The sequence below is a fragment of the Talpa occidentalis genome, unplaced genomic scaffold, assembly GCF_014898055.3.
Source record: "Talpa occidentalis isolate TD23 unplaced genomic scaffold, MPIMG_talOcc4v2.1 talOcc4.16, whole genome shotgun sequence".
Classification (NCBI taxonomy): Eukaryota; Metazoa; Chordata; class Mammalia; order Eulipotyphla; family Talpidae; genus Talpa; species Talpa occidentalis.
Window position 1 is genome coordinate 1,662,529 of NW_023601653.1, and position 136,551 is coordinate 1,799,079.

General features: G+C 64.1%; 3 protein-coding genes across 4 annotated transcripts; 1 reads left to right on the forward strand and 2 right to left on the reverse strand.

Moving 5' to 3' along the window:
- The first annotated feature begins 17,076 nt into the window (after positions 1-17,076).
- Positions 17,077-59,157, forward strand: PHF21B (PHD finger protein 21B). Its single transcript, XM_037515149.1, has 13 exons — positions 17,077-17,130; positions 17,783-17,848; positions 44,819-44,911; positions 46,255-46,608; positions 48,291-48,431; positions 51,232-51,283; positions 52,229-52,305; positions 53,099-53,153; positions 53,704-53,726; positions 54,635-54,793; positions 55,922-55,997; positions 56,240-56,343; positions 57,948-59,157. The coding sequence occupies exons 1-13, from the start codon at positions 17,077-17,079 to the stop codon at positions 58,170-58,172; spliced, it is 1,479 nt and encodes a 492-aa protein (XP_037371046.1). The 3' UTR covers positions 58,173-59,157.
- Positions 59,158-65,735: 6,578 nt separating this feature from the next.
- On the reverse strand, positions 65,736-81,786 carry ARHGAP8 (Rho GTPase activating protein 8). The gene is given in 14 exon segments (XM_037515151.1): positions 65,736-65,891; positions 66,182-66,415; positions 66,666-66,769; positions 67,630-67,758; positions 67,841-67,918; positions 68,423-68,496; positions 74,871-74,981; positions 76,036-76,143; positions 77,496-77,582; positions 78,389-78,520; positions 79,773-79,860; positions 81,124-81,264; positions 81,685-81,741; positions 81,744-81,786. Coding segments are annotated over 14 exon segments (1,542 nt in total).
- A 9,263-nt stretch (positions 81,787-91,049) lies between these two features.
- On the reverse strand, positions 91,050-127,794 carry PRR5 (proline rich 5). Of its 2 annotated transcripts, none has more exons than XM_054695983.1 (8): positions 127,763-127,794; positions 103,279-103,359; positions 100,689-100,737; positions 99,579-99,636; positions 96,394-96,485; positions 95,913-96,053; positions 93,161-93,296; positions 91,050-91,924 (listed from the first exon to the last, which is right to left on the reverse strand). In XM_054695983.1, the coding sequence occupies exons 4-8, from the start codon at positions 99,613-99,615 to the stop codon at positions 91,497-91,499; spliced, it is 834 nt and encodes a 277-aa protein (XP_054551958.1). In that variant the 5' UTR covers positions 99,616-99,636; positions 100,689-100,737; positions 103,279-103,359; positions 127,763-127,794; the 3' UTR covers positions 91,050-91,496. The 2 variants fall into 2 exon arrangements, with proteins under 2 accessions (XP_054551958.1, XP_037369295.1); XM_037513398.1 differs by lacking the exon at positions 127,763-127,794 and adding an exon at positions 108,457-108,587.
- Between the last annotated feature and the right edge of the window lie 8,757 nt (positions 127,795-136,551).

Sequence of the window (136,551 nt, forward strand, 5' to 3'; positions counted from 1 at the left end):
AGGAGCCATCCTCCCCTAGAGCCATGGAGGGAGCATGTCCTCGCTGGAGCGGGCTTGTGACTCAGAACTGAGAGAGCACCGTGCTCATCTTAAACCACCCGGTGTGTGGGCGCGTGGCTCAGCCTTGGGACCAGCACTGCCACTGGATAAAGTCCCCTTGATTAGAGAACCTGGCAGACCTGATGGTAAAAATGAAGTTAAGAAAGTCGCTCATTGGAGGCGTCAGTAACAAAAACCAGATACGCTGGTTTGAAGAAGGAACATTTCCCGCGCGCGTGCAGGTGAGATGAGCTGGGGGCGCCCGCACCCTGGCTCCCTCAGAAACGGCCTGTTCGCAGGGCCTGGGGCACCGCGCCCTTAGACCGCATGCTGGCCCGAATGAAATCTTTCTTTGCTGCTTCAGCCTTTACTGACAAATGCCAGATAGAACATCAGCGCTGAGGAGGGCTCTCAAGAGGCTCTCCCGGGCCTCGGCTCTCACAGGCACGCTCTCCTGTTCAGGGAGTTGAGGCGCTACAATGGGATACGGTTATTCAAGAGTATTTAGCCAAGATTTTCACAAATGTATTTCAACACTATCTTTATACAATAAAGCTCTTCATGCCACACTGGAAACAATAATCACATTTCCCGGTTATCTTATTACTGGGAACAGGAGGGTCTCGGTTAAGATATTTAAGACAAATTAAGAAAAAATTCAAGACAGTTCTAAAATAATGAATTGGGGGCACAAGTCCTGTGGCAAGGGGAAAAAAGGCAAAAATAAATGGAACCACATCAAACTAAAAGGCTTCTGCACAGCAAGAGTAAAACTTGTTTCACAACAAAAAGACACCCTACTGAGTGTGGGGAAGTGCTGGCACATCACACACCTGACAAGGGCTTAATATCCAAAATATACACCGAACTCAAAGCTCAACAAGGGGGAAAAAAACGGGCAGAGGATCGGAGTAGATGCTTATTCAGAGAAGACAAAGATGGTCTAGGCTCGTGAAAAAAAAATGCTGCCTCTTAGTAGGGAAATACAACCACAATGAATTATCACCCACGTTTATGAGAACGTTTGTTACCCAGAAGACAAGAAACTGTTGAACAGCGTGTGGAGAGAAGGGAGCCCTTATGCACGGTCAGGGGGCATGTAAGGTGGTGCACCCAGTGTGGGAAACGGTATGGAGATTTGGTAAAAAGTTAAAAATAGAAATTCCATGCAATACAGTGAGTCCACTTCTGGGAAATTACTAAAAAATGCAAAAACCCTAACACAAAGAAATGGATGTCCCCCCACCCCAAGTTTATTGCAGCACTGTTTACAGTAGCCAAAAATGGCAAACAATGTAAGTGTCCAGAGAAGATGCAGTGCATGTGTATGTGGTGGAGTACTACTCAGCTATGAAAAAGGCAAAATCCTTCCATTTGTGATGTAGACCTAGAGAGGATTATGTTTAGTGAAATAAGCCAGACAGGAAAACCATATGACTTCATTCCTGTGTGACATGCAGGGAAACAAGCATGAAATAAAAATAAGCTTTTAGGTAAGACGAACTGGTGGTTACCAGACAGGGATGGGCCAGGGGGTGGGTAAATAAGGACAAAGGGGACAGTTATGTGGGGATGAACAGAACTGGACTTGCTGAGGTGAGCCTAATGGGGTAGACCCGCCCGGGGCCTCGGGTGCCCAGCGGGTACATACAATGTTAAGTTGATGTTTGTAAAAAATAAAATTGGAAAAGAAAATGCTGCCACAGGCACAGCAGTGGCAGTGAGTGGAAAAATCACGGACACCAGCAGCTGAGCCAGCTGATACCAGAGAACCCGGCGTCTGCCTCCGAGCAAGTCTCAGACTGTCCTAACCACTGCCCCGCTCCCTGCTCCCTGGCGTGGGCTGCTGTGTCACAGGGGCTCTCTTTGATTTTTCAAGAGGGCCTCCCCGCTGGCGCAGTGGGTTGAGCACCACGCTGTGGAGCTGTCCGCAGCCTCTGCAGCGCCAGTTTGATCCCCGCCGGCCACAGAGCTACCCACATGGCACGGCAGACCTCTCCTGTCTCCCCGCTGCTCCCCTCAGCAGTGGATTTCAGTCAGTCTGCCTGTTCTGTTCCCCGCTCTGTCTCTGGTGAATCCTCTCACCCCCCCCCCACCTCTGGCCTGTACCCCATCTCTTATATAAAAAAATCTTTAAAAATAAATAATTTTTGAAGAACCGAACTCCTTTCCTCCCTCAGCAAAGGTCTTGTTTCCATGCACATGGGGACCTGACCTCCAGCCTCGCCTCCTGCCACCCCCCACCCCCCCACTTCTGGCTGGGGCTGCGGGTCTCCCTGCGCGTCACACCCCTGGGCGTCACTAGATGGCGCTGGAGAGTAGCTGAGGGTTCGCGTCCTGGGAGAAGCGCTTTGTTTTCCTGGGGCTGGGGTGCCGGCGCCCTTCACGATCCCGGCCTCTGTCCCACGACCTTGAAACGACAACGTTTTCCGAGTCCCCAGCCCATGGAGCCCCCGCGGCCTCCGTTGTTTACCCATCAAGGACTAGTGGACTAAGAAGGAATTTTCGTACGAAAGCTTGTCTCGCGGGCACCTCTTCAAAGTGACCCCAGGGAGAGCCTCTTGGGTGTCCATGCAGGAGGGTCTTCCCATGGCCCACCCTCTTTCCCCGCAGGATGCTGTGTGGGCGCTCCCTGTGCCTCCCCCAGCCCCGCCCCCACCTTCTCCTTCCCAGTCCCTGGACCTTGTCCAGCCGCCCTTCCCCTGGCTTCCGTGTCCGCGCGGGTGCTGGGGGAGGCTGGCACCGGCCCTCTGACCCCGTCTGGCTCTCCACCCAGCGTCTGCCTCTGGGGGCACAGTGCAGGTGAGGGCCAGACTGGGTACTGCAGACAGGAGGCTGCAGGGCGGGCTGGGCGCTGGGGTTCTCACACTGGGGGGGACCTGCCAGCCACTCGTCCAGTCTGAGCCCCCTCCCCTGAGTTGGGGGGGGTGCCTGGCCTACAGGGGTCCACCAAGGGCACCTTGTTTCTTTAGCACACGCCCTGGAGGCATAGCCAGAACCATCATTCAGGCCAGCACTCCACACCTGGAAGGGGGGAATCTACCCAGGGGTTCCAGGAAGGCCCCAAAGAGCCATGAGGCTTTCAGCTGGTGCCTCGTGGATGCGGCTCCTTCCTGGTTGTGGGGGCTTAGGTGTGACCCCGCAGGCAGCCCGTCTCACCCGATGGGGCCTCCGCTGTGTGTCACCAGTGGCTTCACCCCCTGTGTCTGGTCAGTGATTCCACCAAGGACCCCAGGACCAACCTCGTCTGGACCCTGCCTCTGGGGCTGGGAGTCCTGACCCGACCACTCGCCTCGCGTCCCCAGCGGGGTGGTCAGCTCGCCTGTTTCCGGGCGAGGCGGGCTCCTGCAGGCGGGGAGCGGGCCCACCTCCTGTGGGCCAGAGTCACCCCACTTCCTGCCCAGGGAGGGGATGCCAGGGGTTGCCCTCTCCGTGGAGGAGCAGCACCGTCCCATTGCAGAGGCTGTGGGTGGAGAAGGGGGTGCTTCTGCCCGGCACCCCGTGGAGGGAGCCAGGAAGGGTGGGCCTGCAACTTTCTCCGCGGGGTGCTTTGCAGAGCTGCTGTTGAGAGGGGCCGAGTTGAGTGTGTGGAGGCCGGGAGTCCCCGCCCAGGGCAGAGGCTGCGCGTCCCGGGAACAAGGGTCCGCGGGCGTCGGGCGGGTTCGCGGGCCCTGGAGCGGGAGTAGCTTCTGCCTCGCAGCTGCCGCCCGTCACCGTCACCGCATCCTTTGCCTGGCCCGTGGCTGCGGAGGGGAGGGCTGCCAAGGTGGCTCACAATTTCGAAGTTCTCTGTGTGAGGAAGTACAGAGAAGAGAGCAAGACGTGTTTCAGGTGCCGCGAGCACCGTCCTGGGTGTCTGTGTATTTCTTAGCTCGCTTTATTAATTCTGATTGCGGCAGGCAGGGCTGGACCCCGACGAACATCGTCTCGTTCACTCCCACACCGCCTCGTCCGGGCCTGGCTCGTGCTTCCCGCGGCGGCCGTGAGGGCCGTCCAGAGCCGCGCAGCTGTGGGCTCGGCGCGTCTGGGTGGGTTGGCCTCCGCTCCGCCCCCACCACGCCGGCCCCAGGGGACGGCGGTCCCTGTGTTTCCGCCGGGAGGGGAAGGAATCGACTGCCCAGGAGTCGGGCAGCGCATCGGAGGAGCCCGCGCGGCATCCGGGGGAGCCGGCTCCCAGGCCAGCGCGCGCCCCGGAGCCGCTGCTCCTTGGGGGGACACCGCGCGGCTGCTGGCGAGGCCCTGACGGCAGGGAGGCAGGTCTTGGGCAGGGTGCTCCGGGGCCGGGGGCCCGGGAAGGGCTCTCTGAGGGGGGACATGTGCCTGGCACGGGGGCCGGAGGGCGGCTGGGGGCCGGGTGGAGAGGCCCAGGACGGCAGCGTCCCCCCCAGCCCCCCCCGCGTCCCTCCTGCCCCCGGCCGCGCACGCCGGCCTCCGCGTGCCCCGTCCTGCCTGCCCGCCTCGCCCTCCGGGGCACCAGCCAAACCTGGGCGCGGGCCTGGAAGCCTTTCTCTCCTACTGACACCCATCTGCCGGGTCCTGAGGCGCTACCTGCACCCCACCCCTGACCCACCGCCTCTCCCCGACCCGGCCCCACCTCTGCCCGAGCCCCTGCCAGCCCCGGCCGGCCGCCCTGGCCACCACCTCCCCTTTCCTCCTCGAGTCACGAAGGGGAGCCTGTCCTGCTGCTTGAACCCCCCCAGATCTCCCAGGACCGTGCTCCCGGCGGCGTCCCCGCAGCCGCTACGGGGGACCCGCCCCCCCGGGACTCGGGGTTCACGTCTAGCTCCGCATCCTCTTCGCTCTCGGAGGCCTCTTGGCGGCCACGGCGCCCCCGGGTCCGCCTGCGCGGAGCTGCTGCTGCCCGGTGCGTCCCGGGGTGATATTAACGGAGCTTGTCCGCAGGGCGCTGTGCTCCGGGCACGGGTGGGAATTCGGTCCGCACAGCCCGTCGGGCGGGCTTTACCCCCCCGCTGTCCCGGCAGGGGCTGCTGTCTGTGACCCCCCAGCACCGGCGCTGCACTAGGGGCGCCAGCTCCCGGCCGAGGCCGCCGCGGGGAGCAGGAGGCGCCCCTCCCGGGGACGTCCGCAGCCTGGTCCTGGCGCCCGTGCCTAGGTCGCCTCGCTGGGCCAGAGGGCTTTGAGGGTAGTCAGCAGAAGACCCGGAGGTGGGGAGCCGGTCCCGGCTCGTCCGGGCGAGCCCCACATCATCGCAGCGGACGGCCTGGATGTGACGGGGCGCAGGGTCCCTCCCGGCTCCCCGGGACTGGAAGGCTCCGGGGGCGCTGTGTGGTGGGCAGGGGGAGTCGGCCCCTGCTAGGCGGGGGGCACAGGGAGCTGGTGCCCTTGACACTTCCGGAGACCGGGAAGCAGACCCGCTGCTGGCCCACCGGGCCCCCGGGGCGCAGCCCGCAGGACGCCTGCTCTGCCAGCCGCGCGTGGAGCCTGGCTCGCGACCTGTGGGAGCCCGGCCCTCCCCGCCCACCTGCTCGGCCCCGGCGGAGGCCGGTCCTCGCGTGGCCCCGTGGAGCGCGGCGGCTCCGTGCGTGCGGGCCGGGGTCTGTCTCGGAGGGAGGCCGGCCCGGCCGGCGGCTTCCACGGCGGCGCTTCTGTCAGGCCCGGCTGCCGGTCCCGGGCTCCGTCCTCAGCGCCAGGCGCCCTGCACGGGAATCAGGTGGGGGGCTTGTGAGAGCCTGAAAGCAAAATAATATTTTCGCGGACACTTGGGTTTGCTCGCTGGTGGGGAACGAGTCGTAAGGCAGTGGCCGTTGTGTAAGTTCCGTCCACGATGATCTGGGGGAGACGCGGAGGTTGGGGTGTGGGGGCCGGCAGGGACCCTGGCAGGCACCGGGTGTCAGGGCCCGCTCGGGGCTTTCATGTCCACAGCCGGCGACACACGAGGACTTGTTGCTCTAAATCCACCGCCTGGGAGAAGCTAAGCCTGTTAAATTATGTCCAAAATAAATGCCTTGGGACTGGAGCCCAAGGGGCTCTCTTGGGAGCTAGATGCTCGAGCCACAGGGTTGGGGTCCTGGGCGCCTCTTCTGACCCCTCAGGGACCCGTCTCTGCTAGTCCCAGAGACTCCCAGAGTGCGGGGAGTCTGACAACAGACCCCAAAGCAGCCATGGGTCCCCCGGCGTTGCTTCGTCACGGGCCTGGTTCGCCCTTCCCTCCCTGGGGGGCCCCCTGGGGGCCCGTCCTTGGGGCCCTGCTGAGGGACGCCCTCTTGTTCAGAGGAGGGATGGGGCACCGGTGGCTGGGGACGAGGGCCAGGCGGGGGTGGGGGGGTGGGGGGTGGGGGGGTGGGAGGCTCCCCACAGTGACTAAGAAGATGCATGAAAATAGCAGCTGAAAAATGTCACCGCCCACCTCCCCAACCCTCCGAGGGAAAAAACAAACCAGGGGGGGGGGGGCAGCCTGGGAGCAGTGGTGGGGCTAGGGCAGCGGGGGCTTGTGGCCAGAGACGAGGCCCCTTGCTGGCGCATGTCGCTTGGGACTGGCCGGATCCCCCACGCACGGACAGACAGACCCCCGCACGGGTGACGGCGTCAGCTCCGGGTCATCACGGGCCGCCTCGTCTCGAGGCCCCGTTGACCAGGAGGAAGCTACTTCATTCTGGAGCGTGTGAGATTTTCCAAGAGTGAAGAGATGTCTGTCCCTTCCACCCGCTCACCTGTCTGTACCCCGCGTCACGGACCGTCCGGTCCTTCTCCGGACTTAGCTGGTGAGTGGGGAGCGAGGCCACTGCTGCTCCCAGGGGCCCCTGGCCGGTTGACCTGCCGCCCTTGGGCCTCAAGCCGGTGCTGTCTGCATGGAGCGGGGGGCTGGGCAGCAAAGCCCCCGACCTTCCCCACGACGGTCGGGTGAGTTTGGACGGCTGTCACGGGGTCTCAGCGAACCCCGGGGACCTCCCCGGGGGGAGGAGTTGGGCACGGGCCCCCTAGGCAAGACAGCAGATTCCTGCCCTCGACAGGGAGGAGCAGCCGGCACCCCTGGGGGCCGCCCGGGTCCCTCCGGGTGAACACAAGTCTGTGCGTGTCTCAGCGCCTCCTCCTCTTGGGGACAGGATCACCGAGGCCTGGACGCTGCCTGGACACTGCCTGAGCCTCTGGGCCGGGCCTCAGCGGAGGAGGAGAGAGGGGCTAGTGGGAATGGACCATGCAGATGCGGCAAGTGCCCGGAGGGCGAGGATGCCGACTGGTGGCCGCTCCTGACCCTGTGGGACTCCTGCGCCCGGCCGGGGTGTGCGTGATGTGCACGAGAGGGAGGGCCTCTCATTGTTGGGCTTCTGGAACCTTCTGCTCGGAAACTGCAGTCTCCACAATGTAACTCTTTGAAATGTGAATTTATTTCTTTTGGATTCTCTGGTTAATAAAGGACTCGGCTTCTCTTAGGTTGTTTTGACTAATGTTGCTGAGCCTTACGTCATGGTTACTGAATTTGTGGGGGGAAAAAATCCAGCCCTCCAGACTCAAAATCCTACAGACTCAAGGGTCAGCCTTGTGGTGCCCCTTTGAAGAATGCCTCCCGGGCCCCCTCATTTGAACTTGGGGAGCTGGGAGACCAGGAAGGAGGGACAGCGGTGCCAAGGCCAGTCCAGCTCGGGCCAGACCTGGAGATGCCCTCCCCTGGCCCCTCTGGCCCCCGGAGGCCCCCTCACTGCTGACCTAGCCGCTCCTCCTGTGTAGTAAGTGCTGCTGGGTCTGTTGCTGATGAGGCCTAAACTCCCCCCAAACCTGCCCCCACCTCTTCCTCCAGCACCCCCAGACTGCAGGAAGCCTCTCAGCTGCTCCCCCTCGCAGTTGACCCCCTGCCCCTGCACCCGGAAACAAGTTCTAGGTGAACAGAGAAAAATGGCACCTAATTAAGATCAGACGTGCTTTTGCTGTTCTTGGAAAGTTATTTCCCTTTGCAAGTTAATAGCCTCCTTCCATCACCGCTTTCAGGGCAAATAATTCACTCTGGGAGACAGTGGCAGCGCGAATTGTGCCTGATTTACCTTAAATGGCTTTGAACTTTAAAAATGTTTTTCAAAAATGTTGAAGTAGCTCAGAATTCTCATAAAGATTGTAATTACAGCTGCCGTTCGGTTAGTATCGATGACGTGCGCGTCACATCCTTTCTTTGCTTTCCAGAAAACCCTGCAAACCAGGAATTATCCTGCTAGGAGAGAGACAGAGGGAAACAGAGACAGAGAGGACCCCCCATATCTGAGGCAGAGTGTTCTACTTTGTACCTTCGGTGGGTCACTTGGAGGGTTGGGAGCGCCCCGCGGTCTCTCCGCACAGACAGTGACGGCGCTCCCAGCCCCCGGGCTCGGCCGGGTCACCCCGAGTCCGGCAGTCTGCATTCAGCGGGCAAAGTCTGCACGGGATGGGGGGCTCGGAGAAGGCAGATGACTCACTGAGGCCACACAGCTGGACGTGTGTGACCTGCCCGGGGCCGCGGCCCCGCTCCCCGGTTCCCCTCAGGGACTTTAAGGACACCAAGGCCAGGAAGGGCCTTAAGGGGAGATGAGGCCTTAAGGGGCCTCCCTTCAGGGGAGATGAGGATCATGGGTGCTGGGGGGCCAGTGGCTCGTCCCCTCGCCGGCCCCTCCGCTCTCTGCATTGAAGGACAAGGAGGGACCCGCTGTGATTGGCAGAGGGTGGCGGGGGGAGTGCAGATGGCCAGCGCCCCTCCTGCTCCCGGGGCCCACAGCACCTCCAGCAGCTGAGCCGCGCTGGACTCCCCCACAAGCCTGTGCTCCGGGAGGGCCACCATGGCCTCCAGGGCCCTAATAGCCAAGCTGGGCCCCTTCCTCCCCGTTCCCCACCCCACCCCTCACCCAGCCAGACGCTCTTCTGTCCCCTCCCCTCTGTCCCTGCACCTCGCCTCCAAGCTCTCCTCCCTGCTGAGTCTCCACCTCGGAGCCCGCCAGGGTGCGCTTGCGAACCTGAGAAATAAGGTTTGTCACCACCAGCGGCATCCAGAGTGACCCGGAGCCTCCTGCAGATGGTACGGGGGTGGGGCCCCTTGGGTGCCCAGGGGAGCGGACATCTCTTTGCTGGCTCGGGGGAAAGAAAGTTGACCTGGGCGGACGGGGGTGGGCAGGAGCCCTGGGGGTGGCCTGAGTGGGGTGTCCCTCTGCTCTTCCTTCAAAGATACTCAGGTGTGTCCACGCTCACCCCGCACAGGCTGCCCCTTGTCTGCTGCCATCCCCCTATCACCAGCCGGTGAGGGAATAAGGGTTGGTCTGTGGGTCGAGGGAGCAGGTAGGTTCGGGGGAACCATGAGGTTTGGTCTGGGAAAATGAGGCCCGGGCTGTGGCCGGGGGGGGGGGCGTGCAGCTTCCCTGGCAGTGGTCAGGACCCCTCGCCTTTTCATTTTTTTTAAGGATTTATTTATTTATACAAGAGCTGGGGCACAGGCCAGAGGTGTGGGGGGTGAGAGCATCCACCAGAGACAGAGCGGGGAGCAGAACAGGCAGACGGACCAAGGACACTGCTGAGGGGAGCAGCGGGTGCAACAGGAGAGATCTCGCGCCGTGTGGGGCCCTCGGCGGCCGACCGGGCGAATAACTCCCCAGCGCTGCAGAGGCTGCGGATGCTTCACAGCACCACGCTCAACCGCCTGCGCCAGCAGCAGGGGCCGCGACCCCCTCATCTTACAGAAGCGGCCTTGAGCCAGGGAGAGGGAAGGCGTGTGTGGCCTGCCCAGGAAGCTGGGGGCCAGGCCTGAAGGGAGCAGCCATGGGAGGGGGTGTCCGAGCCTGGGCCAGTGCCCTTGTCCCAGGTTGGGAGGCCACACGGCCTTGAGTCGGTGGAGGCTGACCTTGGGCCCCTGCAGCCTTTCCCCTGGGACCTGTGTTCTCACCTGGGGGGCAAGGATCCCAGGCCCCTCTGGGTGGACTTGAGATCAAAAGAAAGGCCCCCCTGAGATTTCTGGACTACAGCCCAAGTGCCCACTCCCGCTGCCCTGCGCCTGGACCCTGGGTGGAGCGGACTGGCCAGCGTCTCTGCCCAGACGAGTGAGCAGAAGAGAACAGGAAGGACCAGATGCTCCCCTGGTTCCCCAGGGAAACGAGTCTCAGCAATCGGAGCGTCGTATCTGCTTTCCAGCCACGCCAGGTCACGGAGACCCAGGCTGCGCCGCCGAGTGTGTGGCTGGTGTGAGTGTCTGTGGCCGCGGGGAAAGCAGCACCTGCTGTCACCCAAGGCAGAGGCTGTTCCCGGAGGGCCTGCCCGGCCGGTGGGCTCAAGTGTGCCTGAGAACCGCTCTCCCTGCAGCCGCCGACTCCCTGGTGGTCCCAAGCTCACCCGCGGCGATGACAACCTTCTGCATCCATTAGGGAAATTTGTAGGACCTGGACAGAACGGACCTTCCAGAGCGATGCCCCTCCTTCTCCTGGCTGAACTGGGAGCCTGGCGTGGGGCTCCTTCTCCCTGCCCCCAGCCTGGTCTCTCTCGTCAGCATGGACTCTGTGCCCGCCGGTGGGGTGGCGCAGGAACGGTCTGTCCTCATCAGACGGGGGCCCCCGAAGGTACCACTGTCCCCTGGCCCCAGCACAATGCTGGGACCCCGTAATGCTGTGGAGTGAACCCCAGCCCTTGCTCTGCTCCCCAGTGAAGTCCCCTCAGGACGCATGGGGCTTTGCCCATGGAGGGAGGACCCCGGCTCTGGTGGACAATGAAACATAACTTCCCCTGGTCCTCTGCTGAGCTGCGGCTCCACCGGGAGCATGGAGGTAACAGCGTCACCAACCAGGAGAAAAACAGACTCCCCTGCTCTGGAGGATTTTTTCTTTTTTTTAAAGATTTATTTATACAAGCACTGGGTACAGTCGGAAGCGCAGGAGGGTGAGAGAATTCACCAGAGCCAGAGCGGGGAGCAGAGCAGGCAGAAGGACCGAAGGACACTGCTGAGGGGAGCAGCGGGCGGCAGGAGAGGTCTGCGTGCCATGTGGGACCCTCGCCCAGCGTCCAGGTATTGAACCAGTGCTGCAGAGGCTGCGGGCAGCTTCGCAGTCCAGCGCTCAACCACTGCGCCACCGGGGAGGCCCAGGACTTTTTTTTTTTTTAAGATTTATTTATACAAGAGCTGGGGTACCGTCAGAGGCACAGGAGAGTGAGAGGATTCACCAGAGACAGAGCGGGGAGCAGAACAGGCAGATCCACTGAAATCCACTGCTGAGGGTGCAGCGGGCAGACAGGCGAGGTCTGCTGCGCCATGTGGGAATCTCCTTGGCCAGTGGGGAATCAAACCCGCACTGTAGAGGCTGCGAGCAGCTTCACAGCTCTGCGCCACCGGGGAGGGCCCCCAGAGGACTTTCTCTCTCTGGATAAAGGGCCTTGGAGGGGCCACGGCCGGAGTGCTGGCTGAAGGCGGTCAGCATCAGGCCCTGGCCGGCCCCAGCCGCTCCTCCCGAAAGGCTCCCTGCAGCCACTCCTCCGCGGGAACTATAGAGGGCTGGTGTTTGGGGCCCTGGGCTCCCCACACATAGGCAGGATCGCCGCACCTCAACTTTCTCATTGTAGATGGGGCGTAATGTGCATATTTCCAGGGTTGTTAGGACGAGACAAGCAGAGAACAGGGAATTTACCCCATCGACGTTCCCGCCCCCTCCTGCCCCCGCCTCTGCCATGGTCCGGTCCCCCCTGGAGGACCGTCGTGGGGGATAGAGGCCCGCTGGGGCGAGGCACAGGCGCGTACAGGTGACGCCCGCAGTTAGCGAGGCTGTGTGAGCGCGACATGCTGCCGGGAGGCTCCATCGTGCGTCAAGCACTCGCAACAGAAAAGGCAATTGAATTAGAAGAATGAAAACTGAATTTAAGGCCTCCCCGGTGGCGCAGCGGTTGAGCGCTGGGTTGCGAAGCTGCCCGCGGCCTCTGCGGCGCCAGTTCGATCCCCGCTGCTCCCCGGCCACCGGAGGAGGGTCCCACATGGCGCGCAGACCTCCCCTGCCGCCCGCTGCTCCCCTCAGCAGTGTCCTTCGGTCCTTCTGCCTGCTCTGCTCCCCGCTCTGGCTCTGGTGAATTCTCTCACCCTCCCGTGCTTCTGACTGTACCCAGTGCATGTGTAAACAGAACAAACAAACAAATAAATAAATAAACATGCCTCTATTAAAAAAAAAAATTAATTAAAAAAAAAAAAACTTTTAAAAAAAAAAAAAAACTGAATTTAAAAATAAAGGAAGCACTTGGAGGTGATGGGCAAGTTCACCACCCCAGGGTGGCGAGGGGCTCCTGGCGCGCTTGGCCCCACGCCCGTCCCGTGCAGCTTCTGAATCCTGCACTGCAGTTTGCGGGGCAGTAAGAAAACTGGGGGGCAGGAAAACAACCTCCATAAGATTTTTTGACCCGAGATTTGTAGCAATGCCAGGAGAGACACCCCAGTAGCAGAGGTGGTGGGAGGGGTGGGGGTGGAAGCGCCCCAGCTTTGGAATAACCCACGCCCTGATGCTGACCCCCACGGGACAGCCACCAGCTTCTGTGGGCTTCTCAATGTCCCTTGGAAAGAGTGAGCCCCATCTTCCGCCTCTTGGGGCGGGGGCATGGGGTTCCGCCGGGCAGTGACGGCGAGGTGAGACCGCCTGCGGGGGCACGGGTGGGGATGGGTAACCAGTTGCTGTGGCCTCCTGCCGCATCCTCCCTCCTCAAACATGCAGCCTGGACCATCACCTCGGCGGCCTGGACCGTCTCCTGGAAGGGGCCCCTCCCGTGGGCCGCGCTCAGCCGCCCCAGCTATCCGGTCTGTCTGCGGGGACCCGGGGCCCAGGAGCCCTCAGGGCTCCGGCGGACATTCATCCCCGTGAGCTGGAAGCCGTGACTTCCTCCAGCTGCCGTGCCTGGGCGGACAGTTCCGGGGAGCCTGGGGAACAGGAGGTGCTCGGCAGGGGACCCCGAGGCTTCCTGGAGTGCCTCTACTGCTGACACACATGTTCAACCTGAGTCCACTCAAGTCGGAGGAGCCCAGGGCCAGAGCTCGGGTGCCAGCTGTCCCCCCGGCCCTGGGCAAAAAGGAGCTTCCGCTGGGTGTTGGGTCAGGAAGGGCCTTAGAGTCAGGGAGCAATGGCCTCCGGCTGCAGCCAGCCAGGTCAGGCTCACGGCCGCCGCCTCTCCCTCCTGCAGAGCTCCCGCCCGCTGCGTTCATGGAGCAGGTGTGCTGCCCTGGCACTGCAGGGCGGTGGCGGTGGCGGGGGCTGGGGGCAGGTTAGCAACAGAAGGCAAGTTCACAGCCGGAAGCCACCCACGGGAGACCCAGCTCTGGTGGAGAACTAGGAACCAAAGCGGGGTCGGTCAGCACGCCAGGCAGAGGGCCAGCGCCTGTCTTCGCTTAATCAAGCACAGTGAGTGAATGAGTGAGGGAGTGAAAACCGAGTGTCCACTGAACCTCAAAATGCAGCTGGCCATCTCAGAGATAAAAGCTTCTCAGAGGCTGTTAAAGTTGAATTGTGTCCCCCCAATGCATATGTTGTTCCCCCCAAATTCACATGCTGGAGTCTGCCCTCTAGTGTCTCGGAATGGGGCCTTACTTGGGAGTAGGACCAGCACAGAGGTCAGTAACTTAGAACGGGGTCACTAGGGACTAGGTCCTTGACCCAGACAGCATGTGGAGGGGCCCCTATGAAGATGGAAGTGGGGGCAGGGTGATGACCCCACAGGCCGGTGAACCCCAAAGATTGCCTGCAAGATACCAGAAGTTTGGGGAGAGGCCCGGACCCAGGAGGGCCCTTGGTCTTGGACCCCCGGGCCCCAGCATGAGTGTGAGCTCCTGTGGTCTGAGCGCCGAGCACGGGGGGCTGTGTGTGGGGCTTGAGCTGTGACTTTGACTCTGGCTCTGCCGAGCCCCACCGTTGAGCCCCACCGGAACCTGCTCCAGGGCCACAGGGACATGGGCTCCTCATGATTCTTCCCCAGGTGAAGGTTGGGGTGGCGCTGAGCCAGACCCCTGGGGCAGACACTCAGCAGGGGGCCTCCCTTTTCAGAGGTGGCTCTGCTTGGTGGGCAAACAGCACCTTTGGGGGAACAAAGAGCTCTTGTGTGCAGAGCAGCTTCTGTCTGGCTCTGGGAGGAGAGGAGTCAGGGAGCGCCCCTGGGTGGGCAGAGTCCAGGGTCCAGCCGACTGTGGCGCTGCTCCTCTGAATGGGGTATTGGGCCTGCGTCTGGGTTGTCTGGGGCTGCCGTCACCTGGGGCTGGAAACAGTGGAAACCTATTCCCTCACAATCTGAAGGCCCGAAGTCCTAAGTCAGGGACTGGTGTCCCCACAAACTGGCTCCCCACAGGCCTTCCCACCCCATTTCTCACACTGGGGGCTCTCTGGGGCCACGGGATCCACATCTGAGCTTTCCTTGCCAGCCCCCCCTGCACCACGGCCTCCCTGGGCCTGGACCTCCCTGAACATGCTGCTGGTGGCGGGCCTGGTGCACCACGGCTCCCAGAGCCGCCTCGGGGGCCCCTTTTCAAGATCTGCCCGGAACGTTCACGTGGACAGACCCTGAAGACCAAGTCCCCAGCCTGAAAACGTTCACCAGGGTCTCTGGATCCGTCCAGGGTGCACGTCCTCCTCAGTCCTCGCCAGAGGCCAGGGGCCCCTGGGAATCAGGCCACAGGAGCTTGTTGCTGTAACTCGCTCAGGGTCAAAGGAGGGAATCCAAGTCTCCAACCCAGAGACTCATGGGCCCACGCAGGAGACGTGGCTCCGTCACCAGCAGGCCTGGAGAAAAGGCAGACGCTGGGTGACGTGTAGACGCGGCTCATCTCTAACTCGCTGCATTTGCAAAACTGAAGCATACCCTGTCCCCTCACCCTGCACCCTGCACCCAGGCTCCACGAAGCACTCGCCGGCTCTGGGGTCTCTGCCGCCTGCATCATCAAACGGGCAGTGTCGCCCACACCCCCCTGCAGTGTCGCCCACACCCCACCTGTGGGGCAGGTTCGGGCAAGGGTGGGAAGAAAATACTTACCTATGTTAGGGGGCCAGATGCCCCGGGGCTAAGGAAACGGGGTGGGTCTGCGGTGGGAGAGTGAAGACTTGAAGCGTAGAAATTAGGAAAAACGTCTTAGAAAATGTGGCCCTTGAACGTGAATCGGGAGGATGAGGAGGGGCTTTGAAGGTGAGCTCCGAGGGTGCTGGGTGGGGAGGCCCAGAGGGCAAGCGGGGAGGCCTGGAGGGCGGCGCGGGACACCTGGGCTCTGCTGGCGGGATGAGCTTCCATTTTCCACCCCGGGGCGCCCAGCCCTCCCCTCCCCTGTGGCTTTGTGCGGGGGGATGCAGCAACCCTGGGAGGCGGGTGGGGGGGTGGGGGGGTGACTAACAGCAGCTTCAAGCCGCGCGTGGAAGCGTCTGGGGGAGCCACGGCCTGGCCCGCACCTGCCCGAGCCCGCGTGGCCCGACGGCACAGCCTCGCCCCTGACTTAATCACCTGCGCGGCTGATGGAATTGTGAGTTTTTACAAAAAGCCGGTGACCTTTACAGAGATCACCAGGGGAGCTTCTCCCGCCGCTCTCTCCCGGGCTGCGGAGCCCCCAGGCGGCCGAGCCTGAGGGGGGGCCCCCCCCCAGTCTGCCTTTTGTGTCGCCTTGGGGAGCCCCGCCTTCTGGTGCTGGGCAGGGTCAGGACCCGGAGGGCTCCGGCGACGGGCGCGCCTCGATCCCCAATCCGCACGTCCTAAAGACGAGGTGAGGGGGTGGGGTCGAGCGGCCCCCAGTTTCTTGGGGGGTCCTGGCCACAAATATCTCAGTCACTTGCAGCAGACGCCCTCACAGAGGTCAAACCAACACTGAAAAAACGCCAGGAACTGGCGTGGGGGGGGGGCGCGGGCCGCCGCGGGGGCCTCGGGGCGGGGGGGGCGCGGGCCGCCGCGGGGGCGTCGGGGTTGGGGCGCGCGGGCTGCCCCGGCCGTGGGGGGCAGGAGGCTACAGCGGGGCGCGCTGGAGGCTCGCTCCGCACCTCTGGGGGGGCGCCCCAAGGCGGAGCGCGAGGCGGTCGGCGCCTCACCGTGTCGTCTCTGTCGCTCGACCCGGGTGCACGATTCAAGCGCAGCCCTCCCTGGCCCGGGGACGTCTGCCGAGTTTAATCGCGGGAGAGAGAAGGCCGTCGAGGGAACAGCCGGGACCGACTTTCATACAGTTCAGACAACGCGGGCGGCGGGCGGGGACTGGGGGGACGACGCGGGGCGTGTGGGACGAGGGGGGAACCAGGGGGGAGGTGGGGTGCGGGGTGCGGAGGGGCCGGCGGGGGGCCGGCGCCAGGACCGACTCCACCCCCCAAGTCGCCGCGCCGGGCGGGGGCCGGGCCGGGCCGGGCCGGGGCGCGCGAGCGGGCCAGGCCGCGAGCCTGGAACAGCCCCCGCCGTCGGGCAAGTCTTTAACCCCGGCGCGGGGCTCGCTCCGGCGGACAGGGACGCGGCCGCCCCCTCTCCCTTGGGCTTGGAGGGGGAGACGCCGGAGAGCGCGGGCGCCCCGCTTGGGCCGCCGGGCGCAGCGGCTCCGGGGCGCGCGGCCCGGGCCGTCGGCCGGCGAGTTCGCGCCCCGCGCCGCCACTTTTGTTCTCGCTGGGGGCGGCGGGCGGCGGGCGGCGGGCGGCAGTGCGCAGGCGCGGGCGGCGGGGGCGGGGCGGGCTCGGGCCCCGCCCCCGCCGCGGCCGCTGCATCCGGGCACTGCCGGACTAGCGTCGGGCCGAGGCACAACTTTGCGCGGCCCGGCGAGATCCCGGCGCCGCCGCCGGAGGAAATATAGTCCCTGCCGGCCGGCGGCTCGGGGGCGGCGCGCGGGGCGGGCGCGCGGGGCGGCGCGGGGCTCCCGGCGCCGGGGGGGCCATGCGCGGGGCCGCGCCGGCGGCCCGGGGACCCGGCGCAACTTGCCGGGCGGCCTGAGGAGTTGGGGCGTCCGCGGCTCGGCACGCGCGCCGGCCGCCCGCTCCCCGCGCGGACCCGCGTCCCCCGCGGCCGCGGGGAGCCTCGCGCGCGCCCCCCGCAGCCCGGGCCCGCCCCGCCCCCGCCCGCGGCGCCCCGGGAGCCCGGGCCAAAGTGGGCGCAAAGTGCTGCCCAAGTTGCCCCATGGAGCTGCAGCGCCGGCCCGGGGCGCGCGCGGGGGAGCTCGCGCGCCGCCAGGTGAGCCGGGGCCGCCGGGGCGCACGGCGGGGCGCGGGCCGGCGGGAGGGGCGCCGGGAGCGGCCCCTGCGGAGCCCGCCGGGGAGGGGGGCAGGGAGGGGGTGCGCCCCGGGCGCTCCCGGTCCCCCCGCGCGAGCCGGCGCGGCCGGGGCGTCGGGGCGCCGGGCCGACCGTCGGGGCCCGCGCGCCGGCGTCTCCTCTCCCGGCGCGGGGGCGCCGCGGGGCCCCCCGGGGTGCGTGCGGCGAGTGTGGGCGCCGCGCCCGCCCCGCGCGGCCCCGCGCGGCCACGCGCAGTTTGCAGAAGTAGTTTGGGGCTCGGCGCGGGGCGCGGGGCCGGGCCCGAGCGGCGCCGCGGCGCGCGCGTGAGTGTGTTGGGGAGATTAGGACGCGACTTGAATATTTATGAGCTTTGCCCGACACGGGCTCGCCGTGTTTACTTGGCTCTTTGTTCCTCCCCCGCCCGCGCGCCCCTCGCCGCTCGCGCGCTCGGCCGGCGAACTTGCGGGCTCGGGGCGCGCCGCCGGGGGCCCCGGCCCCCGCCGCCGCGAGCCGCCCCGATGCGGCGGCAGCCACAGGTAAGCGGCGCGCGCGGGACGGCCGGGAACTCGGGGCGCGCGGCGGGCCCGGCTCTGAGCGCCTCCTCTGTCCGCAGAACGGCGACCTCAGGACGCAGCTCCCCGACGGGCCGCCACGGGCCGCCGCGCTCGCCGACACGCAAGTAAGCGGGGCGCCGCCCACCCGGGCCGCGAGGGGGGCGCGGGCGCCGGGCGCACCCGGAGAGCCACCTCGGGGCCAGCCCGGCCCGCTGCAGCCCCCGCCGGGCCTCGCGTCGGGGCGGGGGGGGGGCCCGCTGGGGGGCGCGGGGCGCGGCCGCAGGAGAGGCCGCACTTGCGGGGCGGCGCGCCCGGCGTCCATCTTGAGCGGGTGGACATGTTTTTGGAACGTGGGGTTTCTCCCGGCGCGGGGACCCCCCGCGGGCCGGCCGAGGCGGGGGGGCCGAGGGGGCGGCCCTCGGGGCTGGGCCGCAAACTCCTCGGGAGTGTCCCTGGTTCTGTTCGCGCCCGGATGAGCGCCCCGGGGCTCCCCTCCCCCCCTCTCCAGCGTCACTTTTTATTCTTGGAACCTAACGCGCTCCCGGGGAACAAAAGAATGGCGCCCCCAGGGCCCCCCGGGTCTGCCCCAACTTGGGTCGCCGGGCGCCAGCATCACCGGGGCGCACCAGAGGCTCCTCGGGCGGGGGACCCCGCCGCCGCCTCCCTCCGGCCCCCCGGGAGGAAAAGTTGTCCATTGTGACTTAGTTGCGCTGAGCTCAGCGCTCGGGTTCAGCACCACGAACAGATGCCGCCGCGGCGCGCGCCCCCGCCCCGGCCCGCGCCCCGCCCCCGGCCCGCCCCCGGCCCGCGCCCCGCCTCCGGCCCCCCTCCCCCGCCCGCGCCCCGCCTCCGGCCCCCCAGCCCCCCCCCTCCCGGCCCGCGCCCCGCCTCCGGCCCCCGGCCCCCCCCTCCAGGCCCGCGCCCCGTCCCCCGGCCCGCGCCCCGCCTCGGCCCCCCTCCCCGGCCCGCGCCCCGCCCTCCGGCCCGCCCCAGCCCGCGCCCCGCCTTCGGCCCCCCTCCCCCGCCCGCGCCCCGCCTCCGGCCCCCCAGCCCCCCCCCTCCCAGCCCGCGCCCCGCCTCCGGCCCCCCGGCCCCCCCCTCCCGGCCCGCGCCCGTCCCCGGCCCGCGCCCCGCCTCGGCCCCCCTCCCCGGCCCGCGCCCCGCCCTCCGGCCCGCCCCCAGCCGCCGCCCCGCCTTCGGCCCCCCCCCCCGGCCCGCGCCCCGCCTCCGGCCCCGGCCCCCCTCACCCGGCCCGCGCCCCGCCTCCGAGCCCGCCCCCCCCCGCCCCCCCCCTCCTGCGCCCCGCCTCCGACCCGCCCCCCACGGCGCCCCACGGCCCGCCCCCCTCCCCGGCCCTGGCCCGCCCCGGCCCGCGCCCCCTCCTGCGCCCGCGCCCCGCCCCTGGCCCGCCCCGCCGGGCCCCGCCCCGCCATCCATCCCTCCTCTGGAATGCCGCGGCCGCCCCGGCCCGGACAGCGCTGCCCGCCGCCCCTCCCCGGCGGCCCCCGCCCGGCGCCCCGGCTGCCGCCCCCGGGGGTCCTCGGCGGGAGGGGCGCGGGGGCGCGGGGCCGGGCCGCGGGGGCCGGCGGCGGCCGGGCGCTCGTCTCGAGCCTTTCGAGTTGGAGACGGGTCGGGGCCGCGCCGTCGGGGCGCCCGGCTGGACCGGGGCGTTGGGCCGCAGCCGTCACCCTTTCCGGGGCGCCGCGCCCCCCTCCCCGGGCCCCTGAGCGCGCGCTCGCGCCCCGTCCTGGCGCGGAGGCCCCGCGGGGCCCGGGGCGGGGGGCGGGCGCGGGGCGGGGCCCGCATTGCCGTTCCGGTCCCGGTGCGGGGCTGGAGGGGGAGGGCGGGGGCCCGCGCGGAGCACAAAGATCCCGTAGGGCCCCGAGCGGGACTTTCTCGGAACAAAACGCGCCGCGGGGGCGGGCGAGACGGCCGGGTGCAGCGGCGCCTCCGCGGGCGGGCGGGCGGGGCGGGCGGGGGTCTCCGCTGCAGCCGCGAGGCGGGAGTTTGGCGGCGGGACCGGGACCGGGACCGGGACCGGCTTTTCCGCGCGGCGGCCGTCGGCGTCGCGGACACTGGCGGGGGCGCGCACGGGCGGCTCTTTGTGCCGGGGTGTCCGAGCCCCCCCGCCTGTGGCCGCGCTGCCCGGCCTGCCCCCCGCGGGGCTGCCGGGAGGCCGCTGGGCTGCACCTCCATCTTTGAGTGTGCGCGCGCGCGCGCGCGCGTGTGTGTGTGTGTGTGTGTGTGTGTGTGTGCGCGCGCGCGTGTGCGCGGGCCTGAAAAAGAAAACGAGGAAAACTTTTGTTCTCTGCCTTTCCAACGCGCTTCTCTCTTAAATGACCCAAAATAACACTGGGGGCCCGCGGGGCGCGGCCTGGCGGGGGGGGGGGGGGCTGCGCGGTCGCTGCGGGGGTTTTCCTCCCCCGGGAGGGGGCTCGTCACAGCGGGGGGGCCGTGGCGCTGCGGGAAGGGCCGCTCGACCCCCCCACCCGCTCTCCCCGCCGAGCTCCGTGCATCGCTGGGGCCCCTCGGAAGTGAGTCGGGTCGGGTCGACTTCGCCTCCGCGCCCTCCCCGGAGAGCGCGCTGGGGCCGCGAGGGTCGCTGGCTGGGCTCTGGGCCGCGGTGCTGGCTGCTCTGGGGGTCCTGGCCCCCCCAGCACCTGCCCAGGAGAAACTGAAATGTGGGAGTCGGGAGGAAAAAACCAGTTTTTCCAAGTGCGTTTTTAACTGGAGCTAAAACGAAAGGGCGCTCCTCGGTAGCCGCGCTTGGGGAAGGCTCACCCCCACCCGAGGTGTGTCGTGGCCCCTCCGCGGGCGGCGGGAGGGAAGGCTCAGCCTCCGTGGAGGGGGCACGCGTGGTGACGCTGGCAGAGGGGGTGGCCCCGGGACGCATCTCTCAGGAACACGGTCGCGGCCGAGCGAGATCGCTGGGCCCCGGCCATCAGCTTCCCGCCCCGCCCTTGGCCCCGGCCGTCTCCGTCTCCTCTAGAAACGCGGACTGTGTCTAAGGATGTTCACCAGGATGGTGGAAGGAGGTCGGCTGTTTGCAAAGAAGTGGAGGAGTAAGCACGCCGGGTGACCGAGGCCTTTCTCCCACCGCCCGGACCCGGCGCGGCGCGGCGCGGCCGCCAGAACTTGCTGTTGGAAACAGTTCACCTTTTTGCCTTAAGATTGAGAGAGGCGCGGGCGCGAGCTGTGCCCAGCCCCGTGGCCGCCTGTGTCCCGGGTGTGGCCGCCGCCGGGCCGTGATTCGCGCACAGGACAGAGACCTTTGAGGCGAGACCACGTGTGACGACGCCATCAGCTGCTCCGGCGGGTTGCGCCGTGCACTGGCCGCGCCAGCAGAGGCAGCAACGTTTTTATCTAAATTGTCAGGCAACAAGCACTTCCGTGTAAATCACGGGCCCCGTCACCGTGCGAGGGCGCACCCCTGCCCTGGAGCTGCTCCGGCCCTGAGCGCCGCCCGGCTTCCGTGTGAACAGCCGTCCTTGCCGGTGTGAGCGTGGGGGGGGATCCCAGAGGGGAACTTGGGGTCTTCTGGGCTGTCCCATGCCTCCATTGGATGGACTCCACGTCTCCTTGAAAGATGTCATACGTGGGGCGCTCACCAGCGCGGGGTCCTGCCCGGCTGACTCTCGCCACGGGGGCCACCGGTGGGGTTCCGCCTGACGCGTGTCCACTGAGCCAAGCTGTGGCAGAATCGACTCCCACGCTCCCCCCACATCTCACTCAGGAGGCCAGACTGTGACCTCCCTGACCCAGGGTTCAGGCGCTCGTCCTTAACTGTCATTTCACGTCACAACGGATGCATCTCCGCAAGATTCATGGTTCCCCATCAGCGGGAGTGAGGAAAGGAGCTTGGGGAGCATGGAGTGAGGCCGCAGGGGCCCCCCACCTCCGGCCCAAAGCTCAGTCTTCCTGAGCGACTCCCGCCCCCATCCACGACCCCGGTCCCTCCCACCTCCGCTGGGGCTGGAAGGTGGCCCAGCCTCCCGACGCACCCCCAGAAGAAAGCTCTGCTGAGGTGCCGTTCACAGTGCGGGTAACTCACCGCCTGGGCTGCACCGGTAAATGGTTTTTCATAGATTCACAGATTTCTGTAGCCGTGGCCACCATTAGTTTTGGAACGTTGTCGCCTCAAATGGCACTTGGCCCTTCCCAGCCCGAAGCAACCGCTGACCCCCTTCCTGTGTGCGGAGCGGCCTGTTTGGACGGCTCTGCGTGGACGCGCCCTAGGTGGGCGCTAGACCAGCCTCTTCCTTGGGCGCCGTTTCCAGGTCCACCCGGTGGTAGCAGGTGCCTGGCTTCGTCCCTTAGCATGAGCACCTTGTCACCAGAGCCGGGGGCTGGCGGGGTGGGGGGCTCCTGGGGTTGTGGCCCAGGCAGCTTGTCCACTGTGCTCATCGCCCGCCAGTGTCTGAAGACCTGACGGCGCTGCCAAGCTCGACGCCTGCCAGGCTTCCTTTCCTGCTCTGGGAGACCCGCGGGCCACGGAGCTGCAGAGGTGGCCTGCTCCCTGCTCAGTCTCCACTGGGGACCCCCAGCTCCCCGTGGCCAGCTCCTCCAGCACTCTTGCTGGACGGAGCGCTCGCCCAGCCTGTCTTGACCTTTCTGTGTCCCTGTCTTTGCTGAGGTGTGAGCCCCAAAGCCCGAGGCAGCGTCCGTCTGCCACTCCCCTGTGTTCCGGGGCTGACCATGTCTGTGGGGCGAGTGGACGGCTTTATGAAAGGATGGTGCAGCGATTAGCAGGGGTGTGCTCAGCAGTCTTAGGGGAGCACCTGGCCTAGTGTGGGTACGTGGTAAGTGATGGGTGTTTAAAATGGCCTGTTGGGGGCCTCCCTGGTGGCGCAAGGGGTTAAGACACAACCTGTGAAGCTGATTGCAGCCACTGCAGCATGAGTTTGATCCCTGGCTGGGGAGCTACCCACACGGCGCAGCAGACCTCCTGTCTCCCCGCTACTCCCCTCAGCAGTGGATTTCAGTCAGTCCACCTGTTCTGCTCCCCACTCTGTCTCTGGTGAATCCTCTCACCGCCCCCTCCCCCTGCCCACATCTCTGGCCTGTACCCCAGCTCTAGTATGCATAAAAATAAAATCTTTTTTTTTAAAAGATGTATTTATTTAGAGAAGCCCTGCAGGTATGGGCGAGTTTCCTGGCAGAGAAACCACGAGTGAGAGGGGCGCGGGCAGGGTTGTGCTGGGCCAGAGCAGGGAAGCATCAAGCAGGGAGGGGTCCATAACAGGCCCCAAGTGGCCGGGGGCTTTCAGGGGGCTCCGTACCGGTGGGGAGGCTATGGGGGTGGCCCGAGGGCAGCCTGGCCACAGGTGCCCCTTAGGCATCTGTCGCCTGCTTGGGAAGCTGACTTGGGAGGAGAGGCTGGACCGCTCCTGGCCTGTGGTCCTGGGTGACCAGCATGTGCCCGGGAAGGCAGGGCCCTACGAGTGACCCTCCTCTCCCTGCTGTCACCAGGGCTCTGAGAGCGGCAAATATGGGGACACTTTGGAGCTTTCCGGAAGGTGACTCGGGCGACTCTGCTCAGCTGGTTTAAGATACAAAAGTGTGTGCACGTAGCTTATCACTTATAGTCGGTGATTTTATTTTGACTTTACATGAAGTGTCATGATAAGCACATTGCCCTGCAGCGGTGCATACGTGTGAGGCCCGTGTGACATTCGTGAAGTCAGCTGGTATTTGTCCAGGATGGGTCACTGGCTGGGGTGGGGAGGGGGGATTGTTTGTGAAGTTAGAAAATAGTTACTCCTCTGCTGAAAAGTAGTGTCTTGCGGAGGGCGGGGGCCGTGTGCTATTATTCCTGTAACGTTTAGGAGAAAAAGAACAATTCCAAATAGCGGTACAGCCTTGAGAATTGAGCCCCTTCCTCCTGGCCTGTCCTTCCAAACACGAGACGGCGTGTTTGGGGTGTGGGCTGGCCCCTCGCCGGCACCCCAGAGACACACGCCTCCCTTACCCGGGGGTGGGCCCACGCACTGTCCCCAAACGCCTTTACCCGACACTGCTTGCTGGAGCCTCTTGGGAGTAATACCATTTGGTTCCGTAAACACACAAGGCTCTTCTGCCTGGCTGGCGCGGGGCGGCGCGGGGGGCGAGTCGTCGGGCCTCCGTGGGTGGCTTTACCCTCTCCCTGGGTCAGTGCTCGCCTGCGTCACGCCCACCAGAGGCAGCTCTGTGCGCCGTTTCCTTCCCAGCGGAGCACCTGTGGGGCCCCTCGGCCACCAGGGCACCCTGGTGGAGATGGGGTTGTGTGCTGATGGGTGCCCGGCCCTTCAGGGGGGCTGTCCCACTACCTCTAAGGTGTTTGGTCGGATGATCCCCTGACATGGGGGGTGGGGCAGGTGGGCCTTGCTGGCCGGGCGGAGGGGAACAGGCCCACTGGCCATGGCCGACGGCCTAGGACCACTGAGAGGTCACCTGAGGTCACACAGAGCAGCGACCTCACGTCTAGACCCAGGGTCACATCCCAGCTCCAGGAATCTGGCCGGGTGACCCCGGGCCAGTCATCTGGCCCTGAGTACCCTCCCCAGCGGGTGAGCTAGTGGCTGGCCCGGCCTGGTGGCTGCGGAGAAAGGGCGCAGGTGGGACCGTGCCTGCACCTGAGAAGAGAGGGCCGCAGAGCTGGGGCTCCCGCCTTACTGCCTGGCCCCCTCGGGCCGCCTTGGCGTATGAGGGACCCTGTTGCTGTCCCCCCGGTGGCGTTTGGCTGCAACTTCTCCACGGCCCAAGGAGCTCGCTTTGATATTTCAGCCTCTTCAGACACCTGCGGACGGAACCGTACGATTGATTTCAATTAACTTTGAATTTTTTCAATGAGATGACTCTGATAATAACTCTGGTAATCCCACGACGCCTCATTAGAGCTGCCGGCGACGATGATTAGCCCTGGCTGCAGCAGCTTGCTCCTCTAGCGCGTTTGCTTGCTCGGGAGCTGACGCCTGGGTTCCTGCCCTTCGGCTTTGCGGAGGGAACCTGGCTGGGCGGCTGCAGTGGCTGCGTGGCTGCGTGGCTTCAGCGCCTGTGGCGGCTGCAGTGGCTGGGTGGCTGTGTGGCTGCGGTGGCTGTGTGGCTGCGGTGGCTGCGTGGCTATGTGGCTGCGGTGGCTGGGTGCATGGGCAGCTGTGGTGGTTGCATGGCTGTGTTGGCTGCATGGCTGTGGTGGCTGCATGGCTGTGGTGGTTCAGGCTTTGAGGCCGGGCAGACCGGAGGGCGCGCCACCCCACTGGCTGTAAAATGGGGATAATGGTGCCTTGCAAAGCAGATCGCAGCGGGATGTGCACACTGGCTGGGGAGAGCCGCGGAGGGTGGAAGGAGAAGCATCCCGGCCCAGAGCCCAGCAGGGAGCAGGTGTCTCCTGCGGCCCCACCCTGACTTGGGGACTCCCCTCGAGGCCCTTTGGGGAGAGCTGCTCCTCTCCACCTTCTGCAGGCCGAAGCCCTGGAGGCCAAGCGGGTGGTTGATGTCACGCAGCCACCGTCCAGTTCTGGGCCTCATGGCTTCGTGATCTTAGCCCCTCGCTGCCGCCGTCCAGGGTGTGGGACAGGATGGGCGGCCCTTCCCACTGCGGATATGCGGGGCTTGGTGCCTGCGGAAGCGGGGGGTGTGCGGTCAGGTCAGAGTAAAGGCAGTTTGTGTCCGAGAAGACCGGACAGATGAGCTATGACGCGTGGGGGTTTTACGCCGGTGTCCAAGGTCCAGGACTTCGGGGGGCCTGGGTGGGTGCCCAGGGGCTGCTGCCAGCGGGCGCTGCGGTGGGGAGCATGCAGGAGGGGCCGGTGAAGCACCCGTCCAAGGTGGGTTCTCCTGCCCGCTCAGGGCCAGACCTGACCCCATCCCAGCCCTCTGGGCTCGCCTGCTCTTCCTCTCCCCCTCCTCCTCCCTCTCCCCCTCCCCCTCCTCCTCCCTCCTCCTCTGAAGATGGGGCGTCCCCTCCTGAGCGGCCCCTGCTCTCTGAGTACTCGGGCTTCCTTAAGACTTTTCTTGCCGGTTCCTCATTGTTCTGCCTGAGCGGCTCAGAGTTGGAGAAACTGCTGATGCAGCTGCTCCTGCCCCTGCCCTGCCGCGCCCGCCCTCGGGAACGTTACTCCTCCGTCCCCGCGGCGTGGGCCCTTGGCCCCAGTAAGACGGGAGTGCGGGCTGCTGCCCCTGCAGGCCCGAGGTAGACGAGGATGCGTCCCCGGGGGAGGGCGGGGGTGGGACCCCGGCAGGGGATGGGCAGCCCAGTCAAGGGCCCTGTTACCAAGAGTCCTCCCTTAGTGCTAACGCGAGGAGCAGAAAGCTGGGGTGACCCAGCCCCGGCACTGCTGGGGAGCCCCGCAAGGCTGAGGCTTTTCGTTAGGACGGCGGCCTCTGGCTGGCTGGCTGTCCCGATCCGTGTCCAGAGCCAGGTGGGGCCCTAAACTCAAGGTTTTGTGGAAAGTGAGCCAGATGCCCCCACTTGGCTCGCGGTCCAGAGTGTAAGATGTTTGCCCCGGGGCCGCCGGGAGCCTGGACCCGAGTTGGGGTGGGCCGGCACCCAGGACGCAGAACCGCGGCTCCCGCCCGACCCCACACCCTTGGCGCGGTCAGCTCCGTTTCCTGGTCTTCTTCCGGAACCTGCGTACCCGGGGGGCGTCCCCTGTGTGAGGCGCTGGGGCCCTGCTCAGCAGCCCCCCGTGATAGACTCCCGTGCAGTTTCGAGACCTGTCGTCAGGGGCCGGTGACTTCCATCTGCGGGGGGCGGGCGGTGCGTTCTGGAAGCGCCCGTTCCGTGGGTGTCCTGCCCTCACGAGCTGGTGCTCTGGCTGCCAGTACATTCCAGAAGGATGGTCAGGAAGCACCTTGAGGCCTTGGCCTCCTGGTCGCCCTCGAGGGTAGAGACCCCTGGTCCTGTGTGGAAGTCGCCCTCAGAGTCGAAAAGGGGCTGGAAGCCGAAAAGTGGCCCTGGGGGATGATCTCTCCAGGGAGGCGACAGAACTTTCATCCAAAAGCAGGTGGAGGGGGCTTTGGGGCCTCCCGGGGGTCACCCACATGCTGCCCCCTCTCCCTATGATGCTGTCCTTACTTTGGGGAGAGACTTTTGGCCCCAGGAAAGAGGACCAGGCGAGGATGGGGCAGGAGGGAGAGATGTGTTTCTCTCTGATGTCGTTCAGGCGGAGAGCCAATCTGCACATGCAAATGAACTTGAAAATGCAATTAAAAATATATACATATTAGAGGCTTCGATCCAGAATTTAATGCGAGCTGCAGCCGCGCGGTGACAGGCAGCGTCGCCTACAATCAGGGCTGCCGACTCCGCTCCGTGATTAACACTTCTCGGCGGTAATAAATGCACGATCAGCGCGGAGTTACTTCAGCTCCGCTTCGACAGTCCAGCCACAGGAGAGTTTTCTGTGTCCGCGCGGCCGACGTGCCTCCAGCTGCCCCTGCCCAGGGACACGTGCTCAGGAAGGTCCATCCAAGAGCTTGTCCTGGCTTAACAGCCCATGCACAGGGCAGCGGGCCCCGACTTGGTGCCACAGGAAGGTTGCCAGGAGTCACTGGTCACCCACATCTCGGGCATGAGCTGGACACAGGGCCTGGGTGTCCAACGCAGGGCCTCGAGGGAACGGGGTGTCCTGAGTCCTGAGTCTAGGGTGTGCTGCCGGGCTGGTAGCCAGCGTGTGTGCATAGAGGGCGCTTAGATGGGGGGTGTGTGCCTGAGCTGCACCGCTCAGCTCTGGGGTGCCAGCTCCATGCTGGTCTCTTTTAAATGTGGTCAGGAGCGGCCTCTTCGAGCAGGCCCCCTTGGAGCAGAGGCTGCGGAGCGTGAGCCATGTGACTAGGGGGGGTGTCGGGGCAGAGGGAACAGTCTATGCGAAGGCCAGAGGTGGCTGTACCTGGTGTTTCGACAGAGGCCAGTGTGGCTGGGAGGGTGAGTGACAGGGGAGTGCGAGGGAGCTCAGGTGGCCGACGGGCTGGGGCGGGGCTGTCCCCTTTGCTGTGATGGGGCCTGTGCCTTTAAACTGCAGACTGACTGTGAGAGGAGCGTCCCTCTCTGGGGCAGAAGCTGGACACTGCCAGAGGCCGACTTCAAGGGCTCCCTGGGAGCTCTGTGCAGATAGAACCAGTTGCTTGAGCCCTTCATCTGCCCGCTCCCCCATTCATCGGGGGGAGTAGGACCATGGGCCGTGGGCTGGGATGCCAGATGCTCTGCCACCCTGAGACTGGCACTTAGGATCTGTCTGTCAGACCCAGCCTGAGGCGCTCCACACGGGGCCGGAAGCCCCGCCACAAAGGCCGGCCAGGCTTGCCCCTGAGGGTCAGATGTGGACATGCACTGGGGTCTTTCTAGATGCTGCCCCCCAGAAGAAAACACCCTGAGGGCAGGGACAGCCCTCCCCCGGCCTGGCCTCCCTGTGCCCCGACACCAGGATCCCTCCTCGCTGTCTGGGCCAGCCCGGGGAGAGACCCTGGCCTCACCCTCCTGCCCTCACCCTCCTGCTGGGCCCCAGGCCCCTGGGGGCATCACCTAGTCATTTCCTGCCTCTATCCTCTCTGTCCCCCCTCAACACCCCAGTGGAGCACAGAGAGGAGCCCCAAATATGGAGCTGCCTCTGGGCCAAGAGCCCTTCGCCTAAGACCCTACAAAGCTACGGCTCCGCGGTGCTGCGCCCTGGGGAGCCCCGCCCCGGAGCCCCGCTGGGGAGCAGTCCACCACGCCGGGGCCCGCCGAGCTTCTCCCCGGGCGTCCATCTCGTTTAGACGCGTGAGTGGAACTCAAACATATTTCTGCAAATAAATCAGTCCTCAGCCCCCCTCGCCGGCCCCCCTCGCCGGCCTCCTTGAAGTTATTTTATTAACGAGTTGTGCTGAGTGGGCCTGAGTGGGGGCCGCTGCGCTCAGATTGTGGATCTAATTATAAACACGGGGGACGGGACAGAGACGCAGCCTTCAGCGGGAGGAGCCTGGCAGCCTGGTTTAAAGTGTCCTTTAATGAACTTCTTTGGCACTTGTATCTTAGCAACACATTTTATTACATCCTGGTGCAGCTGGACTCGCTGCTCAGTAATTTATCCCCCCAGCTCCCCCAGCTCCCCCAGCTCCCCCTACTCGCCTCTCTCTGGTGACCGCAGAGAGGCGTGGGCTGCCCCGACCTCCCGAGGCTCTCCCTGCGTTCCTCTCCGCTTTGTTTCGTGGATGGACGAGGCTCTCAGGGTGCCGGGAGCTGGTTGGAGCCGCCGGAGAGGACCGTGGCCGGGCCCGAAAGGGGGTGGCCTCCCGGGGCTGGGGCGCCTGGCTGCCCGGCCCTTCCCCTGGCGTGCCCAGCTGCGGGGCGGGGGGTATTTTTATCTGGGCTGCTTTGCTGTAATGACGCTAACTCGCGTCTGGCGGAAGTGGGGGCATTTGGGAACCTTTCACTGTAATCAGCAGCCTGTAAGCGGGGACGGGAAGCTTTCGAGATGAAGCAGAGGGGGTGGCCGGGGAAGGAGGGCCTGGGCCCGGCCCTGACCTCGACCTTGGCCGCCCCACCCGGGCTGACCTGGCAGTCGCTGTCTCGTCCGTTCTGTGAGTCTCCGGGGCTGCTGGCACGGGTCCCTGCGAACCAGGCGGCCAATGACAGTGGAGGCTGACTCCGTCCCGAGGCGGGAAGCCTGAAGTCACGTGCGTGCAGGGCACCCTCCAGTGCTCGGCCCCCGCCCCCCGCCTCCCCCCCAGGTGCAGGCGCTCCTGGGCTTGGGGCCGCTGGACCCGCCCGTCCCCGCGTCTTCCACGCAGCCGCCTCCCTCTGCCTTTCCTCTTCTCGTAGAAGGACCCCGTCACTGGACCTAGGGCCACCTGAGTCCAGTATGGCCTTGTAGGGTAGGGTAAGTGGTTGTCAGGCTCTTCTGCCCTCCTGCCCTTAGGACTCATGATGGACCCTGCGGTCCTGAATGATGCCTGATGGCGGCACCTGGAGCAGGGTGTGGGCATGCGTAGGTGGGTGCACCTGGGCTGAGATGGGGCGTATAAGGGCGGCGTCACGGGGACGCCAGCAGAACAGCAGAGCGAAAGAGAAGGAGAACAAGACCACAAGAGAACGCCGGAGAGCCCGGAAGGAGTGAAGATTCGCCGGGGGCTGGGAGGCCTGCCAGCTCCCACCTGCCAGTTCCCGCCTGCCAGCTCCCGCCTGCCGTGTACCTGGTGAAATCTCAGTAAAGCCTGAAAAGGCCACCGAGGGCTCCAGGACTCTCCTTCACCCGTCTGCCCAGTCATAAGGAACCTGCCCTGTGCCCATCCTGCCGCTGCAGGCCTCAACTCAACCTGAGCAAAGACCCACTTTCCAAATAAGGTGGCATTCTGAGGGTGCGGTGGGCATGTGTTTGGCGGGACGCTGTTCGACCGGCGACATGCATCGGCCCGCGGAAGCCTCACACCTCCGTGCGGGTGGGGCTTGGGGGTCTGAAGAGAGGGAGGCCGTGGGCGCTGCCCCGCGCCAGACCCGGCTTGGCTCTCCTCTGTAAGCGTTTGTGTGGGCCGCAGCCCAGGCTGGGATGGAGAAGTTGCTGGCAGCTTGCTCGCGGGGCCAGAGGCTGGCTGTGTCTGCGGTTGGTGGAACGTTTGAAATCAGGACCAGAGACCTGGGTGCGTCCGCGTCACAGTTGGTGGCTCCGGGATGTGGAACCCGGCGTGGTGCAGTCTGGCCAGCAGCCAGCGATGGCCTCGCCTGATCTCTGTCAGAAGAGAGGACCTGCACCTGCCCACCGAGCCCGCCCCGGGAGCCCGGCCACGCGCAGGGGGCAGGTGCGCCGGCCGCTCCTCCTCATGGGCCTCTGTTTTCTCACTTGCGCAATGGACCCCACATGTGAAGGATGAAACGTTCTGGGGAGCCCATTTGTAAACTGCACGTTGTGGGGTATGTGTCTGTATGTTGCTCCTCGGCTGTGCCTGCCCTGGCTGACCAGGAGGCTGGATCCGAGCTCTCGCTGCGCTTGCGGGAGGGTTGGGTTGAGGGAACCGCACTTGGGCACGGATGGAGGGTGCTGGGCTCCCCTTTACTTCTAGCAACGTTGACGCCTGCTCCTAATCCCCGTTTTTCAGGAAGAAGCTGAGGCTTGGAGGAGTGCAGTTCCTCACCCAGGGATTAGCCCTGGAGCTGAAATGTGAACCCTGGTTGCTCTGGACCCTAATTGCCCCACTGCCTGTGTATCAGGCTGGCTGCTAGCCAAGGGGTGCCCAGCAGCTGGTTCTTGCCAGCCCGGGGTGGGGGGGGGTCACTGCACTTGTCTGTGGTATTTGGGGTCACACAGGGCTCCCTGTGCTGGGCGCTTTGCAGTCCTGGGGGCACCAGGGCCTGGCGGGCTGCTGTGGTCAGGCTGCGTGTGAGGAAGTGGGGCCCTCAGGTCCCCGTGAAAAGGCCACAACCTTCCGGGTCAGCTTCTGCTTCTGCAAAGTGGGGGCAGGTCCGCTGTCCCCCCGAGGGTGACTGAGGAGGAGAGGACAGATGGTGCTTCTGCCCCGGCCCGCAGTGGAGCACACGGGGCCCTCTAGTGTGCGTGGACTGGCCAGTGTGGGTGTGTAGGGTGCCCTGTCCCTCTGGGAGGCTATGGCAGCAGCTCACGACAGGCCTGTGCGGGCCAGAGGAGGAGGCCGGATTGACTATCGTTATCACCCACTGGTGGGCAATAAAAGCCCTCTTCCCCCTGGAGGTGCTGGTGTGACTTTTGACCTTTCCCTCCTCCTGATCCTGTAGGTCTCCCATGTGGCAGATTCGGCAGTTGGGGTGTGGATGTAGCAGGATACAGCCTCGGAGAGGCAGATAGACCTAGGGGAGGGCGGGCGGCATCCCCAGGGCTCTGAGGGAGGCCTCCAGGGCCGGCCTGCAACTCCAGGGGCCCTCAGCTCTTCCTGGGAAGCATTGTGGAGAGCTGCTCCCCATTTAGCACCGAAGCCCAGGTGGAGAGGAAGCTCGTCCAGGTCCACGGTGGCTGCTTCTGAGCTGTGTGGTCACCCCACCCTCTGCCCCCTCTGGGATTCGGGAAAGGTTCCCCAGAGTCCCGAGGCCGAAGGTGCGTGGAGCCTGCGCCCATCCTTGGCATCAGCCAAGCCAGGCCTACGTGCCCCAACTTCAGCAACACATTGCACCCTGATTTGCAGAAAAGCTTGCAGCCTCAGGCCTTCCTCGGCTGCAGGCCCGGTTCTGGCATTAATGTTTTTAAACTTCGGTGTCAGGTTCCAGCAGAGACAGATGATGGGAGTGTCGGGCCCTGAGTCCTTTGGGGGGTGTCTGGGGCCAAGGCCTTCATGCGGGCATGTGCCCTGGGGGCTGCCTCGACTGTGTCTCAGGGTGAAGCAGGTCAGCAGGTCACAGTGTTCTGCAAAGGTGTCACCTCAACATGTGGCTCCCAGTGCCCTGAGGAGCGTGGACTGAATTTTCCAGGGAGTCCCCCTTAAAGTACTTTTAAACTCTCCGTGACTCGCTACTCTCAACTGCAGGGTTTTCAGGCTTTGCAAAGACTCAGGCCCTGACTTTTGCTCGGGGTCCTCCAGATCCTGCCCCTCGACCTTCTGTGTCTGCGTCCCCTGGGAGCTCCTGCCAGCAGATAGAGCCCCCCCCCCCCCAACGCTCGAGGAACCAGAAGTCGCACCGCTGAGCGCAGGAGCATGTGTGACGAGCTCCCTCAAAATTCTGGAGCCCTTAAGCTCCAGTGATCGAACCAGGGCTCTGGAGGAGGATGACCCTTCTCTGAGTCGCCTGGCAAAGTGGAATCGTGCGCATCCCCTGTTTCTTCACCTTCACTGGGTCTGCCCCTCTGGATGATGATGGTGGAGGTCGTGGGGCTGGTGGTGATGGTGGCGGTATTGGTGGTAATGGTTACTATGCCTTGCTAACCTCAGAGAAAGACAGAGGAGATTGGGTGCAGACGAGGGCTTCAGACCCAGGTCTTCAGATTGCTCAGCTCGCGCACTTCAGGAAGGTGTGGAAACTCCTGTGCCTCAGTTTTCCTACCTGCGAAATGGAAACGGTGACGTCTTTCCAGGCTCTAAAGGCCTATGCGGGTGCCGGTGGCTAGGGTGCCAGCACCCAGAGCTGACCATGGGGCATCCTGGCTATGTGCGGGGAAGGAAGGGGCCAGAACAAAGAGCCTGTGGCGGCAGGCCGTCCCCTGGCAGTGTGTGCGATCGAAGTTAGACGTCTCTGTCCCTCTGCCTTGGTTTTTCTTAACGTTGAACTTTTAAGCTTATTTCCTTACAGTTCTTTGACGCACAAACACAGGCTGTGCAACTGCGAATCTCACAGGTCTCATTCCCTGGCCTTTGGTGTGGTGTTTGGGGCAAACCTGGGGTTCCCCGCTGTGTCCTGGCCCCCCCAGGCATGTCTGCTGATGCCCACGGGCGGCCCTTCCACTCAGACTTCGCTCTTCCAATCCCGATGCTGAGTTGGCAGCTCCCCAGAGTGGGTGGCATGGACCTAGGTGCCCCGAGCCCCGCTGGCGGAGCTGGGGAGCCAGAGGACCCACTCTTTTCTCCCATTTTCAGTTACTAGACCCCCCGCCCCATTCTGCCTTTGCTCAGTCCATCAGGTCTTGCTCTGTTGGCGCGTCACCGTGTAATTCTGCGGGCTTTGATCTCTGCACAGCGAGGACGCCTCTTGCTGGCGTCCCCTCTCGCCCCCTGGTGCCTCCTTCCCTACACGGCTCCTGCTGCTCCCGGGGTACTTACTCTCCCCTAATGAGCTACTTAAAAAATAAGCATTGATTTCCAGATAAAAATCACAATTAATTTTAAATGCCCTCTGTAAACCTTGTTACAAATAATTGCCAGAAACACACAAAGTCTGAAATTAATTAAAATCGACAGCCTCGTGCGGTGTGGGATGTGCTGCTGGGTTTTAGTTGCGTGTGAGCGGGTGGTGTGCCGGGGTGCCGGGCCTGGGGGTCTGCCCGCCTCACGCCCCGGCCCGCCCCCAGAGGAGTGTTTCGCTCACTCGCTCGCTCCTGCCGCGAGATGACGGCAGCTGATGAGCAGCGGTGATGGCTGGACGGAGCTGTTGTCTGGGCAGACAGCGGGGCTGCGGCGGGGCAGGCTTGGGCCAGGCCAGGCCTGGCAGAACCAGTGAGTCCGGAGCCGCCCTGCAGCAGTTGCTGGGCAGTCATTGTCACGGACAGCCTCTCGTCGGCTTCCAGACTGGACTCCTTAGACTCGCGCCTTTGTGTCCTGGAGCTGAGCTCCTGCTGTCCTCCTGGACCCCCGTAGCTGCTGCTAGGCTGCCTCCCTACCCCTGGGGTAGGACACAGGCCGGGGCCCGACCTACCAGGACCTGAGTTGAGATCCTGCTCCGTGTTGAGCAAGACTCTTGGCGGCTGCTGAGTGTTGCTTAGCACCTCTGCCCTTGTCTGCAGCAGCAAAGTGCTGCTTGCTTGCTTGTCAGGCGGAGCTTCCTGAGCGCATGGTCCCTGCCCTCCAGCCTCGGAGGCAGGCCCAGGAGCAGACCTGGCTCCTCAGCCTGGTGAGTGCGAGTGGGTGCCCAGAGGTCTCGAGGTCTTGGAGGGAGTCATCCGTCCAGCCATTGGCTACAGGAGTGTCTCCGAGAGGGTGGGGACAACACAGGGAAAGTGCTTGACAAGCTCGGGGGCTCAGTGAGAACGCCCTCTTGCTGGCCCCCCACCCTCTTGCTGGCCCCCACCCCCCCTTTGCTCAGCTTTCTCTTCTGTCTCCCCCTCCTCTTTGGACATTTTAGCCAGTAAAGGCCAGTCCCTCACTGGGTTTCTTCTATGCCTTTGGCCCCCAAAACAAATAAATGACCCCCCTGCCAGTGTCTGCAGATGGTGGTTACAGAGAAGCGAGAACAAAGCGCGAAGTTATTTATTTCTTGCTTTGCAGAAATGTTTATTTGAAAGCAGCACGGCAAGGTGGAATGGTCTGATTTGATTAGCAAGTCTAAATGTATTAGCAGCAAGACAGAAACGATATTACAATTAGTGGTAATTAGCTGTGCTGATGACTGGGTGGCGTGTGGGGTGACAGATGTTGCTTCCCGGTCCCGGCTAGACTGGGAGGTTCCTTCACCCTTGTGAAGGGACACTGGTCCCTGGGGGCGGGGACCCAGCCAGTTGTCAGCAAGTTCGAGTCACAGCTGATTAGCCATTCTCGGGGACACACCTGCCAGGCCCAGGGCCTCACCCGGGCTGTGAGAGGTGACGTGGTATTGGGGGGGGGCGTGGCCTCACCATGGGGAGCGGGGCCTTCCTGATGGCAGCCGCAGTGGCTTCCTGGTGTCCTCGTCTCTGACACCGAAGAGTTTTCTGTCCCGCTTACTTGGGCTTACTTCTGGGCTCGCTCCCTGAGACCAGGGCCCACACCAGGACCAAGCCAGGTGTGCCCTCCTACGTGGGTGCTGGTGTCCCTGCAGGTGCGAGCACCTGGGAGACATGGGAGCTGCTGCCGCACCCTCACACGTGCATGTCCCAGCTGTGGTCAGGGACTTTGGGGGGAGGGGTGGAAATGCCTGAGACCCCGCCGCTGCTCTAGGGGTTCCCAGTTTTCTGTGGGGGCGCCAGACATGGAACCTGCAGAAAGACGCTGCGTGCTTCCCGTGGGGTGATGTGGAGCCATGCAGGCCCGGCTGCCCGATCGGTGCTTGTCCTTGACGCCACTGGCTTGTCGACTTTATTATTTTTTTTCAAGATTTTTTTATTTATGCATACAAGACCTGGGGCACAGTCCAGATGTGTGTGTGTGGGGGGGTGTGTGTGAGAGGATTCACCAGAGACAGAGTGGGGAACAGAACAGGCAGACTGACTGAAATCCACTGCTGAGGGGAGCAGCGGGCGAGCCAGGAGAGGTCTGCTGCGCCATGCGGGTTGCTCCCTGGCCGGCAGGGGGAATCGAACTCATGCTGCAGAGGCTGCAGAAAGCTTCATAGTTTGGGTCTTAACCGCTTGCGCCACCAGAGAGGCTTCTGGCTTGTTGGTTTTAAATGGTTACTTTTATGTGAATTTCATCTCAATTAAAAAAATGAAGCAGAAAGCTAAGAGTATCTTGGAAGCCCCAACACTGTAACCCGGGTGCATCTTGGAGCCTGAATGGGATATTTCTGAGAAACAGCCAGGGATGGATGGTCACAGATGCCCAGTGGGCCTGGCTGGGGCCACAAAAGCCAGAGGGTCCCAAGGAGGTAAGAGGCATGTCTGTGGGGCAGGGCCTGGTCACAGGCGGGCGGCACACACCACCCAGAGGGAGGAAGCGCTGGGGGATGTGGCTGACAGGAGCACATGTTCTTTCTGCCCTGTGCCCCCAGTGCAGTGGGAAGGGGTGGCGCGTGTTTTCTGTGGAGGGCAGGGTGCAGCCCTGTGGCCTGTCCTGGCTGCCAGGCCTGCCCCTCCTCTGCTCCCCCACCCCCTATTAGGAGGGTCTTATGGGCACTAAATGTGGGCCAGGCACTAGGGCAGCAGTGGGACAGGAGGTACTGCCATCCCAGGAGGTACTGCCATCTGCCTGTAGGACAGGAGGTACTGCCATCCCAGGCTGCCCAAGGCCACAAGTGGTGTCTGGGAGCTGGGAAGAGGTTCAGCTCAAGAAAACGCTTTCTAATCTCAAAGTGTGGTTTGAGGGACCATAATCATTGGAGGCTTAGCAGCGCGTAGCTGGAGCTGGGGAGGTGTGCTCCAAGGAGAGGGCTTTGGGCGGGGAACAGGCCTGCTTTTTGCCGATGGTAATCACAGTGCAGAGTCTCCTGACCAGGTTAACGGCCATCAAGAGTGCTGGGGGCCCAGGGCGGTGACCCCAGGGACCTCGGGGCTCTTCCGCCATGCCGGTGGGTTGGACATTGGAGAAGTTGGAAGGTGATGTGGAACCTTCCAGTAAATTTCACATAGACTGTGACCCAGGACTCCCTCTTTCAGCATATTCCTCAGAAATGCATATGCAGGTGGCCAGGAGACCTGCATGTTCCTAGCAGCTGAGTCAAAACAAACTAGTGAGAACTGAGAGGCCCAGGGACAGCAAGTGGCTGAATAGTCACACCCTGCAGGGCCGTGGGGAGGAGGGAGGGGCTGCCTGAAAGGGGCAGTACTCTCGGGATTGCATTCATACAAAGTTCAAAGACAGGCAGAACAAAGCTGTGTGTGCCGGGTCAGGAAGGGGTAGAGATAAAATAGTTACCTGTGTCTGGCAGGGAGTGGGGAGGGCGCGCAGGGGTATATATCAAAGCTAATGTTCATTTTTTGAAGCATGGCATTACGCAGTTGGCATTGTTATTTAAACATATATATTTTATCATTTCTAATATCTCTTAAGTGTTTGATAAGGCATGTACATTTTAAAAGTGACCCTGTGACTACAGGGCGCCCTGCCTCAGACCCACGGTGGGGTTCTGTGCATCAGAGAAGGCGGATGGCGTGCAGGGCTGTGCTGGGCCACCCCCCCCCCACCGGGGCTCAGGTACCTCCAGAGGAAAAAACATTGTGTGACTTTAGAGACCAAGACAGGATGGGTAAAAGTGCGTGAGGCCAGCTGTGTAACCTGTGCAGCGTAAGTCATAAATGTTCTTTTTTTCCCCCTAAAGCAGTGTAGTGGCCACGCTTTAGAAGTTGTGTTTTAACCAAGATAAATGCTGGAAATGAATTAAAAGCGCTCAGCACCCGTTCCTGGGCAAGGAAGGAGGGAGCCCCGGTGTGCTGGCCGGGAGCCCAGCGGGCCCGTGTGGTTCAGCACCGCGGACAGCTCCCGCCTCGCTCCCTGCTTTTGGCTCCTCAAGGTTGGCGGACGCAGCCTTTGAGGACAGAGGGTGGCTCTGGAGCCAGAGACCTGGGTCGGAATCCTGTGTCCATTCGCTGTGTGGCCTTGGCCAGGACTCCTACCACCCTGGGACCTTGGTGCCTGTTGTCTTCATTTGGGGGAGATGGGGAGGTTGCTGCCATGCACCCAGGGGGACTCGGGCTCTGAGTTGGCCGTGCTGGTTAGAAAGCCCACTGTGGGAGGAATCCTGTATCGTGAAAAACCAGACAAGGGGGTAAAGTAGCAGTACGTCATTAATAAACCCACCGTTGCAGAGCTGCTTCCTGTCTCCGGTTTCTGGCTTGATTTGGCACATGGTTCAGCATCAGGCCACAGCAGTGAGGGCCAGTTAGTTGGTGACAAGGGCATGGGGTGACCCGTTGTATTAAAACTCAGCATCAGTTGCGTGGAGGCAGGACCTGGGGCTGCGGCCCCGGAGTGTGGGTAAGTAGGTAGGAGGCTGATCATGTCGGGCCTGTCTGTGTGGAGACCCAAGTGCCCAAGCCCTTGAGCACTTCCAGCATTGAGCTTCAACGCTCCCGGGCCAGGAAGGGAGCTGACATTTCACTCTTCTGCTGTCATTGCTGCTGTGGCCCCAGCCCACAGCTTGGCGTGGTTTTGAGCAAGGAGGTACCAGCCTGGGTCAGGTGTCTGGGACCCTCCCTGGCTCCAGAAGTCCCGAGGTCAGCAGAGGCATACTTGGGTGTTTCTTTAGTGTCTAAGATGCACCTAATACTGGGCTGACTTTCCTGCCCCTTCTCCTGACGAATCTCCGACTAATCCCTGAGTTGGCACCTCCTCCTCTGGGAAGTCTTCCTTGACTTCATGGTATGGGTCAGGCCTCCCTCCACTGGCTGCACACTCGGAGCGGGGGCTGCCGTCTCCTCCCATGGTCCCTGCCAAAGCTGCGAGCACGGGTGCTCCCTGTACGTTAGTTGTGTTTCAAAATAGCTGCTTCCCCTTCCCTCGGCCAAGACTCAGACTTGATGGGGTTCCTGGAGGTAAAACCACGAAAGTTTGGGGGCTGCCTTAGACCGGGCCCCCGGTAGTTTTTAACTCTCAAGCTGGTCCTCACTCGGCCTCCAGTAGTTTGGTGAGCAGTTGCCGTTTCCCTGTTCCTATCAGGTTCTGGCCCAGTGGCTTCTGCTTGGGGTGAGCTGTGAGTCTCCAGGGCCACTCTGTGTCTCCATGGGCAGCCCCCTGCGGGCCACGCAGCAGGCCTGTGCTGGGATTTGGTTTCCGGCGGCAGACACACTCCCCACTGTGCATGTGCTCCGATCTGTGGTACACGCACACCTCCAGGCCTTTGGGCGGGGACAGGGCCAGAAGTAACTGTCTGGGCCCAGGGCCCTGCGTGCTGGCCGCTACCTCCTGTTTGTCGACTGGCTGCATGAGCACTGTGGTGGCCGCTGAGCTGACCTGTGTGCAGGAGTCTGGGCTCCCCATTGTGGGCCACCATGGGCCCCCTGGATGAGCTGGGAGTTGTCTTGCTGAGACTGGGTTCCATACTTCTTAGGCTTTTTGACCTTTTTATTCCTCCTCCCTTGACAAAATGTTGAAAATGAACAATCACCCAAATGCCCAGATCCAAACCTCGTTAAACATTTTCCCAGAGTGGAGAAGAGAAAGGAAAGGAAAAAAAGCAAAGAAAAACTGCTTTTCTCAACCACCTTTCTTATTTTCATTAGCAGCATCCAAGTGATGTGGTCTGAAAAAGCCGATCTAGTCGGTCCTCTGCAGAAGCTGATGGAGAGAGCAGGGCAATCTGAATTTCAAAGCCAAGCCTTTATCTCGCATTGATGTTTTTGTTGTGAGGGCTCCCCAAGACCATCTGTGTCATCCACTAGGGGAGCACAGAAATCTGAACCCATGTGGCGACCGGCTCAGTCCCCCCTTCCTCCCGTGTGGGGAGCCCCATCGAGGCAGCGATCCTTTTCCTCTCCCTGCGCCCCACCTGCCCTAAAGCCGGGATCCAGTGCTCACCTCTGAGCTGCTTCCGGCTTCCTTGCTCCTCTGTCAGCCGGTAACCTGCTTGCACCTGTTATCCCTGACTGCCCTGGCCCAGGTGGGACATGTCTTAGGGAGCCCTGTGCCCCGTGGGGAGACACCCAGTCCCAGTCAAGGCACAGGGCACAGTGACTGAGTCTACTGGCCGTGTGGGGGGAGGCTCATAGCCAGGCCTGCCTTCTCCAGGGCGAGGGGCAGCATGGGTGGGCAGATACCCAAGGGCCAGGCCCCAAAGGTGCTGGACTCTGGAGTCCATTGGAGCTGTGTGTGTGGTCCTCGGGGGCCCGCAGGTACCTGGGGGTGCACCTGGTGAGCACATGTAGCTGACTCACGTCCACTAAAGTTGGGTGTGCAGACATGAGGGGCAGGGGTGTCAGTAAGCCACGCTGCCTGGGACTCAGGCCTGGGACGGTCAGGACTCGCCGAGGTTTTCGCCCTCTCAGGCTGCTTTGAGCCTCTCTCCCCCCGCACATCCGGCGGTCTGCCGAGCCGCCAGTGGTGTGGGGCTGCCTCTCAGCTCTGGCTTCCAGGTATCCAGGGCTGGGGTGGGGAGCTGTGATCTCCGGGGCTTTCCAGGGCTCAGCTCCTGTGCTTGCCTGAGATGATACAGTTGCCAGAGGAGGTGGCTCGCGGAGCACGGAGGCAGGTGCTTAGCTCCACCCTCTAGAGACAGGAGGCCCTTAGGCCAGTCCTTGACCCCCCTGTGCCTCCATTTCCTCACCTGTAAAATGGGGCCTGGGTTTGAGCTTGTGATGGGAGCTTTGGGACGGGGCAAAGGTGGGCGCTTGCTGGAATCGGGAAGCAGGCACCCTCTCAGCGGGGGCCTGGAGGTGAGCCAGCAGCTCAGGTGCCGAGGGGCGGCTGCCTCAGGGTGCAGGCCTAGGGGAAGCTCCTCAGAGGCTGCCACACCAACATGGGGGCAGTACACCCAGAAAACGGGTTTAAATGCAGGAGGGCGCCCCCTGACTGGGGAGAACCCCATCTTGGTGGAGCAGGAGATGGAGCCCCCAGGGCTCGGGGTGAGGGCTGCCCCCCCCCCGTGTGAGCACAGAGGAGGGGTTACGGTGCAGCAGGGGGGCCGAGGAGAAGCAGGTGGGGGCATCTCAGAAAGCAAAGCCCATGAAAACGCGGGGCGGGGCAGCAGCCGGGAGCGCGGCTTCCAGATGGAAGAGACCGCCCAGTTCTATACGTTTTAATACAGAAAGCTTAGAAGACGGCCTGGAGGACCCGACGCGCCAGCCCTTCCACGCAGACACATGTTGTCTCTCGTTAAACTTCGTGCACTTGCTCCTCTGCCTTCACGAGCGTCCCGTGCAAGTAATTGGGGAAAAAACTTTTAAACGAGGGTTGGTCCTTGGAGAGTGCACCGTCCTGCGCTGACCACGAGAGGCCGCGGGGGGCCGGGGCCGGGCGTGGCCTCGGGCCTGGGGAGCGCCGTGGGTGTTGGGTGTGCCGGAAGCTCTTGGAGTGGCAGAGCGATGTGCGGGCAGCTCAGAGGAGGGGGCCTGCTGGCTCCACGTGGGACCACCCTGGCGCGTGGCCACAGGGGCGGCCCTCCGAGCTGCAGGAGGACATGCGGGGTCAGAGTGTCTGGAGTGTCACTTCCCCGGAGACCCACTGAGGGGGGCCAGAGGACCCCTCCAGAGGAGAGCCCAGCCCTGGTGGGACCACTCTGTTTCTCTCTAAGGCCTGTTCCCAAGAATGGGGCCAGGGCCCTGGGCAGACCCAGCAGCAGCCCCCGGGGCCGGCTTCCAAGGGGACTCCCTGAACAGCACGAGGGCCCCAGCCTGCCCCCTGCCCCCCCAACCCCCGCCTGCCTGGGCAGCGACGGCCTCGAGGAGAAGGCCCAGCGATTCTGAGTCCGTGATGTGTGATAAATCCCAATATTTTTGCCATTAAACAATAGCGTCGCGAGGGCTGAATTGCCACCTGCAATGAGTAAATTAAATATCGACGATTCCATTGACTGTTAGATTTAATTTGGAGCCATCTTGCTGGGGCCGTAATGGGGCTGGGGATGACTCACTCTTTGACCCGCCTGTCGTCCCCGTTCAGAGCTGAGTAACGAGGAAGGATGTGCTGTCGGGTGAGGAGCTGCCTGCCAGGCCCCGCGCTCCCTCTGCCTGTGCGGCTGGGGCTCTCGAGCGGCCCTGCTCCTCCCCAGGGGGAGCTTGTCCGCTGGGAGCTCCTGTTGGGAGCTCCGATCACTGACCTTGTGGACGGGCTGTCCTGTGGGGCCTTGCTGGAGCAGACACCTCACTGGGGTAAGAGGCCAAGCGCCCCCTTGAAGGCCGGGCACAGCAGAGGCGCCGGAGAGTGCGGGCAGGAGGGTGCACAGCGCTTCCCAGTCTACGGATGTCCCCGCAGCCCACGCTCCGTTCTTACCGGGAAGTGGGGAGTGGGGGGGGGTGCACTGAGACAGCAGCCACTGGACACGTGGGTGAGCCTGGGAATCCGGAGCAAGCTGGGTGTTTAGGAGCTGATGCGGTACACGGGTTAAAATTAAATGACATGAAATGACAGTATGTTGGCCGCCTTGTTCTGGAATGTTCCGTGGCCAGGACCCTCACGTCCCCTCCAGCTTCCATTCCTGATGGGAAACTAAGGCCCCTCAGGACTCGGCCGTCTTCCTCGTGATTTTGTTTCTCCCCCAGTTCTGGCAGCTTCTTCCTTCTTCACCCCCATGTCTTCCTTCTACCCCTCCATGTGTCTGTGAGACGAGGTTCAGCTGGTGGGCGGGAGGTGGCGGGATGAGGGGCGACGGGTCCTCCCTGTCCCCCCACTGGGTCTGTTCCTTGGCGGGTGTCTCAGGGCCCAGCCCCCCACATCCCACTGGTGTTGGTTCCGTGTGGCTGTTCTTGCTGACCTCGAGGACGCCCCTGCCCCAGATCCTGCGTGACTTCGGGGCTGCCACCTGTGGGGCACGCAGCACCCTCCCTCCCCAACCTGTGGTTGCCAAGGGACTGGCGGACTTTTTTTTTTTGCCCACCCTCCAAATCACAGCCCTGATTCTGGTCCAAATGCCATTTAGAGTGTGTATTTCCTACTAAATAGCATAAAATTACACCCTTTCAAGGTAATTAAGCCACTTTGCAACACTGGAGGTTGCTGAGCGGGTGTTTAAATGTCAGCGCGGAGTAGCCACTTGTGTGTGCTGGGGTCTTCTGATTACGAGCGGTCTCCAGCAAAGCCCTCTGCACTAGTTAAGTGGCGCTGGGCGGCCTGACCAGGCTGGCCCCTGCTTGGTCAGGATCACCGGGACCCAGTGGGCGAGATGCCTGTGCTGGCAGCCGGGCCTTCGTCTTCGGGCCACCCCAGGGGCTGCTTTGAGGGGCCATGTGTGCAGCGCCCCTGGGTCGGAGCTACAGAAAACAACCCTTCAGGGGCTTTGGGGTGCAGGGCAGGGCCGGGGTTTGCTTGCTCCCCCCAGCCTCACAATGATGGCCAGTCCTAGGAGGGTGGTCTCACCTGACCTCTGGGCCAACTTGGACACCTGTGCCTTCAAGGAGGTGGCCAGCAAGCAGTCACTTTGGAAGAGGTGTGGAGCCACCTCCAGCCGGACGCACAGCTCACTCCTGCCCGTGCCGCTGGCCAGGAGCCCACGTCGGTTCCCACCTGCACAGCGACGGCTGGGCTCCTGGGTGTGACCTTCAAGGCCTCAGTGGCAGACCGGCCCACCTCCCCCGATACCCCCTTTGGCATCCACCTCTGGCTGTGTGCTCCAGCTCCTGGATGCCCCGACCGTCCCCCCATAACTCCCTGAACACCCACTTGGAACATTCTGGCTCAACTGTGCAGGCCCAGCTCAGATGTTGCCTCCTCCAGTGGCCCACCTGCTCTCCAGCCCCTTTTCTGCTGCCTTTAATGATTATTCCTGTTACAAAATGTGCAAAAGCTTCTATAATTAGCTCCCGTGCTGTCCCCCAATAAGCAAGCAGCATCGGATGAGCTTGTTCCAGGCCTGTTCTGGAGTTGAGACACGGACAAGTGGGCGCCCCCTGCCCCCTCCCCAGCCCTGCCCAGGGCGCCACCCCTGAGTGTGCCCACACCCCGAGGGACGGCACCTGTCACCCTGCCCAGGCCTCTGTGCCCGTCTTGCCTGGGGCGCTGGGAGCAGAGGTACCGCCAGGGGCGCGGCAGACAGGCGGGCAGGTCCTTGGGCTGTGCTCAACCCCCCAGAGGCCCTGCAGCCCTGTGCAGCTGAGTTTGGGGTCACGGGCGGCAGGGCAATGGGGGAGCAGGAGTGGGGTCTCCTAGAAGGGTGGGCCAGAAGCAGATTTCATCTGGGAACCGGAAGCCGCTTCCGCAGGGCAGCAGAGGGGCCGTGTCCTGCTCGTGATGGCGCCGCTGACTGGGTGACGAAGGGCTCGGTCGACTAAGCGCCATGGGGCAGCAAGTCCGGGAAGATTCCAGGGAAACTGCGACTCCAAACCCAGGGTGGCTGCTGGGCTCCAGGGCTCCGGGACACAGGGCCTGCCCTGGCGTCCTGCGTGGCCTGCGCCTGGACTGCTGACCAGGCTGGGAGGTGGGCGCCTTGCGGGGTGTGGGATGCAGGGACCAGGCTCCCATCCACCCAGCCCACACTCCCGGCTGGTGGAGGGCTGGACACCGCAATGCGCCTTCCCTGCTTGCCCCGAGGGGGGCATCCCAGGCCTTGACCTGGCCCAGGGGCCCTGCTGGACACCAGCTTCCCAGATGAGGCTAATCCAGGTCGAGGGGGACTTGCCAGGGTCAGGGCCCCTCCTCCCGCAGGGGTGTCGGGGTCCAGGGCAAGGCCTGCCTCGGTGTCCACCACGCTGGCCGCAGCCCGGCCACAGAGGGCGGGCGCTGTGGAGAGGCCCTGCGGGGCCCGGCCCTGCCACTTCCTGACCCTGAGGCGGGCAGCCCTCACCCCTGCCAGGCCTGTTTTCTCGCTTGGGTGCATGGGGTCAGCGGGGAGAGGACCAGCGTGCCGCGGGTGTGACCCTGGTTCCTGGGGCCTGCTGCTCGCTCGCGTGAGGAAGCCTGAACCCCTCGGGGGTCGTTGGACACCTGCCTCCTCTCAACCCCTGGGCCCCTCTCCCCGCACAGCCTGACGCTCTGCGCCGGTTGCTGACCGCCCATGGCACCCCCTTCCAGCCGGGCCTGGCCGGCCCTCCCAGCCCCTTCTGAGCGCCTCTGCGCCTCTCAAGGACGCGTCTCAGCCCGGAAGATGGACGCTGGAGGGCCGATGGGGCTCCCTTGGGTTTGCCCAAGACAAGGCCACTGGGTGCTGCTGGGCCCGCCCTGTGCACCCTCCTGGGGTGCGGCCCTCCTGGGCGGGGGGGCAGTAGGCACGCTCGTCCGTCGGGCGCAGTGTGACTCTCCCCTCTGTCTTCCAGGCTTTGGGAACCACCACGGCAGTGCCTGTCACAGGTCCTCAGGTCAGCTCCTTGCAGAGGTTGGCCGGGCAAGGAGCGGCAGTGCTACCTCAGGTGAGCCCCTCGGTGGGTCCCGGTGTCCGTCTGTCCCCCGCCTCTCAGCACTGAGGCTTGGATGGACGCCCAGTGGGCGGACGCTCCGGGAGTCCCTTCCCCTCCCTCCTCCTCTGCTGTCTTGAGGTGAGGAATTTTGAGAGCAAGTTGGTGGCGCATGATCAGAATTTTTTATTGGAATAAACCAGGCCAAACTGAGTAGGGCAGAAAGTACCAAGAGGCATCCTCAGCTGTGCCTCGGACAGTTCATCTCTGGGCTGGGTCATAGCAGGAGCGTCTGAGAAACTGGACAGGAGGCCGCCTGGGCCAGGCAGGTGGGCAGCTGCAGCCCAGGCCCCCGACCAGTGGTCCCCAACCTCCTGGGCCAGTCACCACCTCCCAGCCCCCGGCACTGAGTCTCTTCCTCGGCCGGGTCTGCTGTGGGACCTCCTCGTGGCCTCGAGGGCCAATGCCAATGGCACGAGCTTCTACGATGCCCGCTGGTCCTTAGACACACTGGGCAGGAGCCTGGCTCAAGGTGAAGGCTCCTGCCTATTCCCCCTGCAGGCTAGACAGGTGACCCCCAGCTCGAGGACAGCGAGGGGCAGCTCCTGGGACCCATGTCCTCTCAGCAGCCTTTGCCTGGTGCCCACCTTGCCGTGCCCCAAAGTGGCCCGGATCCAGAGGGGGGACAGACGCTTGAACCCAGGGTGGTTGGGATGAACCTGAAGATTTGCAGGGCCATTGGGGGTGCTGAGGAGGCCCGTGACCTGCCTGGGTCGGTGGGGCTTCCCGGAGGAGGTGTGCATGATGCAGCTCTCAGAGTAGGAGGTCTTGGCAGGCCGTGGTGGAGGCAGGCCTCCAAAAACATGCACCGTGGGAGGGGCTGCTGCAGCACAGGTGCACCGGTGGAAAGTGGAGGCGGGCTTTGGGGGCCAGAGCCTCTGTCTTCACAGCACGGGGGGCCCCGGAGGTTGGGGCAGGCAGAGAGGTCACGGGGGACGCATACACTTGTGCCTTTACACCGTTGCTTGTGGCACCACGCCTCCCTGCTGCAGCCCGCGTGGGCCAGCGGAGGCCCCCCACCCTGTCCACACCCCCCACTGGCTTCTTCACCTTTCACTTGAATTGAGCTGGGAGACCCGGGCCCAGAGCGACTCCTCCTGAATCCCTGGCCAGTCAGTGCAAGCCCAGGATGCGGGCAGCCTCCCTGCCAGCCCCCATGCCCCAGCTCGAAGGTGGGGACTCTCCACCGGGTCCTGCCAGTGCCCGCGCTGTGTCCTTCCCGAGCCCGGGCTCTGCACGGGGCCGTCCGCCCAGGGGCCTGTGTGCCCGTCTGACTGCGCGCCCGTCCCTACCCCCAGGTTAGGCCAAAGACCCTGATTCCAGACAGCCTCCCCATCACCCCGGGCCGCGACCGGCCGCCCAAGCAGCCCCCGACATTCCAGAAGGCCGCCGTGGTCAGTATCAAGAACCCCAGCCCCGCCCTCCCCACCGCCAACAACACCGTGAGCCATGTGCCGGCGCCCGGCAGCCAGCCCCAGCCCCTCGCCGAGCCCGCCGCCATCACCTCTCCTCTGAGCAGCGCTGGCGTGGCCTACGCCCTCATCTCCACCGGCCCCAGCAATGCCGCCGCCGTCACCCCCAGCAGCGCCGCCGCCTCCGTGGCCAGCGACAGCCTCAAAGTGCAGCCCCTCCTCCTCAGCGCCGACAGCAAGGTGAGTGTGCGCGGGCGTCTGGCGGCGGGACAGGGTGGCGGCCGGCGAACGGCGCTCCCCCCCGCGGGGTGGCCGAGTGAGACCCGCAGGGCCTGTGGGCGGCTGCGGAGGAGGGTCCAGCACCGTCCTCCGCCGCTGCGGGGTCTGGGCGGCCAGGACTTCCTCGGGCCCCAGCTTCCCGAACGAGGAGAGGCTCGGTTTCTTGCCCAGAATTAAAGTTCAAGCAAGATGTCTTCCTGTTCCCCTCGCCCCTCGCGGCCCTGTCTGGGGGGGTCGGGGGTGCCGCGTCCCCTCTCTGGCCTCTTCCTTTCTGTTCCCCGCTTGGGCCATCCAGGTCGCCCCTTCTTGCTCGTGTCACGTCTGTGCCGGCCCTAAGCCCGCTCCCCGCTCCCGGCCTTCCCTTGCCACGCGCTGTCGACTTACGAGGGTCTGGGCCGCCTCTCGGTGGGCCCTGGGGGTTCTCGACGCCTAGACGGACCTCGTGCACGGTCCTGGCAAGTCCTGGGCGACAGCTGTGCCGGTCCTGGCAAGTCCTGGGCGACAGCTGTGCCGTCGGCAGCCGGGTGCCTCGGGGCTGTGGCCCGGGCTCCCAGGACGTCTTCATGTTTTTCTTCCCATGACTTTCATAAAAAGGGGCTTTATTTCCCCCCACCCAGAGGATTCTGGGGTTTTAAGACTGCCATGCGGAGAATAACGAGCTTCCCCCAAGCCGGCCGCCTCACGTCTCGGTGCCCAGGCGCCTGAGCAGGTGTCACGACAGTCAGTGGCGTCCTTGGGGGCGAAGGGGGCCACGATCGGGCTGTCCCTGGTCTGGGCTGGACTCAGGCTGGCCCCTGCCGGTGTCTGCCTCCCCGCGTCAGTGAGAGAGAAGAATCTTCTCCCAGATCCTTGTCCACAACGTAAATAAAATGGCCGCGTGGATGCCGGCTCGGGGAGTGCCAGGCTGCAGAGGCCGACCTCAGACTCAGCCTCCCTCAGTGTCTCCGTTCAGCAGACAACAGCCTGAGCCGCAGAGACGGCCGACAGAGCGGGGCTGCTCTGGGGATGCCCGGCAGGGTCTGGAGCCTCCGGGTCTGCAGGGCACCCCAGGGTGGAGGGAGCAAGCCTGGCCTCAGTGCTGCCCCCTGTCCCCACGCACCCGCGGGCCCATCACAGCGGTGAAGCGGCAGGTGGTTCCAGGGGCGGGGGAGGGGGGGAGGCAGAGAAGCCGGACACCCCTGGGAAGGATCCTAGCCCCTTGCCCCCCAACCTGACATCCTCGGGCGAGCAACGTGAGCCCCTCGGCCTGTTCTCCTGCATCCAGGCTGTGCGTGAGCGAACCAGCCCCTGCCCTGGGCCTCTCATCTTCACAGCCGGCCCGGAGCTCGGTGTTGCAAAGCTTTCACTGAGGAGGGCCCTGAGGCTCAGGGACGTGAAGTGACCAGCGTGAGGCCCCACAGCTGGGGAATGGCCGTGCAGGGTTGGCCCAGGCCCTCCCCTTTCTCTTGCAGACTCTCCTCATGGTGCGAAGGGCTTTCGGGGGCCCGTGGTACAGGGGCCTGTAGACTGGGGAGCCCTGCCCACCTCCTCTGACCTCTGATCCCGACATTGGAGACCCTAGCACCTGCCCTGGGCTCCGGGAGCCCTGGCCGCTCCCCTCCCTTGGTGCCCCCCAACCCTCACTCCTCCCCCGTGTCTTCCAGGTCATCATCATCCAGCCTCAAGTGCAGACGCAGCCTGAGAGCCCGGCCGGGTCGCGGCCACCCACGGAGGAGCCATCTCAGGGAGCGCAGGCCACCAAGAAGAAGAAGGAGGACCGGCCCCAGAGCCAGGAGGACCCTGAGGTAAGGTGGCCAGAGCCTGCCAGGCCGGCCGTGGTTGGCGGGGCGGGCAGCGGGAGGCCTGGCTGCGTAGGGGTTCGGGCTGGCGGGCAGGCTCACTTGGGATTGAGACAAACCCCCGGTGCAGGGGTGCAGGAGTGCTCCTAGGCAGGACTCGGCCCGGGTCTCGGTCCCTCCGCCTCTGGGACCTGCACGCTGAGCGGCAGTGGGCCGTGTTAGCGTGGTTCCGGGAGCGGATGCCGGTGTCGCGTCTCAGGGCTGCCAGCTCTCCCTGTGAGAGGCAGTCGCGTGCCCTCATCCGGGAGATCCTCCCTGGCAGTGTGGCGGTGGGGCCGCCCTGCGTCGGTGTCTCCCGGCTCTGGACAGGGCCCTCGTGCCCACCCCCAGGCCTGCGCCTGCCCCTCTGACCCTGCCTTCTACCCTGGGACTCACGTCCAGGGGACAGTGGTGCTCCTGGGCAGCTGCTTGGCCTCCTCTTCTCTCTGCCCTGGCCAATCACGTGCACCCAAGGCGGGGCCAGAGCAGGACTCCAGTGCTTGGAAATCAGCTCTCGCCAGAGGCTGGTGGGGGAGATGCAGATGTCTCCTGAAGGTGGCCGTAGAACTTACCAGAAATTGCACATGGCCCACCACTCCCAACCCCACCTGAAGGAGGAGGGCTGGATGGGCTCTTCCACACCTTCCTGACGCATGGCTAAACGTGCAGCCACCTGCCCTGCAGGGTGTAAGAGGGAGCCCCTAATTCAAAGCCATCCTTCCCTGAACTCTTGGTGACAGCCCTTCAGTTGCTGCTGGCACCCTCAGCCGTCCTGGCCAAAGCCAGCCCTTTTCTCTCCTTCATTCATCCTACAAGAGCCACTTGGCACATTGCCTCCTCCAGGCAGCCTTCCTTGACCACCCCACCCAACAGGCATAAGAGATCCCTCAGGACTCCTACAGCTCCTGTGGCTCTTTAATCAACCTGCTGTCATCACGCCACGCTGGTCATTCCTCCATTCATTTATCGGTCAAGTAAGTCTTAGGATTTGCTGCTTCCCTGGCTCTGTGCTGGGGTGGGGATGCCGATGGGGCAGGTGTGGCCATGGCCTTATGTAAACTCACTCCCACTGACAGACACAGGCGTGGCCTGAATTTGAACTTGGTTTAATTAAAACATGTCAGGTGTCATCAGAATTGCAACGTCAGAGATGCAGGGAGAGGGAGAGGTGTGTCCTCCTGGAAGGCCCAGAGATCAGTAGGGCCTGGAGGGGCAGGTGGAATTCTGACAGAGGAACGGATGGGAGGCAGGAGGATGGCGCGGGTGGCGGCGGGTGCTGTCCGGAGGACTTGGCCCACCCAGGGGGGTCAGCAGGTCTCTTTGGACTGCAGGGGGCATGAGCCTTGGAGAATTTCTGGAGGGCCCGCCGGGTGGGACCTCATTCCTTAGGGAGGGGCGCCGTGGGCTCTCTGAGCAGGAAGGACGCTGGTGTCCTTGGCCGTGTCTGAGAAGCTGGGAGTTCAGAGTCTGCCAGTGGCTGAGGCTGAGCTGGAACCAAGTCTCCCCTGGGGCCCCAGGCTGATTCGACCACAAGGTGCTTGGTTCAGTTCTGCACCGGTGGGTGCGCACCTACTGTGAGCGCACCTACTGTGTGCATGGTGGGACCCGGCTGCTGGCAGCTCAAGGCGCCCAAGTCACCTGTCTGGCCCCCTATGGGGTTTTGCTGCATCCTAACACTCGGGAAGGTTTTCTGGGTGGATTCTCTTTGTTCTCTCAAAGTATATCTTAGTCGATTATTGTGCATTTATACAATTAGTATAATTACAGCTAACCACATAATTAGCATAAATACGCATAATGACTTAAATAGAACTTGCAATTACAGCGCGTCCTGGTGTAAAAATCCTTACGAAAGTTTCTTTGTGGAGCGGGCTGGGAGGGCGTGTGTGCAGACGGGACTTTGGGGCTGGCCTGTGAACTTGTTCGTGAGGAGCCCAAGCTCAGAGCCCCTCACGCCGGAGGGCAGCCGCCTCAGGACCCTCACCAGAGGACCCGGCCAGAGCCCGGGGTGACCGGGTGGCCTGAACGCTGTGTAGATGTGTCCCTAGGTGCAGCTGCGGGGGGGCCCCTGGGCGTGACTGCCTGGGGAGGCCAGGGCACGGCCCAGCACCTCGAGCCCCCTCTGCACGGCCCACCCCCTGCAGTCGGGGCCTCAGCCTGTGGGGGTTGGCCTGCTGTGGCCTGGTGCTGAAACAGCATGGGAGGTATAGCAAAAGGGGCGTGGGTCTTTCTGCACCCCAAAATGGCACGTGGGCATAGTAGGAAGGATTTCAGCAGCTCTGGGGCCCCCAGATCACAGGCAAGGAATATCCAGTCACGATGGCCGCCTGGAAGGGCTTTTGTCGTCTGGTAGTGCCCACTGCGGGTTGGATTCAGCCCTTGCGGGGAGCGACCTGTGCTGGAGTCTGTTGTTAACCCCCTGTACAGAGGGGAAACAGGCCCAGAAGTTGTCCATCGGAGCTGGGGGCCACATCTGGGTACTCTGGCCCCAGCACCTTTCATCTTCAGCCCGGTGCCACATGGCTCCTCCGCCTTGGTCACCCGAGGGGCATGCAGGCCTGGGGACAGGGGACAGGCACCCGACCGCTCGGTCCGCTCCTCCCTGTCCCAAGGCCCTGCCTTTTTAGGGCAGAGCTGTCACCTTCCTTGCACCGTCCATACCCCTGGCCTCAGGCAACACCTCACCAAGCCAGTCATCCTCAGCCGCGTGTGCTCGCCGAGGGCTGGCCAGATGGGGTCCCAGACGCACCTCTGTTTCCTTCCTCAGAAAATCGCCTTCATGGTTGCGCTAGGCCTGGTGACAACAGAACACCTGGAAGGTAAGGGTCTGGGGGTGGCGGGCTTAGGGCACGGGTGGGTGTGGGCAGCACTTGGCCCTCCGCTGCAGGGGGAAGGAAGGGGGTGTTGCATTCCCGTCAGAGGGCAGCACCCACAAGGGAGCCCCGGGCTGCCCAGGGCCGTCCCTCCCGGCTCCATGTCCACAAAATCCCGCCGTCACTTTCTTAATTCGGTGGAGGGTCCTGGGGGGGTCCCCGCCCCCAAATGGAGGCAGGACCATGACGTGGTCAGAGGGGCCGCTGGCCCTGGTGCCGGCCCCTTCCACGCACCACTCAGCTCTGGGCAAGTCACTCGGCTTCGGGCCTCGGTTTCCCCGTCTGTAAACTGGGGTGATGCTGGTCCTCCTCCTGGGTGCCCGGGACAGTGGGGTGGTCAGCACCTGGTTCGATCCCTCTCCCCACGGAGGCCCTGGCCATGGATACCTGATCCACGCGCAGAGCCGTGCGCCTGTGTCTGGGGGTCACCGTGCGTGGTGGCGCCGACGCCCTGGGAAGCGGGGCGCGCTGTCTGGTCGTGCCCTGGGGAAGCTGAGGCCAGAGAAGCTGATTGACTTGCCCGAGGTCCCGAGCCCGTCAGTATTCGCCCGGGGCTGCATGGCCGGCTCAAACCCGGTCTCCCCGGGGCCCTGAGCCTCACCCCGCCACTCAGCCCAGGTGGCGCTGGACCCGTGGGCAGCCCTTGTCCCTCGGGAGATGAACCAGGCTGGGCAGTGGCACGCAGGGGACCCGGTGGTCCCTGCCACCCTCCCATGGTGCCCCTGGAAGCCCTGGCCTGGCCTGCCGCTCTGGGGTGTGGGCGCCAGGCCAACACGAAGGCCGTGGCCAGAGGGACGGGCGCCAGGACCGGCGGAGGGCGGAGCTGCCGGGCTGGAGGGGTCATGCCGCTCCCGGGCTGGGCTCCAGTGACGGCTGTGTCTGCTGTTCTAGAAATCCAGAGCAAGCGCCAGGAGCGCAAGAGAAGAAGCACAGCCAACCCTGCCTACAGTGGCCCCCTGGAGACAGAGGTGAGGGCCCGCAGCCGCCCCCGGGCCAGGCCAGGCACTGGGAGGAGGCGAGGACAGCCCGCGGCTGGACTCAGGCTGTGCCCGCCTTCCGGGTTCTTCTCCCTGAGTCACTGGGCACCTTGCCGGCCACAGGCGGTGGGGAGCAGCACCCCAGTATCGGTCCCTAGAGTGGAGCTATCTCCTTAGGGCCAGGACACCGAAGCTGGGGCAGAGCTGAGCCTGAGGCCAGTGCCCGCGCTTCCTAGAGTGGAGACCGGCCAGGCACTGCTGGCTGGGGTGGGTCATTGTCAGTCTCACCTCCCAGAGGGTGGCCCGGGGCCCCCCCCACCCCGAGAGAGGCTTGGGGCCAGTAGTCACTCAGCCAGGGGGCTCCCGCCCCTCCAGAGCCACCTCCGCACCAGGGCTGAGCTGGTGCCGCCCTTCTGGCATGTGCCGGAAACCTCAGTCTACATCTGCTGTTTTGGGTGCCAAGGGCCACGCTGTTGGTGGCTGCAATCCTTGGGCACATGCCAAGAATGGGGTGTGAGGAGCCTGCTGGAGCCCCCCACTTCCTGCTGGAACCAGGGGTGCTGAGAAGGTGCTTTAGGGGAGCCCCGACTGGGATTGCGAGTGGCCTACCTTAGGGAGCCTGCCCGCCGTGGGGCCCAGCCCCAGGCCCTCCCCAGCCCTGCCCTCTCTGCCCTGTTTCTGCCCCTGCTGGGGAGTGTCTTGGGGGGAGCCCATTTGTGGGGGCCCTGCCCGGGGCAGTATGGCCTGGAGGGCTCACCTGGTGCCCTTGTCTTGTGCCCTGCAGAGGAAGCGGCTGGCCTCCAACTATCTCAACACCCCACTGTTCCTCACAGCAAGAGGTGAGCCCCGCGGGTCTGGCCCTCTGCGGGCCACGGGGGCTTCGGGGGCCGGCCTGGCCATGGGAGCTCTCCTCCAGGGGCCGAGGGTCTGAGGGCCTGGCCTGCCCGCTGTGACCTGGGATGGGGCTGGGGAGACAAGCGGGTGGGGTCACACACAGCCCTGAGCCCAGGCCGCCAGGCGCCCCTCTCTCCTACCTGGGGTATGATCCTGAGCACAGATCCAGGTCACCTGGTACCAAAGGCCATTGTGGGGGACATCCTAGGGCTGACCCCTGTGAGGGTGAGGATGGTGTGTGGGAGTGGGGGCATCTCCCACCACCCCTCTCCTCCCCCTACCATCTGCAGCCAGAGCTGCCCAGATGGGTCCTGGCCATGACCAGGGCAGAGCCCTTACTCCCAGCATGCCCCGGGGGAGAACATGGTCTTGGCCTTGGGCCTCCTCTGATGCTCTGGGTGAGAACCTGTCTCTGCTGGGCCTCGTGGACCCCAGCCCTGACTGGTGCTCCTCCAGTGCCCACTAATGCTTCTCCGCCCTTCTTCCCTGTGCTAGCCAATGAGGACGCCTGCTGGAAGGTATGTGCCCCTTGTCTTCACCCCGGGGGCCTGGGGCATGCTTTCCTTGGGCCAGATAGGATCATTCCTGGAAGGAGGAGGGCCCAGTCCTGCTGCTGGGAGCGGAGCCGAGGGCTTCCAGTGCCCATGCTCAGTCCACTTCCCAGCCTGCCTGGCGAGTCAGGCATGGTCACTGGGCTCCACTCACAGGCTCAAGCAGGAGCCCGCTTCCTAGTCCTGAGGCTGCAGGGGCTGGAGGCCACGGAGGCTTGAGGGGGAGCAGTGCTGCTGGGCCTCGGGCTCTGCCCGGCTCTGCCCGCCTGGCTGTGTGGCCCTGGGTGCAGCTGGTTTTGTCTGGTTCTCAGTACCCATCTCAGGAGGAGCTGGACTTGATAATCCCCAGGGGCTCCCACACACTCACCCATATTTCCGAGATCCCCTCGCATACCCCCACTTCCCAGGACGTGAACTAGTGGTTTCCTCATTTGCCAGCACAGCCTCAGAATTGACCCAGGGTTTCCTGTCACTGTGTGAGGTCAAATTCTAAAAGAACTTCCAGCCCTAAGAACTTCCAGCCCCAGGTGATGGGGTGTACCTGTGGGCGTGGCCTGCCAGGTGTGGGTTGCAGCATAGCCCAGCAGTGCTGCCTTTGGCCTGTCAGTGTCTGTCCATGGCCAGCTGTACCTGGTCAGCACGGGCCTGGGGGTGCCCGGAGCCCTGTCCCTCTCCTGCGGAGCCCACCTTCCTCGAGCCTCCAGGCAGGGGCCCTGCTCCCGGCTCTTGGCCTGTCCCCTCAGCCCCCTCTGCAGCTCATCCCTCACTCCCACGATGGCTGGAAACTGGGACGCAAGAGCTGGGCACAAGAAGTCAGGGTGGCAGCTGCCTGGGCCCCCAACTCCTGGCTGGCTAACCTTGTCCCCCTCTTTCAGGACGAGATCACCCACGATGAGCAGTGCACTGCCTGCAAGCGGGGGGCCGACCTGCAGCCCTGTGGCACCTGCCCCGGGGCCTATCACCTCAGCTGCCTGGACCCGCCCCTCAAGACAGCACCCAAGGGCGTGTGGGTGTGCCCCAAGTGCCAGCAGAAGGTATGGGAGGCTGTGGGACCGACCCCACCTCTCCCTCCAGCCCCCTGCCTCTCCAGTCTCTGCACCACAGGACCCTCACCTTGAGCAACATCTGAGGCTGCTCAAGCTACCCATGATTTCTGGGGGTTCCCCACCGCTGGCTGAGAAGAGCTGCGGGACTGGGTGTAGAACAGACTCCCTGGATCCTGGTGCAATTGACAGAGGGGCCAGCAGCGACCATTGGCAGTGTCCAGCCCCAAGCCCTGCAGGGTTTTAGCAGCCAGCACGCCTGGCCTCCACCCCCTGCCTGGAGCGCCCCTTGTGGCCACCTTAACACTGCCCACACGGCAGAGGGGAGGGCCCCCCAGCGGTCTCGCTCAGTGACTCCCCTTGGCTCCGGATCCTCCCAGGCAAAACCAGGGGAGCCACACAAACCGCAAGAACGTGCTCCTTACGGTTCTGACCCTTGGGTCGTGAGAACCTTGCCAATGAGCAAATGCTCATGCTCCCTGCTGGTGGGGCCCAGAGGGCCTGCGGTGGGGCTGCTGGCATTCACATGCTATCGGGCGTGGGTGACGAAACCTGGGCAGAAGCCAGGCCCCAGCGGCCGGCTGTAGAGGCCAGTGACGGGAAGACGGGAAAAAGCCTGAGCCACTCTATTTTCCCTACATGCGAGTTCCCGTCACCCCAGGTTTTGGGGGGGCTGGGGAGAGTGGGTGTTGCTGTGGGGCTGTCACCCCCATGGAGCCCACTGGCCCCTGCATGGCGACTCTCAGGGCACTCAGCTCTTTGAGGGGTGCAGAGAAGGCTCAGGATTTTGTTCCCCACTTCAGCATGCTGGTGGGGTCTCTTTAGGTCCCCTGGTTGGCCTGGGGCTGCTCTCGGGACCCGAGGACTTGGGAAGGAGGGACATGAGCCTCCCCGATCATTCATTCAGAGCTATGTGTGCCGCTCCCAGCCGGCCCTGCCCGCGCCCTGCAGAGGGAAGGTTCTAGCCCTCGTGGGTGTTGCTGGCAGCAGCCTTTGTGAGCCAGACCACAGGCAGCCGCCCCACCCTGGGGTTACAGCCAGGAACTTGCAGCTCCAAGGGGCCACGCTTCTCGGGTCGCATGGCTGGGCCTGCTTGCTCACCTTCCCCCCTGCCCTCAGGCCTTAAAGAAAGACGAAGGCGTGCCCTGGACGGGGATGCTGGCCATCGTCCACTCCTACGTCACCCACAAAACAGGTAAGACGCCTCCGGGGAGTGGGGTGTCCTGCTCCTTCTCGCCAGCTCTTCCCTAGAGTGCTGAAAGGGGGGCCCTGGGGCTGGTCCTGGTGCGGGGGTTCCTCTGGGGGCGCATTCCCAGCCCCCGTTCTTCAGCCAGGCCACAGGGCGCGCCGGCAGCCTGCAGGCAGAGCCCGTCGCTGCCTCCACTCTCCCGGGCTCCGGCCGCTCACCCGCCTCGCCGGGCCCCGCTCTCTCTCCAGTCAAGGAAGAGGAGAAGCAGAAGCTGCTGCAGCGGGGCGGCGAGCTGCAGAGCGAGCACCAGCAGCTGGAGGAGCGGGACCGGCGCCTGGCCTCGGCCGTGAAGGTGCGCACGGGGGCGGGGGCGCTCCCACACCCCAGCTGGAGCCCCAGAGCTCAGCGTGGTCACTGAGGCGCCAGGAAGACGGATTGACCGGCATCACTCAGCAAGGCAGTGGGGGGCGGCAGCGCTGGGGCTCGGGCGGTGACCATGCGTTGAGCACCTGGCATCTGCTTCTCCCCAGTTGTGCGATCCGGCAAGGCCCCTGCTGTCTCTGAGCCTGTCTGCTGTCATGACACGTCGCCCTGTCCCCCCATAGGCCGGTGACAAGATGGTGGCGATTGGGGTGGTGATGATGATGATGATGATGATGATGATGACGATGGTGATGGTGGTGATGATGATGATGATGGTGATGAGATTGTGATGGTGATGGTGGTAATGATGATGATGGTGGTGGTGATGATGGTGGTGATGATGATGGTGGTAGTGATGAGATTGTGATGATGATGATGGTGGTGGTGATGAGATGGTGATGGTGGTGGTGATCATGATGATGGTGGTGGTGATGATGATGGTGGTGGTGGTGGTGGTGATGATGATGATGGTGGTGATGAGATGGTGATGGTGGTGGTGATGGTGGTGGTGATGGTGATGATGATGGTGGTGGTGATGGTGATGATGATGGTGGTGGTGGTGATGATGATGATGATGGTGGTGATGAGATGGTGATGGTGGTGGTGATGATGATGGTGGTGGTGATGATGGTGATGATGATGATGGTGGTGGTGATGATGGTGGTGATGATGATGGTGGTGGTGATGGTGATGATGATGATGATGGTGGTGATGAGATGGTGATGGTGGTGGTGGTGATGATGATGATGGTGGTGATGATGATGGTGGTGGTGATGGTGATGATGATGGTGGTGGTGATGGGGGCGCTGTGTGTGATGACGGAGGTGGTGTGGGTGCAGATGGCGGTGGTGATACTGTGACGCTGCCGGCGGTGGTGCTGGTGGAGGAGGTGCGGGCGTGGGTGGCAGGCGTGGTGGTGACATGGTGATGGCGATGATGGTAATGGCAGTGCCAGGCCCAGGCGAAACTCATTCAGTGCAGTACCTCCTTTGATCCTCTGACTAGCCCCACGGAAAGACTAATTATTCTTGTATGAGAGCTTTGGACCAGTGTCAGGGGGTTGGGTTATTTATCTGCGCCCCAGACCAGCTCTGACTTGGGGTGTCAGTCCCCCCGCCTCTACCGCAGCGCCGCGACACAGACAGAAAGGGCTCGAAGAGGCTGAGAGTACAGCAGGCAGGAAGAAAGCGGCAAACAGGCTGCAGGTCTCCCGGCCCCTGGCCTGGAGCTCGCGCTGGCTCTGCACGTCCTCCAGCGGGAGGGTCACTGTGGCCTGCTGGGGGCCCCACGAGCGGGAGTGGGGAGGTTCATGCTCTTGCACAAGCTGCTGTTGCTGGCGCTGCATTCGAAAGCGGAATTCTGTAGGTCTGGCTGCCATTTCGTTCCATTTTTCACTGCTGCCTGGTTTTTGTGAGGCCCTCTGCCCGATTTCTTCCAGGCTCTGCCGCAGAGGGGAGGCGCTCCGGGAGGGAGGACCCAGGGTGGCTGCACCGGGATCTGAGACGCTTCTCTCTGGCCCTTTTCCCCTGACAGAAATGCCTGGAGCTTAAGACAAGCCTGCTGGCCCGGCAGCGGGGTGCCCAGTCCTCCTTGGACCGCCTGCGGGCCCTCCTGAGACTGATACGGGGTGAGCAGAGGCTGCAGGTCACCATGGCGACCGCCAGCCCTGGCCCCCTGCTGGCCGGGCCCTGGACCAAGTCCCCCATGGCAGCCATGCACGCTCACGCCGCCCTCCAGCACCCCCAGGGCCACAACTGACCCCGGACCCATCTCGCATCCTCAGAGAGCCCCTGGGAACCTGCTCGAGACCTGGGGGTCTGTCAGCCTTAATTCATAAGCACTATGAATTCAGACAAGAATGAAACCAGAGAGACAGATGAAGAAGTGTTGGGGGGAGCGGGAAGCCCAGTGGGGGCCGCTGGGGATGGAGGCCTGTCTCTCAACTGCAGACGGGTGCCCATAGCCAGGCGGGTCAGGCCCTGGTGGTGGTGAGCGCCCATGCCCTTGGCTCCCGGGCACAGCTGTCTCCATGCCCGGGTGCTCCCTGCATCCCCAGGAGACGGGGACAGAGGCCCTGGAGGAGCAGAAAGATGCCCCAGCCATGGCCAGTCAGAGCCAAGGCCTCCCCGCTGCCCCCAGAAGGGGCTGCCGGCCAGCAGAAACATAGCTGAGTAGTAGAGGTAGTTGGGGCGCCGTGTGGGAAGCGGATCTAGCTCCGGGCCCTTCCTCCTGGTGCTCCTGCCTGGAGCCCGGGCCTCGGGGCCCACGCCCGTTTGTCAGTATTATTAGCATTCAGAGCTGCAGCGTTGAACCGGAAAGCACTGCTGAGCGCACTCCTGGGGTGCTGCGGCATCTGCCCGCCAGCCACTCACCTGCTGGGCTGCTCCCGGCCCCTCTGCCTCCCCCCCACCTCAGGCTCCTTTGCTGTCCACATCTGGCTCTCACGGAGTTTCGGGCAGGGTGGAGCTGCCGCTGGCGGGAGGCATCGAGGGTCCCATTGGGCTGAATCCTCAACCAAACCGCCGAAGCCTTCCCTCTTCTGCTTTCGGAGAGCCAAGAGTATTCCGTCCCTCTTCTCTTGCCAGTACAACACTATGCCAAAAAATAACTTTACATTTTGTATGGTGTTTTTATTGTAAGATATTTAATGTGAAGGGGACACCTGCCGACTTCTTTTTCTGCTTAGGGTGGTCTCTGCCGCAAGGGACGGTGGGAAACCTCCCCGGGGAGGGGGGCTGCCAAACTAGAGGGATGGGGGGGGGTTAGAACTGGGGCTCGGGTGGGCGGGGCCAGGCGGAGCCTCTGGAGGCTGGGGGGGGCCTCTCCCCGCCGCCTTCTGAGCTGGTGAGGGCGGAGGCCATGCCCACCTTCCCGAAGCGCCGCTGCCCGCCGGTGGCTGCTCGTCACACCGCCAGCGTCTCCAGTCCCAGGGGACTTAGCACAACAGGACGAGCATCCGGGAGCCACCGGGCTCCCATCCCCAGCATATCACACGGTGCCGAACTGCATCGAACACGTGTGCGTGTGTGCACGCACCCCAGCCACTTGCACGCACGCACGCACACCCGCACACAGACAGGTGCAAAGCCAGGAGGCCAGCCGGGGCCAGACCCGCGGCCCCTCCTGTCCCTTTCACGACCCCGGGAGAAACTGTGCTGTACGATACAGATCTATTTTAATACACTCAACACTGGGTTGAACAAGATTTTTATATTCTTTTATTGAACAAAGTGAACTGTAAGACACGTCTTGTATGTTGGTTACCGCAGATGCCACTCGCGCGCCACGCGTGACTTGCCATGTAAATGTCTTCAGGTCCCTTTTTCGTTGGTTTGTTTTTCTCCTTGGATGGATTGAAGTAAAGTTTTGAGAAACGTGACGGGAGGAGTGGACGCGTGGGCCCAGGAGGGGTAGCTGCCGATGTGTCTTGAGACTTAGTTTTTCGGACCAGGACCATCCAGTGGGTAGTGAGGCTAGAAAAGTGTTTGTCTTAACTATGCCCATGTAGTTTTCCTTCTGTACGACGCATTAAACTTGATTGATGATTTCAGAGCCCCGTGGTTTTGGTTTTCTTGCCTTCGGCAGAGAGGCCCCGGGGGCGTGTGCGGTGGGGGTGGGAATCAGAGGGGCTGAAGATCTCCCCCAACGCAAGGGCCGGCAGGCCCCACCAAGCCGCACCTCCCCGGAGGTGCAGGTGCGCCTGTGAGCGCCAGGGTGGATGGTCCTAAGTAACAGGACCTGCCTGGCGCTGTGCACAACCTGTGGGCAGTCTCTGCACGCCCTCCTCCCGCTCCTTCCCCGCCTCTTCCAAGCACCCCCGCTTCCCGTGCAGCCTGGCAGCCAAGGCCCAGAAACGCCAGGGGCCGAGTCCACGGCCTTTCCAGGGAGCAGCCAAACCGAAGCCAGACACCCCCAGTCCTCAGTCCGGGTGTGGCATGCAGGCTGCTGGTCGGCTCAGTCTGGGAGGACCCCACCCTTGGTGGCCAGCTGTGACCTGTGGCTGGAGTCACATGCCAAGCCACCACCTGCTGGATCCCTGGGGTGGGAATGTGGGGCTGCCCCCGCCGTGCTCTCCCCCCTCCCACCGGTGTGGTCACAGGGTTTGGGGAGGGAGCCTGGCCCCTCCCCAGGCTGCATGGTCATCCACTGCCCCCCGGGTGCTGGCCCCGGCCTCCACCCCAGGGTGCCCTGAAGGGCTCTGGGGCTCACCAGGAGGGCCCCTGCCCACCTCCATCTGTGCCCAGTGTGTCTGGTGTGGCTCCCCACCTCTGGGTCCTTGCCAGGTAGGGCCCCCTCTGCCGCCTCGCTCCCTCAGAGGTACCCACCTCAAGGTCAGCGTGGCTTCCCCATGGTCAGCCCTAGTGGGTGCTGCCTGGTGACCACGGGGCACACTGGCCAAGCCCTCCGTGGAGGAGGCTCCGGGGCCCCAGTGGCTGGTGTTTCTCCTGCTCTCCCGAACTCAGCTTCTCTCGTGGACCGAGTCACCGGATGCCAGACTGGTGGGGGGCCGGGGCAGGTCGGGGAGCTGGGGCAGGTCGGGGGGCTGGAGCAGGTGGGGGGCCGGGGCAGGAGATCCAGTCTGCGCTGACCACCATCTCTCTGCTGGTGGCCCCCTGCCTTCTCCAGCCTGGACCTCTGCCAGCTGTGCCTCCAGCCCTGCAGGTGCCAGGGGACACAGGGGATGTGGCCGGTGCTGCCCAGCCCTGACTGCCCTGAGCAGCGCCCGGACACGAAGGCGTCTGAATCTCAGCCTTGGGGGGGACCCCCTCCTAATTGTTCCTCCAGAGCCGTTGCATTTCGTTGTAGCAGCAGTCACTTCAAATTATTTTCTCACTCCAGTGTGATTTCTTCTTTGACACATAGACACAAAAATAGGCTTCTTTCTACTTTCTAAATTTCCGTATATTCACATATTTTTATTCACATTTTATTTATTTAGCCTATGTGTATTTTACATATTGAGGCTTCATATATTTCAAAGGTTCATATTAAAATATATTTTTAAATATATGTATTTGATATGTTAAAAAATTTTTCATATAATTGTTAATTTTCATATAAACAATTTTTAGTATTTTTTCCTAGATATCATTGATTTTCATTATTCATTTGACTCCATGGTCGTCTTCAGATCATTTCAGTTCTTTCAGATTTATTGGAACTTGTTTTTAGATCCAGGGTTTCTTTTTTTCTGTTACGGATAATGTATTTTGCGCTCCTAAAATTTCCTTTTTCACAGGTTTTAAAATTTTTTACTGAGATTTTCATTTACTGTAAGCTTATTTTCCTCTTCTACCCGAGGACACATGTAATAGCTGCTTTAACATCTCTGACTGCCATTTCCAGCGTCGGTGTCATAAGGTGGGTTTCTGTTGTGTTAGAGTGGGCTGAAGGACCCTGGTTCTTTAGATAACAAAGACTTTGAATTGTGGCTGTTCTGTGGTGGCCACCTTGGGTTCTCTCACACTCCTCTGAAGAGGGCTGGGTTTCGTTTGCTTGCGTTAGCAGGCATTTAACTGGGGTGGATGCAAGTTTCAAATTCTGTGGCCTGGCAGCTCCACCCTCAGTTCAGGGCTTTCGTCGTTAGCTGACATCCGTCCCGCACGCTGGCTCAGGAGCAGGCAGGCTGGAAGCACATTCCCTGACGGGACTTCCCCACTCGCTTTCAAATGGCTGTGGTTGTCCCCGAGTCTGTCCTCTGCCCTTTAAGTCCAAAGACGAATTTTCTCTTGACGGTGCAGTCACCCTCACAGCCTCGGCCCGGCGCAGCCTGGAAACCACCCGGGGAGTGTCGTCCATGCCCCCCACGGATCCGGTGGAACATGAATCCGGGCACGTGTGGACCCTCCCGAGTCTGTCCTTGTCCGTTTCCACATCTTTGTTGAATTTTTTGTTAATTTTTGTTTGGTGTTTTTCTCGAGTTCTTGGAAGTGTCCATGGAAAAGTAACGTCCTGTGGTGGGGCGGAGGTTTATTTTTTACGTTGAAGTCCTTGGAGGAGTAGGCAGGATCCGTTTATTCCTCTCCTCCATACGGATCTGGCACGTCCCTCTCCTCTCGACTTAAATTTTTTTCTCTGTATATTGTTCAAAAAGCATCTTATTATTCAAGGAATGAACTATATACAGACTTTCAAACCTTACACAAACGATAGCAGGTTGCGTTTCTCATTCTGCACCTGTTTTCCTCTCAATGTTTGGAGACCTGTCCATGCAGAAGGGAACAGACCCGGCGAGGTCATTGGAACGGCAGGCGCTGGTCAGTCACAGACGTAACTACAGTTTATCTGTCGTTTCTTCTGTTGATGGACAGTTGAGTCGAAGCTAATTATTTGCTCTGACAATGCTCCAGGATGCTCTTGGACCTACCTTTTTGGTTTTTTACCTAGACACACAATTGCTGGATCAGCTTTAACTTTACCAGCTTGCTAAATTGCTCTCTAAAAGGATGGCACCAATTTACATCTCTGCCGGCAGCCTGCGAGCGTGCCCGTGCCTCAAAATATTAACAATGGTTACCTACGGGGGGTGAAATTTCAAGTGATTTTCTTTCCTTTTTTTAACGCTTCCTGCCATTGAATTTTGTTTCCCTGAGCAGTTATTGTTCTTAGCACAAAACAAACCAATAGCAGACGCTGCTCTTCCGCTTACGGGCCCATCAGCTCAGGGAGGAAGCCACCCTCGCATGTCTCAGAAAATGGGGGTGGGGGTGCCCACACCTGTCTCCTGTCTCCCATCCCCTTCCCTGCACCCGCCTGTGTCCCCTGCTCACTGTTCCCACCTACTTTGTGCATTTATTTCCTTATTTTCTCCCCAGCCTTCCTGTAAGCCACTCTGAGAGCGGAGCGCAAAGCTGCTTGTCTCACTGTGAGGCCAGCACGGTGTGGCGGGGCCGCTTCCCGGGGTGATGCTGCTTTCTCTGGCCACAAAGGACAGAGCTCCAAGGATTCAGCCAGGTCCCACCAAAGCTCTGGGAAAAACCCCCACGCTGAGCCTCTACTCTGAGCCCTGCTGGCTAAACGACTTCCCCAGCCCGCACAGCGGGACCCCAGCCGGGGCCAGAGTTGGGTGCCCAGGGCCTGCTCCCCAGAGAGCCCGGCCTGCTGTCTGTGGCACACTGACCCCTGGCTCTGCTCCGGGTCTGCACGTACTGGACAGGACTGCACACGCGCTGCGGGCGTCAGCCACACGTGCCGGCGGCCTGCCTCGTCTCCGAAGCCCCCCCAGACTGCTGTCGTTCCTACAGAAGCGAATGTTGGACAGTTTGCTCCCCCGTGCTGTCAACAGACACACCCGGAGTCCTCACTTCTGCATAATTTTCATTGTTTCAGGTTGAAATATGCCCCGAGCGCCCCCACACCCTGGGCCTGGGCGCTTCCCTCTGCTGCGCAGTGGCGGAGCAGCACTTGGATCAAGGGGGGTGTGGCGGGGCCGGCCCTGCTGCGTGGGCCCCACCGTTGGCCCCGAGAGAGAAGCTGCTGTCACAGGAGCCCGGGAGCGCGCGGGGGCCCCACTTAGTCAGGGAACCGGGAGGTGCAGCGCCAGCCGCGAGCCTGGTGAGCAGCTCCGCGTAACTCACGCGACTTGATTCGCTGTCACGCGGGTTCTGGGGCGCACAGCGGTGCGCCCTTAAGGGAGCTGTCATTTTTATTGCAGGCTTTTCCCCCAGGCACTAGAACTCCGAAGCCGCTTTAGGCTTGGGCTAAATTGTGTGTGCGCCAGGAGCTCCCGAGGCGGGGCCACCCACGCAGCCTGCCCAGAGGCTGCACACTGAGCCCCTCGGGGGTCCGCTCGGGCCTGGTTGGCTCTGGTGGGTCAGAGCCCGAGGGCTGTGGTTTTGAAAAGGAATGGAAGAAAGGAAAAGGGTTCGTAGCAGAAAAGAAACGAAATGAAAGGACGCGGCTGGCCCGGTGCCTGGGCAGGGGCTCCTCCCGGCCAGTGGACAGCGGGAAGGAAGGAGGACACGGGGGCGCGGGGGCGCAGGACAGCACGAGCTCAGCGGCACGGCGGCCAGAGACGGGGCCGGAGAACAGCGAGGGAGAAGGGAGGATGTGAAGAGAACAACCCAGAAGGCCCCGCTCAGAAGGGCCGGGGCGGGCCCGGCGTCCTGAAAGTATTGGGGCTCGCAGAGCTGGGTGGGGGCTGGAGCCTCTTAGGGTCCCAGGGCCGGCAGCTGCCGGCTCACCAGCTCTGCTGGAGCGGCTTCCAGTGCGGAGGTGTGCCCTTGGGCCCCGGGTGGGGGCGAGTGGTTGCCGCTGGGGAGCGACGTGTGTGAGTGTGTGTGTGTGTGTGTGTGTGTGTGTGTGTGTGGCAGATGGAAGATGGAGGGAAGGGGGAGGAGTGTGGGTGCACAGGATGGGGCCCAGAGGGAAATAATCAAGTAAATGGGGTCACAAGGGTGGGGCCCTGACCCCGCAGGACCCATGTCTTTGTAAGAGAAGCTCCCCACCCACCTGCCACGTGAGCACCCAGCAAGAAGGGGGCCATCTGCAAAAGTTGTCACCCCAATGCAACCATGCGGGTACCCCAAATTCAGACTGCAACCTCCAGAGCTGTGAGAGCATCAGTGTCTGTGCTCTCCACCCCACCCCACCCCCCGTGGTATTGCTGTGGCTGCCGAACTCAGTGGACACACCTGGGCCCACCCCCATTGCTGCCGGGTCTGGACCGGCTTCGCCCAGCCCCAGGTGGGCCACGGCCTCAGGTCTGAGCCCCCACAGCGCACATTCCGCCCACAGGGACGGCCTGGGGAGGCACATCACTGAGCCCAGCCCCAAGGCTGAACCTGGGTGCTTTTTGCTGGAAACCTGGAGCCCTTCACTGTATTTGCTTTTGTTTGTTTTTGTTTTTTTTAAAGATTTATTTATTTATGCACACAAGAGCTGGGGTACAGTCCAGAGATGCGGCGGGGGGTGGTGTTGAGAGGATTCACCAGAGACAGAGTGGGGAACAGAACAGGCAGACTGACTGAAACACACTGCTGAGGGGAGCAGCGGGCGAGTCAGGAGAGGTCTGCTGCGCCATGTGGGGAGCTCCCTGGCTGGCGGGGATCGAACTCGTGCTGCAGAGGCTGCGGATGGCTTCATAATGTGGTGCTTAACCCCTTGTGCCACCAGAGAGGCCCAGCCTTTCACTGTATTTGAAGCTGGACCCTGAGGCCTACTTTGCAACGCTGAGGGGCATCTGCCTGTGACTGTGGGCCATTCGCCTCGAGCCCTGGGGCTCTGGCCACTTTACACCGCAACTCCCTGATCTCCCCAGAAAGCCCTTGGCCACGGAGCCCTCCCCTGGGACTGGTCTTGGCCATGAAGCTGCCCTGGCCATCAGGGTGAGAGCACGTCCTGCATGTGCCGAAGGGCCGGGAAGCCAGCGGCGCGGCGTCCCCAGATGACCACCAGAGCCAGCCAAGGCAGCAGCCCGATGGTGCCCCAGTCACAGGCAACAACAGACGCTGCTGTGTGACGTCCCTGGGCCCCTGCCTGTCACCCAGCCGCAGGGCAGCCCTGGCAGGAAGGGCTCACTTTCCATGAGGCCGCCTTGGCTTAGGATTCTATCAGACGGGCGGTTTATCTCAGCCCGCTGCTCGGGCAGGGCGGGCGACCCCAGGGCAGGGCAGGGCCTTCCGCCAGGCAGGCTCGTGCGGGTTGTTTAGCAGCGAGTGCGCAGGCAGGACAGCAGAGGGGCGGCTCCACGGCCTGCTGCACTAGGGCAGGCTCCTAGCTGCTGCCGGGGGGCGCGCGGGGGGGCCTGGCGCCTGTCTGTCCCTCACGTGTCTGTCTCCAGCACATCTACCAGCTGAGGGGCTGTCCTCGGCGGGCCCCCCACCTGGCTCCTGCGCGCGGAAGACCTTCCCATAGTACTCGATCAGCAGCTCGGTGAACAGGCTGACGGGCACGAGGGCACTCAGGGAGCACGCCCCCTGGGACGGCCAGATCAAATTCAGCCCGAAGACGCGGGCCAGGTTGGAGCTGTTCATCTTGTTAAAGATGCTCTCCCGGGACACCTGGAGGGGACACGTGCGATGCGGCCCGTGGGTTTTGTGGGGAGAGCGCCGGGCCGGGAGCCAGCCCCAGTGCTGGGACCTTGGGCAGGGGAGTGCGAGCAGGGAGGGTCGCTGGCAGAGCAGTGGCCTGGCCAGGCCTGGAATGAAGCCCTTCGGGACCGGGGAGGCCTTGAGATCAGACCCAGTCTATAGGGGTTCAGGCAGGGGGCTTGGAGCTCAGCCCCCCCAGGGCCCTGCCTCACCCACTCACCGTGTTCAGGAAGCCCATGAGGTAGCTGAGGACAGCATAGTTGTGCTCTGGAAGGCTCTGCAGAATCTGGCGGCAATGGGTCACGCGCAGGCTGCTCTCCACACCTGCAGGGGCGCAAGACTCCCCCTGAGCTGGCCCCTCCCGGGGAGAGCAGCTCCCAGGACACTGCCCTGGGGCCTGGCCTGGCCCCTCCCCACCAGCTCTTCTTTGCAAAACCCCCTCTTCCTTGTGTCCCATCCCCACGTTACCTCCCAGCAAGGAATGCTCTGGACTAGAAGCGGGCAAGCTTCAGCCCTCAGGCCAAAGAGCCACTAGTTGTCAGTAAAGTTCTGTGGGTGCACAGCCGCTCACCTCCATGCTGCTGGCACTAAGGCCGGGTGGAGGGGCGGCAGCAGCAGGGACCATGGGTCCTGAACTACTGCGCGTTGACCCTTCACAGGAAGGTGCCCGCCCCACCCCCACTGGCAGCCTGGTGCCGCCCCCGGGGCTGGAAGCCGCTGTCTCAGACGCCCCCCATCCCTGCGGGCCACATCCCTGAGCCCCGACACTATGGCCACACGGGCCACGTGTCCGCCAAGCTCCCGAAGCTGGAGTGTGTGCACACTCACACACATACCCCCTCTTAGACTCACAGTCACAAACACCACACACACGTGCAGACTCATGCACAAATACTCAAATGCATACTCACACTCACATAAACTGCATACCCACAAGCCCCAAGGGGCAGACCCCGGCCTTCGCCATCACCTGGGGGGGGGGCTGCACCTGACAGATGGCCCCTGGCCCCACGTCCCCTCACGTGGGCAGCCTGGCCCAGCTGCACCGCAGGCCCAGAGCCTCGGCGGGATCTGGCAGGGGCGGCCCCCAAACCTCCATCCCGGCCTGCAAGCCAGATGGAAACCAGGGGTCCAGCAGCCCCCAGCCTGGCCCCACGTGCCCCAGGGCAGGCACTGGCACCTACTGGTGATCCCCAGAATCTGCTCATAGGCCTCGAAGGTCAGCAGTGGCTGGGGCAGCTCCCGCAGGAAGGTCTTCAGGATCGCGGCAGGCACGTGGATGTCCCCGTAGTCGTCGAAGTTCACGGGCTTCCCTGGACACAGGACACGGTGCGTCTGGTTCCGACTGGCCTGGTACGAAGTTCGGGGCAGGGGACTCCGGGGCACCCCACTCACCTTGATTGTAGAGCCGCTGGATCTCACGGACGGTTGGGACACTGGCCGATCTCCGGAACAGGCCCTCGGTGTGGAGCCCTGCAGAGAGAGGCTCCAGGCATCAGGTCCCAGGGCATCAGGTTTCTGGAATGTTCCATGACTCCTCTGCTGGGCATCACCCTCCCGTGGCTGGCCGGGAGTGCTGTCCAGCCCTGCTGGTCCAGGTGGAAGAGCCCCGGCATCTCCCCTGGGCGCTCAGCTTGGCCTCAGGACCGGGGAGCTGCCCTGCGGGCAGCACCATCTGTACGTGCCAATTCGGCCGCTGCAGGGAGGGACCCCTTCTGGGGCGCTGTGCGCCAGCCCTAGCAGCAGAGCATGGACGGGGAGGAGGCAGAGGCCCAGAGAGGGTAAGCAGCGGGCCCAAGGCCGCACGGCCAGTACACAGCAGAGCGGACTCTCAGACCACGCGTGCAGCCGAGCCCGCAGCTGGAGCCGCTGTGCGCCCCGGGATCCCGCCCTGCCCGCTCCTCCCACCCCTGGCCCCGGGGGCTTGGACCCGAGCAGGCCTCCCGGGAGGCCTGCCCAGCAGCCTCTCGCACTCACCTTTCTCTCTCAGGTACGTCACCGTGAACCGCAGCACCGGGGGGATGAGCTCGCCTTGGTTCTTGTCTTTGAGGCTGAGGGGAGACAAGAGAGTGCGACCTCTTTGATCAGGCTGACGGGCGCTCATGACCCCCTCAGGGCCCTGGACCTCTCCGCCCTGGGAGAGTGAAGGGTGCAGCCTCCGCCCCAGGGTCTCCTGGCCAAGAGGGGCGGGAGCGACAGAGCAGCGGGCTCCAGCAGGGGGCGCACACCTTCCGGGAGGCCCAGGCCTGGAGAGGGTGCTGCCCAGACGGCTTCTGAGTGGGGTTTTGAGGGATGAGTAGGAGCCAGCAGACGCCAAGAGGGAAGGGCTTCCCACACAGAGGGAGGGACACAGGGAGGCCGGCGGTCTGAGTGGATTGAGCCAGGAGGGCCGAGCAGGAGCCCTCAAAGAGCACCGTCTCCCACGGCCGAACAGACACAGGGTTCACAGGTGGAGATGGAAGCGTTAAGACTTAAGTGCAAAGATAAGAGAAGGGTCTTCCTGCACCCCCACCGCGGCTGACAGACTGGCCACGGGGCGGGGTGGGGAGGGGCCTGCTGCTCTCCCCGCGAGCCCTGGACAGACCGACCCACACTAACATCATCGACAGCCTGTGTGGGGAGACACAGAGGACTGCGCTGCCCCCCGCGGTCCTGCAGCCGCAGCGATGTGGGCTCCCTCGCACCACTTCCCCCCCGGCCCCTCCGAGGGGCGGGCTGGGCCCACGTGCACGCAGACGGTGGAATGCGGCGCAGGGTCCTCTGCTCCAGGGCCCTCCAAAGCCCAGGCCCTTTTCCTCCTCCTACTTCCTCTGGACTGGACACCTGCCGGCGTCCTGACTGCCCAGGAGCGAGGTGGCCCCGGGCCCACCTCAGCTTCCACAGCCTGTCCCGGCTGCCAAGCAGACGCTGGCGCCGTCCCCGCAGAACTGCACAGATTAAACGTGGGGGACAGGAGGCTGTTGTTTGTTCCAAGTCAAAGGTACCGACAGGGCTTCCTGGGGACACCCCTTGGAGACGAGAGGCAGGCCGGGGAGCCGCGGCCACGGCCCAGGGTCATGCAGCCAGAGAGCCAGGGTTGTCCATTCTGGACCCGCTGGTCACCTTCCCGGGAAGGCCACCTGAGGCCTGCTGGCAGGGTGGACGCCGTGAGCAACAGCTGCGTGAGGCTAGCCCCCGCCTTTCCTCAGAGCAGACCCCCAGAAGGAGGGGGCCTAAGAGCACCCCAGAAGGGCTGGCTGTGACCCAGTCGCTGCCGCCACTTTGTTATCTCTGCCAGTGTTGACTCCCTGCCTGTGCCAGTCTCAGCGCGGGGCGGCCTGGCATGAAATCAGTGCTCTCCCAGAGCAGAACCCCACTGTTTGGGTTTCTCCGCCCCTTCCCACCCCCCAACTTGCTGGTGGGGGTGGGGCTCGTTCAAGAGACTGCCTGAGCTGGTGCAGAGAATGACAATGATCCCAGGGGGCTCTGGATAGACACGGGGGCTTCCGAGCTGGCTGGGGGGCCCAGGGTAGTGTCAGAGCCTATCACCCCACATCCCTCCCCGCCTGGTGCATCTCTGGGTCCAGGGCGGGTCTCTGCAAGGCTGCGTGTGTTGTGTGCCCCGAGCTGAAGTAGGGAGGCGGGCAGGGAGCTGGAGGGCTGGGGGGCAGGTCCACACCCACCGGAGGGCAGTGTGCTCCTGGCCAGCGGCCCCTGCACCCTCACTGATGGATGGCCACCGGCCCCCGAAAGCCCTGAGATGCTCGCTGCCCCTCCCTGTGGGAGACAGGCTCAGAGTAATTCAGAGCAGGTTCGTTTCCTGGCTCTGCAAGCACGGAGCGCTCGGATCCAGAGGGCTGTGGCCTCTCCCCAACAGCAAAGGGGTGCAGGAATGGCGCCTGCAGCGGCAGAGATAACAGGAGGGGTGGCGCGGCCAGCCAGGCGTTTCCCAGCCTCCCCTCCCAAATTCCGAAAGCGGGTGGAGGGCTGCAGCCCAGGCCCTGACCCTTTCATCTGCAGCCTGAGCCGAAGCCTGGAGCCCCAGGCGCTGTAGACGGGCAGCGTGTGTGATCACCGCAGGAAGCTCTGGGGGGCCCAAGGGGGTTATCACTGCACCGTCTTTATGGGGGACGAAACTGAGATTCACAGAAGCATATAATTTTATGTTAAGTCACACAGTTTAAGATTTAAGTCAAAATCTGATTCCCAAGCCCTGGTTCCTGGTTCCTCCCAGCCTTGCGCTCCGAGCTGGGAGGTGGTGACGAGCCCCAGGAAGGCTGTGCTCGGCGCTGCGCAGCTGGCCGTCTTGGAAAGGAGGCTGAGGGATAACAATCCACGTTGCAGCACCAGCTGCATCAGTTCTCCAAACCCTCATGCAGGTCAGGCCGGCACTTGACGGAACCCTGGAACAGGGGCCAAAGGCTGTGACAGGTGCCGCCCAGGGCGTGCCGGTGAGGGTGGAACTAACTACCTAATGCGAACTATTGTGGGGGGGGGGGGGGCGGGGTGGAGACTCTGGTAGCCCCAGGATTGAGCGTTTGGGATGTCAGTGTTTTTGGATCCTCAGTGATTCCCATTCCGGGGCAGCCATTTCTGTCTCCACCTCGCCGATCTTCCGGAAGGCCGCTGCGGGCCTCTGAAGGACGTGGAGAGGCTTCCAGCAGCCAGCCTCAGAGGAGAGAAGTTGGGGGCTTTGAGGTAGCAGAGAGAGTAAAACTGTTCCCAGCTTTGCTGCAGTTACAGCCTGAAGGGAAGGTGAAGCCTCGCGCATGTGGGGCTGGTCGGGCTGGTCGGGCTGCTCGGCCGCTGCAGCTGCTGTTTTCAGAGTCGATTGTCTGGTGCCAGGCTGGGGCATCGTGGCAGCTCCAGGAGCATCTCCTGTTGTGTCTTCTGCTATCTTTGTGAGCTGCGACCTGGCCTGTTGTCCAGCCACAGTCCGCAGTGGCGGGAAGACGCCATCTTGGGAGCGTCTTTGTTCGGGCTTTGGGCTCTGCGCCCTCCGTGGCGCCATCTTGGGAGCCTTTGTGTTTGTAAACCCCAGACAGCTTCGGGTGAGGTAAACGGCCACTGTGGCCTCAGTGACTCTCTGTGTTTTTCCTTGTTCGTTAAATAAATCCCAGTATTGTTGTTCTCTGAACCTGAGTGGTCTTGCAATTGTGCATGTGGGTGAAGAACTCAACAGTGACCAGTACTGTCCTTGGCCAGTTCCAGTGCCCCTTGCTGCCCTAAACCATAAGCAGAGCCTACGGAGGTCCTGGGGCTGTTCCCAGGATCTTATACTCCCTACATGGGCGCATGGTGCAGCAATCCAAAGAGTGGTGAACCCCAAGCAGACGGGACAGAGAATAGAAAGCCAGACGCTCCTCATCTCTTTCCTTACATGGTGGGCCCCAGCTTAGCTGAAAACCTCAGCTCCAGGAGGTAAGCAAAAGCTGAAAGAGCCCCATGGTCCTGTTCACTAATAGATAACCAACCGAAAGAATGTCCCTGAATCGTCACCATCAGATCCTATTTCTTCCAAATGTTCCCCATTTGAAAGGAGGAGAGGCCTGGAAGGGGAACGCATAACCACTTCTCCAAAGAGTTTGAAAATTCCACCATCCTTCTATTTCTTTCTTCTCGCACCTACCCACCCTCTCTCCTCTACACGAAGAAATACAGAACACAGGGAAAGGAAACTCCACAGGTAATATAAAAGAGAATACACGTGTGCTTTTGTCTGTAACTCTTTTACTCCCTCTTATTTGATTTAATAGGCGATTGCTGGGGCCTGCTTGGTGGCGCAAGGGGTTAAGCCGCAGCACCATGAAGCTATCTGCAGCCACGGCAGCACTAGTTCGATCCCCAGCCAGGGAGATACCCACATGGTGCAGAAGACTTCTCCTGTCTCCCCGCTGCTCCCCTCAGCAGTTATCCGCCTGTTCTGCTTCCCAGTCTGTCTCTGGTGAATCCTCTCACTCCCCACACCTCTGGCCTGTACCCCAGTTCTTGTATGCATAAATAAATAAACCTTTTTTTAAAAAGGCCATTGCACAGAGTACAAATTATAAATTAGTATAAGTGGGCATACTTCATGGTGAAAGACTGGATGTTTCCCCCCGAGACTAGGAATAAGGCAAGGATGTCTGTTATCACCACTCCTAGTCAATGTTGAACTGGAGGTTCTAGACGGAACAAATCAGGCAAGAAAAGGAAGTAAAAGACATCCAGGTGGGAGAAGAAGAAGTTAGTCCTCTCCTATTTGCAGATGAAATGATCTTCGACAAATAAAATGCTAAAAAAAATTTACAAAATACCTGTTAGAAGTGATAAATGAGTTCAGCTAGATTGCATGGTATAAGATCAGTATCGAAAAATCAATTGTAGTTCTATAACTAGCAACAGACGATAGAAAAATAAAATTAAGAAAACAGTTTCACTTACACAGTATCACAAAGATACGAAAGGTAGTAAAAAAATAAACTTCATGAAAAAGAACAAGACTGGCATATTGAAAACTGTAAAATATTTTTGAAAGAAATTTAAAAGATCCAAATAGATGGAAAGACATCCCGTGTTCATGGGTTGGAGACTTACTGTTGTTAAGACAGTAATACTTCCCCAACTGGTCTACAGAGACCAGCTAATCCCTATTGAAATCCCAGTCTTTTTGCAGAAACTGACAAGCTGCTTTTAAAAATAACATGGAGATTCAAGGATCCAGAATAGCCAAAACAATCTTGAAAAAGAGGAACAAGGTCGGAGGAGCACATGTCTCAATTTCAAAACTTACTACGAAGCTACAGTAGTAAAGATAGTATGGTATTGGCATACAGGTCAATGAAATAGAATTGAGAGTCCAAAAATAAATCTTCAAAGGATACCAAGGAAATTCATGTGGAGGAAATAAACTGTTTCAACACTGGTCCATCTGTGTAGAGTTATCAGGGAAGACTTCCTGGAGGAGGGGACTATAGAGATAGAATAAGAGCAACACAGTGCTGGGAGCTGGGCCTGGCTCAAGTTGTCTGCACACCTGTTCCTCTCCCCCTCACCCCCTTAACCCTTCCTTGTGGCCCTGGAGGGTGAGCAGGGCAGGGTTTCCCCTCCAGTTACAGGGTAGCAAATCTGGAGCAAGCAGTAAAGTCAGTAGCTTGATTTCCCAAGGACCAGTGGCAGGGAATGCACAGGTGTGCTTCCCTTGGCGCTGCAGGGAAGGGAGCATGCGCAGATGCATCTCCGACTGCCTCTTAATGCAGTAATTAGCTTGCTCGGAGGTGACAGCTTTCTGTCATACGCTTTTGAACTTAAAGCTGGAATTCACACTAGTGAATAGGACTTGCTTATGAATTTTAATGACTTCCATTCAGTCGTAGTCCAAACATATTACATATTGGGCCCTTTATTTAATATGTTTATTGCCATTTTATTATAGTCATTTGCAATGAAATAGCATAAAATATTAATTTAAAGAGGCAATCACACGGATTACCTCTCAGAGTGGCAGGCACGGGATGGTTTTCCAAGGCTGCCCAGTGCTCCCTGAGGATGCCATGAGCCAATTTTCACCATTACAACTGGCCCCGGTTCTCAAAGCCTTTCAAGGTCCCCCTTGGGTCTTAAAGAGCATCACATTTTTATGTAAGAAAACAAATCATAGGTAAGTTTCCAACAAGAAAAGACTAACTTAAGTGGCACTGAGCCCTCAGCTCTCCAGGGCTCCCCTCCCCCTCCAGGACGTAACTGCTTCCTCCCGAGGCTGCAGAATACACCATGTCGACATTCCAGGTCCCTCGGGAGCCCGAGCCATTGCCAGAAGCAGAGGACAAGAGGACAGACAAAAGCTCATGGCTGAGCGGGAGGACCCTCCAGACACTCCCCACGGCAGCCTGCTCAGAGCCACCGAGGAGGGTTCTGTGTGCAGTCTAGAGCATCAAGGAAGACCTCCTGGAGGAGGTGTCACCGAGAAGAGTCTTAAAAGATGAAGATGTTGGCCAGACAGGTGGCCCAGAATCCTTTACAAGGAGTCGTTAAAGGTTAAATATCACATCAGAAATAAGGCAACAAGCTGAGAGGTCAGTGAGTTCAAGGTCGTGTGACTAAGGGCAGGATGGGTCAGGGTTGGGGCCATGACAACAGTCTCCATGTCCCGGCAGCTGGGCCTGACAGACGTTTGCTTCTCACACCTCCTGCTCTCCTGGCTGTCGTGGATGCCAGCAGGGGCTGGCCGCGGTCACTCAGGGACCCCCTTCCACATCACCGCCAGAGACGCACAGCTTGCTGGCCCCTGAAGTCCCTCCCTAGGACGCACCCGGTTCGCTCCTCTCTCACAGGCCAGAGCAAGGCCCCCGGAGTGCGAGAACCCAGGTCCCTCCCTCTGCCTCCTGCCGCTCCTGACGCACACGGGCTCCTGGACGCACACACAGGCTGTCCCTGGCTCCCCGGAGGGATGCGGTGGGTCACTTACTATCGCAGGCTGACGCCAAACTGCTGGGTGGGCAGAGGAGGCCGTGGTGGTGGCGTCTTGGCGGGAGGGGGCGGCCTGCCCGTGGCCAGGTTATGGAGCCTCTCGTCATACCTGTGGACACAGCAGAAGCCCGGCTCTCACCCTGCGGGGCCAGCCTCGGCCAAGAGGGCCCTGCCCACGGTGGACACGCCAGTCCACCTCGCTTGCAGCTGTGCCATGCACACACGAGCACGCACATGCACATACACGCACACGCTCGCAATCCTCCATGGCCGTGGTGTCCGCCTAAGAGGGCAGAGGGTGGCCTAACCCCTACTGCCCAGCCTCTCCCGCCAACCTCTGACCAAGATCTCACACTCAGGTGCTGGACAAGGGTGTCCCTCTGCTGGAAGGCCCTTTCCTGACCTCCCCATGCAGCCAACTGTCTCTTTGCAGTTCACGTCGAGTCACCTCCTCCTGGAAGCCTTCCCTGATAGATTCCCTCCACCAGAACCCTCCCCAGCTGGATTCAGCACCTGTGCTGGCCCCGTCATCACTGGCTGTGACCCCCGCTCCCTGACGGCCTGCTGGGGGTGCTGTCCCACCGTAACAGCCCTGCACTGCTGTCCTCCAGTGCATGACCTGGGGGGAGCCCGACATTTCCACAGCCCCGGCAAGGCTGGTGACCTCACCAGTTTGCAGTAGAGAAGCACCCCCAGAGAAGGAGATGCAAAGGGTTGGGGGTGTCCAGGTGGACCAGGCTGGCTGAGGGGTGGCCTCTACCTGCCTGCCCCTAAGTGGGAGGCTGTCAGGGGAGGGTCACAGTGTGAAAGCAACACCACGATCACACCCATCAGGCCCCACACTGACCCCTGCGGGCCGGGGCCTCAGGACACTCCACTCTGTGCCTGCTCTGTGCACGGAGACATCCCGCATCTTCAGCTCAAAAGCAAAACCACAAACACCCGGCAGCTGAAGGCAGCCCCTGTCGTGGCTGATTTTCTCCCGTCGGTTTTACACGGTGGGAGAGAAAAGCATCTCCTGATTCTTCGACTCAGCACTTGTGTCTGTGCTGTGGCCTGCGCCAGGGCTGGCTGGGGGCTGGAGACAGCCCTAGAGGCAGGTGGGGGTGGGGTGCGGGGGGGGGTGCTTTCGCCCCGTGGGCCCCGGGGGGCTTGGAACTTACTGCAGTACTTCTTGGGGGACCGTGAGCTCGTGGGGCTCCCGCAGCTGGAGGTGCTCCCGCAGCTCGCTCAGAGAGTTGACATAGGTGACTTTCTTCCCAAACTTGTGACTAGGAAAGCAGAAGCGGGAGAACGAGTGGACTGGGCGGCAGCGCAGGGATTTTCACTTTAAGGACGTGAACGCGGGACATAGCCCGAAGCCAGGGCCTGGCAGAAGCCTGGGCCTGCAGAAGTTTCGCTTCCTTAAGATGCCGAGTCTCAGCTGCATACAGATGAGTACCCCCTCGATGCCCTGACTGCCCAGATCTACGCAGCACGGAGGGGAGGCGCCCGGAGATGGTGGGGGCCGGCGGTGGCCGCCCCTTTGGTGCCCCGCTCCTCGAAGGGTCCCAAGCAGGCACCGCCCAGGCGGTCACACTCTCCACCTTGTCCCCCAAGCCCCGGGGAACTTGTCTGTCCCAGGGCCTCAGGCCCCCCCAACAAGGGGGCGACTCTCCCTCCCAGTGACCAGCGAGCGCAGGCACAGCCCCACACCCGCTCCTCCTGGGAGGGCTCTGCGGCTAAGGAGCCCCAGTTCCCTCGCCTGGCAAGGGGGGCAGTGCCAGGAGGACGGGTGGGTAGTGGCTGGGCCGCTGGGGGGCTAGGGCGCCACGGCCTCGTGGGGGTTCAGTGGCAGGCGTGTGAGCACACCTGTGACACACCAGCACCTCACGGGGCAAGTCCTGGCCCCCAAGCTGCCGCAGGCCCCTTCGCTCGTCTGTGTGCGGCCAGAACACCTCACAGGGCCTGCACCCTCGTGTCCCCAGGCAGGTGCCCGCTGAAACCGCACTGGGGGGCCCCAAAATCTGCTCTCCCGTAACTACAAGGGGCTGCCCCACCAGAGCGCGGGCACCGGCGCCCCCTAGTGGACAAGAGGGGCACCACCTGAGCTCGGAGGCCCAGGCATCTACCCTGGGGCCTCCTGTTCTGCTTGCACCCTGCGCGGGGCAGGTGGGCACTTCAGGGCTGCAGGAAGGCCCTCATGCCACCCCCCGCCCACGCAGGAGCCCCTGTGACCATCGCTCTGTGCTTCTATCTGACCCCGCCAGCCGGCGAGGCTTTTGCTGGACACCACGCTCCGGGGGGCCAGAGTCCCGCTTCCTGCTTCTCACACCCAGGAAAGGGGCCTGGGTCGGCTCATCCAGGGGAGCCCCAAGTGGCGAGCATGGGAATCCTGGTGAGCACAGCGGGTCCACACCCGTTCTTTTCAGAGAGGCCCCGGGGCTCAGAGCTGGCTGCCAAGCCTGACGCAGGTACACAGAGCCGGCCCTCGGCGGGCGGGGGTGGTTCCAGCCGCAGGTGCAGACCTCGCCCGTGTCTGCTCGTGACCTTCCGCCCTGCCGCACCTGAGCACCCCCCGTGCAAGGCCACAGCGCCCGGACAGGGCTGGGGCCCGCCCCGGGGACACCCAAGGAGCCCGCACCTGATAAGGGGCTTGAAAACGTTCCACAGGGCTTTGATGAAGCTGGTGGGGTGCACCACGTAGAGGGCCTTCAGGTTCTTTCTGTACCTAAGGGGCACGTGAGACAGTCTCAGACCCTGGGACACGGAGACTCCCCCGCGGAGAGGCCGCGCCACCACCAGGTTTGGGGTTGACCCCGCTAAGCAGGGCGCTCCCCAGGCTGGCTGGTGCTGGGTCATGGTTGCCTCCCAGAGGCGAGCTAGGAGCCCCCTTAAAAGCTGGCTGCTCCCTGGTTTGCTCCCCGCCCCCCACCACCCTGTCCCACCCTGTGGGGCTGAGTAGTTCAGCCAAAGCCATCAGGCTGAACCTGCTAGCTGGGCCACGAGTCGGGGTGAGCAGGTCCTGGTGGTGTCCCAGCCCCACAGGAGAGGGGTGGGTTACACTGCCCAGCCTGAGGCCTGCCAGGGGCCTGCCAGAGCCTCCGCCAGCCCACTGGGAAGAGCCCACTGCCGTGGTGGAAGAATCCACGCCATGGAGATCTAGGCCATGACAAACAGGCCCAGGCCCAGGAGCCAGCTGCTAAGACATGTGCCAGCGTGTCCCCCACCAGGCCTGGGGTGGGGTGAGGACAGGGTGTCGAGGGTCCAGTGGGGTGCCGGAGGCCATGCAAGGCCAGGACAGCAGTGGCCGGGTGCGGAGCTGGGGTGGGGAGGGGGCCTCACAGGGCAGCAACCATGGCACAGAGGTGACCGCTTCCTCAGCCCCCCCCAGGCCCCCCAGTCCTCCAGTTACCCCAGGAGCCCTCAGGCACCCCCAGACATCCCAGGCATGAGGTACCCCCCAAGCCTCCAGCTCCCACAGGCTCCCCAGGTCCCCCCAGAGCCTCCCCGGCCCCCCAGGCCCCCAGCACCCACTTCCTGTCAAACTCCTTGTAGGCGCCCTGCAGCCAGCGCAGGGAAGGCTTGTTGCGGCTGCTCAGCCCGTGGTGGAAGTACACGACCACGTAGTCCCTCTCCGCGGCCCGCTCCAGCGCGTGCTTCAGGTACCTGCGCACAAGGGGTGTCAGGGCGCCGAGTCAGGTCCCCGAAACCTGCGGCCTCCCGGCACCACCCGCACCCCCACCCCCACCGGCTCTGCAGGGCTCCGCAGGGCTCAGCCACGGGACCCCCTCGTGGGCCGGGGCCTCGCGGGTTAAGGGATACCCAGGCTCCGCGGCGCCCCCCAACCTGCCCAGGTCACACAGCCAGGCTGGTGGGGGAGACAGGCCCCAAGGGCCCGCCTCAACCTCCCGGGCTGTGGACGCGGCCTCGTTGAGAGGCGACTGCGTTTCGGACCCCGGGGTGGGGACGCTGTCCTGGGCCATCGGGTGGCGCGGAAGCAGCCTCGCAGGAGGAGCTGCCCCTGGGGCGGGCGAGGCGCAGAGCCGGGGCGGGTGGGGGTCCTTGCTCAGCTCGCGGATGCAGCGGCCCTTCCTCCTGGTGACCCGCGGCCCCTCCTCCCGGCAGCGCCCTCCGGCGCCCGAGCACGGGGAGCTGGCTGGGGGAGTCGGCAGCTGCGCTCGGGCTCACGCCTTCCCCGTTTCAAAAACAGGAGGAGACCGGGAAGCCACCGTGGGCAAGGCTGAGCCTCGGGATCTTCCCGTGGCGGCCGAGAAACCCACAGGCACCTTTGGGGTGTCTGAGAAAGGCGCCCCTTCCCCGGGGCAGGGCCCGGAGCGCGCCGAAGGCCCGGCGCAGGCAGGACCTACTCAGCCGCTCAGGCCGCGCTCGGCTCCACCTGGCGAAGGCTCGTGGGCAGGTGCACAGGGGAGCGCGGCCCGGCAGCTGCCAGAGGCGTGGGTTTTGGGGATTGAGATGAAATCACAGCGTAACAGGAGCCGCTTCACACGGAACAGCTCTCGGGCGTCCAGCGCACAAAGTGGGCGAGCGCCCTCCAGCCAGCTCTGAACATCCCCCTCTGCTGCGAGAAAACTCACACCCACTGGGCCGAGGTTCCCCCTCGGCCCCCGACCCCCGGGGCTTCGAGAAGGGGGTGGGTGCGAGGAGGCCTACAGGGAAGCTGGGCCGCACTCAGGACTGCAGGTGGGCTGGGCCCGGCGGGACCCCGCCTGGGACGCGCCCCTCCCTGCGCGCCCTCCGACCGCAACACCCTCCGTGGCAACACCCTCCGTGGCAACACCCTCCGTGGCAACACGCTCCAAGCCGAGCGGGCTTGGTGGAGAGGCAGGCGCGCAGGCCTGGCTTGCTGGTGGGGTGGGGAGGTGCGCGGGGCGGGGCCAGGGAGGGCACCTGGACTTACTCCAGCAGACGCTGGTGGTTGAGCTCGTGGGAGGGCGGCATCCGGCAGCAGCTGAAGGTGACCACGCGTCTCCCGAAGCGGTCCTCCCCTGCGGGCGCAGACAGCATGAGCCTGCCAGCGCCACGGCCTCCCAGCCAGGCCCCCTGGGCTGCGGGCACAGGGACTGCGGCAGCTGGGCACCCCCCCAGAAATGTCCCCCCAGCCGACACACTGGAAGCCACCCCCCATTTGGCCTCCACCTGTTGACCCGGGTGCTGGTGAGGAGGGCAGGGGACAGGTGTGGCGGGTCGTCTGAGAGACCCTCCTGGCCACTGGTGGAGGGCGGCCTGGAGCAGGGCTGCCCGGTGGAGGCACTTTGCAGCGCCTGGTGGAGCGAGGACTGGGAGTGGCCAGTGACGTGGGAGGCGTGGGGAGGCCCCACTGGCCCAGGGCTCGGGACACTGAGCTGTTGAGCTGTCCGATGGCTGGTGAAGGTGCAGATCAGTGTGTGTGTAGTGGGGGGGGCGCATGTGGGGAGGGCCACCAGGTGGAGCTGGGACACGGGCACGCAGGAGCCCCGGACAGAGGCCTTCGGGCGTGAAGAGAGGCTCCCAGACCAGTGGATGCCGGCAGGGGTGAGGTTCGCCCACCAGAGCCACCCACACAGCACCGTTCAGTGGCCTGGAGGCTGGGGTCAGGCAGGAGCCTTCTGGCACCGGTCCAGAGGCCAACGGCAGCGAGATGCCAGGAGCAGAGGCACCGCGTGCCCAGCGGACATGGGGGCTCAGGAGAGCTGGGGGAGGGCATCATGGACTCCAGCACCCACATGAGTCCAAGGTGACCACGTCTGGCTACATTTAAGTCAGCTTTATCCGCAGACGCCCAAGAGTCCAGTGTCTGCGGTTTCTGCAGCCGCGTCTCAGGTAACCAGAGCACGTTGACCTTCCGTTTGGGGAGAGTCGGGGCCAGCCGGGGTGCTGGGTGTGCAGCGCCCGTGAAGGACCCGGCTGATTGCTGCCCCACGAGACGGGCTCACCTGGTGGCCCAGCCCCGCACTCAGCCGGCCCCTCCGGACAGCCGTGGGCATGGCCCGCCCCCGTGCCTGCAGCGTGTGCTGCGTGTGCAGCGAAACACACTCTTGGTCAGTGAAACCATCACTCAGCTCGGGCGTCTTTCCGGAAGGGGGCGATGCTGCCCCGGCTTCTCAGGCGCAGGTGGCGCGGGGATGTCCCCTTTGTCAGACCACTGGCTAGTGCTTGTTCCTCTCGAGGCACAGCCCGGCGGAGGGCGGGAGCCTGACAAACCCCCCGCCACAGGGCTCACGGGCAGACTGGCGCTGTCAGTGGTTGGGGCCACCCAGCTGGGGACTCACCTGCCACCTGCAGGATGCCGTGCCTGGCCACGTCGTAGAACGAGTGCTGCGTGCTCAGCGCCGGGGCCTGTGCGGCTGCGGGAGGTACCGGAGGCCTCTCCGTGCCCAACTCTGTGGCCTCCTCCTCATCTGTCTGCAGCTCTGGGGCAGAAAAGGAGGAACCACGCAGGAGTCAGCTGTGTTCTCCTGGAAGGAGAGGGCTGGGGGTCTTTCTATAGGACAGTTACTGTGGCTCCGCTGTGTACCCACTATGTGCCACTGCAGCTGTGCACCCACTAGGTGTCTGTTGTGTCCATGCACTGCATGTCTACCTCTACTGTGCACCCACTATGCACCGGCCTCTCCTTTGTACCCACATGTCCCTGACTGTAGGTCACAGAGCTGGTCCGTCCCAGGGCCGGGCCGGCTGGAGGCAGGGGACAGCCGTGGGGGCTGAGGGTGCACGGGGACAGCTCCTCCAAGGATAACTTTGCTGGATACTTTTTTTACAGGATCGATTCTTCAAGCCACATGAGCCCACGATCCACAAACGCAGGCGAGGCTGCAGCAGCCGCACTTTACCTATCTCAGCCAGCTCCTCCAGGTCCAGCCGGGACATGCTCGCCTGCTGGGCAGAGGGCCCGGGCGCCTGGTCCCGATGCCCCCGCCGGTGGATCTGGGCATGGGGCTGCCAGCACCCTGGAGAGAAGCACAGAGACCCACCTGGGTGTTAGCTCGCGTCCCGGGGCACGGCAGGGGTCACAGGCCGCGAATGCACTTCTAGGAAGAGTCCGGCGCAGGGAAACGCAAAGCCGCAACCAGCAGCTCAGAGGTGGCCGCTGGGCCCAGGGCCCAGGTGCTGGGCAGGCACGGGGGTGGGCGGACGTGACCAGGGCCACGGTGGAGGGGCCCAGGGTCCCTGCGCGGGATGCTTGCGGGGAGACAGGGCCGGAGCCCGTGGCACTGGACACTCCCCTGGGCCCCGACGCCTGGGCTGTGAAGAGGGAACAGGGGCGCCGATGCGAGGGGCCAAGACCTTGTGACCATGCCTGGCAGGAGCCCTGGCAGCGAGGCCCCAGGCCAGGAGCAGCGAGGCCGGCACCAGCCGTTGCGGCCAGGCCTTAGCCGGGCTGGGGGAGGCGCGTTTCTGCTGATGACCTGAAGAAAGAGCCCATTGTAGATGGCAGAGGGCGCGGGGAGCAGGGCGCCTTGAAGAGGAGCAGAGGACGAGCGAGCGTCACCTGGTCCCGTGTCCTCGGGGGAAGGAGTGACCGCGTTGCTCTAAAGGCGTCGCCTGCGCGCAGGGCCTGGGTCTACAGCGCCGAGATTTTTCACGCTCGTTTCTTTCATTTTTGCAAAAGCCGGCACGGCCTACCCGCGCGACCCTCCCACCAACGTCACGCTCTCCCTCGCCAGACTGGGACGTCAGGAGGCCGGAGCTGCGGCGCGGGCGGCCCTCACAGGGGAGCCGATGGGGGCGCGGTGGGGAGCACGAGGCCCAGCGCCGCCGCCCGCCCAGCGGGAAGGGCACCGCTCGGCTCCTGCGCTCAGGCGGTTTCCAGTCGCCCGGCTGCTCTATTTATAATTTACAGCAAAACGGTTTGTCGCTAGAAAGATCCATCTGCACATCACACACACAGACCCTCCGGGCAGTTCTCTCCATGCTGTCGCTACAAGTGAACACCTACTTACCTCGGGGAAATTAGCACCACATTTAATCTGAGCAGTGTGTCCACACGGGGTGCTTGGGGACGGGCTGGCTGCGGGGTGACCGGCTCTTCTGGCAAAGGGCTGGGGCGGCAGGGGCGGGGGTGTGACGCCACCCCGCTTTCCTCCTGTGGGCTTGCCCAGGGGGTGCAAGTCCAGGTGTGAGGGGCAGGAGCCCTGGCTCCCGCTGAGAGGGGTGTCACTGAGCCAATGTGGTTCCGGGTCTCCTTGGGGCATCCCATGAAAAAGTAATTTTACCCCTTTGTCTCAGCTGTTCATCACCACAAATCCGTTCATTCTCACATGTATTGGTCATCCGGCTCCCATGAGCCACCCCATCACCAATGCCACTGGGTCCCCAAGGCTGGTGAGTGTGTGGGCCCCTTTGTCCTGCTGGTGGGGCCAGAAGCCAGCAGAGGTTGGGCCGGACCCCTGGGTGAGACGCCCAAAGGCAAGAGAACTAAGGTCCGAATCGGGACCTGCTACGTGACCTTGCGGCGGCTTGTCCACCGAGGGCTCCGGGCACAGGACGGCAGGGGGTGCTGGAGCTGCCTCTTCCCCGCACCCTCATGGTCCTTGTAGACACCAATGCCAAGGCTCCGGGCCACGCCTGCCCGGCATCCCTGTTTGCCTGTTGCCCTGCTGTGGTGCCCGTTCGGGTGTGCACCGCCACCTGTACAGCCCTCCAGCTGCAAGCAGCTGACCCCCAGACCTCCCAGAACCCTCCTCTCCCATCAGCCTAATAGTAATTCTAGCTCCTTCTTCAAAGATTTGCTGGGGAAGCCAAGTCTACGCCAACCAGCACATCACAACTTCTCTAGACAAAGGGCATCGCCAAGCCCTGATCAAGGCACACCTGATCTCCATCCCACCGCAGACTGTTGTAGCTACTTTGACTTTGGGGCCAGCTCAGAGTGGGATTTCCTGTTCATTACAGCTAGAAGTATCCCGGGGTCCCCAGATTCATCCCAGGCGGGGAGAGGAGCTTCCTCCAGGCTCCAGTGAGCCCACAGCACCACCCCAGCCCTGATCGTCTCACCACGTGTCTGCGTGTCCTTCTGCCACTCTCACTGAGTATTTCTGAGAGCCAGGGCCGCATGTGATTCATGCCTGAGTCCTGGGGAGGGCTGGCCACTGTCCCTCTCGGAACCGAGGACCTGGCGCCCCTGTCACCGCGGACGCCACGGGAAAGCCAAGCACAAAGCACCCTAAAGCACAAGGCTGCCGACCCGGGGGTAATGGACTGCAATGGGAGAACTGTATTTATACTGACTTTTTATAAAACCAAAGAAATTTGGACATTTGAGGGCACTGAGATTCTGAATATTGGGTATTAAGGAATTATTGCTAATTGCTTTAAGCGCAATAATAGCGCTGTGATCATGTTTCTACAGAGGGCTTCACACTGCAGTATTTATGGCTTGTGAGGTCTGGGGGCCGCTTCACGATAATGTGGCAGTAGGTAGGGAAGAGAGGGGGTGAGGGCCTTGGGGGGCAGCTGGGGGTGAGCGGGTGGGGGTGAGGGGTCTTCAGGAAGCAGGTGGCACTTGGCACTTTCCGGAAGCCCCTCTGGGCCCGGGGCTTGGGGTCTGCTCCACCGTAGCTTTCCTGCCATAGCAGCGCCCGCCCCTGCTCTGCCAGTTCCCTCGGCTTCTTTTATTTTTATGGCTGGGGGAAGGGAGAGGGCAGCTCCCCAGGAGTTTCTGGACTCCTGACCCACCAAACCAGTTCTTGCTGCTGGACAGTCACCAGTTCCAACTGCAAATGACCTGCTCTGGGCCCTGCTGTGTCCAGGGTCACGGAAGAGAGACTGCCTGGCCCTCGGCCTGGGTAGGAGCGGGCGCCACAGGAGCCCACATTTCAGCCTCCGGAACTGGGGCCGCACAGCCTCCAGGGCACGGGGAGGCTGAAGGCACTGCACCCCTTCCTGGCACTCGGCACGAAGGACAGTGTTTGGTTCTCCCAGTGACCCGTGAGTAGGAAAAACACTGTCCATGCTTTACAGACGGGGAGACCAAGCCGCAGACTGTTCTCAGCAGCATGACCCCCAGCCTCCCAGCGGGCCAGCCGGCCGCCTGGACGGGCATTGCTGCCGCTCTTCTGCTTCACCGAAGCCACATCCTCGTGTGCCCGCACGGGCGCGGCCTGGAGCCGCTTGTTAGCCAGATGCCCTGGGATGTTTAGTATCCAGACCCTAAAACACCTCGCGGAGGTCACATGTCAATGACTCAGTGGCAGTGTCCACGTCAATTCCCACATCCTTCACCCCAGCCCCGCCTGTCAATTATCCCCGCCACGCACGGACTCCCAGAATGGCCCATTTTTTCCCTCTCTGTGACCTCAGCTCGAGCATCCTTCCCTGCCTACCTCCGGCCCATCTTCCAGCTCACAGGTCACCTCCTCCAGGAGGCCCTCCCTGCTCTCCCACAAGCCTCTGGCTTCCCCCTCTGTCCACAAAGACCAGATTCCATGTCCCCTGTGGGTGGAGACTGGGGGGTCACTGTCCAGGCTCAGGCGGGGTGCCCCACATCCCTCGCCACCCCCACACCGGGTGCTGGTTTGAGGACAGGTTGCCCCGGCATCCGAGGGGCTCACAAACAGGTTGCTCAGTCTGCCAGCGCGGACACCTGCTGGCGGGCCCCACGTCCAGGCTTAGGTTAAACTGTGGGTTCTCACCTGAGCAAACACCCACGCGCACAGCCAAGTGGAAGCCAACACAGAGCTCCCCAGAACCAACACGGAGCCCCAAAGTCCGGGAGCCTGACCTTCAGGGCCACCTCCGGGGACATGCAGGGCCGGGACAGGGCTTCTCCCCGCCCCACCAGGCCGGCCCCCTCCTTCTCCCGGGCTTAGCAGCGCCCAGAACTGCGCCTCCCCGGGGCCAGGGGGTGCCAGGGAACCCCGCGGCGGGAGGGGGGGAGGCAAAAGTGAAAGCGGCCAGGGCCCCTCCCCCAAGCCCCAGGCCGGGTGCCGAGGCTGCGCCCCGGCTTTGCTTTGGGGCTGTCAGCTCTCGGGGTCCTTTGGCTGAGCCAGACGGCGCCCCGCGTGCGCCCACCGGGAGGTCCCGGGTCGGCAGGAAGAGGGGCCGCCGGGGGGAGTCTGGGCTGCGGACTCCCCGACACCCCCGTGGGGCCAGAGCGGGGGCGGGGGGGGGGGGGTCGCCGCGAGAGGGCGGGGGGCGGGGCAGGTTGGGAGGACGGGGGAGGGGCGCGGGGCGGGAGAAGTGGGGGGAAAGTGGAGCTTGCGGCGCCCGGGACGGCGCCCCGCCGGGGAGGGGGCCGCGCGGGGACCTGGGGGGCGTCTCCGCTGCAGCCTGCGGCCTCCGCGCCCCATCCTGCGCCCCACGGCCCCGCGCGGGCCCCTTCGGGGGAGACACAGGCCCTTACCTGGCCGCAGCGCCTCACCTGAGCTCCGGGCGGCACACCTGGCCCCGCCCCGGACGTGGCTCCCGGGCAGGCCCCGCCCTCGCCCCACCCCCACCCGCCTCTGTCCCGGCACTGGACGCCCCCGGCCCTCGGGGCTCCCTGGTGGACGGGACGGGGCCGAAGCCCCTGTACTTTGTACCGAGGACCCCCAGAATCCGGCCTGGCCACCCCCCGAGGCCCTTGTCCCTCACAGCACCCTCTGCCCGCCCAGGAGAATCATCCGGGCGTCGACCACCCCCGCTGCCCACAGGGCTGGGCACAGCAGCCTCTGGACATCTGGCTGGGCCTCGTCCCTGCCGCAGTGCCAGGGAGGGAGCCAGGGCATCCTCTCAGCTCCTGCCCTGCCCTGAGTAGGTTCCCCCCTTTCCTCTGGGTGGGGGTGCTGCTTGCTGGCAGTTGGGGGTCGGCTCCCGGGTGCCCATGAGCCGGTGTCCCGCAGAGACACTTGACCCCGTGTACCCTCCCTCGCGTCTCTGGGGGCTCTGACCGCTGGGCCTCACCCCCTGCCTGTGGCCGGTGCAGGTTCCAGGAGTCCCTGGACCTAAGCCAGTTGGCACAGACCCTGATCATTGTGAGCAGCGCGGTGCCTCAGCGGGAGGCTGGACTTTGCCTGCAAGGTTGGGGAAGAGAAAATCCCGCTCTCCTGCTTTCTCCCTGCCCAGTGTGTGAGGAAGCTTAGGGCACCGTGGACACGAGCATCTTGTGACCCCTGAGCGCTGGGCTGAGGGTGGAGCAGAGAGGGCAGGGAACTGAGTCCTTGCCGATACGGCAGGCCCTGGATCAAGCCCTCCCTGAAGCCCACCTCTGGACTTGCTACTTAAATATGCCAATACAGTCTTGTAATGCTTCAACCAGTTTTGAGTTTTCTACTTCTTCAGGCCACCGGTGCGCTCTACGGAATACCCTCACACCTGTGACCCCAACTGCAGCTCCCCGCCCGGCAATGTGGGCGGAAAGAACCCAGGGAAGGCGGCCAAGTGCTGGGACGACCACTCTAGGCGTAGCTGGAGGGAGAGAGCAGAAGTCCATCCTCCCCGAGGTGAAGACACTCAGCTTCGTGCCTTGGAGTCAATAATAACCAGGAACGCGGTGTGTGTGGGTGGGCGTGGGGGGTCGGCCAGTCCCCCAAAGGGCCACTTAGGCTTGTTTGCCTTGGCTTGGGAACTGGAGGCGCAGCAGGTCTGTCTCCACGATTTAAGGAATGCAGATGGTTGCACGCTGAGGTGGGCGGAGGCCCCTGAGGCCTGGAGAAGTGTCCTGAGTCCCTCCTCTGTCCCCAGCGAGGAAGAGGACGTCAGGCCTAGGCTTCATCTAAAGAGCAATCACTGCGACCCGTTTATGGCCCAGAAGAATGCAGCTTGGGGGTCTCATCCAGTTCTAGAATTATCAGTCACCGTGTTCTCTCTCCCTCAGGATCTCATGTTTATGCTCAGCGTGAGGATGAGGTCACCCCTACCTGACCTGTCACGTGAAGGGTCCCGTCTGTCCTCAAAGTCCCGGTCTCTAAAACACAAGATCAACATTCCCGGTCGAGCCCACGTCCTCCAGGATTTACAACCATATACATACCCAGGGCCTCCCTGGTGGTGCAGGGTTAGGACGAGTTCAATCCCTGGCCAGGGAGGTGACCCACAGGGCGCAGCAGACCTCTCCTGACTCCCGCTGCTCCCCTCAGCAGTGGATTTCGTCAGTCTGCCTGTTCTGTTCCCCGCTCTGTCTCTGGTGAATCCTCTCACCCCCCACACCTCTGGCCTATACCCCAGCTCTTGTATGCATAAATAAATAAATAAATCTTAGGGGGAAAAGTCGTTTATATTAAAAAAAAAAAAGAAATCTGTCTGTCTGCTCTGAGTGAACTTTCCAGCCCAGGACACATTTGCAGGGGTTCGGGGAGTCCGTGCTGTCTGCAGGCTCAGCACCCTGGGACGCGAGGCCAGGCGTCCAGGAGCCCCGGGGTGGGCATCCAGGCCTGGCCGCAGCGAAGGCCTGCTCACTGCTGAACTGTCTTCGCTCAGCTCGCTCCAAGAAGGCAACCGGAAACGAAATGCGAAGGGGCGTCTCCAGGGTGCAACGGCCGCGCCCCGCCGCCCCGAGTTCCAGGTCGCCGGCGGTCTGACGGAAGCACACCTTGAAGACTCAGCTCCTGGCTCTGCTTTATGGGTATTTGGCGGGGACAGGCGACCGGACTCCCCGGGACAGCAGGGCCATCCCAGCCCGGCCCCGGGGCGCGGAGGAAGGGTCGGCCGCAGTCCCACCTGCTCCTCAGCCAAGCGGCAGCCTCCGTGCCAAGGACCCGCAACCGCCCCAGCTGGCCCGTCTGTGGCGCAGGGCGGCCCGCGCAGGGCGGCGGCTGCGGCTGTGGTCCCCAAGGCTGAGGCCGGAGAGGCGGGGTGAGCGTGCGGGCCTCGCTTCTCCCACAGGCAGTCCCGGGGCCGATGTCAGAATTTTCAGCGTCGCCAAGGCCTGAGAGCAGCACTCGGCAGGAAATGGACTTCGGGTTCTGAACGAGGCTCTGATGTCCACCTCAGGACAGGCCTCGGGAGGCGGCGCGCGCTGGCCAGCACCGCCTCACGTCAGCCCGACCCTCACCTTCCGGGCAGCCGAGGGGAGCGAGGCGAGCAGGGCTAAGGGAGGCGAGGGACGCGGGCTTGGAAAGGGGCCCCCACTGACTTGGAGCCCCCTGGGCCCTCTCCTGAGAGCTGGGGGTGGAGCTGGGCGGCCAGGGCTGCCTGGCGACGCGGGGGGCGGGGGCTCAGGAGACACGGGGAGCGGCGAGGGCGGAAGGTGCTGGCTTCTCGGCTTTGGACTCGCACCAGGGACTTGGGGGCTGTGGAGGAGGCGCGTGGGGGAGACAGGCAGAGGCCGCGGGGTGGCTGACGGCGGTGACGTTATCTTGACTTGTACCTTGATTTTGCAACTTTGTCCTTGGCCTGCCCGGCCCCTCCCGCGCCCAGCGGCCCGGCTGCGGGTCGGCCCTGTTTGTCCGGGCGGTGACCCTCGAGGGGACGGGCAAGTTGGCATGTTTACTGGGAAACTGTTGTCCTTCTTCTCTCGCTGACACTATCCTAGTAAAGGTCTCTCGGACACTGTTTTTGTGCACATAGATGGCTGGGCCCCAGTAGAGTGTGCACGTTTGGGGGTTCCGGGGTACCCCTCAGTCTGCATCTAGCAGCCTCAATGCAGTTTGGACTTGTGATCTGGTTTTGGGGGACGTGCCCCGTGTGAGCTGAGCAGGAGCTGCTGGGGGGGCAGGGAGGGGCCCGTTTCTGGGTCTGACACATCCCCAAACGTGATGAGGAAACCCAGGGGCGCCCCCTCCTGCGCGCCGACACGCGGCCCGTGGGGTGCCCACCCCTTTGCAGGTCCCTTCTGTTTCCTCAAGCACGTTGTCTGATCAGTCACCCCCTTGCCTCTGTGACAATGCCCCCCTGCCTTTCAAGTGCGTGGCCCTGGAGAAGGACTCACCGTGCAAAATGGGGGCATTACCCCCGCGTTAGTGAGTTTGCTCTTAGTAACGTGTGTGGGGCGGAGCAGCTTCTCCCCCATGCGGCACCTCACTTCACACGGCGGGGGCGGGCCGGGGGTTCATGGTCCCGGGAGAGGTCGGCTTCCCGCGTCTCTTCCCCAAATCAGCTCCCCTGCCCCTGCGGGGCCGCCGCTGGCCTCTGGGCCTTATTAACCCCCGGGACGTGTTTCCCACCGGATGCGAGGGGGTGGCTGGGGCTGCAGGGGTCCTGGAGCCCGTCCTCACCTCCCCCACTTTCCTGCCACTTTGCCAGGCTCCAGGCACAGGCAGTTGACTCTGGGACACCTGCTGTGAGAGTTGACTCTGGGACACCTGCTGTGTGCATGGACATGACCCCCAGGGGGTTGTGGATGCTGGAACTTCAAGGAGCCCCCCCCCCCCATATAGGATGGGGGGCAGAGCTCTTGGGCCTTGAAGGGACCCTACTGACAGTGGCCACTCACCCCCATTCTGGGCCTTAACCCAGGGGTCAGGACGGAGCTGGAGCAGGAGAGGTTCAGGGGTCTCAGCTCCATCAGCCAAGCTGAGCGGCCACGTTCCCTTTGGTTCTCAGCCCAGGGACAGACATTCGCGGGTCCCGGTCCCCAAATTCCATCGCGAGGGGCTGGGGTTGCTCTTGCCCTGCTGGCCACCAGAGTCGTAGGCCTGGGCCAGTAGCTGCACCCCTCCCACCTCACAGCCAACTAAGCTGAGCTCCTCCCATGGCCCCCGAGGCACCCTCGTTGCACCCCCTGGAAGGGAGGCTCCCCGGCAGATCCCCGGCCCCTCCCTCTGGCCACCTGACTCCACGCCCCGCCCTTCCATCTGCCCGCGGGGCTCTCCCCCACCTTCCCAAGACCGGCCACTCTGCAGAGGTGCACGCTCTGATGGAGCAAAACGAGGCCAGGAGTCCCCAAGCGCCCGCCCTTCCCACCCACACCCCCTTGCAGACCACGCTGTCTCCCGAACCTTTCAAAGCAGGGCCAGAGCACCCCTGATGCCATGCTGGCCCGTGGTGACTGCTGGCGCTCAGGAACACTGATGACCACCCCCCCCCCACTCACACACACACACCAGCTACTGGTGGCACAAGGCTCTGGTCATTCCACTGCCCAGCTGCTGCCCACAGGGAGGCGCCGACCACTGAGAGCTGGGGAAAGCCTGCCTGGGGCTGCCACACCGCTCCCCTCCCGGCCTCAAGTGCATCCACTCCTGCTGGTGCACCGGGTCCCCCAGTCCTCCTTCGGGGTCTTGGAGAACCATCGCCGGCCCTGGGAGCTGCCCCCTCCACCAGAGGGGGGTTGTGAGCCTGGGCAGGAGAGCGGACTCAGGAGTGGGGTAGACACGCTTTATTCCTCCCTCTTCCTGTGCCTGCCCCCCCACCCCCCGCAGAAGGTTCTAGAACAGTCAGAGAACAGTCAGGTCCACACAGGAGATGGCGCCATGGCCTGATAATGTGGGGGGGCAGGCTAGTAGGACCCCTCTTGCTGTGGGGGTCGTCCTGGGCCTGGCTGAGCCACTGGGCTCACAGTGTCCGCAGCGTGGACGCCAGGGGCGGGGTGGAGTGAGGACATCCAGTGCGCGCGGGGCGGCCCGTGCGAGGCAGGGGCACTGCCCGCGCCCCAGGTGGAGGGCCGGTGCTTGACCGCTGGGGAGCAGTCGGCTGGTCCAGCAGAGGCCGCAGCATGGCTGAGGGCAGCAGGGAGCGAGAGGCGGAGTGAGGCGTGCCCCCAGCACCCCCTGGCACACGCGGGGCCTCAGACCATGCTCTGCCGGCCCGCGCGGCCCCGGCCAAAGTCAATGAAGATGCCCTCGGAGTCCGAGTCCGCAGACTCCAGCGCCTGGTCCACCAGGTTCTCGGGGCTGCAGGAGAGCAGGGGGCCGTGGGCGGCGCCCGGGCTGGGCGCGGGGGGCTGGGCGGGGGGACACAGTCTGCTGGGGCAGGGCCCCGATGGGCAGGCCCCAGGGGTGCCCTGGCCCGGGGCATCAGCGAGGCCCGGGGCCTCGGGGCAGGACGTCATCTCGGACACCGAGTGCCTGCGGATGCCCGTGCCGCTGGCCGCCGCGCCCTCCGCCTCGTGCTCCGCCACGGGGTTCAGCAGCGGGGTGTTGTAGCTCTTGGAGCGCACCACGGGGTTCTTGGCCAGGATGTCCCCCGAGTGGGAGCGGCGCAGGAAGTGCTTCTCTGCGGGGAGACGGGCGTCACGGGGTGCAGGTCCCGCCCCACGCTCCCGCTGGGCCCGCCCGCTCGCCTTAGGCCAGCCTCCTAGCCGGGGCCGGCGGGGAGCCTCATGCCAACTGCGGGTTCAGGCGTGCACCCTGCAGCCTCCCCACCCCGCGGCACACAGGGGCCACTCCAGTGAGGTCAGGGCTGGGGTTTTATTCTGAGTGCGGTGGGACCCTGGGCTGTGAACAAGGCGCATAACCGGGCAGGTGTCAACCGGCAGCCCACTACGTGGGGAGCGACAGCCGCGGGGAGAGCCGGGAGGACTACTGGGCAGAGGCCCAGGCTGGGTGGGGAACAGGTTTTAGGCTGCCCGGCTCAGGAGCCTGCAGCTCTGGACACTGACCACAAGCTGAGCGTGGCGAGCTGTTCAGGCCTTTCCTGGGACCCGGAGTGCTGGGGCCCCCTTATTCTAGGGGCACGTGAGACCTGGGTGGCCCCAAGTTCTCCAGCTGTCGAGTCCTGCCTGGGCAGTCAGTGCAGACTGTCCTTCCATCTGGCTACTCTTCCAGAGCCTGGCTCCCTTACCCTTCAGTTCTGGCACCTCTGGGAGGCCTTTGCTGATTTGCCTGCCCTCCACCCACGTCACCCCGCCACACAGGACATCTCTGGGGTTCTTTGCCCATTGGTCTGCCTCTGCTGGTGGTTTGGAGTCCCTGAGGATGGGGCTCAGTCTCTGCTGAACCCCCAGCACCAAGAACAGGGGCTGGCACAATAGGTGCTTGACTGGCACAGCAAATGAGCCCAGGGGCACGGTGGGTGGCTCCTGCAATGCACCAGCTGTCCCGAGATGCCCAATCTGCCTGCTCCCCAAGTGCATCCTCCGTGCACCCCGAGCTCCTGAGTTAGTCAGGGTGTCTGGACTCTGGGTCTCACACATGCTGTGCTTGCTGGTTAACCTGACTTTCAGGCCTGAGCAGAGATGTGGCCTCCTGGGAAGGCAGAGGTCCCTGTGGGGCTCTCAGGGGTCACCACGTCACTTAGTGTCAGCCTGTCATCAGGTCCCCTCAGGCCGTGGAAAGACCCCAATGACCTGGTGTCCAGCACATTCAGGGGGGTGGGGGATGCAGGGTCTGCAACACGCAGGGCCCTGGTTCTGCCTGATTGTCCACTAAGGAGGCTGGGGTCCACGAGCAGAGGGGGACCTGGCCAAGGGTCAGCCCGCTCCCCGCCCAGGGCCCAGGCGCTGACCCCTACCCAGGATGCAGGAGTGTGTGAAGGGGCCCTCGCTGGAGTAGAGGCCGTAGGTGCCCAGATAGGGCGACACCACCTTCTGCACCAGAGTCTCCAGACGCAGGTAGTCCTTGGTCACACCCCTGGATTCGTGTACTCCCTGCAAGAAGAGGGGGGTCACGTGCCGGCACCCACTCTGCCTGCCTGCTAGCCAGCCCCCCTCCATCCCCACCGTGACTCCCTTCCTGCCTTCTGCAGCTAGGGCCCCCCGCTTCGGCACCATCACAGCTGCCACTGCACGTGGCACCGCTGTGCTCTGGGAGACAGTGGCGCCCGTGGAAAGGGCTCCGGGGCTGCATTAGGCGAGACGTCCTGGTCCTCGCAGGAGAACCCCACATGAGGTTCGCCAGTCCTGGGGGCCACACTCATTTGCCCATGGCCCCCACACTCACTCCCTTGTCCTGGGGGGCACCGTAGCAGAAAAGACTACCCGGGCCTAGGTCCACGTGCATGCGGAGCCGCAAAGGTCCATGCAACGGCCAGACGCCCTCCCTGCACCTGCTGCGCGCGTCCCTTGCCAGGCCTCGTTCACCCCCAACCCACCCCCCTCGCCTCCCCTGCCCAGTGCGCCGAAGGGATCCCGGCCTCCTCCAGGTTCTTCCGGATGAAGTTTGAGGAATGCAGCTGTCCACGGGCCAGCGCGGCCGTGCTCGCTTGGCTGCCAGCTGACCGAGGGCCAGCGCTGTCCCGTACCGCCCTGGCGTGGGGCTAGCCCGCCACCGGCCCGAGCGAGTGCGGGTGGAGGCGTGATGACACCCGAGAGGCTGTCACCTGGGTAAGGACAAGACACAGGTGGGTCGAATAACAGTTCAAGACAGCAAGAGAAGCCGACTCCACGCTGCCCACGAGGAAGTGACTTCAAATACGAAGAAGCCACACTCAAAGGGAAGCGGCGGGGACACGCCAAGAGAACGCCGATCAGAAAGAGCAGGGCAGCTGCGTGATTTCAAACCGACCTCGGACCCAGGGCAGTTATCAGGGGTCAAGAGAAGGATGAGGGGGGACTTCTTAGGTCCGGCAAGACGGGACAGTCCTCGGCACACGTCTAACCACAGCGCACTGAACCCTCAGAGGCAAAACCAGAGCTGCGAGGAGAGAGCTTGGCCCTGGTCACAGCGGGAGGCCTCCACACCCCCGGGGATTCAGCAGAAGATCCAGAGTGCCCGCGCTCTCTCCTCGCCCCTGCATGGACAGCCCCCTCCAAGGACAGCTGACCCGCCTCGCGCTCCAGGCAGCCCGCTGTGGGGTGTAAAACAGACCTCAGCAAATGAAAGGCCTAGAAAGCAAGCGCAGTCTGCTCCGGCCAGGATGGAATCGCAGCAGAAACCAAGAACAGAAAGGGAACTAGGAAACGCCCCGCAACAGAGATTAAACAAGGGACTCCCCGGTGCCCCTGGGTCGCAGAAGGAACTCTCGAGAAAGACGGATGGATACTGAACGGCGTGCGAGCAGGAAGACAACCTGTCAAAATGTGTGGGCGGCGTCGAAAGCAGAGCTTAGCCAGACAGGGAACGCCGATGCACACGGCGCGCACGGCGATCACGCGAGACTGGAAGGAAAGCACATTAAGTCCAAAGTAGGTAGAAGAAATAATAAGAATCAGAGCCGCCACTGTTGACACTGACAACAAGAAATCCAAAGAAAAATCAATCCAAACCAAAATTTGTGGGGTGCAGGGAAGGCAGAGCTTTGAGGGGCAAAAACAAAAGCCAGGTCTTCGAAAACATCGGAGAGAGCGACGCGCCTCTAGCAGGACGACGATGAGAGAAGGCAGACGCGGCGTCCCCCCAGACGCGGGCCTGTGGCCCCAGCGTCCCCCCAGCCGCACAGAAAACACGCAGGACCCCACGAGCCGTCTCCGTCCCCAGCAGCAGTGGCAGGCACGGGCGCCCGTCTGTCTCACCACTGGCTGGTGAAGGGGTGTCTGCTGCCCACGCACGGGGAGGGGCAGGGCCCCGGGCACACACTCACATGCAGGACTTTACCCCACTTCTGGGACCCCCTTTACCCCACTTCTGTGTTCCCACTTCGGGGAACACAGTCAGCCGCAACAGACACTAGCCAGCTGCTGCCACCTCAGATGTAGCTGGGTCAGAAACAGTGGGGCCAAGTTCATAGGGGCTGGGACAGGTCATGGAGGCCACACGGCCGGGCGGGGGTGGTACCTGCAGGTGGGGGGTGGTACCTGCGGGCTGGGGTGGTACCTGCGGGCGGGGGTGGTACCTGCAGGTGGGGGGTGGTACCTGCGGGCGGGGGTGGTACCTGCGGGCAGGGGTGGTTTGGTACCTGCGGGCGGGGGTGGTACCTGCAGGTGGGGGGTGGTACCTGCGGGCGGGGGTGGTATCTGAGCAGCAGGACGACAGGAAGCTGCAGGAGGCACAGCGACCACCAGGGGGCAGCACCACCCCAGCTGACAGCCACGCTCCCAGCCCGGCGCTCTCGGGGAGACAGTCTGGGCTCTCAGCCCCGCAGGCCAGACAGAGCAGGTGTGAGGCCAGTGAGGCCCCGAGGACAACTCTGGCCCACGCCACTCCTGTGGGCCCTGGCCGAGGGCAGCCCTGCCCCTCCTCTGCACCCGCCCTTACAGCTATCCCAGGGTGCGCCCCTCAATCACAGCTCATCCCGGGCTGCTCTGGGGGTCTGGTCTGCGACCAGCCTCTGCCCGAGCCCAGCCTTGCTCCCTCGGGTGCTGACGCAGGTACGTGGGGACACCCACCTGCAGCACCAGCAGCATCTGCACGATGGCGGGGGGCACGCGGGCGTGGGCGCGGGCCAGCGCGTCCTCCAGCTTCACGCTGAGCGCGATGGTGTTCCGGAAGTGCAGCAGCGCCAGCTGGCGCACGGAAGGCTCCTTGCCCTGCGGACACCCGAGGCTGGGCCCACCCTGCCACCATTACGGAGGCTCGGCTCCCCCAGCCCCACTTCCCTGGGCCACTCAGGGAAGTGACCCTCGGGCCCACGGGGCCCCACCCATCCTCTGCCTCTCGGTGACCTTTGTCCCAAGGAGAGGGCCCCATGCATTTCTCACACGAGGAAAGGAGTCCTGCCACCCAGTGAGACCTACTAGGCGTGGGGCAGACCTACTGCGTGCCACTCAGGTTTACAGAGCCCTCGGGAGGGGCTCATTCCACCTTGTGGGGCTGAGGCATGTGCCCGGGCGGGACCACAGGGAGGCTGTGCGGGCAGCGGCGGCTCACCTGCACGGGGTAGAAGATGGCCTGCAGCGTGGGCAGCACATCGCTGAAGAAGAAATCCCAAGTCTCCGCCAGAGAGTCTAGCAGCTTCTGTCCTGTGGGCGCAGGGAGCGGTCACTACCCTTCCCCAGGGGCCCCCAGGGCAGACAGGATGGAATACAGAGCTCTTCCCTGTCCGGCTGTCCTGACCTCCTGACCGAAGGCGGAGGCATCCAATCTCTGGCCATCTGTCCATCCACCGCCCTCCCCGCCCCTCCCCCCATCCGCCTGTTTGTCCAGCTGACATTTTCAGGGCAGTGGTGCCGGGATGCAACCAATGAAGCTGTCCGCCTGTCTGCAGAGACAGGCCTGCTCTGCAGCATGAGTTCAAACCCCTGGCCAGGGAGCAACCCACATGGCGCAGCAGACCTCTCCTGCCTCTCCCGCTGCTCCCCTCAGCAGTGGGTTTCAGTCAGTCTGCCTGTTCTGCTCCCCACTCTGTCTCTGGGGAACCCTCTCACCCCCTGCACCTCTGGCCTGTACCCCAGCTCCTGTATGCATAAATAAATCTTTAGAAAAAGGAATGGTGCCGGCCTGACACTGGGGACCCAGCTGAGTGCTCAGCCCCACGGCACGAGCTCAACAACATAGGACCAGGGTGGGGGTGACCTCCAATGGGTGGATGAAGGGGCTGAGCCTCCCACAGATTCAGTTTCCCCAGAATCCTGGACACCCAGGCTGCCCGAGGTGGGTTCTCGGGAGCCCAGAGCCCACGTCTACCAGCAGCAACATGTCCCAGATAGAGGGGAGGCAAGGTCAAGCGGCAGGAGGGCTTCCTGGAGGAGGTGCTATCCAAGCTGACGTGGGAGGAAGGTTTGCCAGGTTGATCAACATTCTGGTGTGTGAACACGCAAGTGGGTCTGTGGAAAACTGGCACTAGGAGAAGCTGAGACCTGGGGACGGGCCGGTGCCCCCGAGTGTGGCTAACCCCCAGGGAGGCGGGACACCGGAGGTGCCCCAAGCTGCCTCTGGTTTCCCTAGGAAACGCAGAGCTGAACGTGCGGGAAGCTGGCCTGGGAGGCTGCCGGGGCCGGGAGAGGCAGGCCCTGGGACGTGGCGCCCAGGCCCCTGCAGCCTGAGGGGCCCCGGCCGGGAGACAGGCCAGTCTGGAGAAAAACGGGTGTGGTGGGTGCCTCCAGCGAGGCCGGCCTCTCAGGCCACGAGCCAGGCAGGTCTGACCACCTCGAGGTTTCCATGGGAACGAGGCCGCCCAAGGGCCTCCGACTCTTTCCCCTGCTTTCCTTGGCTCTGGGCCCCACCCCCCAGGTCCCCAGGTCGTGCAGGCGGGTGGGCCCGGGAGGGAGCCAAGTGGGGGCAGCCCGGCCAGCGGGGAGAGGGCCCGGTCTCCCGGCTATCTGTCTGCTGGCGGGGGGCTCCCTGGCTGGTCAGCTCCGGAGGCCCCCGGAGCCCGTGTGCCCTCCTGGGCCGGCCGGTGCTCACCGCCCCGGGGCTCGGCCCGCACACAGAGGTCCCTTCGGGCCCAGCTGTCGCGGCAGAAGAAAGGCGGCTCAGTTCCTGGGCCGGCGGGGCCTCGGGGCTCTGGGTGGAGGCCAGGCGGTGACCACGGAGCGCGGGCTGCCCTCCAGCCACGGGGCGGAGACACGGCGGGAGCAGACGGACAGTCCAGGCCCCGCCAGGGCGGCCGCTGCCCGGAGGTCTCGCCCTGCGGGGCTCTCTCCTGGGGACTGTGGTCTGCGGGTGCCAGCGGGGGCGAGGTGGGGCTGGATTGAAGACCCGCTTGGCATGGGCCTGGTACCCCAGGGGGCCCCCTCACACCGGCCTTGGTGCGGTCCTCTGCGGAGGGCGCGTGGTGGACGCCACACTCCAGCCATGCTGGAGGCCATGCTGCAAGCACCGGGCCAGGCCTAGCTGCTGGGGGGCCGACTCATCATGCTCCCCAAAGCTCAGCGAGGCCCAGGCAGCCCCAGGCTGTCTCCCCCGTCAGGACGGAGTCCATCCGTCTTAGTCTGTCCGAGGACGCTGAGGGCGGCTGTGGCCCGGAGCTGCCGGAACCAGCCCTCACGGGGGCGGCCGGGCCAGCAACAGCTGCAGGGCAGCAGGGAAGGGAGCGGGTCTCTGGGGAGGTGAGGGGGCGAGGACGCCGGGTGGCGCCTGCCAGGGGCCGGAGGCGAGCAGGGCACCGGGTTCTGGAAGGACGCGTGTGCGGCCGGAGCCCACAGGAGGGCCTGGCCCTACCTCAGTCTCCAGTGTCGGCCGCGGGGTGTCCGGCCTGGCTGCGGCGGAGCCCCTCCCGCCTGCCGCTGCTGAGACACCAAACCACCACCCGGACCGCGTCCCGGGGAGGGGGTCCCCAGACAGTCCATCCCGGGCCTGGAGCCAACCCCAGGGGCAGCCTCAAGGAGGCGCGGCCCCTGGGAACCAAGCAAGACAGGGGCATCGGCTGCTGTCCCCACTCCGGGGGTCGGCAGGGCTGGGCCAGGTCTCCTTCATCTCCAGGTCCTAGAGGTGCCTGGGGTCTGAGGGGCACAAGGCACATGGATGGAGCCAACTCACCCCAAAGCCAAGAGGGGGGCACTGAGGCCAGAGGAAAGGGCGTGTGTGGCTGAGCGGGCTGGGGGCTGGGCCTTCTGGCTCCCAGCCTGGGACTCCGTGTCTGTCCTGAGCCCGGGCAGCTGGACGTGGCTGGCGCTCCCCGCGGGGGGCCTGCAGACATGGCTGCTGTGGGCAGGGCCCCTCGAGCCGCACAAAGCTGCTGTTCTCTGCGCCCAGCTCCCCTAGGCAGGAGCTGGTGGGAGGCACAGGCACTGCCGGAATGTGCAAGTCAGAGCCGTGTGTGGGAGGCGTCTCCACCGGTGCCAAGCCCTGCCTGCCGTCCTGCCAGCTGGGGTGCTGCCTCCTCCAGGAAGCCAGCCCAGATCTCCTTGGCCAGCAAGTTGGGGGCAGACAGTCTCCCCAGCAAGGTGCCCTCCAGTCTGTTCTCAGCCCACTGCTCTCAAGGATGGTTCCTGCCCCTTCCACGCTCTGCTCACCAGGAGGGCCCCACCCTGGGGTGCAGGCAAGGCTGGTGGCGCCCGGTTTCCAGCAGGCACACCAGTGGAGCCGCTGTCCACGGACCTGCCGTGGAGTCCGGCTACCAGGCCAGCAGGCACCGTGGGCCAGCCAGGGTCAGTCACGGCGGCCACACTCACCCTCGTAGAAGCGGATCTTGTCCCGAAGGATCACCATGCCTTTGGTCAGCAGCTGGTTCTGCAAGGGAACCAAGACCCTGTCCCTGCTCTGGGGGCGCCCTGGGGTCCCAGCGGGCCTGGGCCCCAGGAGTCCTCCAGCAGGGAGCTAGGGCCCTGAGGGGAGGGACTTCTGGCATTTCACAGCCCCCCAGGGGACCTGGGCCGCAGCCTGGCCTGGATCCCACCAAGATGGGCGGTGGCTGTGGGGACGGCCTTCACACCCCATGATGAGAGGGGCGCCAGAGCGGGGGGGCCAGAATCCTGATAGCCTGGCACGTGAGCTGCCAGCAGTGGAGCCAAAGTGCAGGGACCCTGGAGCAGGGGCGTCCGGGCAAGCAGAGGCTCATGGGGCCCCAGCACATTTGCAACAGCCAGAGGGTGGGACACCCCATCTGTCGGACATCCCCGACAGATGCCCAGCAAGCAAAACAGCGTGTCTCCATGCAATGCAGCACCGCCCGCGGTCAAAGGGAGCGGGAGACCCCCGAAGACACAGGTCCGAGCGAGGAGCCGACACCCACGGCTCCAGTGGGAGACCCCGAGGCCGCGCGGAGGAGAGTCCGGGCCGTGGGGAGGGGCGCGGGCTTTCTGGGGCGATGAGAAGTCCTGGGGTTGGACTCGGTGATGCGTGAGCTTGGGATGGGCCCCGCGTGCGTGCCGTGAGCTGGAGGTACCGCTCCGCCAGCTGCTGCGTCAACAGCGACCCTCGGCCCCCGACACAGGAGGCTGCGGCCCGGGGTCCCAGCCCCCAGCCCCAGGCCCCGTGCGAGAGTGCACGCGGGCTCAGAGACACCAACACCAGCGCCACGTGCAGGGCTGTGTCCGGGGCCCGCCCCGAGGCCCCGGGAGGAAGGGACACCTAATCTCAACACTGACCCCCGAGACCCGCCATGTGCAGACCCACCCGCGGCCGGCCATTTCAGCACCATGATGATCGCAGCCGGGCAGAGGGGGAAACCGAGGCATGGTGAGGCGGAGCCTAGCTCCATCCACCCAGGAGGGTGGGCGGCCAGCGATGCTACCTGGCCGGTCCGGGAGGCAGTCCTGGCCCCGAGAGAGGAGACCACCCACCTGCAGGTACTCGGTGAAGAAGGACCCCAGCTCCGTCTTCAGCAGCTGCCTGTGGGCAGGAGGGGCAGAGTCAGGATCGGCTCACGGGGGCCCGGGGCTGGGCGGGGCTGCCTGGGCAGGGCGGGTGAGGCTTGGCCCTGGGGTGGTGCTCAGTTCAGCTCACCAGGGCCCCAGCATTTTACCCCATTTTACCCCAGCAGCCGAGGGACCCGGGGGCAAAGCCAGGGCAGTCGCACACCTGCTCGAGGCAGCCCCCGCAGGACTGGGCGTCCACACCTGGCTCCTCCTTCGTCCACCTGTGAAGCCCCAGCCCTGGCCCACGTGTCCCCTCCCCTGCCAGCCCCTCCCCCCTTCACCCCAGGGTTTATTCCGCCTCCACCAACCCGAGGCTGGCATTCGCTGGGCCCCGTACTGCTGGCAACAGAGGCTCAGAGAAGCCCAGCGATTTGTCCAAGGCCACAGAGGACGCGCAGGCCAGCAGCTGAGCCCTCCGTGCACACCCCCGGGGCTGAGAGAGCGGGTGTCACCGTCCGCCGGCCACATCCCGAAGGCGCTCTAGCACTGCCGCCCTCGCCGCTCAGCCGCCCCCGACGGCTCCCGGCTGCTGTCCCCGTCGGGAGAGCTGCATGGCCCATCCTGACCTGCAGGCAGCGGCACTGCTCCCGGGCCTGCTGTCCTGCATCTCGGTGACCGGGTTTAACCGAGTAACACCCCCGTCCCAGCACAGCGCCAGCTTCAGCCACCGGGGGTGAGTCGGCAGGAACCCCCGCCGGTGCTGCGAGGATTGAGCCGGCAATGCTGAGGGCTCGGGGAAGCTGGGCCCCACAGCAGTCGTGGGCAGCAGCTGGTTGGCACCACACCCAGCAAGCCCCAGCTCGGCCGCATGAGCTGCCCCCGCAGCCAGGTCCACACCCAAGGGAGAGAAGACTCATCCACACGAGCCCATGCCCACGGACACCCCTGCGGCACCCCTCAGAGCCCGGGGGCAGAACAGCCACAAGCCCATCCATCCGCGCATGCCACCCAGGAATACTACTTGGCCCAGAAGAGGAATGACGTGCGGCTGCCTGCTCAGCAGGACAAGCCTGCAGAGGCAGACCAGGACAGGAGGGCCGGGGGGGTGAGGGGGTGCCTGTAAACGGCACAGGACTCTCTTGGGGGATGACACTGTTCTGGAATGGCAGTGCTGGCTGTCGATGCTGAAAACCGTGGCGCCCCAGGTCCTAAAAGGCTGAGGGGAAGCATGAAGGCCACCGAGTCCCGTTGCTGTTCACGGCCCGGGGTCCCCTCCCAAGCCACAGTAAGCACCTCAAGAACCGAGGGGAGATTTGGGTTAAGGTGTGATGAATCGAAGGTTCCAGGCTCAAGGCTCCCCTGGGGGACCAAAGCTGGTGGGCGATCCTGGATTGAACACATAAGTTTACTTATTTAATCGGCCCCGTGAAGGAGAGAGCCGGGTCGGGGTGGGTGGGGCAGTCGTGGGGGGCCTGCGGGCCCCAGAGGCAGGGCTCCAGGCCCAGCTCCCTGACCAGCCCTGGGGCCCCGGGCAGCCCAGGCCGCCGAGCCTCAGTTTCCTCCTCTCGAAGCAGAGACGAGGTGTGTACCCCCTGGGGCTGCGGGGCAGAGGGGATGGCGCGGGGGGCTCGGGCGTGAGGCTGCCCAGGACACGGCCTCCATCGAAGGCCCTTAACAATTCCCGGCACTGGGTTTTAATGGGCGAGAAAGAAGTTGCCCCGGTGGCCTCCCTGTCCGGGGGCTCGGGGGCCGTCCCCGACTCTGCCGTTTCCTGGGGTGAGAACCGCGGAGGTGACGGCACGGGGCAGCTTCTCCGCCCCCCTCCCCGCCCCCAGCCCACTCCCGAGGGGGCGAGCCCCCCAGGACAGGCGTGGGCTGCAGCCCTGGCGGTCGCCACCGAGGGGGCTGGGCTGGCTGTTCCGCTCAACTATTTAGAAACATTTCCCTCTGGTGTTTACACACGCGGCGGACGCTGTGGGCTCAACCAGCTCACGCCTCCCTGAGCAGAGGCCACTGTGGACGGTCACCTGGGTCGCAGCCGGCCTCAGCGCCTCCCTGGGCGTCCTGGGCCCTCTGAAGCAGAGCAGGCCACAGGGGGCCGCAGGGCGGGCAGCCTCCTGGCAGCAGCTGTGTGACCCTGGCGAGTCTCGACCTGAGGTCCGGCCTCCACAGTAACCCAGGTCGGGGCGCTGGCCCTGCAGATCCCCAGGAGGCCCCAGACGGGGTGCGGGTGGGCCTGGCCCCTCCAGGCTTTCACAGGAAATGGGGGTGTTCGGCCGCACTCTAATTGCTTTTCTGGGAACAAAACTCCCCTAAGCAGGCAGGTGGGTCGTTCCCCTTGAGCGGAATAAACGTCCTTCTCTGGACGGCGGGGAATGTGGGCATCATGGCCAGCCGCTGTCTGAGCCCCACCCAAGTTCCCCCGGAGGTGTCTTCAGGAGGGGTGGGGTGCAGGCCGCCAGGCCCGAGAGCCAGGGAGCTGTGGCTGGCTCTAAGGACACAATCCCAAGGGAGGCCAGCGGACCCCCAAAGCCCCCTTCCTGCCCCATGGAAGCCCAGGGCAGAGGCCACTCACCGGACACCTTCGTTGAGGCTGAAAAGCTCCTGGTCCGGCAGCCCCTTGCGCTGGAAGACGGCGATCACCCCGTTGTGGATGCTGTGGGGGAAAGAGCCGCGTTGCCCCGAGGCCGAGGCCCCTCCCCGCCTCCCTGTGCCCGGGCACGGGCAGCAGCAGCAGTGGGCTGGGCCGGGCCGGGCAAACCCCGTGCCCTCGGAGTTACTGTTCCCGCCCTGACCCCCCATCCTGCCCCCGAAGCCCCGGGCCTGAGCCAGGGAACGAGGGAGCACCTCCTGGCCACTTGTGCGGTGACCCTGACCCGTCATTCTCCTCCCTCCCCATGTTCTTGACCCCTCCATGCCCGGGACAGGAATCAGGGGGACCCTCTGATGGCCCCTCCCAGTCCCAGCATATCCAAGTCTGGCTGGCTCTCTTCCTCTGGGCTCGAGGTGCCCCTAAGCTGGCCAGTGGGCCCCGGCTCCGTGTCCCCTGCAGCCAGCCGGCCAGGGAGCCCCTCCTGCCACAGGGCCTTAGCACGGCCCTCGCCCAGCCCCCGCCTCCCTCCCCGCAGGGCACAGGTGTGGCCGCCTCCACAGCCCTTGACAGCGCGTAGGCTCCAGGGCTAAGCCCCCTCCTGCTCAGAGGGCAGGCTGCACCCATGGGGCAAGAAGTCACCCAGGAGCCTCGCACCCTCCTAACGCACTGCTGCCCAGGCCGTCTGTCCCGGCTGTCTGTCCCGACTGCAGCCGAGCCTCCCAGCCTGAGTCACCTTCCTGCCCCCACAGGCCCTGGCCTCAGGCTCCTAGACAGGGTCCGCCCTCTCCTCCCCCACCCCTTCCAACTCTGACCTCATGGGTGCGGGAGGCAGGGCGGGGACCACCCTCTGGGTCTCACCACTGCCCCTTGACCTGGAAGCCTCCGTCCCGGCTACTAGAAAGCAACTATTTGCCTGGGCGCCTCTGCCACCGCCTCCCAGGGGCCCTCCCGGCCCCTCCCTTCCCGCAGAGGCCCCAGTCCCCGGCCTTGGCTGATTCACTTTCCCGAAAGTCCCCCACCAGCCGCTGGGTCCCAAGGGTGAGCTCCAGGTCTGGACCTGCCCAGGTGAGTGAGAACCAGCCCCGCCCAGAAGTCAGCACTGGCTTCTCGGCGGCTCTGGCCGTGACCAGGCTGGACACCTGTCCCGAGCCGGCGCCCGGTGACGCGGGTCCTGGCCTTGGGGGGCTGTGTGTTCTGTGTGCTGCCTCCTGCCTGTGGAACGGGTTTCTGGGGCGCTCCCGCCAGGGGGCTGTCAGGACCACGCCTGGCTGGGTCGAGGTGGTCATGCCCCCCCCCCCCCCCCCCCCCCCCCCCCCGTGCAGGGGCCTGGCCAGCCCCGGCCCTCGCTGTGTCACAGGCTGTTTTTCATCGAGGCTAAAAAAAGATCCCACTCGACGGGAGGGCAGCGCGCCAGGAGGGCAGCTGTTCACAGCAGCCTGGGATCCCAGCAGCTGGGAGCTCACCAGCCCAGTGTGGGGGCGCGGCCCCACCCCTGCTCCGTGCCGGGCCTGACCTGCCTCGGTGCTGGACCTTCTCGGTGGGGGCACCGAGGCCCGAGGGGACGGGAGTGGGGCGGGGAGCGTCCGCTCAGTGCCGGGCACCAGCCCTGGGCCCGTCCTTCTCCCTCCGGATCCCTTCAGCTTACGGAACGGGAAACTGAGCCAGAGCAGGGACTGGAGCAGGACCCCCTCTGATGTCAGGGTGCGGGGACGGAAGCCGGGTCTAACCTGAGGCCACTGCCCCGGGCTCCCGTGTTCATGGCCGTGGGGCGGGTGGAAGGCGGGTATAGCTGCCCACCTCGTGGCCGGTCCCTGGGCCCCACCCGCACGCACCTGATCTTCTGCAGTGCTGGGCAGCCCGTCCTGCAGACAGCGGTGCCCCCCAGAAGCACTTCCAGCCTCAGAGCGGAAGAAAACTCGGGCTGGCTTGAGGCCGTGAAGCTGGTGCTGGTGTGTTCCAGCCGCCACAGGAGCCGAGGCCCTGGACACCCTCCCTCCCTCCCTCCCGCCTGAGCCTGGGCAACCTCTTCTCCCTGTCTCGGGGCTGCGTGGCAGCCCCCATCCCCGTGCACCGTCCAGGCGGGCTCTGAAGCCCCGGCAGCTGCGGAGACGGGGGCACCCTCCCGGCCGGCGCTGCCCCATGGTCAGGTGAGCCTTTGGAGGAGAACCCGAGCGCCCGCCAGGTGCCTCGCTGAGCAGGAGCCTCCCGAGGGGCGCCAGCTGGGCTGGAACCAGGCTGAGCGATACCTGTTCCGTGAGGAGCAGGTGAACCTGCTTTCCAGAGGATCAGATAAGGCCCGGAGGGGAGCAAGGTGGGGTGCTGAGGCGTCCCTGCCCCCTCCCCTGGGCAGGATAGCTGCGTGGACACTGAGAGACTGGCGCAGAGTCAGGGGTGCTCCCGCTTCATCTCAGAGGGCTCAGCGTGACCCCAGGAGTACAGATGCGGACCTTGGGGCCCTGGTCACCCTGGATGTGCGCAGGATCAAGCTCCCCGCTGAGTCAGGAGGGGCGCAGGGGCTCAGGGAGCTCCTTCTGAAGGTTCTAGCTCACGCTCTGCACAGCCGGCCCGGCAGCCCCCAGACGTTCCCTGCACACCTTGATCAACACGGGGCGGCCGGGGAGGGGGTCAGCCCTGCCACAGGCTCATCTTCCAATACTGAACCCTGGGAGGACCCCATCCTCTGCCTGTGCCTTCCCTCCTGCCTCCCTCCTCCAGCTCCGGGCTCCGGTGGCCGGGAGGGGGGCCGGCCCAGCGCCGGGAAGCGAGTGAAGGAAAGAGTGGCTGAGGGAGCCAGCGGATTCCACTCTCAGGAGAGCAGGCCAGGGGTTCCTGCCCCGCCCATAGCAGAGGTGGAATTTAGGAGGGTGCTAGGGCCAGTCAGTGTCCCCCAGAAAGTCACATCTCCCCAAACTTCGGACCTTATTTGGAAACAGGGTCTTTGCAGATGCAATTAGTTCAGGCTCTGGAGGCGAAATATCCTGGATTTGGGGTGGCCCCTGGGATCTTTATAAAAGGAGCGTGACAGGGGCTTCCCTGGTGGCGCAGCGGGTTGAGCGCCGGGCTGTGAAGCAGTTTGCGGCCTCTGCAGCACGAGCTCAATCCTGGCCGGCCGCGGAGCTACCCACATGGCGCGGCAGACTGCTCCTGCTCCCCGCTGCTCCCCTCAGCAGTGTGTTTCAGCCTGTCTGCCTGTTCTGTTCCCCACTTTGTTTCTGGTGAATCCTCTCACCCTCCCACGCATCTGGCCCGTACCCCGGTTCTTGTATAAATCTATAAAAAAAATAAAAAAAATAAAAGGAGCGGGACATCTGGACACAGGCACAGTGAAGCCACATGAAAGTGGAGGCAGAGACTGGGCCACCGGCCACAGCCCAGGAGCCCCCAGAGAGGCAGGAGCACCCCCTGAGAGCCCCAGAGGGAGTGTGGCCCAGGCGGGGGCGGGACTGTCATCTTTTGGCCTGAAGGACCACGAGAGGCCACCAAGCTTGTGGCATTTTAATACAGCAGCGTGGGAAACTAAGGAGGTCACGCACAAAACGGGGTGCATTCTGAACTCAAAGGGAAGAGTCCAGAGCTCAGCAAGCCTGCACACCAGCACGCGGTGCCCCCTACAGGCTGTCTCGGGGGGGGGGGTAGCCCTGGCTGGGGCGCTGCAAGGAGTGATGGGCAGCTGAGACTCCCCCCCCACTGCCCCTGCCACCCCCTGCCACCCCCTGCGCACGCGCACATTCCTCCTCGGGCAGGAGGTGGCCAAGGAGCCGGGCGTGAAGGCGGGGCCGGCACACAGTAGGAGCACAGGAAGCAGCAGTGCCCCTGCTGTCCAGGCGGGAGCTGACCCAGTCCCAGACAGGAGCCTCTCGCCTCGTACCCGTGGGGAGGGGTGAAGAGCCACCGAAGCTCGAAAGTGCCTTTTAGTGAACTTTGAGCAGTTTGCAGGGTGTCTCCTTACAGGCTCCTCCCTGAGCGCCCCAAGACTCTGTCTGCCCCAGGCTACCCCCACCTATGTCTGGAAACCCCAAGCAGCAGCAGACCCCAGCTGGGGGACAAGGGTCCCGCAAAGCTCAGGAGCCAGCAGACTCCTGAGGGGCGCCCCAAGTCCCGTCCCCAGCGGCATGTGGACGTGAACTTGTCCTCCCCGTGGGAGGACCTGCCCGCCTGGGCCCATGGCCGCCGCAGGCTCACGGCTCATCTGCGACCTGGGAAAAACACGCCTGCTGCCCGGAGCCCCAGGCGGCCGCGAGCACCCTGACAAATTCAATACCCGAGCAGCCCGGGGCGGGGAGGGGTGCACCCTTGTCCACCCTTATCCGTTTCACTGAGAGGAAACCGAGGGCCACGAGGGAAGCCACTTGCTCGAGGCCACGCAGCAGCAGAGCCAGGGGCTAAGGGAAGTCTGGGGGCTCCTTCCACTCCGGGGAAGGGGGGGTCTCCTACCTGCTCCACCCTGGGGAGAGGAACACTGAAGACGGCGTGTGGCCAGAGGGTCCACGACACTCCCCAAGGGAAGCCCTTTTTGCCCTTAAGGGGGAGAGCGCGCCCACCGGCAGGCGGGGAAACTGAGGCGCGCAGCCGGCCCCCAGGCGGTGCAGCCTAAGGGGGGCGCAGCCAAGCAGGCGAAAGGCAGGTCCTGTCCAGCATCAGGGAGGCCCGGCCGGCTGCCCCAGCGCCCCACGAGGCCCAGGCGCCCCGCTGGGGCCCCCTGGACAGCGGGTCCCTGGCGGCTGCCCCGAGTGGCGCCCCGGCCAGGTTTCACAGCCAGGTGTGCGCGCGGGGGGCGGGCGCCCCGGCCCCCTCGACAGGCAGCTCCACTCGTCCGCACCCCTACTTTGCTCTTGGGGAGACAGTCTGCTTTCCAAAGGGCCCGGAGCAGCCCCGCTGGGGCCGCCCCCTGAACCCCTCGCTCTTCCCCACCCGGCCCGCTCTGCGGACAGAGCCGGGGGCGGGCGCTCAGGAATGCGGGCAGCAGCCGCGCCCGCGCGCACACGGAGCCGCCGCCCCCGCCGGGCGCGGGAAGGGCCGGGGGCGCGGGGCCGCGCGCTCCGCGAAGTGGGGCGCCCCGCCCGCCGCACGGGCCCGCGAGCGCCCGCGCGGGGCGAGGGGCCCCGGGCACGCCGGCCCCCCGCCACCTCGGGGCGCCGCGCGCGGGAGCCGGAGCCTTACCTGTTCCAGGCGGCGCTGGCGCGGGCCCGGCGCTGCTGCGCGCCCCGCTCGTCCGCGGCCGGCGGCTCCCTCGTGCCCGGGTCGCCGAGGCTGGGCGAACTCATGAACTTGAGCCTGCGGAGGGAGCGCATGGTGGCCGCCCCGGCGCCGCGCCGCCCGGGAGGCCCGCGCGCGGGCAGCGAGCGCAGCGGCCCCGGGCCCCGGCCCGCCCCGCGCCCCGCCCCGCGCCCCGCGCCCGCCGCCCGGCCGGGAGCTCAGCCCCGCGCGGCCGCCGCGTGCAGCCCGACCCGGGCCGGGGGCGGGGCCCAGGCGAGGGGCGTGTGCAGAGGGCGGGGCCTCGGGGCGGGGCCCAGGCGAGGGGCGTGTGCAGAGGGCGGGGCCCAGGCGAGGGGCGTGTGCAGAGGGCGGGGCCCAGGCGTGGGGGTGTGTGCAGAGAGGGCTGGGGGCGGGGCCCAGGCCAGGGGCGCGTGCAGGGGGCGGGGCCTCGGGGGCGTGTGCAGAGGGCGGGGCCTTGGGGGCGCGGCCTCGAGGGCGGGGCCCAAGCGTGGGGGCGAGTGCAGAGGGCGGGGCTCGGGGGCGGGGCCTAGGCGAGGGGCAAGCGCAGAGGACGGGACCTTGGGGGCGGGGCCCAAGCGAGGGCGCGTGCAGAGGGCGGGGCCTCAGGGGCGGGGCCCGTGTACAGAGGGCGGGGCTCAAGCGAGGGCGCGCGCAGAGGGCGGGGTCTCGGGGTGGGGCCCAGGCGAGGGGGCGTGTACAGGGGCGGGGCCTGGAGGGCGGGGCAGGCGCCCCCGGCCCCCCCCCCCCCCTGCTTCCCGGCCGGCCTCAGCGTCCCCGGTCCACCCTCCCGGCTCGCCCTCCGCCCTCCCCGCTCCTCCGGAGGCCACGCGTGCCCAGGACACGTATGCGCACGGGACGCACCGCCACCCCCGCCGTGGCCCACCCGCGCGATGCCAAGCGAACCCTGACACCCCCCGAATCCCATCCACTACGCTTCACCCGGCCGTGGCCTCCTCCTCACCCCTCCCCAAGGCCGCACCCACACAGATCCCCCCGGTGCCGCCGCTGGGACACGGGCACCCCTGTGGGGCTCGTGCACGCCGGGTGGCAGCCTTCAGCCTCCTGGGGTGCCTCTGGCCAGGACCCGACCCCACCCCGGCCCAGCCTGGACCCGGCCACCCTGATGACCCACCTCAGGCCTGGAGGAGTTGCCAGATTAGGAGCCAGGGGAACCCCAAGTGGACTCCCCAGGGCAGAGCCCAGCGAAGTCGTGGTGACCCCCACCCCTCCTCCCCAGCTTCTGGGGTTCAAGAGGCTTCACCCGCCCCTCCAGCACCCAGGACAAGAGGGTGCTGGCCGGCCTTACCCCTGGGCCTCTCCTGAGGTGCTAAGTGTGCTGAGAAGTTCTGGGGTCACCCGCGCCCCGGCCCGCCTGGTCTTACAGATACTCCCAGAGTGAGTCAGTGGGGGAGGGGGAGGGGCTGGTGCTAGAACCCTAAGCTGGGAAGGGCGCCCCAGCCCCTTCCCCCAGGTCATCCACAGGAGGCCACAGAGCCCTGGTCAGGTCTCCAGGGCGTGTACATCTTATCTGACAGCAGAACCAAAGCAGCCCCTGGGAAGGGGTGGGTGGGGCACAGCCAGGGGAGCCGAACTTGCCTGGAGAGGCGTAGGTGGTGTCGACGCGCCCCCCTCAGCCCTGGGGATCTGCACCTCAGCCGGAGGGGCTTTTCTGGAATGAGCCCGGCTGGATGGTTTGCATCCGGAGCCAGGAGAGCACCATCTAAAGCTGGGAGAGCCTCGGGAGGGGGCTCCCCATGGTTCAACCCAGCTGGCATTTCCTGAGCTCCTACTGTGCGCCAGACGTCACCCTCGCCCTAGGGGGGCAGAGTCATTGGGTCAAACTCTCAGGCTCTGAGCTCGCAAGGAAGGCGCCCCCGGCAGTTCCTGGGCTGGCCTGTGACCTGGCAGCGCCCTCCCTGCTGGCGCCCACTCAAGAGGCTGGTGGCCTCCCACCTGGTCAGAAACACCTGTCTGTTCCTCAGCTCCACTGTCACCTCCCAGGCTCGCCCGATGGCTTCCCTGGACAGGACAACAGACACCTCCCGGCCCCTCTCCCAGGGCACACAAGCCACTGGTCAGGCCACTTCTCCATGTGGCGGCCGGAGCGAACCCGGGCCTGCTGTGGGCTCCTCTGGGGACAAAGTCCACAGCCTGGCGTCCTTGAAGGGGCCACTCCCTTCCTCCCCCAGCCCCCAGAATGCCTGCCAGCGAAGGCCGTCCCCGTGCCGCCCTCCCATGTGTAAGCCTGGAGGGCTGGGCTAAAGTGACCGTGCTCAGCACGCAGCAGGTTTGCCTGAGTGACGGAGGACACCGTCTCACAGAAAGAAGGGGGAGCGTGGCTCCCAGCACAGCGAGGGGTGAGGGCCGCGCAGGGTGGGGCTGGGCCCTTGTACTGTTGGCGCCACAGCGGCAGGTGGGACTATGGGTTGGCTCTGCCCGGGGGCGGAGGGGACACTGTGTCGGAGCTGGAGGCAGGAGAGGGCTGGCCTTGCCGGGCCTACCTGTAGGGTAGTGGGGAGGGGTGGGGCTGGGGGGGGGCGCTTGATGCAGGGGGAGGCTGGACTGCTCTGGAGGAGAAACTCCAGGGAGAATAGGGGGTGGCGCAAGGGAGAGGCGAGAGGAGGGGCTAGTCGTGGTGGGAGGGGCTAGGGCCGCAGCAAAGGTCAGGGCGAAGTGGCCAGCAAGGAATTCCCGACGTAGGGCCGGCCGAGGGATTTAAGAGTCATCCGTAGTCAGGTTACGGATGAGCCATAACCTCCTCCTGTGTCCAGCGTAGATCTTTGTAAACACGGCCCATACTCAGTGGCAGGCGCAGGGGAGGCTCAGACAAAGGTTCCTATGCCCTGTGCTTGGGCTGGTGACCCGCCATGAGCGGCCATGGGGCAGGGGCTGGACAGCCCAGGGGAGCAGCGGGTCCCAGGGACAGGGTGGCCGAGGTCAGGGGACATCACAGACCCCAGAGCGGGGAGCAGCTGGGTGGCTGACGGCCAGCCCCAGCCCTGATCTGCACAGCCCGCCTTGCCGGGGGGAGAACAGAAACCCAGCCTGCATGCAGCCACGGCTTCACAATGGAGAGACTGACAGAGAAATCCTGATTTCTGGCTTCCGGCGAAGCATCAGATGACCGGGCTCCTGGGCCCGAGTCCCCATGTGACAAGGCTGCCAAGCTGCTGCCCCTGCAGGCAGGCGCGGGGACTCCAGGTGCCCACCTGGTCCTCCACTCACTCACGGGGCCTTCCTGGCCCAGTTAGGGGTCGGGGATGAGCAGCAGTCCTGGGGGAGGGGTAGCCCATCTGTGCCTGGAACTAAGTGGGGGGAAGTGCCCAGTTAGAGGGAATGGGGTCCATTCACATGTCCCCCCGACTGCCAGAGCGACCCCGCTGCTCCACGAACACCACCCCGATGACATAGCCGCGTGCTCTCCTCCCCCGGGACCCGTCTCTCCAGCCAGTGGACCGTCAGCACATGACGCTGGCCACCAAGGGGACCCCACTGTCCCCAGGGCTTGCTCTGGGATGGGAGAGGGAGCCCTCTGCTGGGCAGTCAGAACCAGGGTCCACCTGGCCTGGCCAGCGAGTCAGGAGTCCTCCAGGGCCTCAGTCTGCCCACCCGGAAGATGGGTGGTGGTTGAGGGCTGGGGCCCTGCCTTCCTCCCCGCAAGCCGCCACGCTGAGTCTGAGCGGCAGGCTCCCGTGGAGGGGAGGACACGCGCCCCCCGCGTCCCTGGGGTGCGATCATGCTGAGGGGTTGGCCCAGAGTCTTGGCTTCACGGGCAGGCGCAGAGCCGGGCCTGGCCTTGAGGAGAGCCGGGCACGGGGACTTTGCTCAGAAGCTCCCCTGGGGCTGGTTCAATGTGTCCTTCCCCCTCCTGCTGGGAAGGAACCGGGAATCAGGGGCTTGGGGGCAGGACCTGGGAATGGCCAGTGAGCCACCCTGGGGCCCTCGTGGTAGCCCTGAGCCCTCTGAGCCCGTCAGACACAGCCAGATGTCTGGGATGGAAGAGCTTGGGGCCCGGGGGGCTTGGGGCCCGGGGCTGGGGACTCGAGGGCCCCTGGGTGAGCTCCTGCGCGGGGGTGGGCGGCAGAGACACTGCTCCATTCAGTGCTGGACGGGCTGCCGGGCGGCATCACCAACAGGGAAACTGAGGCTCAGGCCGAGGCCCAAGCCCAGAGTTGTGTCAGCAGGGCCAGGGGGAAGCTGGAGCCCCGGGGCCCAGCCTGTCCCCAGTCCTCGCCCGTGCTGGCCTCCGTCCGCCTGCCCACCCCAGGCACTGCTGCTTCCTAGCGGGACGCCTGGTGCACCCCCAAAGCTGAGAGGCAGCTGGATAAGTTCCTCTTGCTTGCTGGGGCTCTGCACTCCGGGTCGGGGCCACCCAGGGAGGGGCTTGCCATGCAGCAGGCGGGGGAGGGGATGGAGGAGTGGCCTGCTTGTCCCGTTCGTTCTCTGGGTTCAGCCAGGGTGCGCCCCACAAGGGGTCGAGGCGGGAAGAGACATTTCATGGAGCCGCGGGGTGCAGGCAGGGTGCCTGCAAGCAGGCCGAAAGCCAGAAAGACACCTGAGTGGGGGCCACTGAGGCCGGAGAGCCGTGTCCCCCCAGGGGACTCCAGCACTGCTGGGACTAGACTCCCCAGACCACCCCCTCCAGGGCCTGCCTCCCGGCTGGCTCGGAGCCCGCGGCCACGGCATAGTCCACATTCCCAAGACCCTCTGCAGCCTGGCACGGCCCTCCGCTCCTTCCGCTCCGCTCCCGCGCAGCCCCTGCCGCCACCCCAGCCGGGAAACAAAGCAGGCGCTGTTCTCCCCGCTCCGGCCGCGTCCCCCTCCAGCCTTTACCCGGCCCCCTCCTCCAGCGGGTCCTTCCCGGGGGTTACGGGGACGGCAGTGGCAGTGGCTCGGGGTGTGGGCTCTGGGGTCACCCTGCCTGGGCGGTTTCCTCGTCTGTCAAATGAGAGTCTTCATGGCGCCTTCCTCCGGGGGGACCGGGCTGCGGGCGCCCTCACAGTTGAGAGTCCCGAGCAGGGGCGGACGCGCGGCCCCACCCGGCCCGCCCCCCACGCCAGCCTCCCCCTCCCCTGCGCCCGCTGAGTCCTTACTCCTCGGACCCCACCCAGCAAAATCCCCAGGCGCCCCCCTCGGCCTGGTGTCAGGATCTCGGGGCTCGACCTGCCTCCGCCATCTGACTGGGCGCTCCTGGGCCGCGGCGCTCCATCAGGCACAGGCCCAGCGGACACTGGCGACTTTTGTGCTGACCTTTCATCAGGCTCCTCGGAGCCCTCGCTGCTGGAGGCCCCCAGGGGGGACCTTGGACTTCCCTCTGGCCTGCTGGAGTCCGGTCTGAGCGAGAATCCTGCTGGCTCCTGCAGGCTCAGTGAGCCCCCGCCTGGCTCGTCGCCCTGGTCTCTGGCAAGAATTCCATGGGCCCAGGGCCTCCCTGGTGGCGCAAGGGGTTCAGACGCAACCTATGGAGCTGTCCGCAGCCTCTGCAGCACGAGTTCCATGCCCGGCCAGGGAGCTGCCCACACGGCGCAGCAGACCTCTCCTGCCTCCCCGCCGCTCCCTCAGCAGTGTGTTTCCGTAGATCTGCCTGTTCTGCTCCCCGCTCTGTCTCTGGGGAGTCCTCTCATCCCCCCCCACACCGTCCCTCTGGCCTGTACCCCAGCTCTTGTGTGCATAAGTAAATAAATCTTTAAAAAAAAAAAAAGATCCCCATTGGAGATTTGGGATTCTCCAGGACTCCTCACTATGCAGAGCCTGATCTTCCCGGAAGCCTCTCCCTGCATCTGGGAACAGTTTCTCCAGGCCTGGGCCTCTGCCCCCGCCCTGAATCATCACCCAAACCCCGACAGGAACCCCAAGATCACACGCGGCCGCAAGGGTGTCAGACAAGGGGCTGAGGGCTCCTCAGAGGGGTGGATGGGTCGGGCTGGTAGGAGGCTGGGCTGGATTCACCTGACGCCAGAGACCCCGCTTTTCAGCAGGAACAAGGGATACGCGGCCACCCCGCTTGGTGCGAAGTCCCGCGGGGAGTGTCCCTGCTCGTTGCCACCAGCCAAGCCCTGGGGGACTTTGGTGCCACAGGACCTGCAGGCCCCGCCCATGCGTTCCTGGAATACCGGCCAGCAAACAACCGCAAACATCTAAATGCACCACTGAGCTCGTAAGAAAATGGGGGAGACCAACGGGGGCCGGGGGGGCACTGGGGACGATCACTAGAGATGATGGTCAGGCTGCGGCTGAGGTCAGCACAGGGATGGAGCCTCGCACCAGCCCTCTAGCGCCCCCGCCTGGCGACGCTGTCGTCACCCCCTTTTCCCAGATGAAACACCAGGTCTGGCCGTGGAGGGGGGCTCAAGCCTGCATTTAGCAAAAGCCTCCTCCCTCCTTTCGTGCAAGAAGAGCCGTGTCCGCGCCATAAAGGAAGCAGGAAAGAGCGTCAAGAATCGGGGCTTCCCAAGGCAGGTCTCTGGGTGACCTGGTTCTGACATGGCCTCTCCAGGCCCTGCCCACCCCACTCTCCCCCACAGGAAGCCAGGCTCGAAGGCTGCTGGAGCGCATGCAGCCCAGATGTGCATTTTAGAGATGGGGAGGGCTGCAGGGCGGGCAGAGCACATCTGGGGGGCGGGCTGAGGTCCTCCCTCCTCTGCCCGGGGCAGTGCTGCCAGTCAGAACAGCACCCACATTTCCCCAGCAGGGAAAAGGCTCAGGCTGCCCTCCTGCTAGGATGGTGAGCTCCCGCTGCACGCCAGGGCTGTCCCCAGGGGTCCCCCCTGCCCTGGGGAGACCTGGGGGCGGGTCAGGAAAGGGGATGCGACGGGTTGAGGGTTCTAGGAGCCGTAAGACATGCCCCACTGCCGTGGGGAGTTCTGGAGACCTTCCAGAGGGACATTCCCTGGCAGGATGGCCATGGCCACCGGGCCCGGGGGGCACAGACCAGACAGACAAGAAGGCAACTGATCCCAGCATCAACGAGGGTGCCCCCCCCCCCCCCCGCCGCCCCCCAACCCGGCCTTCCTCAGCACAGACGCCCCGGTGCTGTGCAATCCCGCAACTGTCCACTGGGGGGCTCTGGAGGAGACAGCGAGGTCGCACAGCCAGTAGGGGCCAAGTAGGGGGCTACCCTCGGCCCTGGACCCCACGCTTCCTCTTGTCCCTCACAGTCACTGTCCCCAGGTCTGCCCGGGGTGGGGGCCACGCTGGTCCCTCCAGGACCTCACACCCCAGAGCCCAGGAGAGGGCATTCCGGGGCCGGGACAGCAGGGCCCAGAGCTGGAGACCGGGGGTGGGGAGGCAGGGCCAGAAGGGGGTCTGAAGGCTGGGAGGAGTGTGGGTACCAGGCTGCAGGCCTGGGGGTGCGGGAGGGGGACTAGAGGGGGACCTCCAGATTCCAGGGGGGACTCTGCCCCCACTCCCTTCTTCCTACCCCAGGCCTCACCAGTCCCCAGCTCTGCCCAGCTAGCACCTCCCACCCGTTCCACCGTCAGAGAACATGGGGGTGATGACAGTGCTGTGGGGTGCAGCCATGCGGAAAGGACCAGGGATGTGACATGAGAGGTGGGGCTCTGGGGACTCTTCCCTCCACCCGACGTGCCGACTGGACCTGGGCAAGCGCTGTCTGGCCTGGGTCCTCATGTTCCCTCACCAACTTGGCAGCCCCTCGTCTGTGGACCCGCTGGTCCCCAAGAGCAGGATGCAGGCCCAGTCCTCACCACGTCCTCCTCCTCTGCTCAGCGGTATCCTGGGAGCCTCAGCTTCTCCGTCTGGCTGGGAGGCCTCACCCGCCGGGAGCCCCAGGATGCACGAGCTTCCGTGTGCCATCCATGACCACCTCACTGAAGAGGGTCCCCCCCATTTCATTTGTCCTACCTAAGGTGTCTGGTGGATGCCTGCTGACTCGGTGGGGGTTTTGGGGTGTGGACTCAGATAGGAAGCTCAGAGAGAGGAATCAGGGTCCCACGAGCCCAGAGGCTGGGGCACTGGGGGGGTGGCACAGCACCTGTTCTCCCTCGAGCCCCCTCTGGCCCTCTCTGGCCGCTGGCCTGCCCCAGGGCTGGATGTCCTTTGGTGGAGTCTGTCTCTGAGTAACAGAGGCCCTGAGGCCCGGCTCTTGCTCTGTGGTTCCTGGTGTGGGTGGCTGATGGGTGGGGGCGGAGGTGAGAAGTCTCTGCCTGGTTGTTGGGGCTGCCAGGTGGCCTCAAGGGACTCTTTCAAGCCTGGGCTAGACTCACAGGGACTTCCCCAGATCTGACAGCAGGTGACAGGAGGGATTTCTCTAGAGGCAAGGGGTAAGAGTGCCGATGCAGGCTGCAGGCCCCTGCAGGACCCCCGGCGCACAGGTGTGAAAGGGAAGGGAGGGGAGCCGGGAGCCTCCCAGCAGGACACGCAGGTGGAGCCTGACTTCCAGTGAAGGTGCCGTTTTGGAGGCCAGTTCATTTCACCGCTTGCGCTTCACTCTGTCTTTCCCCTAAGCCTGTGCTGACTGGCCAACTCCTATTCATCCTACAATACCCTGCTCAGATTGCCCCCGCCCAGCAATGTTTTTTCCCATGAGGCCCACTCCACCACACGCACACATCCGGGTTTGGGGGGCAGTGCTCCCCAGAAGGCTCACTCCTGAGCATGAGCACCTGCTCTTTCCTTAGCCTCTGCCTGGCTCGCAGCTCCTGGCGTCAGCACACACAGGTAGGCAGGCCTGTCTCGGGGGTATCTGCAGCTCCCTTCACTGAGGACACAGGGACTTGCTGGCCAAAGGCCACGTGCACTTGTGCTTCTTCTCACTCATAAGTATTTCTCGAGAACCTAATATTTGCCAGGCCCTGAGCTCAGCCCCTGAATTGAACTAACCTTGGCCAAATCTTTCACCCTGTGCCAGCTTCCGTGTCTTTATTCAGCCCGTGGCTGCTCTGTGAGGAACAGGGCACACGGGGCGGGGAAGGGGGCATGTCCTCATTTTACCAGCGGGGACAAGTTCCCCCTGGGCGCACCGTGGAAGCTAAGCCCAGCATGGCAGCTGGGGGCCATTCCGCATAGGCTGAGGTGAGAGTGTGGGGCTGGGGTGCTGCTCCTGTGCCCCAAGCTTTAACCCACTGGTGGCAGAGTGGGGTTGAGATCACCGGCCCTGACCCAAAGGGTACCCCGCCCGTCCCGCCCTCTGAAGACCGTGAGGGGCAGGGGACCGCACCCTCTTCTGGTGGAGTCAGGGAACGGGGTGTTTGGCCTTCTCTTCCTTCCTCCCTCTCGGGGAGCGCCCACAGAGCCCCCCTCGCTCCCACCCACACCAGGAGGAAACTAGTGCCAGCTCAGCGATGCCCACCCTGCTGGGTGTGTGGCTGTCGGCTCCTGGGGCGGCTCCCTCTGGAGGCCCACAACCTGGGTGATGCCATCTGCAGGGAGAGCACCTTCCCAGGACCCCGCACCCTGGGAGGGTGGGCACAGCGCCCCAACAAACTGCCCCGGTAATGGCCCAACCGCAGCCACAGCAAACGTGAGCCAGAGAGATGCGGCTGGAGCCTTGCACTCGGTCTGGAGCCGCCCAGGCCGTCTCCGAGTCCACTGCGCCCCGCGGGCCGGAAGCTGACCGCAGGGCGCCAAGGCGGGTGCCGAGCCGGCTTGTGATGGCCTCCGCGGGCCCTGGGAAGCGGGCGCAGGGCCTGCCCACGGGGAGGGGTGAGCCTTGCTGCGTGGAGCCTCTCCGGGGGGTGCGGTGGGCACCCCAGCACACCCCGTGGGAGCCCGGCCTCGGCGCACACGGGCCTCTGGGAGGAGCAGTGGGTGGAGCAGCCGGCAGAGCGCTGAGGCGGGGGCTCTCCTCCGGGCCTGCGGCCATGCTGGGGGGGAGCGGCTGCCAGCAAGTGGCCGTTTCAGGGGCAGCAAAGTGGGGGCAGCCCCTGTCGGTGGGGTGCCACTGCCAGGGCTCACGTGGCCTGCTTTGGTCCAGATTTCCCCAGCGGACCTGGTTCTGGGAAGCGCAGTCCAGGTGCCCGGCAAGGGGCGCCCTCACCCCTGGGCCCTCCCGGCTGCTCTGTCACCTTCTTTCTGCTCACACCACTCCTGCCCCTGCTTTCCTGGCCTTGAGGGTGCCAGGCAGGCCTCCCCAGGGCCCCGGGCCACCTTCCCTCCAGGAGCCTGCAGCCTCCTGCCCCCACCCCAGGGGCCCCAGCGACGCCTCCTATTTACAACCGAGCCTCGCCGGGCTTTGCTTTCTAGTGTCTGCTGCGCGTCACCTGCTGCTCCTCCCCTCACGCTGCAGGCGCAGGACTGGCTACGTGGATGGATGGGTGGGTGGACAGACGGAAGGGAGGAAGGACTGACAGACGGGTGGGGGTGGAAGGATGGATGGACAGACGGGTGGATGGACAGACGGGTGGGTGGACAGACAGGTGGGTGGACAGACGGGTGGATGGACAGACGGGTGGATGGACAGACGGGTGGATGGACAGACGGGTGGACGGACAGACGGGTGGGTGGACAGACGGGTGGGTGGACAGACGGGTGGGTGGACAGACGGGTGGGGACAGATGCATGGATCGGTAGACGGGGGGTGGGTGGATGGATGGACGGATGGCTAGAGAGAGATGGAAGGAAGGCAGGACGGGTGGATGGACAGATGGGTGGGGAGGGATGGATGGACAGGCGGGTGGACGGGTGGATACGCTGATGTCTAGTTCAGTCCCGCCACGAGCAAGCAAGCTCCCAGCCGGGGAAGGTGGCCAAGCTTGCCTTTCCTGCATGGACGCTGGGGGTGAGGCGGGTCAAACTCAAGGTCAAGCTCGGCGGTGGCCGCCTTGAGCAGGCCCCCTCTGTGTGGCCTCCCAGCCGCTGGGCCTCCGCCTCCTGCTGGCCTTCCGGACACGGCTCTGAGGGGCACATGACCACACCTTCTCCCACCACAGCCGCAGGGACACACCCCTCTGCACGGCAGGGGGCCCCCCCGGAGCCCAGCGCCTGCTCCTCTGCCACCAGGCTCCTGACCCCACGCCTGGGAGCACAGTTAGAGTTAAACGGGGTTTCCCCTGCCCGGGGTGCTGCCTGCGCCAGCAGGCACCGGGTTTGCCAGGAGGGGTGCCATTTCTCAAAGCTGAGTTGGGGAAGGGTGGGTCCTCTGGGTGAGTGTCCAGGCATGCGCTGCCCTCCTAGGCCTGTCTCCTTGGGCCTCGCCTGCCTCGATGCTGGGGAGAGGCAGTCATACCCATTCTGCACAGGCTGAGGTAAGAGTGTGGCGCTGGGGTGCTGCTCCTGCGCCCCAAGCTGTAACCCACTGGTGGCAGAGTGGCGTCGAGATCACCGGCCCTGACCCAAGGGGAACCACCTGGCGCGAGTGTGGAAGCTGATTCTAGCCTGACCCTGCCCAGGGCCAGCAGCCAGTGCCCAGCCCTGCCCACCAGGTGCTCAGTGCCCACCCGCTCCTTCTCCTGGCTCATCGTGCCGGTTACCCTGTGCCGAGCGGGCATCTGAGACTCCAGGTGGGCCCTGGCAGGGGCCGAGAGCCAGGCTGGCACAGGAGCTAGGCTGGTCCAGGCCCACTTTGTGGGGGTCCCCCAGGACTCCCTGCGCATTTGAGCTCTCAGAGGGGGCAGCCTGGGGGCTGCCTGGGGAGTCATGAGGCTTGGCACAGGCAGGACGCACACTGGACCAGCCCCCTGTTGGATTCGGATTCTCTCCTTTCTGTCGGCCGCACCCATTTCCCGTGGCTCCCCGGGCTCCGCTTGGGCGAGGCCCCGCTCAGGTGGACCAGTGCGGGTGTATCCAGGGCCTGACACTTGCACCGCAAGCCACGGGGCAGATGCTTCTGCCCGCTTCCAAGACGGGCCCTCTGAGACCCAGAGGGGCCCCGCAACCTGCCCAAGGCCCCTCAGCAGGACAGCAGCCGAAGTGGACTAGACCTGACCCTGCGACCCACGGGCCTGCATCAGCCTTTGCCCCCAGAGTGCCAGGCACTGTCCCCTGGGGCAGTGTTTGTTGAATGAGTGCATGAGTGTAGCTGTAGCAGCCCCTGGCGGCGCGTGAACACCAGTGCCCGCCTTCATCGAGCCTCTGCCTAGTGCCCCGAGCTCTCGTGCCGCCCTGGCCTCGCCCTGGCCTCGCCCTGGCCCAGGCCTCCAGCCTCTCTGTGCTCACAGGCCTCGGCACGCCTGCTCCCTCAAAGCCCACCCTCCAGCAGATACCCTCTCACCAGCCCTGGGGCCACCTCTGGCCTCTCCGGGAAGGTGGCCAGCTCCAGCACCTGGTCTGTGTCCTGGCGGCCTCCGCCACGCGGCTGTGCCGGCTCGGTCTGGTGGAAAGGCCTGCCTCTCCCTGGCTGAGCGTCCGGTGGGCAGAGGCCGCCTCTGCAGCAGCGAGGGCCCGGGTTACTATGTACATTCGGAGAGGGAGGGACTCTAGAAACTCTGGGAAATCCTAGCGAGTCAGAAGAGCAGAGAGCACTGGGGAAGGGGCTGCCCGTTCCGGGACCCCGCCAGCTTTGTCGTGCGCCATGGAGACCCCGGCGAGCCTGCAAGCCTCCTCGACAGAGAAATGCTGGACGGGAGGTCAGGCACAGGGTGTGTCGGCATCCACCCAGGGCCCGGCACCCCCCATGGCCTCCCCCCCGGCTCTGGAAGCCCTGATTTCCCACTGGCCAGCTGAAGACAGCCGCCTGCTGTCTCTGAAGGTCGAGGTGAAGAGGCCCCTCTGCCGAGACCCTTCCAGAAGCACGAATCATATGTGGGACACGTGTGCAGTTTCTCTCCTGTCCCCTCCTACGCCTGAGTCCTCGCTCACCTGCTCTCCTGCTCATTCCCAGGGCTCTCCGGGCCCTCTTTGCGCCAGCCCCCTGCTGAGCGTGGCCCAGAGGTGAATCAGGCAGCGCCTGCCCTTGAGCTGACTGCAGGAAACACCATCCAGCCGGAGGTGCTCACATTCCAGGGGCTGCCCTCCCTGGTGTGAGTGCAGGGCAGCCAGGAGGGCTTCCTGGAGGAGGAAGGTGCCTTCCAGCAGGGCTTGAAGAACCAGCGGGAGCCCAGGTGAAGGACAGGGAAGGCTTCCAGGCAGAGGGACATCATGGGAGGCCGGGAGAGGGGAGGGCAGAGCAGGAGCACGTGGTGGGGGGCAGGCTTGGGGCTCAGAGTGGACCCGCCGCCTAAGGGTTCCCATGGCAGCTTGCGAGAGACCGGCGCCCTCTCGTACTGCCGTGCTCCTGCCCAGCTGCCCCTCAGGACTGAGCACTTTGGCAAACCTTGGCCGAGCGGACCGGCAGGCCCCGGCACTTCCCAGGCCGACCACAAGGCCGGGAAAGCCGGACGCCCCCAGCCAATCCCTGCCTATGGGGTGAGGTGGGGTGCGAGGGAGAGCAGGGATCCACGGGTGAACCTCCTCCGAGAGGACGTTTCCCCAACTTACACATCAGACACCGAGGTCCAGAGAGGCGGGGCGGCGGCGGGAGGTCACTCGCACGTGGGCGGGCAGGCGCTGGCCAGGCCTTCGGGGCCCGAGGGCCCCACCGTGTGGACGTTTGCCCCGGGGGCCTGGAGCTGGCCGCGCGTGTGCCCAGGACGCGTTTTATGAATGAGTGAACAAAGGCGTCGGCGCTGTCCCCGCTCCCTCCCACGCCACGCGCCGGCAGCCAGGAGCCATCTGCTGCTGTGTTTGTTGTTGCTGTTACTCTGAAAGTCAAAAGCACAAATCTGAAGTCGCAGCTCCGCGTCCCAGCAGCACGTCGGGGACAGGAGTCAGGCGGACTAGGGACAGCCCTCTGCTCCCGCCTGGGCCACCCCGAGCCCGGCCCGCCACGCCCCTGCTCCGAGCCTCCGCGTCTCCGGAGTCGCCAGAGCACCTACCTGGTCAGGCGCCTGCGCCCGCCCGAGGAGGTGGGACCCTGCAGGGATGGGTGCGGGGATCCCGGCCCACTGGCCTCCGCTGCCAGTGACCTTGGCCGTGGCCACTTCCGCTGGGTGAGCTCTGAACCCCTCAGCATAGACCGCGCCGGCTGCCCCAGCCTTGCAGGCAGCCGAATGGCTCCCACATTAGGAGGCACCCACGTGGCCCAGGGGCAAGAGGGGCGAGGGCGCTGGCTCCTCCGTGACTCAGCGGGACTCGAGGCTGCAGGCCCAGGTGGGAGCTGCCCCGGCTGTGCGCGCAGGGAAGCCCAGCTGCCCGCGTCTCTGATAAATATTTTATCACTGCTCACACAGCAGTCCCCAGGAAGGTGTCTGCAATGTCGAGCCTGCAGAGCACCCCTTCCTGCCCGGACAGGAGGAAGTGGCTGGGTGGGGTGCGGGTGGGGTCAGGAGCCCAGGCAGTTCATTCCTGCCCCGTTGTGACTGCGGCCAGCTCAGCTCAGAAGGACCCAGAGCCTCACCCACACTCCCCCGTGCTGAGCGCTGGGCGTGGCTGGACAGTGCCCACCTTCCTCCTCGCACACCCAGAACACCAGCCCTCTCCCCCCGGGCCAGCAGGGGGACAGATGTCCCCTCCCGCCGGCTCAGTGACTTTGCTGCCTCCTCCAGGAAGTGTTCCTGGCTTTCCCCTTCGCCCTTGTGACCTTGGGCAGGCCCATCGCATTCTCAGAGCCTGTTTTTAAAATGAAACTAGTAACCCTCTTGATGGGGGACAAGAACCCTCATGTAAATGCAGGGTCTGCCAGTGCCCCTTCTGCACAGAAACTCTCTTTTGAGGGACTTGAATGCCACCATCAAATCAGTAGCTATTATTGACACCTCCTGTCTACCCTCCTGTGCTAAGAGGCCCCTCTTCTCTCAGCCTCAGATTCGGTCTCTGGGAGGGGTGAGCTGGACACGGCTGTGAGTGATGATGAACCGGGGGCCCCTCACCTGCCCGCCCCACAAGCCCATGGACAGGCCTCCCTGCACCTCAAACCCAGCACAGTCAAAGCCAAGCCCAAGATCTTCTGCCCCCTACCTGTCCACGCGGAGTCTGCTGAACCAGGACCATCACCGCCGCCCCCCACCTCTGAGACTAACGGTCCCAGGCAGCGAGCCCCCCGTCATTGGCGTAATCAGGAGGGGTGCACGCCTGCCCAGCCACAGCCTCAGTGGCTGGCTTTCAGTCCCTCTTGCCAGCTGTGCGACCTTGGAGCCAGCAGGGGGGCATTTGTCTGGGCCCAGGGGAGAGGGCTGGTGTCTGGGCATGCGAGAAGGAAGGTGGTTGCTGTCCAGCCAAGCCCAGGGCTGCACAGAGGTCGGCTTCTTATTTCATAGCTTTCCCTGACCGGCCCCTGGGTAGCTCGGGAGGGTAGAAATCAAAATGTCCATTTTGCAGATTTGAAAACTGAGGTGCAGAAAGGCCCTCAGGTCAAAAGAGGCGTGAGCGGCGGAACCGGGATCCCAACGCGGGACTCCTGCTGCTGGGCTGGGCCCGCCCTTCCAGCCTGGGGCCTCTGCCCCCGTCCCCAGCCTCTGGCCTGGGTTCCAGGTACGTCGGTTTTGCTAAAGGAACCGCTTTTGGAAGACAGAAATAAATAGCCTTTAGCTGACCCAGTGGATGGCACAGAAAGTAAAACCTTAAGAACATTCTGGAAAACGAGCAGGACTTTGCGGGGTGAGGAGGCCCACCAAGATATTGGGGACACTGGTGACAGTGTGGCTTGGTGACCTTTCTGGCTCGTCTGTGGTGGGTGGAGTCGGGCTTGAGTGCCCCTTTCCCGAGACCGCGGCCCCAGCCTGCCTTGGCTGCTGGTGTCTCTGGGCACCCAGGGGGGCCTCTCGCAGCCTCAGTGTGCCCATCTGTTAACTGGGCATAGTAGGATCCCCTCCAGGCCGGCTGGGAGGAGTAAGTTGGGATATCTGGACCCAGGGCCAGGACCCGGTAAGACGGCAGCCCCCGCGGTGTGTGGACAGTGAGTGATGATGTGACAGCACACCCACCTCGGTCTCCTGTGCCCTCCCCAGAGGCAAGCAGGTACCCGGTTCCCTCTGCCAGGCGCTGAGTGGCCCCCCACCATCTCATCACTGTAGCTCTCTTGCCACCCCCAACACGAACATCACTGCCCACACTGATGGTGACCCCAGGGCCAACGCCAGGCCCGCTTGGCACAAGCTCAGCACACAGGCTGTCACCGCAGCACGTGTTACCGACCAGGTCTCTGACAGAGGGAGACACGAGACTCGCAACAAAACACTAGCAAACCGAAGTCACCAACCAAAACACGGGCAGGGCCACACGTCATGACAAGCGGGATTTATTCCAGGGATGCAAGGATGGTTCGATGCACATAAACCAATGAGCGTAACACACCACACCTCCAAAGAAAGACAACAAGCGCACAACCCGTTAGCCGGTGCAGAGAGCCCGGACATGACCCAGCACCTGGGTTAACACCTCTTAATAAAACGGGGAGAGAAGGAAGCGACCTCATAATAAAGACCATAATAAAAACACCATAAAGACCCCACACTGCAAACCCACAGCCAACGCCACACCCGACGGTGAAAACCTGACAGCGTCTCCTTTAAGACCCAGCGTGAGGCAAGGACGTCCACTCTTGCACCACGGCTTGGCCCAGCCAGAGCCCGTTCCCGGCGCGATGCGACAGAGGCACAGTCCCGGCCTCCTTATAAGGGGCCTCAGCGTCCTCACAACAAACAGCCCCTATTTCACCACTTTCCAGATGAGGAAACTGAGGCTGGCAGGTTCAGCACTGGCCAGGTCATACGGCGGTGAGAGGCGAGGCCAGGAGCCCGGGGTGGGGTGGGGGGGCCGGGGGCTTTCCCGCAGCCACCAGTCACCAAGGAGTGCTGCTGGGATTTGCCGCAGGTGGACCCCACTCCGGGACACCCTGATTTCTCAGCCCTCCCCGGGCCCCGCTGGGCCCTCCTCCCGGCCACCCAGAGCGGAGGGCACCAAGCCCTGTGGGCTGCACCAACACCGAGCCTGCTCCCCCGAGAGCGAGGGGTTCGGGAGTCACCAGCCCTGTGCTCACACTCAGAGTTCAAAGCCCCCATCCCGCTAGGTGCTCCCCCGCCAGGATTCAGCCTTGAGACATAAAAGAGGGATGTGGTTAAAAGAAAAAAAGAAAGGCTGTATTGTCGCCAGGAAGTCACCTCTTTGTTCCACAACCTGCACCTTCGAAACAGCCCAAGACTCGAGTCACACCTCCCAGCTCTTGTGGGGGACGGCTGGAACCTCTCGGCTTCAGGATGACCCTGCCCGAGGACCAGGGGTGCCACCGTCTGACCAGACAAGGCCGCCCCGTTTCTTCACGGGCATCGCGGCCTCCCTGGGTCCCCGTGCCTGCCAGGAGCAGAGAGCATGTGTGCGAGGGGCGGAAGAGCGAGTGGCCTTCCCTGTCCCTCTCTGGCCAGCCCGGGTGGCGGGGCCTGCCTCCCGCCGGACCCAGCGATGGTCACGTCCACCAAGCACCGAGCTTGGCTCCTGGAGAGGTGCGGGCCCCTCTCCTCCCTGTCTGGCCCCCGGACTCGGCCCTCCCGCGTGCAGGATGGCCCTGGGAGGCACCCCGGGTGTTAGCTCCCGAGAGCTGCCCCAGCTGCCCCAGAATGCCCCCCGACCTCCCTGGCCATGCTGCCTGGCTGTCCCTGGGCCTCTTGAGCTGTCCACTAGAAACACAAACCCACTGGTGAGCGGACTGCTTTCCTGCCTGTGAGGAATCCAGTCCACGCAACTGTCCTTGTGGCCGGACGGCAGCCCAGAGCCAAGCCCTGCCATGGCGGGTGCCCCTCGGGTGCCCCCGAGCGCCCGTAACGAGTGGGTAATATTGCGATTCCCAGTCTTCAGATGCGGAAACAGAGACCCTGAGAAGCCGAGTGACTTCCTGGGGCCACACGGCCGCCAGGGATGGCGCTGGGGTGCCGACCCTGTCTGCCTGCCTCGACCCCAACCTCCCCTGACCCTGAAACACAGACACAATCTAAAAAAGGGCTCAGGACCCCAGACCATGTGGTGAGAAAGCCCTTGGGAGGCCCTAATAACCTCCCACTGACCGATGGGAGCTTGGGCTTGGAGAGGGGGTAGCCCGCCAGGGACACGGCAATACCGGGGTCCCTCAGATGGGCCCCTCTTGGGTTCACCCTATTGCCTGCCAGCCAAAGGGACCTATAGGAGCTTGTCCGCTGTCCCAGACCACCATGGGGTGGGGGGTTCAAATGCAGATTCTGCACCCCCGCCAGAGGTCAGGGCAGGGTCCTGGGAATGGGCCTGTAGCTAGGACAGCCCGCGGCCCAGAGCCCCGAGCTCACCCTCCAGGGGAGGCCCCGGCAGCCCTGATGCAGGGGTCTGAGGGTCAGGGGAGCAAATTTGTGGCCCCAGATGCCACGCAGGGAGTGGCCTCTGGGCACCGCCACGTTTTTTCCAGGAGTGTTACCAAACACTTGTGTGGTGTCGGCACCACCCGGTCCTCGCTGCAGCCACCCGCTGGAGCGGGCAGTGGCCTGGTGGGACGGGCGCCACCGGACCCTGTGTCCACAGGCCAGGGGCCCTCCCCCCGCCCTGGCTCCTCTGGGGAGAATGCAGAAAGCCTGGGGCCCTGCTGGAGAGGCCAGGGCTGACGGGACCTGATTCTGCCGGGGGGGCCCAGACCCCCCAGGAGGTCTGCCAGGTGCGCCAGCTATGGGGGGAGCCCGCAGGCTCCCCGGCTCAGCCCTGCAAGCTTCCAGCCCCCATCTCGGCCCTCGGAGGGAGCTGCCCCAAGCCAGCCCCACCGCCCTCAGAACCAGCTGCCCACAGGGAGGTGGCAGGAGGCCCAGGCTAGAGGCCAGAGGGGTGGGGCCCAGGCTGGGCCAGGGCTGGACTCTGAAAGGAGGGGTCTCCCTCCCTCAACCATCTTTGTTTGCTCTATTAAGGGGGGCAGTGGCAAGGGGGTGGGCCCCAAGCTGCAGGGCAGTGGGGGAGGCAGGCCTGGGAGGGGGCTGGACGCAGCTGGACCAGCACGCGAGACCCACCCGCGGAGACCGGGAAACTCGGGACGGAGCGCGGGGGTGGGGGGGCGGCTGGGGGCCGGCCGGGAGGCGCTGGGGGTCCCGGGGGACCCGGCATGGAGGGGGCCGGATCCCCGGCCAGGCGGCCGCCCGGCCCCGACCCCGCCCCACGGACCCGCGCGCTCGACTCGACACGCGCGCACGGACACGCGCGCACAGGGCACGCGCGCACACGGCCACGCGCGCACACGGCCACGCGCGCACACGGTACGGGCGCGCGCGCACGCCACCCCCTGCGCCGCCCGGCCCCGCCCGCGCAGGCCCGCGCGTGCCACCCGGCGCCCCCGTCCCCCGCGGCCAGGCGCCCCGACCCGCGCCGCGCTCACCTTGGTCCCGATCCCCGAGCCGCCGCCGCCGCGCAGAGCCCGAGCCGGCCGGGGAGGGGGAGGGGACCCCGAGGCTCCGCCCGCCGCCCCGCCCGCCCCGCCCGCCGCCCCCGCCCCCGGCCGCGCCGGGCGCCCCGCGGGCCGCGGCCACCCGGGACCCCGCGCCGGGGACGCCGCGAGCCGCGGGGACGCCCCGCCCCGGGCCCTGGGGGCGCGCGCCCGAGCCCGAGCGCGCCCCGGGGCGCCCTCCCGATCCCCGCCCGGGCGCGCTGCGCAGGCTGTGGGCGGCGCCCGGGGGACGGGGCGGGGGTGGGGGGGCCCGGGGTCACCCCGCTGGGCTGGCAGACCCGCCGCAGAGCGCGGCCCTCGCCCCGCGGCCCGGCGCCCACCGGCCGCCTCCGGCACCGACTCCCGCGCGCCCCGGGACTTGCGCCCAGACCCGCCCGCCCGCCCCGCCGGCCAAGCACCGAGGGGGGACGGGGCTCTGGGGGGCTCTGGGGAGGCCAGCAGCTGCGGAGCCAGGACTGTGGTTCCCAGAGCCAGGCCCCGCCACCTCCTGGGTCCCGCCCCAAAACTTATTAGAAAAGCCAGTTCTCAGCCTCCACCCCAGAAACATAGGGTCTGGGGAGGGGCCGGGGAATTCGGGCCTTAAACCCTCCCAGTGACCCCTGAACCCCGAGCCCTGGAAAGGCCTGTCCTGGAGGAATACCCGCGCCCCAGCCCCACCCAGCGCCCACCCCCAGAGTGTCCAGGCCCTTCTCTCCCCCTGCATTTAAAAAGGCTTCCCCTGCTCAGACGCTCCTGGGGGGCGCGGGGGATGGAGGGGTGGGGGGTGCGGGGGTGGTCCTGGACCAGGAATCCTCCGGCAGGATCAGAAGCTGGACCGGAGCCCGCCTGCGGGGCGCTGGCCGGCTTGGGGGTGGGGGGCGGGGACGGTGGCCATGATTGAAGTTCTGTGTTTAGGGAATAGGGTTGTGAAATGCAATTGTGCAAATATTTATGTCTGTCCCAGGATGAGGCGTCTTGCCACATCCTCGTGCCTGTCTGAGCGAAGCCACCGGCCAGCCCCAGAAACTGTGGCGAGGGTCGGGGAGGGGGTCGCTGTCGGGCCCCACGGGGTCCTGGGCCGAGCAGGTCCGCCTGGGCCACGCCGGGAGCGCCCGGAGGGCCGGTGGAGAGGGCTCCGGGCAGGGCCTGGGCCACCCAGGCGTGTGCCTGGGGCTCCCCCCCCACCCCCCCGCCCCCGGCCTTCTTGGGACTGTCTGGATCATCCCCGTCCCTCTCTCCCCACTCCCCGGCTTCCTTTCCCTCGCGCTGGACCCGGCCGTGGACCCAGCACAGCTGAGTGTTTCTTTACTGCCGAGTTCCGTCCGCCCGGCGGGGGTCTGACGAGGCCTTGGAGAGGGAGGACTTGTGTCTTTTCTTCTCCGGCAACTAGAGCAGCCCTTGGCACCCAGCAGGGCCCGGCGGATGTTCGTTGGAAGAACGAGTGACCGACCGCACGGCCCCCTCAGGATGGGGCAGGCGCCACCCACTGGGGGTGGGTTCTGCGCGTCCCTCTGGCGCCTGGTGGGGTCCGGCCAGTGGGCAGCAGCAGCTGGGGGTCAGGAGGAGGAAAGAGGGGCATTTCCTCCCACTGCCCGTTTGCTGCAGCCTGGGCGCCCGCCGGGCCCTGCGCCCCTGCCTGAGGCCGCCACGGCGGCAGCTCCCAGCTCTCCCCAGAAACACCGTCTCTCCCTGCCTCCCGCCCAGGGATGGCAGCGGCTTCTTTACCCGCCACTGCCCGGCCTCTGAGCATCCCTTTGGCCCTCAAGGGGGCTACCTGGGGTGACTTCTGCCTGCGGCCGGGACTCTGTGACAAATAATATTACGTATTTGTGCCGCTTTACGGAACTGGAAACAGGTTTGGCCAGGTGGGAGAACACGTCAGCCGCAGATCCTAAGAGACGTCTCACCACACGCGTGCGGACGCACCGGGGCGTGAAGACACCCCCACCGTCGTCGGGGAGATGCGTCTGGGGGTCACGAGCAGACACAGGCCGCGCGGGGACCGTGGCCGCCCCGGGAGCCCTGACCGCACCACGCGCCGCGCGGCGGGAGGGCCGGGGCTGCGCTGGGGATGCCAGCCAAGCCACGTGGCAGTTTCTTATAAAACACCACAGGCTCTTCACGCACCTCCCGCCGTCGAGCTCCTGGGCTTACCTGGAAGGGTCGAGAACGACGTCCACGCGGCGCTGGCGTCTCAGGAGGGGCGTGAAGCAGCCGGGCCCAGCGCGGGCGCGTCGCTCAGCCCCACGGAGGCGGGTGCGCTCAGGACGTGGACGCACGGGGCCTTGAGCACCGCTGGCGGCTGACCCGAGCCGCCTGGGAGGGCCGCTCGTGAGCGAGGCCAACCCTGTGATATTCTGGAAAAGGCAAAATTATAAGACAAAAAAAAGATGAGCGCTTGCGGGGGCGGGAGGCGGGTGCACAGGTGGAGCAGGGAGCTGAGGGCGGCGAGCGCACCCCGCGTGAAAGGGTGGAAACCAGTCACCAGACTTTTGGCCTAACCCACAGAAAACGTCACTGAGGATGCCCCCGTGACCAAGGTGGGCACCGGGTGATCATGGCGCGTCCTGGTAGTTCATGGACTGTGACACAGGCCCCCTCCGTGGGGTGCCGATGGGGGAGGTGTGCGGGGCGGCTGGACACACGGACAACCGCACCTCCTTCTCCATTTTGTTGTAAACTTAAAACTCTCTCTAAAAAAAAAAATCAAGTGTTAGGGGAAAAAATGCAGAGCCGGGCTTCCACTGCAGAACCCCGTTTAAAGCTTATACCTCGGGCCCCCGAGGTGATCAGAACCCCAGGACTGGGGTAAACAGGAAGGGCAGCTGGCCCAGGATCCCCTGGACGGCCTGCCAGTGGCGGTTACTGCTCTGGAAGCCCCCCTGAAATCTACCCGCCTCTTCTAGAAGCTCCGTGAGAGCCAAGTGTGGCCCAGCCCGACAGGAAGCCCCAGCGGGCCTGTCGCTGTGAGCGGCTCCGGGGTCACGTGGGGCTGCGGGAAACCGCCAAGGCTCAGGTGAGGCCCCGGCCGGGCCCGGCAGCTGGCTGACCTTCTATTTCCTTCCCTTGTTCTCAAAAGAGCAGATGGGCCAGCGCCGCCGGCCAGCGGTGTCCTGGCCACGGTGGGCCCCGGCTCTGAGCCGCAGGTGCGGGTTGAGGCTCTGGTCAAGGAAACAGTACTTGGCGCCTCGGCTGGCCTCTGCAGGGGGCAGAGGATTTGTTTTCTCGCTGGTGGATGGAGTCGTTGAAAACCCCGTGATGGGTGAGCTTCTGCTCGCTGCCTGGCGCGTGGGGAAAGCACTTTGCAAACCTGAAGCCGTGTGCAAAGCTCAGTTCTCTGACAGGTGAGCTTCCCACCCCCAGCACTGCCCCTCTGGAAGCTCAGGCTCTGGGGTCTCCTAAAACCCCATTTGGCCTAGAGGATTGGTGCCGCTCAGGACAGAGAGAGTGTGGTGGCCGCAGACAGGCCGCAGGGCGCCGGGGTCACGTGGTGAGCGGCTGGAAATGGCTCCCCAAAGATGCCTGCGCCCAGCCCCCTGCCTGTGTTTGTTGACCTTCGTGGCAGAGGATCTGCCGGATTATGAGAGGCCTCCGGCATCCCGGGGCCTTGTAGGAGGTAGGGGCTTGAGAGTAAGAAAAGGGCCACCTCTTGGGCCTCCCTGGGGGCGTGGGGGGTTACAGCCTCGGTGCTATGAAGCTCTTGCCAGCCACTGTGGCACAAGTTTGATCCCTGGCCAGGGAGATACCCACATGGCGCAGCAGACCTCTCCTGTCTCGCCCGCTGCTCCCCTCAGCAGTGTGTTTCGTCACTCTGCCTGTTCTGCTCCCCACTCTATCTCTGGGGAATCCTCTCACCCACCCTGCACCTCTGGCCTGCACCCCAGTTCCTGTATGCATAAATAAATAAATCTTTAAATAAAAAGGGTGATTTGACAGCAGAAATGGGGGCTGGGAGTGACTGAGAGGAAGATGGGGCGCCTCTGGCTGGGGGAGGGGCCACAATCCTGCAAGGGGCCCCCGCTCTCTAGACAAGATTGTCAAGACCCATCATGGACTCACAGACCCGTCCTGAGAGCACCCAATTTGGAGCAAGGCTCCGCCTCCTCAGACCCAGCTCTCCTCACACACACCCTCACCCTATAAAAGCTTTCCACCACGCCCTTGCCAAGCCCCCCACGGCTCCCAGGGCATGTGCTTCTGCTGGGTCACAGCAATCCCACCCCGCTGCTCCACTGGGGTGCTCCTGGCTGTCTTGGGGGGAAACTGTGGCTTATGGGGAGGCTCTCCCCAGGCTACTAAGAGAGCTTCCTCCAGCGGACCTCGGCCGGCCAGAGGTGGGTTTTGGGGGGCGCTGTGCTGCTGACCAGCAGGCTGCCTGTGCTAATTTTCCCAGGGCTATGGGGTGGCCAGCTCCTGAGGGTCCGCAGCTGACCCTGGCTTCGACGTCAGCCCAGCAGCCCCGCGGCCCAGCGCTGCTGGCTGCAAACCTGCAGTCTGTCTTCGCGCTGCCCGGGCGTGGGGCTGAGTCTGGCCTGGCTGAGGCTTCTTTCCCACATGCTCATCTGTGCTGCACTCTGAGTTTGGGGTGGGGTGAAGATGGGAGCCCTGGGGCACTGCCAGGCGCCAGGAGGAGGGCAGCCAGACCCGGGACCGTCTACCAGTTGGTGTGACAGGTGCTGGAAGCCAGAAAGGGCCTGGGGAGCTGGCAGCTGAGCGCCCCCTTCTCTCCTGGGAGTTCAGGAGAAGCTGCCATCGGGAAGGAGTGACCTGGTTCAGGTAAGGCCCTGAGCCACAGCAGGGGGCCTGGGCGAGTGAGCTTGGTGGGGCCCAGCCAGACTCCCCTTCCTGAACTCCACCCGCTCACCCCTCCCCGTGGGAATGGTCTGGCGGCCCTGCTGCCCCTCCCCTGCCCCCCCCCCCCCAGTTTTAACTTGGGCATCAAAGGGGTCTGGGCTGAAGCCTTTCACTCTCAGCCAGCCCAGCGCCCCCACCCCTCCAATCCACACTGAGAATCTGGCAGCCAGCACCCCCCCTCCCCCAGCATCCAGGGCCAGGCTTGGGGATTAGCAGCCCCTCAGGCCAGCCAAGAATCTGTCCTCAAATGCTGTTTTCTGATTTTCTAAACAGAACAAGCCTTCGCAGGAAACTCAGTCCCAATTTGCTTCAAAATAACTGGGCGCCCTTGGTGGCCTGGGGGCAACCCTGCCCTGAATCCAGGCTTCCTGGACCGTATTCAAAGCAAGAACTATTCCGACCCCCCTGGGGCCAGGCCTGGGGCGTTTATAGACTCCTTGGGGGACTCGCAGGGACCACCACATGCCCGAGAGAGACAGGCCACAGCCTCCAGGGCCCGTCTCCAGGCAGGCCTTGCGTCCCCTCCTCCGTGAGGTTAGCTGGGGGCCTTCCGCCGCTTCCTTCTATTTCTAAGTTGCTGCAAATTAAAAGACAACGGTGTCATGAATAATTTGGTCACATGTTTTGCCCGCCTCCATTGAAATCATATGATTTTAGAAATCCTTTCTTTTGTTTAGAAAGTGAATAAAGTTGATGTATATATTAAACCAACCTTGCATTTCTGGAAAAAAGCTCATGTTTTCATGTTCCATTCTTCTTTGCATTGATTGCTGGATCCAGTGGGCAGGATGCCATGAGGGATGCTGGTCTGCCATTTTCTCTCTGTCTTCTTTTTTTTTTTTTAAAGATTTATTTATTTATATAAGAACCGGGGTACAGGCCAGATGCGCGGGAGGGTGAGAGGATTCACCAGAGACAGAGCGGGGAGCAGAACAGGCAGACTGATGAATGCACTGCTGAGGGGAGCAGCGGGCGAGACAGGAGAGGTCTGCCGTGCCATGTGGGACCCTCACCGGCGGCCGGCCGGGATCAAACCGGCGCTGCAGAGGCTGCGGACAGCTTCACAGCGCGGTGCTCAACTGCCTGTGCCATCAGGAGAGGCCCTTCTCTCTGTCTTCTTAACAATGTTCTTGCAAAGCTCTGGCATCTTGTTCAACAATCTGGAGCAGGCTACTTCTAGTTTTGGGAAGGGCTTCTGTGAGACTGGATCGGTCCTTCCTTGAGTGTCTGGCGCCCCCCGTCCAGCCTTGGAGGCCTCTCAAGTCATCATTGGAGACACAGACTGGAACCCACACAGCCAACGTGACTAGACACCCCTATTTAACCATGAACACAGACACACACACACACACACACACGCATGCACGCATGCGCGGGCACACAGAAATCTACCAGCCCATGTAATTATATGTCCAGGGGTAGTTTCAGGATGTAGGGTAGTGAAAAAGTATCAGGCTTTTCTGCCCTCCCGCCTGGAGTGGGGTGTGGGCGTGCGTAAGTGGATTCACCTGGGCTAAGGCTGCGCTTCTAAGGGCGGCGTCACGGGGACGCCAGAACCACGAGAGCAGCAGAGAACAAGGCCAGCAGAGCAGGCCGCAGAGCCCAGACAGTGAAGACTTGCTGGGGGCTGGGAGGCCTGCCAGCCTTCCACCACCCCCCGGCATCCCTGCCTGCTGTGTACCCAGTAAAATCCCAATAAAAGCCTGAAAAGCCACCGAGGGCTCCAGGACTCCTCCTTCACCCTGTCTGCTCGGATCACAGAAAACCTGCACTGTGTCCATTCCTGCCATTGCACAGGAACTGCTGGATCCAGGAGCTGGATCCGGGTTACCTCCTTGTCACTTCTCTCCCCTGCCAGAAGCCCCCAAACCCTTTCTCTTGTTTTAGCATGAGATGGCGCATCAGTTCAAGTTTGAGCCTCCTCTGTGAGTTACTCACCCCCAGGTGCCCCCAAGTTCCACGTGTAATACATGGGCTAGGGATTCCTGTTTCTCTCTTGTCAGTCCCTCTGTGCCTGTCTCATTTATAGCATCCCAGCCAGAGAACCCGAGACGGGAGAGGCAGATGACTTTCCCTCCCTCCCAACACTTACCTAAAATGCAAAGAATGAGCCACAGCAATAGAGGCAGGCCAAGGGCAATCACTTCAGGTTTTTATCGTCTCTTGAAAATCCCCCTCCTGTAATGCAGTTAATGGGCCCGGGGCGAAAGGTATTGCTTTGCAGCAGACACGAGATTTGCTTTTGCCCCCAGGTGTGAACAGTTTTCAGGCCAGGTGGAATTCTCCAGATAGTACTCTGAGGAAGGGATATTGACGGGTGGAGCCAGGGGATTGGCCAGAAAAGGCTGCCCTGTGTTAATATGTGACCCGTGACAAGTCATTTCTCTGAGAGATTCAATGATTTTGTAAAATGCCACTGATTTCTCACTATGAAATTCAAGAATATCTGAAATTGAGCACCACTGTGCCAAGGTTCAAAAAATGCTTGTTTCATTAAGTTACACTTATGGCTTGAACTGCCTCTCACCCACGCATGCATGCCAGGAAATCTGTTAGCCTTGGTAGCTGAGCTTCAGGACCACTTGGATCCAGGAGCTCCAAGGATGTCAGTGGAGCTTGGCTCCTGCCTGGCCTCATCTTTGGAGAGACCTCCCCCAGGGTGGCAAGGCTGTCCATCAGCAAGGATCCCGGGGCTCACTCTCAGGGGTCCCATGCCCATCCCTGGACCACTCACTGTGACTGTGGTCTCTGCCATGATGACCAACCAGGCCAGGATGCCTGGCCCATCGCAGGAGCTAGGTGATTGTGAGTCACCCTCCGCACCTCCCAACCCATCTGAACCGTGAGCGGGGGAGGGGCGGCTGCACTCAGCTGGCCGGAGACGGGGTTGCAGGGACAGGCACATGCCGTCTGGCCTCACACAACGGGCCTCGTGGCCAGATGTTTACACAGAAGTTAAGTTGCACCGTAGAGGCTGAGCCAAGGCTTACGATGCATGAGCGAATGAACGGCTGGCCACCGAATGCAGGGAGGAAGCAAAGGCAGACAAACTTCTCACGGCGGAGCTAGCTCTACCCGGGGGCCTGGCAGGTGATGCACAGGGACAGGGGCGCGAGGGAGCAGGCTTTGGGGTGGTCCACTTCCCTCCCAGCCCTCTGCTCTGGGCCTCACAAACAGCGGAACCCTAGGGGTGGGGACAGTGAAGGTGAAATGATTGTGACATTAGAGATTAAGGTATTTATTGATTAAGGTATTTATTGTGAAAGCTCAGAAATATTAATTAGAAATATAGAAAACTCAAGGAAGGCTTTAAGGCTGTTGCAACAAAGGAGAGTCTGGGCTCCACGCAGGACAGCGTGCTGGGACAGAGCACGGGGGTGGGGTGGGTGGGCACTCAGTGGGGGAGACCCCCAGCGCGGGGAGTCTCATGGGGACTCCGCAGCATCCTGCCGCAAGCAGGCCCCGGACAAGACCTGGGACAAGGCCCAGCAGGGGACTTGAGGGCCTGGGTGAAGCCGAGGAGGGTGACTTTGTCAGGGGTCCTGCCCCAACCTCCCAGGGAAACTGGGCAACCGCAGTACCCAGTACCCAATGAGGTGCCCGTAGTCCATTATGCAGCTGCCACTGGTGCCCAGAGGTCTGTTCGGAGGCCTTGGGTGGCTCTGAGCCCTGGACACAGTGTTGCCCACGGGGACTCCTGAGGAGGGGTCTGGCGTGCACCTTACAGTCCCCCTTCCCTGGGCTTGCAGGCACACTGATTACTTCTGGAAGTAGTGGACCCATTATGTCACCCGAGCCGTCACCTGGACGTTCAGGTTGGACAGGGGCACGCGCGCCCACCTGCCCAGTCCTTCCTGCAGGACCACTCACCTAGGGGCGGGTTCCCA

Excerpts from the sequence above, each read along its gene's own strand:
- PHF21B (XM_037515149.1), top strand. The coding sequence starts at position 17,077 with ATGGAGCTGCAGCGCCGGCCCGGGGCGCGCGCGGGGGAGCTCGCGCGC. Across the intron at positions 17,131-17,782 it reads GGGAGCTCGCGCGCCGCCAG|AACGGCGACCTCAGGACGCA; the intron begins GTGAGCCGGGGC and ends CTCTGTCCGCAG. Across the intron at positions 55,998-56,239 it reads CTACGTCACCCACAAAACAG|TCAAGGAAGAGGAGAAGCAG; the intron begins GTAAGACGCCTC and ends CTCTCTCTCCAG.
- PRR5 (XM_037513398.1), bottom strand. The coding sequence starts at position 108,587 with ATGCGCTCCCTCCGCAGGCTCAAGTTCATGAGTTCGCCCAGCCTCGGC. Across the intron at positions 103,360-108,456 it reads GCCAGCGCCGCCTGGAACAG|CATCCACAACGGGGTGATCG; the intron begins GTAAGGCTCCGG and ends TTTCCCCCACAG. Across the intron at positions 99,637-100,688 it reads TCTTCACCGAGTACCTGCAG|AACCAGCTGCTGACCAAAGG; the intron begins GTGGGTGGTCTC and ends GTTCCCTTGCAG.